Source organism: Cryptomeria japonica, chromosome 10, assembly GCF_030272615.1.
Source record: "Cryptomeria japonica chromosome 10, Sugi_1.0, whole genome shotgun sequence".
NCBI lineage: Eukaryota > Viridiplantae > Streptophyta > Pinopsida > Cupressales > Cupressaceae > Cryptomeria > Cryptomeria japonica.
Window position 1 is genome coordinate 96,121,761 of NC_081414.1, and position 133,646 is coordinate 96,255,406.

General features: G+C 36.7%; 2 protein-coding genes across 3 annotated transcripts; both read left to right on the top strand.

Annotated features, from left to right (window-relative positions):
- The first annotated feature begins 29,939 nt into the window (after positions 1 to 29,939).
- LOC131052601 (uncharacterized) lies at positions 29,940 to 120,283 on the top strand. Of its 2 annotated transcripts, XM_057987190.2 has the most exons (6): positions 29,940 to 30,326; positions 65,120 to 65,220; positions 110,237 to 110,318; positions 110,454 to 110,536; positions 110,724 to 111,004; positions 120,036 to 120,283. In XM_057987190.2, exons 1-5 carry the CDS (start codon positions 30,285 to 30,287, stop codon positions 110,974 to 110,976), a joined length of 561 nt encoding a protein of 186 aa, XP_057843173.1. In that variant the 5' UTR covers positions 29,940 to 30,284; the 3' UTR covers positions 110,977 to 111,004; positions 120,036 to 120,283. The 2 variants fall into 2 exon arrangements, with proteins under 2 accessions (XP_057843173.1, XP_057843172.1); XM_057987189.2 differs by lacking the exon at positions 120,036 to 120,283 and having other exon boundaries at positions 29,941 to 30,326; positions 110,724 to 111,429.
- Positions 42,236 to 45,099, top strand: LOC131052600 (uncharacterized). Its single transcript, XM_057987188.2, has 4 exons — positions 42,236 to 42,979; positions 43,077 to 43,768; positions 43,875 to 44,286; positions 44,396 to 45,099. The coding sequence occupies exons 3-4, from the start codon at positions 44,136 to 44,138 to the stop codon at positions 44,938 to 44,940; spliced, it is 696 nt and encodes a 231-aa protein (XP_057843171.2). The 5' UTR covers positions 42,236 to 42,979; positions 43,077 to 43,768; positions 43,875 to 44,135; the 3' UTR covers positions 44,941 to 45,099.
- Positions 120,284 to 133,646: the final 13,363 nt, after the last annotated feature.

Consider the following 133,646-nt stretch of genomic DNA (forward strand, 5'->3'; position numbering starts at 1 on the left):
TCATTGTCTTTCTTGATTGTATGATTTCTTGAATTGCTCTAATACTTTTTAATACTCAGATTATCCTATATTATAACCAGTGATATGAGAAACCTTTGTTCATTTAAGCTTGCTCTTCTTATATCCCTTTATATTTTGACAAATATGTTGGTAGTGCCTTTATAACTTAAAATAGCTCTATTGAGATTTTTAATAATATAAATCTTAATAGAGCTATATTAAGTTATAACTATAAACTCCAAGAACTCTCTCTATGGACTGGTACAACCCTGGTTCTCTGTCATGGATTGTTTTTGTTATCAAGAGGACTATAACTACACCTTAGGACTATTCACTACTTTGATGCTAATGATTGTTTCATTGTTATCTTATTTAGACTATTTATGACCTTGTGAGAACCCATTAGGGTTGTCTAGATGTTGATATGCCAATATGGTTATAGTGGTTACAGGCACATCATCCATAACAACGATCCTGAAAGTTTCACTATTCTGAATGATGGGTCCCTACTCAATGGAGTGATATTGACATATTAGCATGTTGAACTCAACCCTTGTGGGAGCCTCATTTAACCCCGCATGCATGAATGATAAAACATATAATGTACTATTTAATCCATGTATCTACACATGAAACAAACACATTAAATAAAACATGGTATATGTTGTTATCTCATGGCACTCTCTTTCTACATTGATTCCTTGCTTCTGATTCTGACATACTGATACCTGTAGGCATATATTTTGATATCTTTATGCAGATGGTCTATATTTTCTATTGAGTTTGAATATGAAAGTATGGTTATCCTCATTTCTCTAACTCGGCTATTATCTTGCAAATAATCTTGGAATCGGAGCGAAAGAAGCTGGAGGTGGAAGAGAAAATGAACACTCAACAACTCCTTCAAGCTCAGGCTCGTCATTCCAAACAATGGCAGGTCACCTTACTCTCATAGTCATTCTTATATTCTCATCTATAGTTTATTTTCATAATTGTATGAAAATATATGTTTATAGTTTCAGTTTCAACTGTTCCCACGACTTGTGTGGGACACCTTACACATTTTTTTTGTAATACAAAAGCTATTATTATGCAATCTTTTGTTGTTATTTCTCTTAAATACTTGCATATATAAAACAAACTTTGGATTTTAAACTATTATGTACAAATGAAGAAAGTGGTAAAAAAAAATTGGGTACCTTTCTTCAACTACAATGTGTGAGGCCTATAACAGGCCACCAAATTTAGTTGTAGCAAAATTTTGGTAACAATACTTTCATAGGATTATGAAAATGATATTGTATATGATTTATGATGAAATGGAAAAGTTGAAATAGGATTTATTTCAAATATGCATCTTGTTTATGAAATGGGAAAGGAAAATGTTTATTACTTGTACGTTGAAAATTTATTGTATTCACTTATGGGTTAAAACTTAGTAAATTGTATGGGTAAAACAATGGGCATGTTATTGTTGGATATTGTTGAGAAGTTTGTTGGAATGTGTTGTTGCCATTGATATCAACATATTCCTCCGTGTGTTCCAATGTTGCAGTCAGATTAAGTAAGTTGGTTTTGGCTAGTGTGTTGCAAATGAATTGCTACGGATTAAAGGGTTTTGAGATAAGTATCTCTAGTTGATTCAACAAAAGTTTCAAAGGTTTGCATGGTGATTTGATCAAGTTTTGAGATCCGATATTGTGGTTGGTTTTTCAGTTGTTCGATGTTGATCGGTGTTCTTGATTTTGCTTCGTATTTATTCACGTTGTAATATCTTGGTTTATAAATTTGGTAGAGTGTTTGGGACATTCTAGTGTGTCCTCAATAAAGATGGTTTGTGATTTGGAGGTTCACAAGTGTATCTTTCAGTTTGATAGTCAATTCAGTTAGTGTTCCTGAGGTTCAGTATAACAATGATGAAGATTCTAGTGAGTGACAATGTTGTGGTTGTTGTTGTGGTAATTCATGATGCTTTTGGATGTTTCTAGATCATGTCCTATTTGTGTTGGTGGTCCGCGTTGATAGTTGTGCTCGTTATTGGTGATTTTCTTTATTTCGGTGGTGTTCTTCATGTTCTTAGCCGACTTGATGATTGTAGCATATTGCAGATGTTTAAGGCATAATTCTTGGAGGTGTTTTATGTTCGAGGTGGTGATTTGGGTCCATACTATGTCTTACCCAACATTGTTTTGGTCTGAATGTGTTATTGTAGTGTGTATGGTTATATTTTGTATTTTTTGTTGTGGGTTGAGCCAACCTTGAAAGATAGGATGATGAGATGTATAAATCAATGTAATCTCATATTGCAGATGTATATATTGTATTTGTGAGTGTGTGAGATGTGCGAATAATGCTTTGATATTTTGGTAGCAAAGAAGAAGTGCGAATAAGTGTGAATAAGTGAGACAGAACACTATATGAGCTTAATCGGAACTGTAACCAAGCATGAGGAGATGCTATTTTCTTAGTTCATGATCTTCCAAATGTAATCTGAATCTTTTTGTAAGACAGTGACTCTTCCCCAGGGTTGTAGCCCTTGTTGTTGTTGTGTTTTGAGCAGTGAGCTCTAGGCAATGTGCCTAAATGCATGTGTATTCCCCATTGTAATATTTAATATACTTCTAACAAAGTATCATCATATTATGGGTAGGTTCCCACTATGGTTTTTCCGTTAACTGGGTTTTCCATCTCAAAAATCTTGGTGTTATGTGTGTTATTGATGTGGTGTTGATTTATGCTTTCACTGTTATTTATCAGATCTGAAATTGTGTTTGAGTTAAGTAAAGTTTTGAGAAAACTAATTCACCCCCCCCCCCTCTCAGTTTTCTACCTTTTTTTCAGCAACTGGCATCAATGCTAGATCCTCTAAAAGAAGCTTGACCACTTGAGGTGATCCGGGATGGCAACATATACTTACAAGAAGGATAGTCTAAGATTTGATGTAACAAACTACTCTCTTTTGAAGAACTGGATGGAGTGTCACTTGAGATGCATCGGTGAAGATTATTGCAAGATTACTAAGAGTGTATAACGTTCCTCTGAATGGTCCTTCATCTCTGGATGAGTTGAAAGAAGTTGAATACAATATTAGGGTGAAGGAAGCATTGTTTTGGATTAAGGCAAAAATAGGTTTTGAAGGGACCCTGAAACCCTTTACAAAATGATTCTAAGAGGAATAGAATGAGAGATTAACATCCAAAATAGAATGGGTTGCATGGAAAATCATTTGAAATAGTAGATTCGAGCACAAAAAGACTAGCAAGGATACCGAACCCAGACATAGACAAAACTAGCAACCAAAAAACAACACAGACCCAATTACATAAGGTTTTTGAGGGTCTCAACGACCTCAGGGAGAAAGAAGAATTGTTAAGTGCCTTGACTTATTCTAAGATGACTAATGTGATAGATTTGTAAACCGCTCATGAGATCTAGAAGAAGCTAGAGACTTTGTATGAAGTTGACAGTCATGTGAAAGTTGCTAAGTCGCAAAGCCTGAAAGGAAAGTATGAGAGGCTGAAGAAGGGTGAACATGAGAACATTACCTCTTTTATGCAGAAAGTGAATGAGCTTGTGTTGAATATCAGATGTGTCGGTTGAGTGTTGGATGAATAAGAGATTGTAGCTAAAGTGTTAAGATCCTTGCCTCGTGCTTACAAACACAAAGTTGTTGCTATTGAGGAGGTCTAGATGGTGACTAGTGTGACTATAGACATGTTGATTAGTAAGCTTGTTGCCTTTGATTTGAGAGAATTTGGTGAATCTCTTCCTAAGTTAGAATCTGCATTCAAAGCTACTATTTTCGGGAAGCAGAAATATGATCTAGGAGAAATTTCTACAAGGTTGTCTAGAAGAAGAAGAAAAAGAACTTGAGGAGCTTGAAGCACTTATTTCCAGGAGAATGCCTAAAGGTGTCGGTAAGTATGAAGGTAAATTGCCTCTTAAATGCTTTTCATGTAACAAGATAGGACATTTTGCTTCAAGGTGTTTGGAAAGAGTTTCTAAGAAATCATTTAAGCCATACAAGCCTAAATATTAGAAGAAGTTTTATTATGCTACTGATGAAGGTGTGACAAATCATGAATCTATTAAGGGAAATTTGGGAGACGAATGGGTGTTTATTGCTATCAAGGAAGATGAGTCGGTGACTACTAATTCTACTAGCTACATTAATGAGGAGAAAGCTTGGGTTGCTAAAGTTGAATGGGTTATTGGCAGTGGTTGCTATCATCATATAACACATGATAAGAGTAAGTTTGTGAGTATGGAAAAGTATGATGGTGGTGTAGTGAGTGATAAAATTACATGGCACTGAGAGGAGGGGGTGAATCGATGCAAGAAAAAACCACAACACAAATATAATCACCACTTTAAATAACTTAAAGCTTAATAAACATAAAATAAATATCACCACATAAGCTAACACCCAATATATCAAGCTCCACATAATACAAAGATTTATACATGGAAACCCAAAAGGGAAAAACCACGGTGGGAGTTAATACCCACAAGATTCACTATCTACAAAATAGAAATCTTTGACCAGTTAAGGTCTTACAAACGTGCTCGGTTAGGAGCAGACCCTGTTAGGAGTCACCCAATTAAGGGATTTACCTCAGCCCTATTAAAATATTTGTCCTGTTAGAAGCAACCTCGCAAGAGGATTAGACTCAAGTTGATGAGCTACCCTATTAGGGGATTTACAATTTTAGGTCTGTTAGGACCTACCCAGTTAGAGGATTTGACTGCTGAAATTGTTAGGAAAACAATAGTAAAATGATCTGCATGTAGCACCTTTGTGCTTGATAAGATCTGCTTTAGTTTTGCTCAATAAATCAACAACACATCCATACAGAGCTTCTCAGATTACCGCACAATTAAACTCTCAATATTCACTCACGACCTCATACCTCATCTCATAACTCATTGCACTTTTTATAAGCATCAACTTAGTCGGCTACTAACCTTGGAACAATTTCCTAGGTTCAATGAATCTAGTCAATCTTTAACTACACGCTTTACTTATGTTAGCCACCGATATAACAACTCAAAAATAAAACATTATGTGTATCGGTTTACCGATCTTAGTGACTTTGTTCTACCGGTTAGTTGTTTTTCATGATTGACTACTCTGTACAACATAACTCGCTCATCTTGTTGAATTTGTTGTTGCAGTGTGAAACATAGCTACCTGATACAATCTCCAACACTCCTGCAAAACTGCATCACCTAACTCTTCATTGATCGCTCATACCGGTTGCTTGAATACAACTCTGTTCATGTTTACTGGTTGAAGTCCTATTTGCCAGTTCATTGATAAACTGTCTCCTCTACCGGTTATGCCTTACCAGTTGGCCTAAAAGACTTAGATGACTATCAAAACATAGTTGCCATCAATGACAACATAAAACAAGTAATCAATCAGCCTCCTACATCAAAATATCATCATCAAGCCAACAATCTCCCCCTTTGGCATTCATGGCAACACTTAGGAAAAAATTGGTCTAAGTGTGCAATACAAAAATTGACTCAATTCATGACACATACTCCCCCTTAGCAATTACATGCTATTACAAAATTTACAAACATATATACTACTACTCCCCATTACAATTCAAAATTTTTACTTCACTACTACTCCCCCTTTGACAGCAATGGCAAAGGTAAGCAAATACATGAAAGATAAATGCAATATATAGCAAAATTTGCATTATCATATATAAATATAAAAGTTCAAAATGTTTTACAATGCCATCGTAGAAAATGCATCTCCAAAATGAGACTTTAACTACTTCAAATCATTGTGCCAAGTTTCCAAAACAGTGTCGGTTATCTCAACATGTATTCTTATTTGGCAAGCCAACTCCTCCATGGCATCAATTGTACTCATCTCAGTTGTAGCCTCTCTACAAGATTTCAACCTTAGGAATCAAAAGTGTTTGTAGCTCCTATAGTGACTTAGTCCTTTTGACCTATTCATTCTCATAAGCTTTTAGCTTATGTTGAAGTTCAACAACCAGTCTATCATAAGTTATAGCAGAATCATTTATGGGGCTAAATGATTCACTTAGAACTTCAAGTTCCTTTTTAGCTTCATGTTTCCTTTTTTTCAGATCACAAAATAATGAAAACTTTGCAAAAGTGGATAGGATTTTACCTCCGGTTTCAATTGCATCTTTAACATGATCTTTATTAACCGTTAGAGAAACTATCTTTATCAATATCATTCATCAACTACTCTATTCTCTTCTTCTTAAATTCCTTTTCCATGGTCAAATAAGTTGCATCTTCAAAAAATTTCATTTGTTCTCCAACATCAGCAACCAATTGACCTAACTTATCAATTGGTGTAGATAATCTATTTGTGTCTGTCTCCGGTAACAGACTAGACAAAATCTCAACTATACATCGTATTGATTGAGCTTCCTTTTGTTGTTCCTTCATTCTTTTCTTCTTAGCTCTAGATTGCATGGCAGTTGCAATCTCCATTAGTTATGTAGAACTTAATGCATCCATATTGATGGGTCCCTGAATACTTAGTGCATCATCGTCCTCATCATCATTAATTTTCTGCTTAGAAGTAAATGATAGGGGTGTCACTTTAGGTTCTGGTTTCAATTCTTCCTCTTCTTTCCTCTCTTTTGTCTTCTCCTCTTCCTTCTCCTTGACCTTTACCAGTGGTGTCTGTGTATCAACTATTTGAGTGATTATTGGTGGCTCTTGCTCAATCTGCTTTTCTTCTCCTATCTTCGGTTCTTGTTCCTTTTGTTCAGTCATCTAAGCACCTTCATCCTATATATCCTCATTTTGATATTTATTTTCCTCCTCAGTACCGGTTACCATAACTTTGGTATCATCATCTGGAATTATAACAGTTTTAGTTTGTACATTAACCGGTTTAACATCTTCCAGTTGATTAGTAAAAACAATCTCATCTGGTGAAAAATCATCAATATGTACATCATCTGGGAGATCTTCTACCTTAAACTTCTCCAGTTGCTCTTCCTCTTCATCAGGTATCAAACCCAAAAATTTCTTCAAAATTTGTTCAGTCTCAGCATGTACCGACTCAAAATTTGTTCAGTCTCAGCATGTACCGACTGAGATTTACCAACTAATAATCTTGTCAACCTTTTCTTAGATCTAAAATATGATTTAGCCTTTGCAATAATTTCATCTATCTCCTCCTTTGTGGCTTCAGGTTGCAAGTTTTTAATAATAAATTCTCTATCTTGTTTTATGGCTTCCTGCCATCTAACATAAAGCTTATCATACAAAGAATTTGAAATCTCCCCTTGCAATTCAATTAGGGATTTACTATACTTATTCATCATAAAAACAACTGCATCCTCTATCTACCTTTGTTCATCCTCACTAAACTTATCATATAGTTTACCCAAACCCTTAAGAACACCATATGCGTTAATATGCATTAACATCTTTTCAAAAGGTGTAAGTTTAGTTACCGGTTTCTTGACGGATTTGGCAGTAGATACTCCTACAACCTTTGACTTTTTTCCACTAGCTCTCATAGCTTTCTTCTCACCTTCTGATTTAGTTTCTTCTTCATCATCAGCTGTTGGTTTCTTTGCTTGCTCCTTTTTCCTCTTCCTGTAAACTTCTTTCACCTTGGGTGCTTTAGGTGTAGGGGGCTCAATGACTTTACCTTTTCTCTTGAATTGTATCTTGGAAGGATTCTCCTTCTTTGCCTCTGCAGGTTTCTCCTTCTTAACCTTAGCACTTCTTGTCTTCATATTGGTGCTGGTACCGGTTGGGGCACTAGATTCTCCTTCTTGTTTAGCTTCATATTTTGCTCTAGCCTTTGCTATTGCCTCCTTAGTAAATCTTTGTTTCTCAGCAAACTACTCAACTTCCTTTCTCACTTTCTTAGCAATTACCGATCTGGCAAGCTCAAAATGCACCTTAATAGATTTCTCTTTATAGGTACCAAATCTTTCATCAGTAGTATCTATCAGTTGTGCTAGCAAGTGTTCAGCATAAGAAAACAAAAGATCTTCTTCAACTTTGTATCCCATAGACATCACCCAAGTTATCCTGGGATCAACTGCCTCCATCAGACATGTGTCTATGTTAACCAAAAAATAGATGGTATCCTCATATCTCTTAACAACTTGTGTCGGTATCCTCTCTCTTACATGCATCTTTTTCTAAAAATCTTTTAAATAGCCCCAAGCAATCTTACCAAAATCATTACTGAACATTCTGATGTTGTTCTTCATCTGTAACAATGTCGGTGTGTCCTTAGACCACTAAACATCACTGATACTAAGAAAGAAATTCTGAAAAAAAAGAAGAATAATCCAATAATCAGTTGTCCATATTTAAACTTCAGTCTTTTGTTTTTCTTGATGGATTCAAGATTGAGCACCAACTGACTTCTCAATGAATCAACAAATCATAATCAACATTTTATTTGATCATCCGGTAAGCAGTATGGATGGCTGCAACAACAATGTTGTTCATCCTGCTAGAATGATATACCTGGTATCCTATGACCATTGAAGCAAATTTTATTGCGGGATCATCAATCTCATTAATAGTGATAGCTCTTCCATCCCATCGTGACTTGGTCAAGTCGACAACATCATTCTTAGGAACTGATCTCAATACTAGAACTTCACTAATGGACCACAATCCAGTTATTGCATGAATCACTTCCTTGGTGATCTTATGTGGTCGATCAAGCCACATAAACTGGTCATGTGCGTGACTCAAAACATATCTCACAAGATCATTATCAATAGAATTCAATGAATGGGGAAAACCTTTATCGGTAACCCTCCTATACTATTCTTTCAATACTCCATCCTTGTCATACATTACCCTATATTGATCAAATATAGAAAAAATTCCAAGATCTTCCAACTTACAGTGAATGTATCATCTAATATCCTATACATGCAAAACTCCATATGGGACTCCGGATAGGGCTCCAACGGGATAAGTTTCAATGGATTTAAAAGGGTGCCTCTTAAACTCTGGATGAGGCTTGACTGTAACATCTACCAGATGTGGTGCATCCATCTTCAGAGATTCAGACTTAGAAACAAATAGTAGGATTTATCAGATAAATACCTTTCAATGCTTCCACAACTAGGGTTTCAACATTGAGAATGCACTATCACCGATTACCGATCGTAGATCACTCCAAATCTTCTGTTAACTTGATCAAAGGTTGCTCAAACAAGCTCTTCTCTACTCTTTTCTTTCTCTGAGTGCTCTCGAGAATGCAAAGTGACAAATGATATTCAAAAAGTCTTTTTATTTGCTCTACTACATTAAATGTTACCTGGTTGTATAAACAAATAAACCCAAAAACACTATTTGATATACTGTTGATTCACATATCACATCAAACCTATCGGTTTGATCACAAAATCACTTCAAAACATCATAAAGAATCAAGAATTACCTGCAAAGAGGGAGAACTCAGAAAGCTGTCTTAGCCCTTTGTCATTATCATCAAAGGGGGAGAAAGAATGCGGTTGGTGATAGTGCATATTATGAGTCCAGGTTGTGGAGGTTAACCTGATAATATGTGTGTTGCCATGAATGCCAAAGGGGGAGATTGTTGGCATTGTATTGTCATTGATGTCAACCGGTAAGTATGTCAACCAATATGCAAGATATTGTTACTGACATTGGAGAATGTTGGCATGTTGATGCCAATTGGTATGGGATGTCAACCAGTAAGTATGTCAATCGGTAAGCAAGAAAACCCAGTAAGTGTGGTCCGAGATAGCATGTTCTAACTGGTAGAATAGAGAAGTGCAAGATAAGAAGGTTAACTAGTTAGTGTACACCGGTAGCATTTTCGGTTGGTGATTGAGTTTGAACCGACACAATCAAGTGAGTTGGATGCTGATAGAGATGTCACGTGAACTCCAGGTAGCGAACATGTAGTGGTAGGTGAATGGTGTGTCAACGAGGTAGTTGCTGACTAGGTCCATATTAAATATCGACTGTGAAAAACACGGATCAGTTGCAAAGGATTGCGATTCAAAGCAGATCAAAGGGCAGAGATTTTATTCTTTGACATCATGATCGAAGTAGGATATTTGATCATCTTGTTGATCTGGAGAAAGAAACTGCAAGATCATTTATTGTGATCGACAAAATCAAGACTGATGAATAAAGTCCAGTTTGTTGAATATAGTAAATGTTCATAGAAAGAATAAAATAGGACATAGGTTTTTGCTAAACTATTGCAGGTTGTCAATCTAAGAAGATGAGATCTGATTTGATATGGATCAATGTTGGTGAAGAAAACCCTAAGCGCGTGAAGTTTGAGTTTTTGTTTTGGCAGGAAAGCATGTATATAAATATGCAAATAAAAAACTTAAGGATGTTGATAATGTGATGTTGGATGAGAGATTTATGATAAAGTGAATCTCTGCTAGGCGAGAGTTGATCAGTCTGAGTGTGATAGAAAAATATTGAAGCGACTGAGTGTTGGAGAAGAACTGGTAAGATAGGTGTAACCGGCAAGGGTTGAGGTTACCGGTAAACTATTACAAAGTATAATAGTCTATTAAATCGGTAGTGTCTGAACCGGTAAGATAGCAACAAAGAGTGAAGGAGAGTTGAGTGAGTTTTAGAGAAGATCCGATAAGGCTAAAACTGAGTTGTAGAGGATTCTGAAAGTAAAAAAGAAGACCGGTAGAAAAGAGAAGCAGTGAAATAGAAAAGAAGTTTAACCAACAAAGTGAATAGTTTCCAGGTATTACAGAACTCATTTGTAACCGGGTGTTTATCATTGTATTGATTTTATATCTCATTGTATTTCACTGAATGGGTGCTCGGTGCAGGGGCTGGTGCTCCTTGAGTTGGTGCTCAGAATAGAATATGGGTTGGTGCTCCTTTGGGCAAGTGCCCATAAATTGCTAGGGGTTGGTGCTCCTTGGGTTGGTACCCTAGACATTGCAAAACTGTTATTTCATTGTGAGGCTAGATTGGAGCAGTAGATCTCCAACAACTTTTCTCACCAAGGTTTTTCCCACATTGGTTTTTTCTCATATATCCCTGTGATGTGCTCTTGTATGTGGTTGCTTGTTAGTGCTTTCATTATCCTGTCAGTTGCACACATTGTTTGAAATTAATTATAATCACTGATTCACCGCTTCCCCCCCCCCTCCCCCCCCCCCCTCAGTGATATCTTGTGTTCTCCAATTGGTATCAGAGCCTTAGGTTCCATGTTTTTCAAAGCTTTCTCTAGCTTGGTTAGACTCTTGTTTAAGAAAACAATGGAAAGGAATGAGTCCTCCTCCTCTAAAGCTCCCATGTTTGATGGTACCAACTATGCCTTCTAGAGCAGAAGAATGGAAACTTATCTGTCCTCCCTAGGTTTTGATGTTTGGATGTCTGTGAACAATGGGTATGTTGTCCCTAAGACTCCTCCTACAATTCTGAATGCTAAGAAGGAATATGAAAATAATTCCAACACCGAGCATGCTATTCTCAGTGGACTGTCTGATAATGAGTTTGTTAAGGTTATGCACTACTCATTCGCCAAGGAAACTTGGGATAACTTGAAAAGATTATTTGAAGGAGATGTCAAGGTCAAGGAGGCTAAATTGCAAACACTAAGAGGTTAGCTTGAAGGCTTGAAGATGAAAGATGAAGAGAAGATTGATGATTATCTTCATAGAATTGATGAAATAGTGAACACTATTAGAGGACTTGGAGAAGATATAGTTGATGAAGTGATTGTCAAAAATGTACTTATATCACTCACATCTAAGTATGACACAAAGGTCTTTGCAATAGAAGAAGCCAAGGATCTGAAAAACCTTTTCAATGGATGAGTTATTTGGGTTCCTAACCGCTTATGAGATGAGAACAACCGGTGAAGGAACTTCAAAGAAAGAGGCTTCTTTCAACTGCATCAAAAAGGGTAAGGAAGAAATTACTCATGGAGAATCTAGTGAAGACTCGGACATGGTGGTAGCAAACTTTGTAAGGAAACTTAAAAGAGGATCTGGTAAGTACAAAGGAAAATTACCTCTCAAATGTTTTAACTGTGGTAAAATAGGACACTTTGCTTTAAAATGTCCGTATGGTGAAAGTGTTGGAGAGGAGAAACAAAGCACCAAAAGACCTTCAGGTAAGGATAAAAAGAAGAATGCTTACTAACAAGATAGAAGAAGCTACCATATCAGAACAACCTGTATATTATTGAAGATGATGCCACAGATGAATAAAGTGCCATAGAAAATGACTGTTGTGAGGATGAAAGAGAAACCAATCTCTTTATGGCACTAAATGAATCGGTTAATGAAGATAATGAAGATGAAGACATTGAAGCTGAAGTGGACTTGGATAGTGAGCTCATAAGTTCTCTTGATGAGTTAAGTAAAACAAGAAGAGATCTCAAGAAGGTGTGACAGATGAAGAGTTTGAGAATGGGAATTTAGAAGATGAGTTTGTATTTATTGCTATCAAGGAAGATGATTCGGTATAAATGAATTCTACAAGCTGTATTGTTGAGGAGAAAGCTTTGGCTACTAAGATTGAAGAGAAAGATGAATGGGTAATTGACAGTGGTTGTTCACATCATATGATGGGTGATAAAAGAAAATTTGTGAATATGAAGAAGTATGATGGTGGTATAGTGATATTTGGAGATGATAAAGCTTGTGTGATTCATGGTAGAGGTTCAATTTATTTTGATGGTAAGCATAATACTGATGATGTCTTGTATGTTGAAGGTTTGAAGCATATCTTTTGAGTGTTGGATAGACGGTTGACAAGAGATATGATTTGCAATTCAAGAATGGTAAATGCAAGATTCTAAATGCCTCCGATATAGAGATTGCATAAGGAACTAAGACTAAAGGTAATATCTTTCACTTGAATGCTAGTGAGAAAAGTTGTTTGATTGCTCGAATTGATGAAAGTTGGTTGTGGCATAGAAGGATGTGTCGTGTTAATTTTGACTGCATGGTAAGGATAAGCTCTACTCAAGTTGTTAGAGATTTCCCTAAAATTGTGAAGCCATCTAATCTAGTATGTAAAGAATGTCAGTTGGGAAAGCTAACAAGAACTTCATTTAAGAGTAAGTTGTATTCATCTAATGGTTTATTGGATCTTGTGCATACTGATTTATGTGGTCCTACAAGAGTGAGAAGTGTGCAGGGTGACAAATATTTCATTTTTTTGATTGATGATTATTCTAGGATGATGTGGGTTACCTTTCTAAGGGAGAAAACAAAAGCACTGGAGAAATTCAAGATATTCAAAGGTAAGGTGGAGATTGAGATGGGATCAAAGCTGAAGTGCCTAGGATATGATAGAGGAGGATAATTTGTATCTGGTGAGTTTGATTCATTTTGTGAGAGGAATTGAATTAGAAGATAGTTATCTGCTCCTAGAACCCCTCAACAGAATGGAGTTGTTGAAAGGAAGAATAAAACTATTTTGGATGCTGCTAGGACTATGTTGATTGAAGTAAATGTTGCACAAACCTTTTGGAGAGAAGTTGTTAGCACTAATATTTACACATTCAACCAGGTGCATAAAAATTTGATTTCGGTAAGACTCCTTGTGAGTTATGGTTTGGTCATGTTCCTACAGTTGGATATTTCAGAATTTTTGGAAGCAAGTGTTATATCAAGAGAGATGAGGATATAGGGAAGTTTGATGCAAGATGTGATGAAGGAATCTTCTTGGGTTATTATACTAAGAGAAAATCTTACCGGTGTTACAATAAGAGGTTGAAGAAGATAGTGGAAAGTGCTAATGTGAAGGTTGAGTATGAGTTTAATGATCAAGATGTTGTTTCAAAGCCTATGCAGAATGAGATATTAAAGCAGAATGCTTCGGTAGAAATAGTTAATCTGAATATTTCTACTATCAGTGAAGAAGTTCAAGAGCCAGAGAATCAGAACAATCAGAAGACTCCAAGGTATGTAAGATCGAATCATTCAAAAAATTAGATTATTGGTGATAAAAATAAAGGTCTTATGACTAGGAGAAGGATTGTTGTTGAAGAGATATGTTTGATTTCCAAGATTGAACCTAAAGATGTTGCAGAAGCATGTAAAGATGAGAATTGGATAAAATGTATGGAAGAAGAGTTGAATCAAATTGAGAAGAATAACACATGGGAGCTTGTTCCAAGACCTAAAGACAAAAATGTGATTGACACTAAATGGGTGTTCCAGAATAAACTGAATGAAGCTAGTGAAGTGGTTAGAAACAAAGCAAGACTGGTATGTAAGGGATGTTCATAGATGAAAGGAATTGATTATGAGGATACTCTTGCTTCGGTAGCTAGAAAAGAAGTTGTTAGATTACTGCTTGCATATGTTGCTTACAAGAATTTCAAGGTATATTAGATGAATGTTAAGTCAGCCTTTTTGAATGGTTATTTGGAAAAGAAAGTCTACATTGAGAAACCAAATGGATTTTCATTATCAGATGATGGAGACATGGTATGCAAATTGAAGAAAATAGTCTATGGACTTAAGCAATCCCCTAGAGCCTCGTATGCTAGATTGGACAGGTATTTGGTGAAGTTGGGATTCTGTAAATGTAGTGTTGATAGTAATTTGTATTTTAAGGTTGATAATGATAAAATTTTGATTGTTGAAGTCTTTGTTGATGAAATTATGTTGGGAGGAGATGATGAATTGAGTATGAAGTTTGTGAAAGGAAAGCACAATGCGGAAAAACACTTCCCTAATGTCAACTTGTAGGGGAAATAAGACTAATATGTTTTAAAACTTTACAGAATACTAAGACTGAAATAGAAACAATATCAGAATTCAAACACACACAGAGATAAACACCATGAATTTACGTGGGAAACCCTTTCAGAAAAAAACCCACCACCGACAACAAGAGGACTTTATTCACAACAAAGAAATTTTCACAATAAAGTTTGTTATCATAGCATAGACGCTCACTCTGATCACTTCGGCTACACACCACAGTATACAGATTATCAACAAAACAACTTTATATTCGAGTTTCCTCTTGGCTTCATATACATTTTCCATGTCGACTGTTCAACTGTCAGTTTGCACCAATCGGTTAGACATCTAACTGTCTGCGTCGGTCTGTATTCATGAGAAAATAATTATCCCACATGCACCCAAGAATCACATTGGTTCGTATTCAAATACACCGACAGGAACTTCTAATGTGACCACAAGCTCATCTTTTGGACTTCGGTTTGAAGAGAGCATCCATGGTCGGTCGCACCTTATCAGTAACTGGAAGACCCTCAATGAGGTTACCCCGATCCCTGACAAACAAGTATGTGGTTCCTAAACACGTGACTCCAGACAAGTTGACTCCATCGGGTATTGACATAACTCCAAAACTACATCTCTGATGGTCGATGACAAACCAGATTTCCGAAGGCGAATCCATCAGATATCAGCGTAGCTTCTCACAGACTACTCTGATAGCCGATAGCACTCTAATGAGCCAAGGAGGATCCATCGAGACTCGGCGTAGCTTCCATCCTATTCCTCTCAATAGCCGATGTCAACCTAAGGCAACTCCATCGGGTATTGGCATAGCACCAAACAGGTCCACGCGATAGTCAATGCTACCCTGATGACCGAAGACGACTTCGTCGGGTCATCGGGATGACTTCAAACCTACTTCTTCAAGCTCCATTACACTTCAAGACATAGGAAGATGGACTTATCGGGTATCGGTATAACAAACCGAGACCACTCTCAATGGCCAATACCTACTCTGATATGTCGAGTTCATCGGCAAAGGTTATACTGACAGAGCTCACAGATTTTCTTCACACTGTTTCAATGGCCGGAGTTAACCCGATCAGTATGAACAAAGGTCAAGTGAATTAGAGGCACATTTCCAACAATTTGTTGATGATATGAAAAAGGAGTTTCAGATGTATATAATAGGTGAGATGAAATTCTTCTTAGGATTGTAGAGTACACAAATCGACAAAGGCATTTTCATTTCTCAATCTAAGTATAATGAAGGAATTGTTAAAAAGTTTGGGTTAGCTGATTCTAAACCTGTTGGAACTCCTATGGTGATTGGATGCAAGTTGTCTAAGCATGATGAATCTCAGAATGTTAATCAGACCTTGTATAGATCTATGGTTGGTGGATTGTTATATTTGACTCAGACTAGACCAGATATTATGCATGTTGTCTATCTTTGTGCTAGATTTCAAGCTGAACCTAAAGAGAGTCGTGTTACTATTATGAAGAGAATTTTTCAGATACTTGAAGGGGACAGTTGACTATGGTTTATGGTATCCAAAGAATGATGATTTCATGTTATGTGCTTGTACTGATGTTGATTGGGCAGGTAATGTTGATGACCAGAAGAGCACTACAAGTGGAGCTTTCTTTCTAGAGAAGAATTTAGTTTCATGGTCCAGTAAGAAATCGGATGCTATATCTCTATCTATTGCAGAAACTGAATACATTATTATTGCTAGCAACTGTACTTAGGTGGTGTGGATGAAGTAGATGTTGAAGGATATTAGAGTTGTGCATGATGAGCCTACTGTTATATACTGTGATAATTCAAGTGTTATTAATATTTCCAAGAATCTGGTACTGCATTCTAAAACAAAGCATATATCAATTAAGTATCATTTCTTGAGGGAGAAAGTTGATGATGAAGAAGTCAGATTGGAGTATGTATCTACAAAGGATTAAATTGCAAATATTTTTACTAAGCCTTTGCTTGTAGATACATTTGTATACTTGAGAGACAAGTCAAGGGTCTCTGCCCCTCCTAATGAGAACTAGATGCATTGAGATGCATCAATCTGGTGGACTGCATGATCTTATCTTCTTATTCGGATTGATGAGTGGGTGCTGCTACTCAATCAGAGTAGTCAGTGAATGATTCAGATGTTTAGATTTGCGAGTTTATCCTAAGGGGTGGAGATTGTCCTTCTTAGAGGGAGAGAAGCATGATTTGTTTGTCTTTGGCATTGTTGTCAAAGGGGGGGAGAAGCAAGTGAAAAATTGCCTTATCTTTGAAGCTTTGTGTGCATGATCTTAGGGGGAGTTTGTTGATTATTGTTGGTGTTGATTTATTCCTTTGCATTGATTGTTTTTCACATTCACATATTGCCATCAATGTCAAAGGGGGAGATTGTTGGATATTGCTGGTGTTAGGATATGTTGTTGTAATTGATGTCAACATATTCCTATGTTTCAGTGATCCGATGATTACAAAGAGTTGATATAGTTGGTTTATCTGTTTGGGATGTTGAATCAACTAGAGATACTTCATTCTTTATTGGTTTTAGTGATTCATAAGTTTTTATTTGATCTTGATTGAGGTTGGTAGAGTTTGGTATTTGATCTGTTGTGCTCTGGTACTATCATATCTTGAGTTGTGGATTTGGGAGAGTGTTTGGGATGTTCATGTGTATCTTCATTTCAGATGGTTCATGATTTCGTGCTCCACAAGTTATCTTTCTAGTTTGAATTGTCAATGTTGTGTTCTTGAGTGTTAGCATGTTGATCGATGAAGATTTGAATAAGTGGTGTTGGTGCAGCCATTGCGAATGGTTCTAACGTGCTTTTTGGTGTTTCCTGATCATGTCCTATTTGTTTTGGTGGTCCAGATTGGTCATTGTGCACGGTATTAAAGATCTTTTGGGTCTGGTGATATTCTTCGTGTTATGTCGTATTTTCGGTGGTGTGACGTGTTGTGGTTGGCCTTGGCGAGATTTCTAGTGGTGTTGCATATTTGTGGATTTGATTTGGGTCCATGCTATGTTGTCTATGATATTGTATTGGTCTAGTGGTTTATTTATGTATCGTGTCATGTAATTTTATAATTAGGTGATGTGAGTTTGAGTAGTCAAGGTTGATGAATTGTATAAATAGGTGTTATATTCATGTAATTCAGGTGTGGTGGCTATGCTTGCATTATCTGAGAGTTGTGTATGTGTGAATAAGATAATTCATCTTTCGATGTGATGTATTGAGTAGAGAATGTTGTAGAGCAGACAAATGAGCTTAACTGAAACTATGATCAGGCATTAGGAGATGATATTCCTTCAGTTCATCTTAACCGGATTGTAGTCTGAATGTTATTGTAAGTTAGTGAGCCTTCCCTGAGGGTTGTAGCCTTTTGGGTCATCTTATTTTGAGCAGTGATCTCTAGGCAGTGTGCTTGGATGCTTGTGCATTCCCTATTGTAATATTTACACATACATCTGCAGAGTATCAATTTATTGTGGGTAGGTTCCCACCGTGGTTTTTCCATTAACCGGGTTTTCCACGTCAAAATATTGGTGTTATGTGTGTTGCTGTTATTGTGTTTATCTTCATTCTTGTTGTAGTTGATCAAATCTAAAATTATGCTTAAATTGTTTAATCCGGTGAAAACTAATTCATCCCCCATCTTAGTTTTCCCTCATTATTGTTGCCAACACATCTCACACAAATGCGGATATTAGGGGAACCATTAGAATACGCTTTTCACCAAGAAGACTCTTGCTTTTACCTTTGTCAATTTATATTGCAAACCAAATCGAAAGCACCGCTTTGAGTCACTCTTGGGGTGAGTGATTTTTTCCCGCCAAGGCAGGTTCTCTAGCAAAAGATAGTACACATTCTCTTACACCCAAGGTCGCCTGAGAGCACAAGGGGAGAAGATACTTGTATACTACCTTTTGAGGGATCTAATATAATATAAAATTAAAAAATTGTAAGGTTTTTGGTCCCTCAAGTTCCGTAGAAGGTGAGGGGAGAGCATACACCAATTGTAATTTTTTCAAACAAGACAAACAAGATTAATTCTCTTAACAAAATTGAAGTGTCCTCTAAATTAACAAAAGACACATGGTTTATTTTAATCCCAATATTTTTTAATTTTATTTTGAGCACCCCCTCTTCAACGGTCCTGCAAGCACACAAGTTAGAAGTTTGGTCTTGGGGGTCTCCTACAATTAAAAAAAAACTATAGAAATGTTATCAAAGCCAGAAAACAAAGAACCGTTAGCAAGTTAGCAAAAATATGATGAAATTAGAAATATGGAAATAATGTAGAAAAACTAAGAGACAACATTCCTGCTGTTACACAGTACAAACCCGCTATTCCTTGAATCTACCCACAAATCCACTATTTGACAATTTAGACCCGCTATTTCTCAACAAATTAAAATCAAAACCCAGAAACTCAAAAGTATTAAAAACATGGAGACTAATTTAGCAGAACAAACACATCGTTCCCTAGCACAAACTCGCTATTTTATTTGAAAAAACTATAAAGCACCAAAAAACTAAGAATCCAAAATATCATAAATAAAATAAAAAAAGTGAACCCGCAGTTAATTAGTACAAGCTTGTTGTTCCGAGAAACAAATGTAGATATTTTATACCTGTTCAGCTGATGATGGGAATGCATTCTTGTGATTTCACAGTTCAAACCTGCAGTTCATGAAAAAGAGTGTTAGAGCCAAAATGACTTCTGTCAAAGTGAAAATCAACTTGCTATCTCGCGCTTTTGTCTCCAAGAATTTGAAATCTAAAATAAAAACACTCAAACAACAACAAAATGTGAGATTTGACCTGTGAAGTGGGTCTCACTAGGCACGCTAGAAATGCGGGCATGAAAATGTGAGTAACCTAAAATTATTGAAATGAAATTGACAATATAACTACACAGTTGTCAATCCTACACTCATGATTAGAACGCTAATAAAAAAAACAAAATTAGCAAAAGATGAGAAAATGCAAACTCATATGCTCTTTTTGATTTGGTTGTCTTCGCTTCGATGTGTGCTCACTTGATAGCCAAGGGTGCTCGAAATTGCTCCATGATGTGCGGATATGCAAATTAAACTAAGTGGTTGATGCAAGATGGATTATGAGATTGATTAAATTCTCGTGATAACTTCGTTGTGCAAATGAAGATGAATGATTATAAAGTAAAATGGAAGGATTAAATAAGAATGGATGGAGAGAAGAGATTGTTTGGAAATGTGCCACTTTTCCCACTTGAGGACAAGTGGCAATTCAAGAGATGACAAATGTCCTCTTCAAGGACAAGTGCCAAGGCCTATGATGATAAGTGGAAGAGAGGCCATATGTCTATTTGAGAATGAAACACCCCAAAATATATTATTTTCCAAATTTATTAGAAATAAGGAATGTGCACATTGTTTGGATAGGGTTGGTTAGGAGGATAAAGTTGATTAGCAACCAAGGTTAGTTAGTGGGTTAGGCTTAGAAGAAGGGTTAAATGGGGAGTTAGAGTTAGGAGCCATGTGCTAAAAAAGAATATTTGAATTATATAATTTAAATAAAAAGGCTAGGAAGAAAATGTTGACATGAACTAAATAAAATAAATAATGTATTTATTTTATTTAACAAAAGAAAAGGGTGAGAGGAATTAATTAATGAAATGTTGAACAAGAGACATCAATTAATTAATTGGAGGGTGAAGTTTAATTAATTCGTTTAATTTAGCCAAAAGACCAGACCCTAATCAATTAAATAATGTCATTATTTAATCAACGATGTGACAAAAGATAATTAAATCCGATTAATAAAATTAATTAAATTTAAAGGTCTATAAGTTATAATGTCATCCCATTGTATTACAATCAATAAGAGTGTGTAGGATGAAAATGGAATCAATTGAATTAGGACCTAATCCCACTCTCATTCACGTATTGGAATATAAATCTCCTAAGGAGATGGTTCACTTTGACTTCTAATGAAAGAGAATCAAGGAACAACTTTAGGGTTTCTATTCCTTTACTGCTATGAAGAGGATATGGGATAAATGCAAGCAAATGACAAATTATGCTAGGGATATGAACAATTTTGATAACATAAACTGAAATAACAGAAAATGCAAATTTGAAGCCGAGACACAAATTACAGAGCAGGGAATAAGATTCAGATGTGCACCTGTCACCAGAAATTGAGATGAGTTGAGCTGGACTAGGGCGTTGGGCACTTTGGTCTCTGAGACTATACTGAGTTGATTTTTCAGGAATCTGCAACTTGAAGACCTGAGACACTGAACTACCACAAAAGCACCAAAATGCAGAGGACCATGACATTGGGCACTCCATGACCTCCTTCTAGATTTGGATCTATACCTGTAGTCTCTGGCTTTCTCGAAGATCGTGTGTCCGTCGAATTCTTGTACCTGTGCCTGCAACTTTAAAAAATAGTGTTTGGTTGGCTATAGAGGGTTTTGCCTTATTGAAACCCCTTATTTTGGTGATTTCCACCTCCACAAATAGCCAATAATATACTGAAATATATGTGTGCTAGAATCCTATGTGCTTACAAGATCCTCAATGAGCTAAAATGCAAGAATTGGAGTTCTACCCTATGCTTTTGAGCATAAACCCTAATTGAAAATGAGAATACTTCAAATAAAAAATGCAATAATGGATCTAAAGAAATAATGTTGATATGAAAACAAGTGTTGTGAAACTCATATGAAGACATGAAAATAACATGAAACTATACCAAAACCTAAGGAAGAGGTACAAGACAATCAATAATCGGTGATCTCCTATTATTCTTCAATATCTTCAACGCTTTAATTGATGATGAAAATGGTTGATGTAGACTTGATGAATGCTTGATTTGTTGATTGAAGAATTCACATAACCTGCACTTTCACTTCATAAGAGGCTCCTTCAATTGCTAGAGAACGAATCCTTCAAACGAGGAAAGGAAAGGTTATATAAATAAAAACCCTAACTTTGTTTTTGATCAAAATTCAACCTAGAATTGATATATTTTTGCACAAAATTGGATTTAAACATTATAATACTGCCAAAACATGATCCTAAAATTTTGGGGGAAAAAGTTGGGAACAAAATGTCGCGCTCTGGTTCGGCTAACTTTTTTTCAAATTTTTAGAGATGCATGATATTGTGATTACAAAGTCAATTCCAAATCAGTGCAACAATTTGAGGTGTTTAGATATGTGAAATCGGGCCTTAAAGGTTGAAATAAGACTTAATAATAGTTTTGATGAATTGATTAATCAAAAGGATAAAATAAAAAGGGGCACACTTAAGATTAAGGGCGCAATTTTATAATGTGTGGAGTGATAAAAGACGCCTTTAGATTTAATTAAATTCATTAATTAAATGCTTAAAAGGAATTTAAAATGCAAAATACAACACACTAAAGTGGGTGCTAACCTAAGTGCGAAATTGTATCACCTAATTAAGGGTATATACAATTTACAATGCTACATTTAGCCCCCACTTTAGCAGTCATACGACACTACGTGCATATGTAATCTAAAGTACAAGAAAGTAAATATTTCACGAAAAAGGATATATCCATAAGGTGTCAGACGAAGCCCCTGGAGCGGTATTTGATGTACACTTGTTAGGAACTGCATCCTACAAAACCATATTGTTAGATAAAATCACAAAATCACCTAAATGCTTACTAAGGAAATGATGAAATTCGCGAGTAGCTATATGCCCTCTTTTTCGGTTTGCTAATTAGTGAGTTGAAACAGGGTATCATGTTTACCACAACGAATTGTGAAAAGAATTGATGACAAATGTTCACAATGAAGATTGATACAAGATCGAAGCGCATAATGGAATATTCGATAAGAAAGAGAACTGAAACATGATCTTCCAACGCAACATAAGTGCATAAATTAGATTTCCTCGACTCAAGATATGGATGATTAAGCAAAAGAAGTAAAATTAGGGTTTAGAAAAGTATATACCTTTAAATAGTGAAAGGGTAAAAGCACAATGTTGTGTCACACTTTTATAAAGGAAGTGGCCAACACAACTAAAATTGTTTAACTTTGACTGCATAAAAGTGACATTTCTAAATTGAATTTCAAAATGATGTAAACTAATCCAATTAGAAATATTAATGAAATTTATGTATGCTATTTTTAATAAAATTATAAAAAAAATTAGACATTTGTTTTATATATTCAAAGACAAACTTTTTACTGTTGAAAATCAAGGGTTCTAGTCGACGTCACCAAACAAAATGAAATTGAACTTGTTTTTTTTCTGATTTTAATTTTCCAAATAAAGGACACATAAATGCAGTGTTAAAAATAAGTAAAAAAATTGATGTATATTTTTTTGGTAATAATATTTTTAAGTTCAACATAGCTGAATTTGGAAGTTTTCATTTGGCATCACCTTTTGTCTACTAAATTTATGATTATCAAAAAAAAAATTAGACCATTTTGGAGAAGATTCTCTCATCTAGTGAAAAATATATTTTTAATTTTTTTTAAATATCATTTAATACTTTTTAAAAAAATTCTAATCAGCTTCTTTTTTAACTTAAAATACCTACTTGCAATGTATAATTTTAAAAAAATATTAAATTAATCAAAATACTAAAAAATTTATATGTTTAGATTCGTGACTTCGAGCTCTACAAAGGGGTATTTTTTTATTTTTGTAAAAAATAATTCTGCTTAAAGAAAAATTTAGCAGAAGTGAAAAGTAAAAAATACAGACAAAATAGGTGATTTGGCTGCCACATCACCTACCACATAGGTGAGTCTAATTGGACTATTTTGATTTTTTTTTAAAACTAAAGTCAAGTGCGCACAAATTGTGATAATGGTGTCGAACTCAGTTCGACCGGACTCTTGATGCCGTTTAGGTGTCATGCCAGCGACACAGAGTGCCACGTGGCCGAGTGGTAGTCTGACCAGACTACCCCAAGTTAGCCCCAAGTGCGACACAACTTCATGCTTTTTCTTGAAAATGACAGTTTCATTTTGTTTCACACTTTTGTCTCATAGTGCAAGAGAGGAGCCCACATAGCACTAAAAATGCCTCGAGGATGACCTGAGATAACCACATGAATGTGATTCTACAACAGTCTGTGATCAAGGATCACTCGCTTGACGAGGTAGGTCCACTCAACTGCATGTTGACTTTTTATTGACTTTTAGTTTGACCACATTAACTTTTTGAGTAGGTAGGAAATCCTGATTTGCAAGTACCCCAACAAGGGTGCAATGGTCCCCCTTGGGCGCCATGTTCCCTGCTAAACGCTCTGGTTCTCCCAGGGTGCCATGATCCCTTTGGGGCACCCTATTCCTCTTAAAGCATCCTAGTCCTATTATGGTGCCCAAGTCCCTAGACAAGGTGCATGTAATTAGGGGATAGGTGATGAGTAGTTTGATTTGGATTTTGAATAGATTATTGAGTCATGATTGTTGATTTTGCAAAGATTGTTGTACATGCAGGAGCATACTACCAGGCTCACGTATCAGAATATGAGGAGTCAAATTCCACGACTATCACAAGAGGATCGACAATTGCTTAAGACAGTGGGCCTATGGTACATGTTCAATATGCCCTTTATCAAATTTCATTAGGCGATGCCCATGGCACTGATGGAGAGATGGGATCTGAATATTCTACCTTTGTCCTACTCGTAGGGGAGATGACAGTCACACTAGAGGATGTGTACTGCATTCTTAGACTCCCTATTAGAGAACAGATTAATAATTTAAAGTGTCATATATATGGTTTTATGAAAATATAACATATCAATCCGTATAGTTTGATAAATTTTTAAGTTGTCATATACAGTCCAAAAGTGAAAAACAACCATTTAGACCATCAAATTCCAGCCCTGCACACAAGTATGAAAGCATACCTACTAAATGTTGAGGCATGTGAGTTGATTGTGGAGTATTGTTGATTAAATATCTTAGCATTTAATTAAAACATGTGTGATTGCATGTTAAAAAATAAGTCAACGGGAATGCGTGGTTGGTGATGGCATTCTACAATGGAGGTCCATGTGCAACACCATGAATCAACTATAATTGGGTCCAAAAAATTGGTCTCCACTTGTCGGCCTCATCCATGTGTTTCATGAGTCATACATTGGTAAAAATAAAATATTTAAATTGTCCATGTTCCTAAATGCATGATGAAAAAAAATAATGTTAGCATGTGTTGGAAACACAATTGTCATTGCACCAAAAGATTGACTTGTTAATGTCCGATACAACCACTAGACTTATAGAATCCACAAGAGGTGGTTAAGCCATGTCACAAACTCAAGCATTGCGCTCCACAACACAAGGAGACCAAGGGCACACACCTCACAACAATCCACTTCCCCCCAACTCGAGCGAGGGGGTTTGAACTTGTGACCAAGGCTCTGATACCAATTGTTGGAAACACAGTTGCCATTGTACCAAAAGATCAACCTGTTAATGTTTGATACAACCACTAGGCTTATAAAATCCATAGGAGGCAGTCAAGCCATGTCACAAACTCGAGCATTGCATTGCACAACACAAGGAGACCAAGGGCGCACACCTTGCAACAACATGACATATAGAAGATCATATTAATTTGAAAAATTATAGTCCCCCACTATTTAGCCCTCTCCCTTAACACTTATTTCAAATGAGACATTCCCCTATGTATGTTTCCAAATAATAAGAAATAAATACTACAAGTTTATGTGGGAAAAACTTTTAAGAAAAAATAAGCATTATCTTGAAAAATTTGGCCCTTGTTAAGATCATTGACAAAAGCCTCATGTAAGAGCGTATATACCTCAAATAATGAAGATTCTTATAACAATTTGAGAAGCAAATTATTTTATAATGAGAAGCTTACTATGATACGTGGATCAAGTATGAAGACACTTTAGCAACTACTTTGCAACACTTGGTTTGTTCAAAGAAGATAAAATTAAAAAAAACAAGAAAGCTCACCATCGAGCTTTTTAATAATCATTCAACATTCAAAACTGAAAAAAAAGAGGTCTAGATTGTAACATAGACTATCTTTGATCTCATAATATTTAAACTCTCTCTTTAAGCGATGGTTTCTTAGGGTAGGTCATGATGCGACTACTCGGCTTATTTTGACTGACAACTTTGTTTTTTAAGCAACAATTTGTGGAGCTGGTAGCCCATGAATGTTAAATTTTACTCATCTTAAATTGTATATATTTTTTTAAATCACCAAAAAATATTAAAAGAATATTCAATGGGGTCATTCAAAATGGATTTCTGACAAATTGGACAACTAGTGTTGTCATCCCCTTTCTTAAGAGTGGTGACATCAACAATCCTTCAAATTATCGCACTATAATGATCAATCCTCTTTTTGGTAAACTTTTTGGGAGCATGATAGAAAGACGAATCAATAGTTGGGCTAAAAAAGAGGGCGAAAGGACAAGCAGGTTTTAGACCAAAACATTCTACCAATGACCATTGCATTACACTTAGACACTTGATTGAAAAGGTCTGGGACAAACAAGGAGGTGAGGTCTTTTGCTGCTTTGTGGATTTCAAGAAAGCTTTTGACACGATACTTAGAAGTAAAACTATGGAGTAGAATGGAAGAATTGGAAATCCCATAACATTATAAGGATATTGTTCATAGGTTATATGACCAAGCTTGGGCCAAAATATGAACCAAACAGGGTTTGTCAGAATGCTTTGGAAGTGACATTGGGGTCAAGCAGGGTTGCCCACTTTCGCATACCTTATTTGTGCTATACAACAAACTAGAGGAATGGATAGACAAGTTTGGTAGAGGGGGAGTTCATTTGACCAATTATGTAATAAAATTGCTCTTGTATGCTGATGATCTTATTTTAATGGCAAAATCAACACCAAATTTGAAGAAACACTTGAAGGCTCTAGAAATTTTTTGTCATGAGACAGGGATGCAAGTGAACACTAGCAAAATTAAGGTCACGATCTTTTCCTTAAAGAGAAAGAAGGTCCATGGGGATTTTTTTTTTGAGGGCAGCCCATTACAAATGGTCAATGAATATAAATATCTTGGCCTTGACTTCCACGATAAACTCAGTTGGAAAACACGTAGAGTGAAAATGATTCAAGGAGGATGTAAAACCTTATATTCACTACAAAATAGATGTAGAAGAGCTGAGTTATGGGATTAGAAAACTAAGAAGATTCTTTTTGGCCTTCTAGTGGTTCTAGTGGTTTTATATGGTTGTGAGGTTTGGGGCAGCAACACTTTAGAGAGTAAATGGAGACAAATAGAGAGATTTCAAAGACATTTACTCACAAGATTAAATTATCCATTCCATACGAGATTGTTCTGGCGGAAGCGGGGGATTTTCCTATTGAGGCTGTGGCTATGACTTGGTTACTAAGCTATCTAAAAAGAGTAGAAAACATGGAGATACATCTTTGGCCAAAAATAGTAGCGAAATAGAAGCTAGATAGAAGAAAGAATACATGGATGAAGCAAAGCATTAAATGGATGAATAAATGAGATATTAGCATAAACGACTGCCCAAATAACAAAAAATAGAGAAAAAAGTACGTGCAAGGAAAGTTTAGAGAAAGCACGTGGACTAGCAACTTGGGAGAAAAAAGGAATACTATATTAAACACTTCAATCTCACACATGACCATACACAAAAGAATCACATAGGAATGGGTATAAAATGAAAAGCAAAAATGTTAATTGCTCAGATTCGAACCAACTCACATCAACTTAGATGTGAAATTAGAAGATATATGCTACCTAAAGATGAGTGGGTAGATAGAAAATGTAGATATTGCACCCAAGGAGTAGTGTAGACAAAATGACACTACATCACGAAATGCCTAACTTACAAGGATATCCGGATCCACTACATTGACACGCTAAATGTAAACACCTTGAGTAATCTATTTGAGGACGATAAGATAAAGAGAGTCATAGAGTTCTTGATCAAGTTACACAGTTTAAGATCCAAGATGCAAAAGGTAAAAGAAAAGGAGATCTAGTAGACAACTCTTTGGTTTTTTCATACTCTTCTTTGCTGGCTACCTGTGGGTCCCATAGGCTGTTTGACCTCGTGGATATTAATAAAAGCATTCTTCATTCCCAAAAAACAATTACTTATTTCCATCCCCTGTTTTTAAAAACTTATTTGTAATTTAGCAACTACTCTACTAAAATAGAAAAAGATTTCAATTGATCTTTTTCGATTTAATTAAAAATTTAATAGAAACACTTTAACTCCTTAAATTTAGGAAAAAATTGCACCAACAAAAACGAGCTCAACTAAGCTACATGCTAGAACCCTATTGTACATAACTACCTAATATTTCCTCAACACCCTATTCGATTTTGTTATTAGTCCCGCCTATCTATAGGCGGAGACTAATGTTTTCATCTCTGCCTATTAATTTGCTTTGAAATTCATGACAGACATTTATACTAATGTTTATTTTATAGTTTATCTTAATTTATTTATTAATATATTTTTCTTTCTATTTTTACATTTTTCTAATTGGCTGATGTATTTTTTCCTGGGGTTTTTGTTTTTTTCTTTAAAATAGAAATAGATGACCAATCAAATTTGACTAAGTAAGATTTTCTAATGTTAAAAAATTTAAAATTTGAAATCTAATTCACACGGAGTTAAATCATGCAGCGGGTGACAAATAGTAGGTAAGACTTTCCGACTAAGGAAGATTATTTTAATATTATTTTAGTAGATGCCGAAAAGGTAAAATGAGTTCGTGGGACCCGTGAATGGATATATTTTGGGATAATACAATAATATAATTAATTGTATTCTATCTTTAATGATCGTGCTGCCAGGTTGGAAAGCTTATCCGCAAGAAGGATTTCTGTGTACCGTATTGCACAAAGACAAACTAGAGGAATTATTTCCCCTTCCTACGTACAGCTTTTTAGATTGTTTAAATTAAATTAAATGAAAAAATAAATACAAGTATTTATATTAACAAAATAAATCTAATTATTATGTGTATTATTAGTCCCGCCTATCTATAGGCATTATTAATATATTTTTCTTTCTATTTTTTACATTTTTTTAATTGGCTGATGTATTTTTTTATGGGTTTTTATTTTTTCTTTAAAATAGAAATAGATGACCAATCAAATTTGAGTAGGTAAAAATTTCGATGATTCTCTAATGTTAAAAAATTTAAAATTTGAAATCTAATTAAGTCGCTCCGCGATCCCACCATCATGTTGCCTGCCCCTGTTGCCCAACTCTGAATTAAGACCCCCATCTTCCTCCATGATGCTTTGTATTTTTCTACATTGGCCAACAAAATGTTTTTTTTTTACTTCCACCGTCAAAACTCTGTATGCAATTAAATCGTCACCAGATCAACATAATCTTTAAATTGTATACTTCATCCTCAACCTGCTAGACGTAACATTCCTCCTGCTATTTCCAAAGCCCTGTAATATCAAAAAATTCGGCAGAAATTGGGGGCATACAATTTAGACCTGGTCAACAATCATTTAGACGGTGAAATTCAGGAGAACTTTGGAAATTGGGTGGAGCTATTGCAATTGAACGTTTCAAACCACATTAATAGAGATAAATATTTCACCATATGAAAATTTTCATTATTTTTAAACAAAATAAAAATTTAGACGTTTTATTGGTCATTGTAGGATATTTTAGACATTTTGTTTTTTAATTTGTTATATTCTTAGTTTTATTTATATGATATCATAGTTTTATTAAGCTTATGTCTATGAAAAATTTAATTATTATATTAAACAAAAAAAGATTATAAATTATTATTTTTTAATAATATTTGATATTATGTATGATATCATAATAAAAAATTACATAAAGAAATTTTTACTTTTTTTAAATCTTTGTAATGTCTTTTTTTCCTTTTTTGTATTTTTAGCTTTTTTATTATGATTTTATTTGTATTTTTTAATGTAAAAGTTAAAATGTAAATTGTATCAATTTTAATATAGTTTAATTTATTTTGAACTTTTTGCTTGAATTATATAGTATTAATTTTTTAAATTTAATTTATTTAAGAATTTAATTATATTTATGTTCAATTTATATAATATTTTTTTTGTTAATATTGAATTTATTTTTCAATTAATGTTATTATTGTTTTTAATATCAATATTTAATATTCTTGTATAATATTATAAAATAAAATAACATCCTCCCCATGTTTTACACAAACATCTGCATTTGTACAAATCAATTTTGCCAATTTTTGGCACTAGGCAGGGACTCATGCTGCCTCACAGCTCTTGTTTTACACCCTATTCAATTTTGCGGAGTGTGCTGGAATTTGCGGTCTGTAAATCAAGCTGAAGAGGGCGGGTGCCTGCGACTGCATCCATAACCTTCACACTCTGCGGATATATACTCATAAATCTATCCACAATAGGGCGTCCCTCCTTTTCACATTGCACATTAAGTCATCTAACGAACAGAAGTTAGTTACAAGGAAGAAGAAGCAGATAAATGTAGTGAATATCGAAGCAGAACTACAGAGGGGTTGGAGCACTGCTGATTGCAGTCATGGCGAAACGAGAGCTATCTACCACTCTGAAGAACCTCAAGGCAAGTTAACTGTTTCTATTTTTCTATTTTGCCCTTGAAGGGTCCTTTTCCTTGGTTTTGTTTTTTCGGTTTTGGAAATTGAAATTTTTGGGTTGTACTTAACCTAAGGCCTTAAGATCCAGAAGTTCAATGCAGTTTTTTTTCCCTTCCTTTTCAACTCTTCTGAATAAGAAATATACGCTCTACTGGCAATTTAGATGTGCTATTTGCTTGACATGTTCACATTTATATACAACCTCAAAATAGCCAGAACAATATTTTTAGTCTTTTTATTTGTTCAAACAAGGTATAAATCATTCACTGGCAACGGGAATTTGTGCGTTTATAAGATACCCCCGGGGGTTCCACAATTTCAAGGTAAATGCAGCGAGTCTTTCATTTTAAGCGTCGCTTTTGATTAAAGTACAGAATGGGTTCATTGTTTTGCACATTTAAGCAGCAATTTTACAAATATCGAAGAAAGTAAACAAAGAACAGGGTACCAGTATTTACGATTACTTAGTAGAGTGCAGTGGCCTCTGATCTTCTTGTCTTAAGCATTTGGAAAGTAAACACATAAATGCATATCAGGTAACTTTATTCTACTCTCGAAATCATATGCTGTAATGTTTTGACATTGAAGTTCTCGACGAGGTTGGTTATCATTTTTAATTATCTCACATTTAGGATACTCTTTGTGCAAAATGAGCTGCTCTAATCAGATCCTTTGAATCTGGAGGTTGGTAACATTCCGTGACTTGGAAGCTACAATGGTGATAAGCAGAACCAAGAAGGTATCATTTAAAGATTCTGTTGTGCTTAGGTGTAGGGACTCTAGTCGCTTATCAATTCTTACGACTGGTTATATCTCCCTGCATGCCATGTTTCTGTCATCCCGTCTAAACTGTTGTAGTCACTTGGAAGGTTATCAACAGGAAAAACAAAAGTTGGCACGTTTTCTATGCGAACAATGACATTTTCCATCAAGGGTATCAGAAAAAATACCTTTGGAGTAGGAAGAACTGTGTACTTACAAGCTACAGTTGGGATCTCAATGAAGGAGTTCTTATTTACCAATTTGTGGGGATCAGATTTGTGGTAAGAACTATGAAGAAGTGGATGCTGGAAGATTGGAAAGTGAAGGAAGGGGTTGCGGTCATTTTATTGCCTACAAATCATGTTTAAATTCTTGCCGATTATGTTTAGGTGTTTGAAAATTGATTGTGACTTATGTGTGTCAGAACGAGGGATTCTTTCTCATAACACAAGATTGATAAACCACTTATTAAATCATTTCTTGGTGATGTTTAAATTCTTGCTGATTGAGTTTAGGTGTTTGAAAACAGATTGTGGCTTATGAGTGTCAGAATGAGGGATTAGTTCTCATAACACCACATACGTAAAAACTAGCATGTACAGACATATTTGGTGCAAAAGCGCACCAAGTGTTTGATTGAAAAATTTCTAATGATAAATTCAATAAGTCTGTCCCTCTTGCATATCCAAAACTAAGAAATCCATGTCCTTATGAAAAGTAATTCATGGGCCTACCAAGGTATGATTTAAAAAGAGATCAATAAAAGTGTTTTCAAGTTAAGCTTACACTGAACTTGGAAAAGTAATAAGTCAAACTTATTTTTATGTTACGATGTAAATAGTACAAATTACATAATTGTTAAATATTAAAGAGTAAATAATTAATTACTCTAACAAGTTTTCTGTAAGGTTGACTTCAACAAGAGGGGAAAAGTGGAGGAATTATGCACTGGCACCCCTCGAGGACACGTTCCTTTACAGCTATAAAAGAGTCAGAATGTAAGAACTTGGCCGTAGTCAAGGGTTTAGTGAAGATTTCCATAGATCATGATCCGTTGTCCAGCAAAACCAAGCTCAATGACTTGTTCATGGTTAAGTTGCTGAATATAGTGCATGTGTATCCTAATGTGTTTAGTATGCTAATATTGTGTCAGATTGTGTGCAACGAATGACACTTTGATTGTTGCACCAAAGAGTAGTAGGAGTGTCATCTTTCATGACCCAAACTTTGAAAGCATAAATTGAATCCAAACAGATTACTTGCCACAGTGAGCAACACGAGGATATTGACTTATGTTGAAGAAAGTGTTAACAATTTGTTTCTTTTTGGATGAAGTGATCGGGCTCAAAAAAATTTAATTTGTAATGCACAATGGACTGTGTCTTCAACATTGCCAGCCCAATTGGAGTTTGTATACCCTAGTGAAGGTGAGCATCTTGCAGATTCTCAATGCCAAATCCTATAAGCGAGATCCTCTTTGTTACTTTGTAGTTGCTCTCATGTGGATCTTGTATGAAGCAAGACACTAGGCTTGTAGCAAAGGTGAGATCGGGCCAAGTCTAAGCGTGTCAACTATCTAAACAAGGTGGTGTCAATCCTAGGTGAAGTCACATGTCAATTAAGTTGGGAACCTTATTCTTGATTTAAGGGGTAAAGGGGCTAGTTTGCAATCCGCCATGTGAAACCTTTGAAGAAGATTGAGTCATGCCTGGTTTATGAAATTGAAATCCTAGAAATCGGAAGACCAAGAAAATATTGTAAAAAGCCTGAGATAGTCATATCAAACCAACTCATTTATCTTGACTTCACATGGATAATCATGTCTAGATGGCTTCCTATGATTACGAGGCCCTCAATATATGGATTTTGAATGAGGAGCATGAAAAATAAATTGAATGAATGATTCAATAATCGGATAATTACATTGAACGATATACACACGTATATATAGAGGTTACAAGACGATGTTCTATAATTAGAACATAATGTTAAAGTAAAAAACTAAAGAGCTAAACGCTAAATTAAGCGTGAAAGCTAAATTAAGCTTAAAAGCTAATTACATAAAAAAAGTAAATGACCATTAACCAAGGAACTAAAAATAGGTGACTAACATATAATTAAATATTCTAATACCCTCCCTTAATGGTCATGCTATCTATCACACCAATCTGCCCTCTAAATTTGAGAAACTTTACCAGGCTCAAGGACTTGGTGAGGATATCTACAGTCTGATCTTCTGTAGGAATGTACTGCAGTATCATTGATGCATCTTCAACATGCTGGTGGATGAAACGACAATGAAGCTCCACATGCTTTGTCTGCTCATGGAAGACTGGATGTTTGGCTAATTTTAGAACCCCTTGATTATCACAAAACAAGGGAGTAGGTCTTGGTTGAGACATTTGCATGTCTGCAAGCATCCTACGTAGCCAAATTGCCTCACATGCTGCCTTAACAGTTCCCCGATACTCTGCTTCGGTCGAGGAAATAGCTATTGCCTGTTGCTTCTTGCCGGTCCATGTGACTGCACCTATACCCAAGCTGAAAACATACCCAGAAGTTGACTTTTTGTCATCAACACAACCTGCCCAATTTGAGTTTGTGAAACCAACCAGCCTAGGATCTTTGCTTCTGCTCTACAAAATGCCAAAATTAGGAGTGCCCTTCACATGTCTAAGCACACGTTTTGCTGCAACCCAATGTTCAACTTTTGGGACTGACATGAAGCGAGAAATATAGCTCACAGCATAACTGATGTCAGGTCTAGTGGTGGTGAGATAGATGAGGCTGCCCACTAGTTGCCTGAATGAAGACTCATCCACTACAGGTGAATCTGATTTGGCTGATAATTTGAGCCCTATCTCCATAGGTGTAGATGCAAGTTTACAATCTTGCATTCGAAACTTATCCAGTAGGCTCTTGGCATACTTTGACTGAGAAATGAATATGTGGCTATCAGTCTGCCAAACCCCTACACCGAGACAATAATGGAGAAGTCCCAAATCTGTCATATCAAAATGCTGATACAAATTCTGTTTGACTTGCATGATCAGATGTGCTGCATTGCCAGTAATGATGAGATCATCAACATAGACTACTAGAAATAGAATATCATCACTAGTATGTTTGACATACAAATTGGGATCTGAAGGAATCCTCTGAAAGCCTTGATCAATCAAGTACTTATCAATTTTGATGTACCATGCACGAGGAGCCTACTTGAGGCCATAGAGTGCTTTGACTAGTCTGCATACCTGGTGTTCCTTACCGACAACCTTGAAACCTGGAGGCTGCATCATGTAGACTTCTTCTTGCAAATCACCATTGAGAAAGGCACTCTTGACGTCCATTTGATGGACTTTCCATCCAAATTGAGCTGAGAGAGTGAGGACAAGCCTAATGGTACTCATCTTGGCTGTGGGAGCAAATGTCTCCTCATAGTCGATGCCCTCCTTCTGTGAAAACCCTTTTGCCACCAACCGAGCCTTGTACTTATCAAGGCTTCCATCAACTTTATACTTGACTTTAAACACCCATTTGCAGCCAATGGGCTTCTTCCCTAGAGGAAGATCGGACAATACCCAAGTGTTGTTTTTCAGAAGAGTATGTTGCTCAGCTGCCGTAGCCTTTTCCCATTCAGGTACACCTTTAGCCTCTGTATATGTTTGAGGCTCATAAATACTGTGAATGTTGTCCATAAGAGCAAAATTAACTGTGTGTTGCTTGCTCTTACCTCTAATTGATCTACCTTCAATGAGCTCACCATCATGAAGATCACCAATGGTCTTGGCCCACCACTTAGGCTGGAGAGTAGAAGTACCAACATTTGCTGCAGGATGAAGATTACTTGGAATATCTGGAGCAAGCTCCTATGGATGTGGATCTAGAAGATCCTGAGGAAAGTTGGGGGGTGCAATGTCATGCCTGGGAGACCCCACAACTTTAGAGTCAAGTGAATCCCTCCCATCAGGTGGAGCTAAGGGAAGACGAACACCCATACTTGCAGCCTTTGGAGGCTGATCCTCAGTGCTCAAATCAGGAGAGGAAGGCTGAAAAGGCCCTCTTTCTTCATCAAATACGACATCTTGACTGAATATGAGTTGATTAGTGTCTATATCAATCAGCCGATATGCCTTGTGGTTGTCACTGTAGCCGGTGAACATCAATTTCTGACTCTTTGGATCTAGTTTGGTGCGCTTGGCATCTGGAATCAAAACATAAGCTTTAGAGCCAAAAACTTTCAAATGACTAATTTTGGGCTTCCTGCCAGACCAAGCCTCCTCTGGAGTCATCTTTTTAATGACCTTTGTGGGAGACCGGTTCAGAAGGTAGACTGCAGTGAAGACCACTTCCGCCCAAAAGTGTTTTGGAACATTTCTATGCTCCAACATAGATTGAGCCATCTCAGTGACTGTACGGTTCTTGCGCTCAACAACACCGTTCTGCTCTGGGGTGTAAGGTGTGGTAAGCTGATGCTTAATGCCACGTGATGCACAAAAGTTGATGAACTCTGTAGAACAAAATTCCCCTCCATTGTCGGACTGAAGAGTGACTATCTGACAGCTAGACTCTTTTTCCACTAAGGCCTTAAACATCTGAAACATGGTGAACACCTCTGATTTTTGCTTAAGAAAATAAACCCACATGCGTCTGCTGAAATCATCAACAAATAATAGAAAATACCTGCATCCAGTGATTGATGGAGTGTTCATGGGACCACAGATGTTCAAATGAACGAGCTGCAAGACCTTGGATGCTCTCCAAGCGTCTCCATCTGAAAACAGAGTCCTATGCTGCTTTCCAGCTTGACATGCTCCGCAAACTCTATGATTCCGAGTTTGAATCTCAGGTAATCCTATGACTAGATCCTCTCGAATCAACTGAGAGAGATAGTGGACATTGAGATGCCCATATCGCTGATGCCAAAGAGTGCTGATGGAAGTACTCCTAGCTGCCATGGCAAGCTCCTGAGAACCAGTAGAATCAACAAGTCTATAAAGACTATGATCCTCAATAGCAACTGCAACTGTAGTGCGAGTCTCCCTGTCAACAATGCTGCACTTGGGCAACTCGAAGACAACATCCAGCTGTGGTGAATGCTGCATAATCTGACTGATTGACAGTAGATTGAGCTTCATACCAAGTACAAAGTATACATTGAGGAATATTAAATCCCTCCCACCAGATGAAATCTGAACGTTGCCCTTGTCGACAATAGTATACTCTTCGCCTCCACCAAAGATCATTGAATTAGTGAAAGGCATGTACTCTGTAAACCAATCTCGACGATGTGTGAAATGCCGAGAGGCTCCAGAGTCAATGTACCAGGCTGATGATTGAACATCATTAGAGGAGGTTTGGTCCATGAATGCATAGAAGGCAAATTCCTTCTGATCAGGTTGCGTGGCAGAATTGGCTTTCTGCTTAGACCCTCCCTGTTTGGATTGCTGGGATGCTATCAATTTCCGACAATCTTTCACCAAATGGCCATATATATGACAGTAGGAACACTATAAGCTCTTCTTTTTGGAAGACTGTTGAGGTTGACCTTGACCTTTCTGCTGGAAGGACGAAGCTTTACCCTTGTACTTATGCAAAGTTGAGGCTGTGAAACCCTGTTTAGTGGATAAACTAGCACTGCTTCCAAACTGCTGCTTCTATCGATCCTGCTGTAGCAGCTTGTTGCAGAGATCAGGAAACTTCAAATCAACACTAGTAGAGGAGATATTGAGCGTATCAATGAAATGCTCGTAGGATCTGGGAAGGCTTTTTAGCGTGATCACTACCATATCCTCTTCCACCATGGTTCGGCCTATAGCTTCCAACTGATCACAAATGTCCTTGATCTTCGTAAGATGTGCTTGGATAGATGACTTCTCATCCATCATGATAGAAAACAACAAATTCTTCAAAAAGAAAGCTCGGCTCTTGTCGGATGTTTCATAAAGATCCTTCAAAAGATCCCAGATCTCTTTTGCTGTTTTACCTGAAGGCACCTATGGGAGTTGATCATCTGTGACAGAGAGTTTGATAAGCATGACAACCTCTCGATTCTTCACATCATGTTTGTCTTGATCATCACCTGCTGTTGTAGGAATGAGATTCCTTGCCCAGAACAAGCTGATCAAGGCAATGATACCCAAAGATGGTAAGCATACGTTGTTTCCAGGTGTTGTAGTTGTGGCCGTTGAACTTCTGACTGTGTTCCAACATGATGTTGGTTAATGATGCCATCACAGAAATCAAGGTTGAACGAGGTCAACTGAGTGAAAGCAAGAGACAAAAGAATCTGATTTTAAAAAAAATCAGAATATAAGCAGCTGCTGAAAAAACTGAAACCCTATAGGAGAATTTTGGCACGAATTCCAAGGCACAAATTTCGAGGTTAAGAAGAAACCCCCAAAAATAAAATTTTCTGCAAACTTAAAACAACATAAACAGTTCCCAGAAGACAGCAAAATTCCCGACGTCCATAGAATTAGCAGAAATTGCGAACTATTTTTAAATTCCAAGGCAAATTCGTTGGCACAAAATTCAAGACATGGAAAACAAGGCACCCAAAAAAATCTGAGACCAACCCAGAAAAACTCTCAAAAAACCCACCAAGAATCTGAAAACAGAATGCAGATCCGACGGCTCAAAAGTCAAGGCATAGAAAATGACGCACCTAGAAAAATCTGACGACGATCTAGTTGATGTCTAAAAAAACCTACCAAGAATTTGCAACCAGAATAAAATTTCGACTTGAACTGAAGGGTCAAAACTCTAGTTGAAAATTGCAAAAACCCTAAGAAAATTTTCAACCTGCAAAAAAAAAAAATCCACCCAAAGAACCTGCTCTTTTTTTTTTATAAAAAAAAAAACAGTTTAAAAAAAAATCTCTTCAATAAAAAACTTCGAAAATTTTTAATAACAAAAACTTTCGAAATTTTTAATTTCCATGCTCTAATACCATGAAAAATAAATTGAATGAATCATTCAATAATCGGATAATTACATTGAACGATATACAGATGCATATATAGAGGTTACAAGAGGATGTTCTAATAATTAGAACATAACATTAATGTAAAAAACTAAAGAGCTAAACGCTAAATTAAGCTTAAAAGCTAATTACATTAAAAAAGTAAATGACCATTAACCAAGGAACTAAAAATAGGTGACTAACATAGAATTAAATATTCCAATAGAGCACACAATCATACTTGCTGAATATAGACACCGAGATATGGATGACATCAGGAAAAGCTTTCTGCCTAAGTCAGGAAGAAAAATATTTGTTATCTCATACTAGGTTCATGGATCTTGTGCAAGTCCATAAACAATTTCCTTGAGGTGGTAGACAAGTGAAGAGCAAATCATGAAAATCTAGGGGTTGTGCCATGTCTCCTAGCAAATTGCTAGGCAAGAAGGCATTCTTCACATCAATGTGATGAAGACCCCAGCCACATGATGAAGATCCCAACCATGTGATGATGCTAGTAAAATATGATCAAGTGATGTATATTTGCAATCATCACATGCACATGCACTATTTCAATCTTTACCCAAGAGGAAGTTATCGAACTTGTTGAAACTAGATATGCATCCTACTTCATTCTATTGGGGAGGATGATTGAGTTGCAAGAGCCCTTGCAACAATGATGATGACATAGGAGTGGAATTGTTGGGCTGAGTCAAAGATATGGTAGGGCTTGAGGGTGAAGGAAGTGGTGAAGAAGAGTTCGTACAACTAATGATCAGGACATGGGGATGGGATTAGTGAGTTGAGTTAAAGATAGAGTAGTGGTTAAGGGTGGAAGATTTGGTAAAGAGTGACACTTTTTGGTCAGATGTAATGTCCCCTAATTAGTTATACTTCAAATTAACCTAAATTCACCCAAATCCAAAATAGCTAATTAAGTTTATGGGAGTACCTTTGTATACTGTTTTCCATTAGTATTATATTTTTTAGATAAAATCAGATTTGTAGGTTAGTTGCCATTCTTTATTATCCAATTCTTAGTGCACTAGGGTAGGCTAGCTGGATAGGGTGTCCAAGAGACCCGCCACCCTAGGCCCAAGAGCAGATGCTACATCCTTCTTGGCTCCATGTGGCAGGTGTTAAGCATCCATCATGGAGTGGCGTACCCAGTGAGGTGTCCTTTCGCTGTCCCCCCTCGTCACAACCATCTCCTCTCTTAAGCCCAATAGCAGATGCTTCATCCCTCTTGGCTCCATGTGGCAGGGGTTGGGCGTCAACTATGGAGTGGCGTACCTAAGGGAGGGTCCCACATACATTAAGCAATGACTTTGCAATTGATATGATTTTATAACAGTCTTGTAAGGGTTACAAGTTCCCTTAGTTTAGCATTATTATACCATCATATTAATCAGTCCTTATATTGTGTTGTATCAGATTTTGTGACAGCATTAAATTACATTCATTATCGGCTTTATAAGTTAAATTTATCACATTATATTTCAAGTTATCATCATTATAGAATTAATTCCCATCACATATATATTCTTATTATATCTGATTATGTTCATGTATCAGATTGTAGCATCCACTATATTTACTGTATAACTGTTATCATTTATCAGATGATCAGCTATGTTACTGCCCGTAACTTAATAACAGTTCTGATCTGAACTGATCGATGGTGATGTTACTGGATGCTTTGATTCCTTTCCTTTATATCTCTAAATGTGAGGGAGAGTTCACACCTCTTCATCATGTATGCCCTTTGGCAAGAGACACACCCTTTCACCATTAGCACTCTTTGAAAGAGTGCAACTCTTCATTATTTCTGCCCTTTGAAAGGGACACAACCTTTCACAATCAGATCTGCACTTCTTATTTAAGTCAGTTCTGCACTTCTGATTCCCCCCACAAATGATCTCCTCTCAAATGAGGCTCTCTTCTCCCTTTTATAGCTCATATTTGGGAGAGTCACAACTTATCATTTCATGCCTTTTGTCCATTCATTAACTTAATTAAATTTTTAATTATATGTAATTATATTCTTTTATATTTCAATTTAAATATATTTTTATTCTTTTAAATTTTAATTTTATTATTAATATTTACCATTAAATTCCATTTCAAAGTGGGGACATTACATCAGATGCTGAATACATCACCTTTGTTATATCCCTAGTTCGCATGCGATAAAAAATGGGGACTACTAACATTGCCAACTCTAGGGAGATATATTAGTGCATTGATAGCATACTTGGACAAATGAAGAGCATTGTACAACAGAGACCGTACCTTGCAATTCAACAATGAAAACATTAAACATATCATTCAATAGAGTCTCAACACTCCTTTACACCGTGGATGCCTATGCATTGAACCTAAAGTCGTATGTGTAAAAGTGTGGTAGAGTTCTCCCATTGATGTCATAGTACATAAGATGTGGCTTCATCAAGGCCATTAAGAAGATGTATAGTACATAAGAGGTCACATTGATTATCGGCGGACAAGTTTGCCAAACTAAGGGGCTACTTGAGTTTAATGAAGATAGATAGAGAGACTTTGGTCAAGGAGAATTGAGTGGGTTGTTGGCAGTTATGTGGATCTCCATTACTAATATGCACGCTAGCTATTTGACCCTTATGATAGGTTTGAAGTTCCTTTGTTGTTTTTATGAGCTGGTCTATATACAATGTTATCCACTCTATCAAGAGGAATTAACTTGCCTGTAGGAGAACAAAGAAGCTTGTGCTTGTACATGGTAACTTACATCTAATGGATGTCAAGATGATTGAGTATAAGGAGATTCTAGCAATAAGGTGGGATGTAGCTAGAGGAGGCAATGCAAATTGATGAGGATAAGGTTGCAGATATAGAGTTGGTTGGCATTTAGTTGTTGGAGCTAGATGAGTCTAGTAGCTCCAGTGATGAGTATGCAAGGACATGAAGTTAGATTAACCATTATACTTTGTATTGTAAACCTGATGAATAATTATGTAATATGTATTTTTGGATCAGTTGATTGTCAAATTATTTATATAAATGATAAATTGCAACTTTTACTGTTTTGTGGAACTAATTTTTAAGTTTCCCGCTATTTTCAATCCATAATCATATTAACATTACCATGGTTATTTTTGATGTTTTTCCACCCATCCATGTTAGACCCATGTAGCCTTAATTTCCTTCATTAGTAGATTTATCTTGGAATAGTTCTGATTTTAGACAGCATTCCTCAATTTTGTCTTCCTTGGTGCCACATATAGAGGTTTTGCTCATACAACCTCAGACAGGGCATCCTTAAAAATAAGGAGAGAAAGCAATCATCTTACTCATCTTTGGTCCATATCTACCACTAGGCATGGAGTTGATCCTGCTGTTCTAGGTTTCCCCTTAGGCTCTATTGAATTTGATGAAAAGATAGGAACTTGTGCATGTCATGTGCTAGTAGTAGTAGTCCTCGAAGAAGGTGTTGGTGTTATGGTGGTAGAAAGTCATAGTTGGACTACTAGCAGAAAACTCGGGGAGTTTCTAAAAACTCGTGAGTATTTACGCCATTGACTTGCCGACTTTTTGACAAAAACTCGCCGAAAACTTGCTGAGTTTTTGTCAAAAACTTGGTGAGTCCATATTAAAAACTCCCCTGTGCTGCACTATATGCCGAAAACGTCAAAAAAAGTGTTCATTTCATCATTTTGTGTTTTTTAATTTGCTGCTAAGGGGAAAAACGCCCTCCCAAGCATTTCCAATCTGATTTCCATCAATTCTTGTCAATTATAACCGGATTTGAGGTGGTTTTTAAAGCAAAATCAGATTCCCAGATAGGTTTTTAGATTTTTTTCCTATGTTTTTTAAAAACATTTTATTTATTTTTTGTTGCATCTAGATGAATAGAAAATCATTCCGAAGTAGTCAAAATTGATTTAGAGTCATATGAACAAGATTTAACATCATTTTTGACAAATTTTGTTGATTTTTTAATTGTTTTTTCAAGAATCTCTAGTTTTTCAAAAAAATTCAAACCCTAACAGTTTTTTAATTTTTTTAATTTTCAATGATTTCTAAAATTATTTAATAAACTAATTTAGATAGTTTGCTAATTTTTTTAACTAAAATATTAACTTTGTCTTTTCATTTTGTATGTGTAGGTTAATAGTTACCATTAATTTATAATGGCAAATATAGGTGGTTCAACTTCAGTTTCAGTTTCAGGGTCTACCTCGTCAGTAGATGCATGCCCATCTGGATATGTAGGCACCCATCCTAAAGGTGCTAGAGATAGGGCTTGGAAGTATGCCTTTGAAGGATCGGAACTTGGGTTGGTGATATGCATTAAATGTGAAAGAGTATTCCATGGAGGCATAAACTGCCTCAAATACCACCTTGCAGGCATCGAGAAACGTGATGTTAGGGAATGTCCTGGGGCCACAGAAGAAATAAAAAGAGATGTTAATGCCATACTTGCGGCCAAGGAAGAGAAAGAGTAGCCATAGTTGAATCTCAAGGTGCTTCAATTGACCTTGAAGAAGAAGAAGAAGAAGCACTTCAGAGCATAGTAGGCTCTCATCGTGGCCCATGTATCCGCAAACATAGCACCACCTCGGCCACCACTTTTGCTTCTTCTAGTAGAACACCTATTGCATCACCATCAATGCCATAGTCTATAGGTAATCATTTTATACCTAGGAAGACACTTGGAGCACAACCATCATTAGAGGCAATTGGATGGAATAGGAAGGTGCATGAGAAAACAGACATTGCATGTGCCGATTTTTGGTACTTCAACAACATTCCATTCAATGTGGCAGACAATCCTTATTGGCTCAATTTGGTTACTGCATTGACAGTTTCAAGAAAAGGATACAAGGCCCCTTCTTGCAAGGACTTGGGTGGGAGGTTAGTAAAAAGTCCACTTAATTTCATTTTTAAATGTTTTTCTTGTTTATTAAATCAAAATTGTGTACTAAGACCTAATTTCACTTTGTCCTTGTAGGTTGCTTGCAAATGCGGTTGATAGGGCAAAACAAGTGGAGGACCAAAGAGAAGAATGGAGAAAATATGGCTGCACTATTCTTTCCGATGGGTGGACAAATGGCAAAAACTGCACCATAATTAATTTTTTGGTTGCTTGCAAGGACAATGCGGTGTTTTTTAAATCGGTGGATGCCTCCAACAAGCTGAAAAATGCTGAAACTTTGGCTGTAATGCTGGAGCAAGTTGTCATGGAGGTGGGAGTTGAGAATGTGGTGCAAATAATCACGGATAATGCAACAACATATGTGGGAGTAGGTAGAATCCTCCAAGATAGGTACCCAACTCTTTTCTGGACACCTTGTGCAGCACGTCTTTGACCTTCTTTTGGAGGACATAGGAAAACTTGATTGGGTGACACCTGTTGTAGAAGATGCAAGGAGGATCACAAAATATATTTACAATCACCCTTGGGTTCTTCGCTTGATGAGAGAGCACACTCAAGGGAGAGATTTGGTAAGAGCGGGTGTCACAAGGTTTGCAATGATTTTCTTGACGTTGCAAAGCATTCTTGGTGCATTGACGGCTTTAAAACAAATGTTTGTGAGTCAAGCATGGCTAGACTCACCTTATTCAAAGAAGCCTAAAGGAGAGGGTGTTGCATGCATAGTCTTTGACAACCTATTTGCACAAAGAGTTGTAGAGATTGTGAAGGTAACTTCAAAACTTGAATATTTAATTATTCTTGATTCAAGTCTCTCATTATTAATTTGTAACTTCAATAATTATTCTTTTTGTAATTTGTATTTTTCAATTGTAGGTGTCGGAGCCCTTGGTTAGAGTTCTCCGCTTGGTAGATGGGGATCAAACCCCAATGGGGTATGTTTATGAGGCCATGGATAGGGCCAAGGAGTTTATCAAAAATTACTTAAAGGGGGATAGACTCAAATTTGATCCCATTTGGGAAATTATTGATAAGAGGTGGAACAATTAGCTCTACCAATCCATTCATGCAGCAAGGTACTACCTCAACCCTCGTTTTAAGTTCAGGGATTCTTACTCAGATCCTAATGGAGAGGTCATGGAGGGCCTCACTACATGCATTCAGAGGATGATACCTGAGGTTGAGGTGAGAGACCTCGTTGTGGCCGAACTCCAAAATTATGAGGAAGCAAGGGGTAAGCTATTCTCTTCAGAGCTAGCAAGGAGAGGAAGAACAACTCAAACCCCAGGTATAATATTTGCCATTTGAATTTTGGAGTCTAAAGTAATTGATAATTTGATAAATTATGTTATCACTTTTCACTTTGCTTTCTAACTTTTCAATATTTTATTTTGCAGATGCTTGGTGGCAATTTTGGGATGGAAATACCCCAAATCTCAAAAAATTTGCCCTCAAAATCTTATGTCAGCCTTGTAGTTCATTTAATTGTGAGTGCAATTGGAGCTTGTTCGAGGCCATCCACACGAAGAAGAGGAGCAAGTTAGCTCAAAAACGCCTCAATGACCTTGTTTTTGTGCAATATAATCTTCGGTTGTGCATAAGGAAGGTAGAGGAAGCACCAGCTGGTCCAATTGATTTGGATGATATAGATCCCTACAGTGATTGGACATCGCATGAGCAACCTCCATTGTTTACTGAGGATGACATCTATGATTTTGAGAGGCAAGCTATGGAGGAGGAGGGGGGTGGATTTGGATTCACACTGGATGACATTAAGGAGGATGAGGATGATGAGGAGTCATTGCCAATGCCAGGAGCAGCTAGAGGCAGAGCTACATCTAGGATGGAGGTCGAGCCACAACCTGAGCTAGTCATACCGAGCGAGGAGGCACAGCCTCAGCAGATATCTAGGACTAGACCCTCGAGTTCTACCTCTTCCTAGTTTTTACTAGAGCTGGGAAGAGGAAGATGTAATTGTATTGATGTATTTACTTGTAGTTTTACAAAAACTATTTACTATTTTGCTTCTAGACATCAACATTCCTCATGAGGATGTGATTTTGTAGTCACTTTGCATTTAAATCAATTAAATATATCTAGACTCAGCTTTTTTATTTTGTGTTCTCATTTATTGACTCATTGGATGCATCTCCTCATTGAATTTTGCAAAAAAAATGCATTTCTAATTAAATTTAAGCAATTTTTTAAGTTCTCATGTTTTTTGCCGAGTTTTTTTCAAGTTTTCACCGAGTTTTTTTTTCGGGCTTTGGCGAGTAGTTCAACTATGGTAGAAACAATGGAGATGTCACCAGTAAACACTTTCAACATGTCTACTCCTGATGTATGTTTCACTACCCTTGACCTATTCTTGGTTGTTTGTGGACATTAATACAATTTCTTTTCTTTCCTTCTTTCTTTCTATCCTCCTTGGAATGTATGATCACCACATATTCCAACCCTTTTAATAATGATGTGTAGGAGGTGTGCATACACTTTTTAATGTTGCTGCAGCATAGGTCTTTAAAAGTGATATTTCCATAGGCAAGTTCCCCCTGAATTACTGGCAAACTTTTTCAACATCTTGGAAGGGCAATTTTAGGATTCCTCAACATATTAAGCCCTGCTTATTGTCACTTAAGCTAAAAGAACTCATACACATTGCAAAAATAAAGTAAAACTTACTGTTTACTACATAAAAGAAGGACTTAAGGATTTTCTTTCTGTTTTTTCTTACTTCAAGTCGCACAAAACTTTAGAAGCAGAGGATACACAAAAGTTGCACTCCTTGTTTGAGTTATCTAAGACTCCTAAGACATTATTCAATTAGCCAAATTGAACTAAAAAAGAAAAAACAATTATTAGTTGTACATGCTACAGTGTACAAACACAAGTATATTCCTTGTGTTTTTCTAACTTAAGGTCACATGAGTTGTAGAAGTAGAGGATACACAAAAGTCACAAGTCTTATTTGAGTTATCTTAGACTCCTAGCACATTATTTGATAAGCCCTACTATATGTACAAACACAAAGATTTTCCTGCTATTTTTCTTACTTAAAGTCTTACTAGGTGCAGAAGTAGATGATACACAGAATTCACAATCCTTTTTTGAATTATCTAAGACTGTAAAGTCATTTTTTGATTGACCCATTGCATCAAAAATTTATAAACAATCTTAGTCATTTAAAAACAGGGATTTCTCCCCTTTGCATCCAAAGATAAAAAACAATCACCAGTCATACAAAGACAAGGATTTTTCTTCAGTTTTTCTTATTTCAGATTGCACAAGGCACAAAAATAACAGATACACAGAAGTTGCAATCCCATTTAGCAGTATTTTGTTTGATATTTAGGATTTATGGAAAGAAAAAAAAGAAGCTATTTGGTTTGGACTTTGAAGTAAAACCTGAAAATGGGAAGATGAATCATCAATTGGAGTTTGGAAACGGGAACATATGTCAAGGAATTGGTGCTGGTCCTCTTCCTCTTCCTGATCTTGTCATTTGTTGATTGCAGCAGAGCATGGGTTAAGGCATTTATAGTCTTTTTAGAGGCCTCCTTTTAGGTTTTTGGTTAGGATTTATTACTTTTTTTTTTTTTCTCATTTTTGTATTTTTCAAATGCTTGTTTCTTTCTTAATGCCTCTAGGGGATATTCTATTGGCTTTGGGATACATAAGGGACATTTGGATGCCCCCTATCATTTTGGGGATGTCCTGCCATACCCCCTAGAGGCGGATGTCTCTCAGGGGTCAGAGCAGCTGTCTGTGGTGGCCTAGACGTGGGGGGACATAATGTCCCCGTCTCACCACATTGGAGCTTCCCCATTGTAGGGAATGGTCCAAAGTCCTCAGGGATTCATCCCCAAGGTATACTGATTCCTTCAACCTGAATCTATAACCTCTTCATAATTATGGGCCTTCTTTGCATATGGGTCTTCTTTGCATGAATATAACTTGCTGTAACAGAAATGTCATGATCTTTAACATCAGAAGTAGAGTATAGAGGAGATTCCTACTAAATATGATACATCTTCATGGCAGATTGACAACTTCCATCTTCCAGTTGTGAATGTCCAAATGACCTTTTTTGCCCCAGTGGGAGCAGGCTCAGAGAGACTTGTTTTGATAGACAAAGAATAAGTGTCTGTGCTTGTCTTGGGTTCTTCGAAGCTTTTGCTTAGCTTCGGAATAGATTGGAGCTGTTGTTTTGTTTTGTGATCAAAGCTTTTTTCTTGGAAACTATAGGGTCAATAGCTCCAATTTGTACCAACTTATCTTTTCCATGTGTTAGCTGTACACAAAAAGCATCAAGAGTAGGTTCTACATGATTTGCTCCAACAACATTGTGTGCAGAATATGCAAACACAGAAAATGTTCATCTAATCTTGCAAGTACAGTGAATATTGCTTATGCCTCTCTCATTGATTGTACAGTATTCAAGTTGAAATCAACGTTGCCTAAACTTCAAAATATGCTTCCTTCTCAGAGGCAAGTAGCCAGCTTCGAGTGTAATATGCTGGTTTCCAATTGGAATGAATATATTTCATTCTGAATGCCAAATAGGTCTTCATGCTTCTTCTGATGCAGCTTTAGTTAATTCATCATATCCAGGTGTAACTTAAAATTTGCAAAAATGGCAATGGTAATCAGTCCTCGTGCTTCGTCTGTGCGGTTGAACCACGTGGACTTTGTCTTATCTTCCTGTCATTTAAGCTTTGCGTACTTTGAGATAGGTTAGAGTCCTTTGCCCTGTAAGAAGTTCTCTGTATAGGATTCGTCTGGGTAGTAATTTTAAATTTTCAACCACAAATCAGTAGGAATTATGGTGCTTGAGGCCATTATGACACAAAACAACAAAGAAATAAAGCCAACTGATTTGCAAACGAAATAGAAAAGATTTTATTTTATCTGAGGTAAACATTACCTTTTGATTCTGATTAATCAATGACTGGTTTGAATTTTGATGAAAGAAAGTGCTCAAAAAGATTATTTGTCATTACCCTAGGGTCTATGTACCATCCTGAAGTCTCTGGAGTTCGGCTTTGGAAAAATGATGCAGATTTTTTTTCTCAGAACCTGCAAGATTAGTAAACACCTGCCCTGTATAACAGAGGAAAGAACAGCACAAACATAACAGGACTGCAGACACCTTGAAAACACTTTTCTGAAAATCCTCATTCATTATTTAAAATCAGAAAATTACATCTCTTCCAAAAACTGTCTGCTAAATTAACAGCCATCCCTTTTTATTCAGTAACCAAAGCTTAAAGGCCTTCCTATGTAGAGTACCAAGCAACCAGTTAGAACTGATAAACAGAAGAATTAACTCCTAGAATTAACTCCTAAATTACTTCCTAAATGGACTACGGAGAGCAATCAGCAGTTACACGGAAAATCATCACCTAATTCAATTCCTAAATTGACTACTTTGCAACAGCAGTTCAAAGCAGAACACTCAACTCCTAAATTCATTCCTACGAAGACTATAAGTAATAGCAGATTGTGGGGCTGATTGGCAGTCAAATTCCTGATTTTTAGGATTCCATTTGTATCATTCTGCCCTTCTTTTAGAATTTTGAACCTCCTGGTTCAGAGCCCAATTACATGAATACACCTGAACAATTAAAACACTAAAAATCTTAACAACATAACTATTACATTTTTTTTTTGGCGATGTAGAATTGCCTTTTGTCTCATGATGCTACTGCATCAAATATCCAGAAAAGAGTTTGGAATAGATGATAGAACTGTTAAGTTTATTTAAATTCTGTGATCAAGAGGATAGAAGAGATGGAGATATAGTCTGCAATTTAATTTGAACTGCAGTAGTGCAAATGGAAAGGAAGCACAACACTTATCAATTTCGGTATTCTTCTCCTTATTGTATGCAAGTAATATATATGTGAATGAGAGGGTACGTAGAGAAGAGATATGTCTTCCCACGTGGGAAGACACATCTCTCCCTACGTACCACTCATAATATCACAGCACGTTTAACAAACAAATCGCTTGCTTGACTGATCGCGATTTATTATAAATCGTTTTAACCCCAGCCCGTTAACATGAAGGGGTGTGTTCGGTGGCAATCACCATAATGAATTTGATTTATTTATTGTTTATCGTATATACTAATATGTTAACATGTAAGCATCGGAATTATGAAATTGTACGACTGACGTTACCAGAATTAACACTCCTCCTTAGCTAGGGAGCACATATTTCATGTTAGAGAAAACATCACAATTCATCCATTGATTGTGAAGAGAAGAGATATCACACCATAGTGATATTTAGAGATATGGTTCAACATTGAATATCAAGTCTCATGATACTCACCATAACTCATAGTTATCAAGTAAGGTATGTGCACTGGCATCAAGTCACATGATGCCTACCATACTGATAATGATTCATGGCATGTCCACGAATATTATGTCCATAATATTCACCATGAAGATCTCTATCATAATTATGGTTTATTTAATGATACCAACCGACTGATATCTACCATAATGTCTCAGAGATATATACTATCATGACATGTCCACAGATATCAAGTCACATGATATCCATCAAGATAGATAAATTGATAATTGTAAAATCGCCACCTTACAATATCAATTTGAAACAAGTGTTCATTATTGAAAAGTCGTCACCCTTCAATAATGTTCACAGGGGGCCCATGAAGTCATGGAGTCACACACATGACAAATAAAAGAGTTTACACATTAAACATCTTAAATATATTAGTATATCAGAATAAATGAGACTATCTCTAAATTAAATAACATTTTCAACCATACCAAGTTTATCTCTAAAGTGTTCAATCTTGATCCCAAAGAGAGGCTTGGTAAGAATGTCTGCAATCTGATCACCTGTACTAGTATAATTAAGGACCACATTCCTTTCCACCATATCTCGAACATAGTGATAAGGAATCTCAATGTGTTTAGACCTGTCATGAAATACTGGATTCATTGAAAGCTTGATGCAACTCTGATTGTCACAATAGATGACAGTAGGATTTAAGGGCTGACCAAACAGTCCTGCAAGCAATTTCCAAAGCCATATTGCTTCTCTTGCTCCCATGGAGGTTGCAATGTATTAAGCTTCTATAGAACTCTGAGCAACTGAAGACTGTTTTCTACATATCCATGAGATCATTCCTGATCCTAAACTAAAGCAACATCTTGATGTGCTTTTCCTGTCAACTATGCTTCCAGCCCAATCAGAATCAGTGAATCCATGTAGGTCAAGGTCTACATGTTTATATTTAAGACCAAAACCAATAGTTCTTCGAAGATATCTCAGAATATGCTTTGCAGCAACAAGATGTATTTCCCTAGGTTCACACATGAATTGACTTAGTGTATTAACAACATAACATATATAATCTGTCTGTAGAGAGTAGGATCTGCAAACTCTGATTCTGTAGCTGCTTCCTTTAGCTTGTGTAGATTTGTCTCCATAGGTGTGGTCATGGTTCTACAATCCATCATTCCAAATCTCTTGAGTATATCAATGGTGTATTTTCCTTGATTAAGGATTATACCATTTGCCTGCTGCCAAACTTCCAATCCAAGAAAGTAGTGAAGAATTCCTAAATCCTTCATATCAAACTCAGAGGTTAATTCTTTCTTACACCGAGAAATACGATTATCCTCTCCTGTGACTAGTAAATCATCAACATAAAGAATAAGAATTAATAATTCACCATTTCTTACTTTGTAGTAGAGATTTGGATTTGCTTCATTCTTGGAAAACCCTAATTCCAAGAGATAGTGATCAATTCTTTCATACCATGCTTTGGGGGCTTGTTTAAGTCCATATAGGGATTTTTTTAATCTACAGACATGTGATTCAGCCTTATGAATCACAAAACCTTCAGGTTGTTCCAAATAAACTTCTTCTTCAATCTTACCATTCAGAAAAGCAGTCTTAACATCCATTTGATGGACTTTCCATCCTTTAGATGCTACAATAGCCAAAACTGCTCAGACAGAAGTGTATCTGGCAACAAGAGCAAATGTCTCTTCATAGTCATTACCTTCTTTCTGTGAGAAACCTCTGGCAACAAACCTTGCTTTGTGCTTCTCAATGCTGCCATCTGCTGCATGTTTGATTTTGAAGAGCCATTTAGAAGATACCACAGATTTGCCTTTAGGCTAGGCACAATATCCCAGACATCATTTTTCAGAATTGACTGATACTCTTCTAACATAGGATCTTTCCAAACTTGATGATTGAGAGCATCTCCAACACAAGAAGGTTCTGCATCAATGGTCTCACTCATCAAGGCAGCATAACTGGAAAATAGATTAGGTCTCTTACTTTATCTGAAGGTCCCCTTTGGAGCAACATAATTTTTAGCTTCTTGAAGCATCTTTTTAGCCCAAAGCGGTCTCTTCCTAGTTTTGGGATAATGTTCTTCCAAAGGTAAGTCTTGAACTTCATGCTCAACGTTTTCAGGGGTCTCCCTCTGAATCTTAGCGGTGGGATCCTCATCCATGTTTGTAGGAGGATCTTGGTGTTCTAATTCATTAGAGCTTTTGGACCTCTTGAATGGTATGTCTTCTTCAAAGATGACATCTCTGCTTAGTTCAATTTGCCTTTGTCCAGGTATGTATACTCTGTAGGCCTTAGAGGTTTCACTGTACCCAACAAATACCCCTTTCTTTCCAGAAGGTTCTAATTTTGATCTCTTTTCTTTGGGAACATGAATATAGACTAGACACCCAAAGATCCCGAGATGACTTATGTCAGGTTTGTTACCTGTAAAGGTTTCTTCAGGGGTTTTATTATCAAGAAGAGAATGAGGACATCTATTTTGAATGTACACAACTGTCCTAGATGCTTCAGCCCAAGATGAGGTTTCTATATTTTGGTCAAACAACATAGCCCTAGCAGCTTCTACTATAGTCCTATTCTTTCTTTCAGCTACCCCATTTTGTTGTGGGTTATAAGGTACAGTTCACTCCCTCTTAATCCCAGCATTTATACAATAATCTTTAAACATATTAGAAGTGTATTCCCCCCCATTGTCTGTTCTTAAGGTTATGATTTTCTTACCTGTCATGTTTTCTGCAAGAGCTTTGAATTCCTTAAATTTAGAAAGGATTTCTTTAGACTCTTTGTACCTCAGAAAATATATCCAGGTCTTCCTAGAATAATCATCTACAAATATTACATAATGTAAAAATCCTCCTAAGGAGGGTACAGACATGGGTCCACATAAATCAGAATGAACTAATTCTAATACATTTTTGGATTTACTGTTGCTAGAATTGAAAGACCCTTTAGTATTCTTTCCCAAGGCACACCCCTTGCATGCTCCTTCAGAACTGTGACTTAGCTTGGGTAAGCCAATCACCATCTTCTCTATCTTAGGTAGGGCATGGAAATGAAGGTGCACTAATATTTTGTGCCAAAGTTCATTCGAATCTGGAGTCTCATGAATCAAGGCTTGAGGTGGAGTGGGCTTTCTTGATGGTGGAGTTCTTTGGCCAAGCAAGTACCTTTCCTTCCATAAAGGTTAATCTGTAACCCTTATCTTCAAGTGCAGAAACTGAGACAAGGTTTCTCTTTATACCGGGTACAAATAGAACTCCAGTCAGCTGTAGGGATTTTCCTGAGTTTAGGTTGATATTGCAGGTTCCTATTCCCATAACTGGATAATTTGAGTTATCACCAATTGTCACTTCTTCATTTGAATTTTCCACAAGTGTATCTAGGTGCTCACGAAATCCAATGATGTGTCGAGATGCTCCGCTGTCAATCACCCATGTGTTGGAATTGGAGGTGACTTTACTAGAGAGGGCTGAGTAGAAGACTAGTCTCTCAGAATCACTCCCTTTCTTAACTTCTACTATTGAAGCCTGTTGCTTGATCCTCTCTAGACACTTCATTGCATAGTGTGCATATTGGTCACATCTAAAACATTGTACTTCAGAAATGTCTCTCTTCTTCTTTGAAGACCTCTTTCCATTTGAGTCGTTGTCCCTTTTTCTCTTAAAGTTCTTCTTCTTTCCTTTCTTGTGGGAATTAGAGTTTAGAACTTGAATGTCCTCGTTACCATTGTTTTGTTTTATTCCTCTTGTGACAAGCCGAGATTCCTCTTGAATGCAATCACTTCAATCTATCAAACTTAGGAAATTTAGAACGAGCACTGATTTCTTGAATGAACGATTCCCATGAGGTAGGAAGTCCATTTAGGGCCATCATAGCAATTTTTTTGTTGTCTACTAGATGTCCAATAGTGGATAGTTGATCCCTAAGCTCAGTGATCCTCAAGAAATAGGATGTAACTGTCTCTCCTTTATTCATCTTTATATGGTGTAGTTGATTCTTCAAGGTGAGAGCCCTGCTAATGTTGTTGATTTCATAAATGTTAGCTAGGGCTTTGAACATCTAAAAAGCTGTCTCATATTTAGAAATAACTGGCACAATGTGGTCTCTTATTGAATCCACAATTATCTTAAGAGGCTTCTCACTGTCCTTGCTCCACTGAATTTTCTCCGTATCATCAGAGGGTTCAGGAATTTCACTTTTGACATGGGAGTCAATTTTATTTTCTTTCAAAACAAGCATGATCCTGAATTTCCAAGATACAAAATTTGATGCTCCATCTAGTCGATCTTCAAACCTAACTCCGGTTGCCATTAGGATTATAGGAATGTGATCTACTAAGAGCCGGGTCAATGTCTATATGATCGTTACAGAATTTAATTTGATCTTCCTTAACTTAGCTCTGATACCATGTTAAGTTTATTTAAATTCTGTGATCAAGAGGATAGAAGAGATGAAGATATAGTCTGGAATTAAATTTGAACTGCAGTAGTGCAAATGGAAAGGAAGCACAACACTTATCAATTTCGGTATTCCTCTCCTTATTGTATGCAAGTAATATATATGTGATATTATGAGTGGTACGTAGAGAAGAGATGTGTCTTCCCACGTGGGAAGACACATCTCTCCCTACATACCACTCATAATATCACAACACGTTTAACAAACAAATCACTTGCTTGATTGATCGTGATTTATTATAAATCGTTTTAACCCCAACCCGTTAACATGAAGGGGTGTGTCCGGTGGCAATCACCATAATGAATTTGATTTATTTATTGTTTATCGTATATACTAATATGTTAACATGTAAGCATCGGAACTATGAAATTGTACGACTGACATTACCAAAATACAAGAACCATCATTCTGACCCGAAAAACCAAGCCACAGTGTTCCCTTCCACCAGATTAAATATCTCTTCAAATCATCACATTTTTTCTTTTTTTGCTTCCAACCACTTGTTGGAATAGAGATCCTCCTTCTTTGCCCATTGGTCTTCTTTCTCTTTTCTCAGCTCCTTGAAGGCACATGAGTTCTCCTCCATTAAAAATCATCATTGCTTTTTACACCATCTGTATCACTTGCACATAAATCTTTTAAAACAGAAATAAAGTTAAAGGAATAAAAGTCTCCCACAGGTGCTTTCTCCTCTTTTGCATTCTGCCATTTAGGCATGCCTTCCATTTCATATTTTGTGAGGCGGTCTTCTTCTTTTAGCTCAATGTAATGTTGTTCACAAGACAAATCCTTTTGGACATTGTCCTGTATACCATAACTGTACATATCTTTACTCTCCGCCTCCATCATCCTTGTTCCTTCCTCAGGGAAGTGATGAGTTTTTATTTCATTTTCCTCACTTATGGAATCCTTTAGATATTCTTCTAACTGCTTTTGCCAAGTTGTGTTCTTTAAAACCGATAAATCTTCATCACATATGGGGCTTTCAAAGATCTGCATCTTTGCTGCAACTTCCTTTCCAACGTGGACTGCTTCCACTGCTACAACAATTTGGGCCTCCTCTTGTGATAGGCTGCATTCTTTCTCATTGCAGTCTCTTAACTCTTCTCTTTCTGCATTGTAATCTTCAATGCCTTCCACTTCTTCGGGGTAACACAATTCAACAGCACCATCAAACTCAACTATTTCTGCATCTTCATCACTTTCAGTTACTTTCTGCGACTCTTGGAAGATCTCATTCAAAGGTCTTTTATCCATTAATATTTCTGCCAAATCTTCAAGGGATTCTATCCAACCCTGTTCTAACAGTTCCACTCCTTGTATAATTCTTGACTCAATGACTTTCCTCTTTGAGAATGGCTTGTGCCCACAAAGTGAATATTTATTTTTACCGTTCTTTTCACCTTCTCACAATTTTTCAGTGTCTTTGATGTAGATTTCTTTCTCTTTGGCTATTTATTGTCTCATGCTTCGTTGTCTTCTACCATACACCATAACTCCTCCAACTCAAACTCTAATTGATTCAGCTCCTTTTGTTGGTCTTTGGTTTGCTTTTGTCTCTGCCTTTGTCTTACTCTCTCTTCCAATCTAATTATTCTCTTTTTCACATCATAATATAACTCCATAATTTTTTATTTTTATTTTCTTCAACCCCCAAAAGAGAGTTGCAGATCTATTTGCCTATTGCATTCTAAATGAATGATCTATATACAAACATTATTTTTACTATTCTCCATCTTGTTGTGACCTTTTTCACACATCGCTCCATTGCTACTGGGGACCCTCTGATTTTTCCTGCTTTCTAGGGTTTTGTTAGTGTCCTGTGACCTTTTGCTGCAGTTTCACCAAGCCTTGTCCAGTTCAGAGCATTTCAGGCCCTGACGATTGAAAGTTAGTTTTTGCAAGTTATGTGATGTCGAAGTGTGAACACCACCAGAGTGCTTAGAAAGGCCAAGGGACGAAGATCGCAATCAATTTGGACGAATTTGGACAATTTGCTTTTTTTGCTTTCTCCTATTTTTTAGGAAGTTTCGTTTTTGGCATTTTTAGCCCGATCCTCGGTATGGCTATTTTTAGAAAGTTTTTCCTACTTTTTAGGGATGTCTGCTTTTTGCTTTTTCGGGATGCAAACCTAGGGTTTACACTTGCACCACTGACCAGCTTTGACCGGAACTCGAAAATTCCAAGTTTTGACCTAAAAAAGCTAAATCCCTAGATTTTAGGCTTTTTACTTTTTCGGGATGCAAACCTAGGGTTTACACTTGCACCACTGACCAACTTCGACCAAAACTCCAAAAATCCAAGTTTTGACCTAAAAAGCCAAATCCCTAGATTTTAGGGGGCGTGATGCCTTAGATGATCCACCTAAGCATGGATTTCAAATTTCAAGTTAATCCAATTAAATTAGACTAAACTGTGAAATTTTGAAATTTCTCTGAAAATTATTCTAAGTTTGGCTAACAAGGGTTTTGAAGTATTTTTGCAGGTTCAAACCCCACCACGATGCAAGAGAGGCCATGAAGGAGCCTTGCCTGAAGTCCACCATGCCTTAGAAGGCTGTGTGGGTGCTCACCCTGAAGTTCGCCATGTTTGGGGAGGTCACATGGGTGCTCACCTCAAAGTCCGCCATGCCTTTGGGGGTCACATTGGTGCTAAGCCAGAAGTCCGCCATGTGTTGAAGAGGCCATGATGGCCAGCACCACCAAAGTCCACCCAAGCAAGAGGAGGGATGCCTAAAGTCCGCCACACCCTAGAGAGGTCATGTGGGAGCTAAGGCCAAAGTCCGCCATGCCTTAGGAGAGTCATGAAGAGGGACCTTCAAAGTCCGCCCCAATGCCTTAGCTAAATTTTCACCTTGATGGAGGCCATGAAGGAGCACACCTCAAAGTCTGCCAAGGCTAAAGGGGTCATGTGGGAGCTAAGCCTGAAGTCCGCCCCATGCCTTACCAAAATTTTGCCTTGAAGAGAGCTATGAGGGGAGCCTTCCAAAGTCCGCCCGAGGGCTAAAGGGGTCATGTGGGTGCCAAGTCTAAAGTCCAACAAGGCTAAAGGGGTCATGTGGGAGCTAACTTCAAAGTCCGCCCCAATGCCTTAGCCAAATAACATCAACAATGGAGGCCATGAAGGTGCCTTAGCCAAAGTCCGCCATGCCAGATGGAGGTCATGATGGAGCCCTCTCCCAAGTCCGCCAAAGTAAGAGAGCAAGGTAGGAGGTGCCAAGTTTAAAGTCCGCCAAGGTTGGAGGCTAAGGAGGAGGAGTGACCAAAGTCCGCCCAAGCATGTGGGAGCACTCTCCAAAGTCCGCCCAATGAGGAGAGGCGCTAGATGTCCGCCCAAGGTGGAGAAGCCACCAAAGTCTGCCTAGGCCATGAAGGACTTGCTTGAAGTCCGCCCTATGCCTCAAACCTTCAAAGTTCGCCTTGATGGAGTCCTTCCTAAAGTCCGCCCAAGATGAAAACAACCCATTAAAGGTCCGCCTACACATGGAAGGTCAAACAAAGTCAACATGATGTCACAAAATCCACAGAGATTTCAAAATTAAATCTAAAATGAAGAAAATATCTAAGGATTATAAAAAATCCTCAGAACAAATCCAAAATGGAAAGTTTTTTTTTTTTCCTGGAAAAAGAGAATATTGAAGGAATATTGGAAAATTATTGAGATAGTAATTCAAAAATGGAAAGTTTTTTTTTGAAAAGAGAATATTGGAGAATTTATGAATATCTTCACACTTAAATCAAAATGGAAAGTTTTTTTAAAAATTAGAAGTATGAGTTGGATGATTTTAGGGGTTTTACTTGAAGATTTAACCTTGTCTACAAATACTTCATTATCAACTTCATTATTACACCAAGAAGTTCAAAGTTACTAAGGAGAGCTTAGTAAGGTATGTCAATTTGAAGATCATCTGGAGAAAATTCTAGATATTGCTGGAAGTTGGATAATATTTTTTGGCGAAAGGTTTACAGATTTTTGGAGAAAGGCAACTAGTACGAGGAAGAATCATCCAAACTTTTCTGAATTTTCTGAATATTTCGGAGAAAATTCTAGCCTTACTTCTATCCAAGTCAGAGGTGAAATTAAAATTATGATTTTTCTGAATATTTTCCAGAATTTAATAAATGATTTTTTCGAAAATTTTGGAGGAAGAAAATCATTTTTTTTGGCTAAGTATGAAATTTTTTGAAAGTTTTGACACTTGGTGGTAACCACAACCAACCTTAAGACTGAGGGTTTTAAGGTGAAAATTCGATTTTTATGGTTAAGTATGAGAATAAAAAATGGAAAATTTTCCAACACTTAGCCATTTCGCAGCCCCGTTACTTTCAAAACTTTGCAAATATTTTTCTAACTTCAAAATTCCCATTGTTTGCCTGCAGGCCTTATACATTATGAAATTCCAGGTAGACAAAGATGCTCCTCCAGAGTCGAGGATGACTTCAAAGTGGAAGAACATCAGCTTCACCAACCTCGGACACATCAATTTGAGGGAGTTTAAGAAGCGAATGTTTGGTCTGGACAACCTTGTGCCTACCACCATTGCGCAAAAAATGATGAAGAGTGGTATCGTGCACGCTGCCGGCTTCCTCCCCACCATGCAGTGCAATGAACTAGTAGTCAAATGTGCCAAACACTACAACCCCATCAGTAAGGATATTGTTGCACCTGATGGAAGAGTGTTGGCGAGTGTTAGCGATGAGGCCATCAGAGAGGCCTTCAGGATCCCTGAGTACCACAACGCAGTATATATGACAAAGGATGAAGCTAATAGTTTGTACCACGACCACCTAGAGGAATATGATGCCATAGTTAACCATTCCTGGCTAGACAAGCCGAGGAAGGGCGCCTCCAAACTCCAGAGAAAGAGCCTAGTGCGAGCATACTTCAAGGAGGACATTCGGGACATGATTGTCTTGCTCAATAGAATAATAGGAAATCCTCAGGGAGCTCCATTCGAACCTTGGATGTATTATTTCATTAATGAAATAATCAATGGAGTAAAAATGATAGACTGGGCCCGGATGATCAGCGACAACCTAGACAACCAGCTAAGGAACCTAGAGGCGAATAGGACTTTCTTCATGGGTTCTTACTTGTTTTATTCTTTGGCCAGGACCTATAGGTACAGAGGTCTCACTTGTAGAGGAGAAGTTGGGAACAAGGAGAACCAATTTCCAGTATATGATTGCTATCCACAGCTCCACATGGAGGAGAAGTTCCATTTCAAAAGGGTGAATGATACCTTCCTGATGCACATTACCCGGACACTTCAAGGTGGCCTGCACCAGAGGCTCTCTCAAGAGTCTATGGACTTCATCGGTCGGTTCGGGTGTTGGTACATCCAATATCCAAAGTTCACTTACCTCCGAATTCAGGGATTCTCTGGGCCTCCATACAAGCTTCCAGCTTACCCTACCAACCAAGTGGTGTTGCTCGAGGTTGTGAGACAATTGGAGGGGTATATAGTGATTCAAAGGGATAAGCAGAAGAAGGCAGGGACGTCCTCACTTACAATTGGTAATGGGCTGGAAACATGTCCATCATCACAGGCTGCAGCCACCGCTGAGAAAGAACTGGCCTGGTATCCCTTCTATCAATACAAAGCAAGAAAGGATTTCGATCCATTCCATAGGATAAAGAAGATCGAAGGGACAATGTTTGAGCACAGATTGGATCTAGAAGACTACTGGGCTAATGCAGCCAATAGTTTCGAGATCGAAAGAGGTTCTGGTCAAGAATTCCTTTGAGTATGGTGAGAGCAACGGAAGTATTTAGAGTTGCTAATCAGGTAGAAGAAAGCCTAGAACTTCAGCAGCAGCAGCCTGGCTTTGAAAAGATGAAGAATGAACCCTTAGTCTTAATAGATTGGATAGAGGGAGAGAAATCGGATCTAGTAGACCTCATGAGGTCGGTGGTTGAGTACTCAAGGTGGTGGGCTTCTGAAAAGACAAAACAGTTGAAGGCCAAAGGTATGACTTTGACTTATGAATTAATGGGAGTAGATGATACTCTGTCCATCGACCTTTGTACCTCCGCTGGTGATGCTCGAAATCCAGAAAGTGTTGGGTCTCGAAAGAGGAAGGAGTTGGGTGGAAGCTCCACAAAGGTCACAGGGAAAAGGGCTGTAGGTGAGAGAAGAGAATCCTGCGAAAGTCACTCCATCCTAAGTGCTGCTTCCATTGCGCCTGATCAGAGTGCAATTGGGGAGCAAGAGATGAACATCTGTGTGATTGATGATGAAGTAAGAGTGCTTTCCTAGCCAGTTGAGGAAGTGGCTGAAAAGGTCTTCCGAAGTCCAGACAGGGGGCAAATTGAAGCACCTACAATCTTCTTGGATGGCATACCAGCGAACCCAGGAGAGGCAGATGATGAGTTTGATCGGAACACTGTAGAACAATCAACCATTTCGGATTGGCTGAGAGCAAGGATAAAGGCCAACGTTCCCAAGGAGGCCCACTCAACCGAGGAGGTCACCGCAACATTCCTAGAGAAGGTGAATGAACCTGCTATAGCTAAACCGCCCAAACCCGCTAGGAAGTTTTCCCTGATTCAGAGAGATAGTGCCGGATTCAGGACAGTCTAGATAGCGGTGCCCAAAGAAGGGAAGACTAGGGACAATGTCACCACAGATGATTACAAGGTTACCACCATAGAGATGGGTAAGCCTACCTAGGACCAAGAGATCCAATATTTTGATGACTCCTGCAATGTTCTAAAGACGAGGCTGGCTCATGAAAGGAAAAGAGGAAGAAAGTGGAAGAAGAGAACCAACAGTGGAAGAAGTATGTTCTCCATCTTACCAGCCCGCTCAACCATGAAGTCCCAGCTACTTGGATCAATGAAGGACTATGATGATATGAAGGGTTCATACACTCAAGGAAAGGAATGGATTTTAGACGCTTCAGTGTGTGCTGACACCCTGGTAGAAAACTTAGTATCGGCACATGAGGCAACTTCTTTGTTGATTGATTGTATCCAGGATCTAGCATCCAATTGGGAAGAAGTGGATGAAATTCAGAATGAAATACTCCCTCACCTGAAGGTTATCCGAGGCATGTCAAAGAGTAGCTTAGTGGATGCAGGCATCATACAGACAGGAGACAGGTACGACTTCGACACGTGGTACTATGCTCTGGTCACTTGGATTGAGGTTCTGAAGAAATCCAAGACCAAGTGTTTTGAGATAGAGGCAAGTGTTAGAGAGATCTTGGGCAAGGTATTCCGTGTGGCGTCAGAAATCTGGAAGAAGGAAAGCCTAAGGGAGAAGCATTTACAAGCAGAGAACTGAGAGCCAGGATTCAGACGAGCTTCTTCCGGGATTCAGGGATGATTGACAAAGGCGATCTTTCGAAGATTGCAAACTTCCTCTCCATCGATGACAACTTCCTCACCCAAGCAGTGGAGTGCGAAGGCATCCTTGCCACATGCGCCGACGATGTGGACCTCATTGACTTCGAGATTGGCAGTTTGCCAAGTGTCACCATGGAGGAGGTCAAGCTCATTGTGTCCAGATACGTTGAATCTCTAAAAGAGGAAAGTGGCCACTCACCTCAATGAAATTAGCAGGCGCGCCACTTGTCACTCTTTCATTTGTTTGAACTGATAATATTTTGGGAAACCCTAATTAGGGTTTAGGACTTTCAATCTTGGCCCTTGATCACTGTTTGATCTTGGCCATTCATTTATTTTTGAGAAACTATATAAGGTTGCCTCCTCTCATTTGAAAAGTGTGAGGTTTTTGATGTATTGTTGCTTAAGGTCATTTCCAGATAATATATTGCATGTGCACTGTTGTAATCTCTATTAATTGAATGATTTGCATGGTTTCAATTGCCTCAACACTTAGTTAAAATTAACTTAGATTTGCTTTCATTGTTGTTAATTCGAATGAAGGATTTGATAAGTGTCAATTGATGGTGTATCTCCGCTCATACTTTGGTGTATGGATGATTTCCCATCTCACCGTGCAAAGTTAGTCTGAGCCCATCCCCTGTGCATCCCAACATCTCGATCATAAGCACAACCCATTGAAGATTGCACCGGCCTTGTGTAGTTGTCTCTAGTGTGGCGACGCAAGGTTTGGTTTCTCGAGAGCACCCAGTTGATACTGTCTCCAGAATTCGTAGGATTAGATTAGCCTTCTTGAACTCTATCCCTTTTTCCCTTTCTTTTGAAAGTCTAAATCCCAGAAAATTCCCCCCCCCCCAAAAAGAAGAGCCTAAATTGCTAAATCCAACTAAGTCCAGCAGTTCAAAAATACTTGTCAAACGTAAGTCCCCCTTGAAATTTCAGCATACACTACCCAAGAAGCTATTCCACTAAAGTCGCTTGTTCGCACATATAGACCTTGGAATCAGTAGTGATTTGTCAGTAGAGGATAGAATACCTTCGGGTATCCTATCCTAATGTTTGGTAGATGATAAAACAGACACCAACACATGTCTTCTAAGAAATTAATACAAATTCAGAAGACACCTGCAAGCTAATTCTTACACTATCATGCATAATCAATCATCAAATAAATAGCTGCATCTACTCTTTAACTTGGGCACACTTTAGCACATTTTCCCCCTCAAAAGATCTTTTTTCGTGGTCTGGTACCAAACTAATGCAGATTGTTTTCTCAGAACCAGCAAGATTAGTAATCACCTACCCTGTATAACAGAGGAAAAAACAGAACAAACATAACAGGACCGCAGACACCTTGAAAACACTTTTATGAAAATCTTTATTCATTATTTAAAATCAGAAAATTACATCTTTTCCAAAAACTGACTGCTAAATTAACAGGCATCCCTTTTTATTTAGTAACCAAAGCTTAAAGACCTTCCTGCGTAGACTACCAAGGAACCAGTTAGAACTGATAAACTGAAGAATTAACTCCTAAATTACCTCCTACATGGACTACGGAGAGCAATCAACAGTTACACTGAAAATCATCACCTTATTCAACTCCTAAATTGACTACTTTGAAACAGCAGTTCAAAGCAGAACACTCAACTCCTAAATTCATCCCTACGAAAACTACATGTAATAGCAGATTGTGGAGCTGATTGGCAGTCAGACTCCTGATTTTTAGGATTCCATTTGCATAAAAAAACTGGTGGTGATTCTAATTTCTGACTTTGTTGACCGTTCTGGGTCTGCTGGTGGATTCTAAAATTTCTCAGGGTGGATGTGGACAGAATTGAAACTAATTCTTGCATAAGTGTGATACCATAGTAGAATAAAGAATGCTTTCTCATCACACAGGATGAATTAAATCATACACTATTTAAATTGCAACATCTTTCGTATTGGAAAATTTCTTAATAAAAAAATTCTTTTTTTGTTTGCACATTCAAAATTAAGATGCTTCCGTCCTAATAAGAAGTCCATGGGCCCAAGTTTAGGAATAAAACAAGAAAGCACCAAAGCAATAAAACAAATTTTTAAAAGTAAAAGCTTCTTCAAGTTAAGCTTGCACTCATCTGGAAATAAGGATAAGTCAAAGTTATCATTACAGTACAAAGTTATCATTACAGTACAAGTGTATGATTAATCAGATACCAAAGGGTTAGTAATTAATTGCACTAACTGCTGCGTGACCATCAGAAATTCTATTAGGACCTCACCTATGCCTACAAAATGAAACTCATATCCTAACACTGCCTCTCCCTCTCTTTTTTCTCATTCCTCATTTTGCCAATTGAAAGGTTCAGTTTTGGTGCAAATCAGCCTAAAAACAGATATATGTTGCAGCCGGAGCACCCATATTTTCAAGGCGTTTTAATTGTTGAAGCATTTTTGTAGCAGGACAATTACATTTTTCGCAGCTTCCTGAGAGGTTAGCAGCTAAATTAATCTACTTTTCCATTTTGGTTGTTGGAGTAGCTGAGCACTTTTGAACTTCAATTTTGACTTAAGAGAAGTTTTGTTCTGGATTCTCAGCTTGGAGACTTACTTTGTTGCCCTTGTTTTCTCCTTAATTTTGAGTTTTTTTTTGAAGTAAAAAAGTTAAAAACCTCACCCTCAAACATAAAAAAAACAAGTCAATAAAGCTGTGGTCCATCGGACATCAGGGAACTGATAACCTTGTGGCAAAGTGGCCTAGTGGGGCTGTTAGAAATATATGACATATAACAATATGAAGTTACTTTTAAAGTTCGGGTTATCCATGACCTCCCCTTTTATGCTACTTGTTGTCTACATTGTGAGGTGATTGTAAAACAATGTAATTCTGAGACCTTCATATGCCTTAAGATTGAAACGAAGTGAGGAAGCTGGGCTGGAAAATTTAGTATCAGTGATTGAGATATGTATGGAGGAAATCAAGCAGACTCGGAGGAGGCCAGGTGCTCTAGTACTGATGGGTGGATGATTTTGCCATTTGGTTGCTCATTAATATTATTTTACATATAGAGCAGGTCCAGGTCCCTTCCTCTCTCAACTACAAAGAATGACTGTTTTGGAAAGTTCAAAGACACAATTTTACAATATGAGCTTCTTTGTGATGCTATGTAGGAGGTTGGTTTCTCGAATGTATCGCAGGCATTGACAGATGGGTGTATGTTTGCTAGGCAATGGGGCTTACTAGTTTAGGACAGCTACAAAAATTTATTTTGGATCCCATGTTGCCAAGATCACACAGTTTGCTTGGATAACAAAGATACCTTTTGGACCCCATGTTGCATGCAGTAAAAACTCATGCATTTTGATTTGGTCAGGAGAATATTGCGTTGCATTTGAAGACAACTTATTCCAGGCCATTCTAGGATTAAAGATTTGGATGCCTTAATTTAAATTTTGACAAAAATAATTTACTGCTGCTGCAAACATCTTTTATCCTCTGTTTAATTTATTGTTTCTCATGGACCAGACAATGGATTATATGGTTTACAGATGGTCTCAGATTTTTGGGATTATTATATATCTGGTGGCTTGTGGTGATAAAAGTTTGAATGGTGCCAGGGCTATGATGTGAGGCAGTGTTGTAGCCTGGAAATTGTGTGGCCCAAAGGCAATCTGTTGGCATCAAGTTGGTTGCACCAGCTTAATAAGACTCGGACCATGGCCTAGAGCTAGGAAATGCAATTCTTTTTGATTAAACATAATCTAATGATTTTGTGATCACTTCTGAAATGTCAGTCTTCTTAGGTTGTGTCTATTAGACTACAACATCCTCCTATTACTTATTATTTCAACCAGGAGGATGTCGTAGTCAATATTCAGACTTTGAATCCCATTGGACTTTTATGACAAACAGTAGTCTTTTATGACAAAGTCTGAATACACTCTCATATTACTTATTATTTTTTATCTTTTTGTTGTAACAGTTTATGCAAAGAGCACGCGAAAAAGATGAGATAATGAAGAAAGAAGAAGAAGAAGAAAGAAACAACAAAATAATTTCCCCAGCAAGTGGAAACAAAAAATGGTATGTTTTCCAATTTCCATACATTCTGTTTACAGTTCTACTGCTTTTGGGGTTTCTGTGATGACTTTTCAAAACTTCTGATTTTGCTATTTGACTTACTAGCATTATCAACTATTCATTTTTGTTATCATCTTCAAGTCATCCATTGAATATTATGCTTCATTATTTTCAATATGCTTTTTTTGGTCTAGGATGCTTGAATTAGTGCTCAGTGGATATATGTTTTGTTTGATAAGGGGAAACACCATGATCATATATACCATAGGATCCCTTTTATCAAATGACGTCAGCATGTTTTTAGCCAAAGTCTTAGACTCATCATTGGCTTTAAAAGGCAAAGGCAATACAAAGAGATGCAAGTGCTCTGAATCTGCAAAAAATACATGTACCACATAAGGAAAATTTTAACGATAAGAATACAGCCTTGAGTAGTAAATCAGCAGAACAGGGCAGCAATAACTATCTAGCAAAGGAAGAAGGATAAGTAGCCTGTTATCTTGGATGATAATGACAGTTTGCAACTTTGGACCCACCATTTAGTGCATTAACTCAGCCTACTCATGTACCTCTGCCAGGTTCATGTTGGGCAAGAGCTTTTATGGATTTTCCTTGTTGAACCCAAGTTAGAGATGGTAGAGAGTGATAAGACCCCCCTGGATTCAATGCTAACCCACCCACTTTATCCAAATGACTTTAACAAGGTCAAATACTTCTAGGATGTAGAAAATTATTAATTAACCTCTGCCTATACTACACCGCCTGTTGCTTCTATGAATTATTTTCCTCCTCAGATGAGTAAGTTCCAAGCCCATGAAAGTGCATGACCTTAGTCAGGGTAATGGGAACACTCCAGATGACAAAAAACCAGTTTACTTGACTCTAGGCAATCCTTGCATTCCTCGCTTGTTGGGAAATCAATCTGGGCATGAGGCTTCTGTTAACTCTAACAAAACTATAAAAGCAATGCACATGCTATTGTTGAAGCTCTGTATGTCATAGATGGAAGTTTGAAGATTTTAACTGACAACACTGGTCTCCATGGAATCCAAAATCCTGTTTCAGACAGGATAATTGCCAACATGGATGAATGTATTTTATATTTGGTTAATGTTTTCCAGTAGCAAAACAGGGGAATTGATATGGTTGAAAAGCTGTTGTTTGGACTCTTGGAGATCTGGCTGAGCACTGGCTAGAGGAAGGTATGCTTCAGTGTGGCTAGAGGCTCTAGAACTGAACCCATTCACTGATATCTAGGCAGACATGCCTCAGCAATCTGGTCTGATTCAGATATCCTGATGGGTCTTGACCAAGCCTGGCCAAGAAACAATGGATGCCCATCTGGCTAAATGTTTCGTTCACCTTTATTGATTGGGATAACAGTTAACAACATCCAAATTGATCACATATAAATGAGCTGTTATCATATTTAAATAAAAAAATTCTATTGGGATGATGCCAAATGTAAATGATTTGTAATATCAAAATAAAAACAAATCAGTAGATGCTATATATGCAATAGTGAATAGTATGGGACATGGTCTTTCATGTCTGTTCCTTTAAGTTTTATCATTAAGTCCTTAGGATAGTTTTTGGTTCTCTTTCTTTTTTGCTAGATTTAATTAAAAATTGTGAGATTTTGCCAAGATCTAGAGGCAATGGAAAACACAAATAGAGAGATAAAATATAGATAAGAATAAACTGTATTCTATCAAGATGAAAATACTGATCAACTGGATCATCAAGCGTTGTTCAATAGTTGTTGTTTATACAATGTAGATGAGCTTGCATATTGTTGACGTGTATTTTGTACACCATCATACACAAAATAAAATACCAATAGGCATCTTATCCTCTCTTGAGAAAATAGTCTCTAACTGCTGAAGATTCGCATAAAGGATCAGTTAGGTAGACTCCAAGGTTCTTTTAGTAGGGTCTCTACGTGTGGACAAGCTCCAGTGGTATGATGTGATTTGCTGGGATCACAAGGGGACTTACATGTGATGATTGAACTTCCGATCTGCTTTGCTGGACACAGGCTCTTACTAACTTAGATTTAAAAAAAAATGAAAAAAGGATAAGGGCGAAGAGAGGATCTAATCCTAATACTAAGAATGTAGGAGCAATGACTTGATTTTTGATGAAACTCTAACTAGGTCTTGTTTTGACATCAATGGACCATCTCCACAAGGCTAGTGCAATCTTCTAAGGGAAGCTTTATGATGTTCAAATCATCACTGCAGGCATAGACACCATCAAGTTGATGCATATCAATGAAGAAGCGACAAATTGAAATTGAGCTTAAGCTGAACGATTCCAGTTGACTACGCAAGGCAAGTCTGCAATCAACAAACTGCTAGTAGTATGGATATACGAATTTCCACCATTAATCAATCACATTTCCTCCATTCATCTAATCATCTACCATCTAAGATTGAAGACTCAACAAGAAACCATGCAAATTGCAAGAAAACGACATATTTCACCATTACTTCAATGAAAATGGAGTTTGTTTACAATCAATGGCAACAATTTCTTGCCTTGTCCTCCTATTCTACTCTAATTGCCATTCTATCAATTTCTAACTACTCTCTATCTACTAACTGCTTTCAACTATTTCTATATTATCTCTCTAACTCTCTAGCTATTGCTAATTAGCCTTTACAAAATGAAAATGTCAAGGCTTATATAGTGCCCACAATACAATTTGATGGCTTAGATCAATTCAAGATCAATGGCCAAGATTTTACAATGAAAACCTTAATTAGGGTTTGTTACAACCATTACATAACATTTAATGCTTGACCAATGATAAAATTGTATTGCTTGGACACATGTCCTCTCTAGAAAAATCGACCAATGGATAGCCAGGGTAGGTACATCGGAGTTTGTGCCACCTTCCATGAGTTAAGTACATTGAATCTGGACATGCTGAGGTGGGCCACACTGACTGGAGGAGTGATGACTAGGACGCCACCTCATCTGACACTTGTAGCTTGCTAGATATTCAATTTGATGTCGTTGAGAGGCTATCTTTAATTAACTCTTGTCCTAACTCCTTTTGTCCTTGATGTGCAAGACGATTGATGTACCTTGCCTTGGAATGCTGGATTTGGAAGAGGTCGCCCTTGATGACGTTAGTCCAAAGAAGGTCGTCCTTGCCGATGCTAAACTGGATGAGGTCGCCCCTGTCTTTGCTTGATCGTCCCGGCGAAGACCGTCCTTGATCCGGCTTGATTTTCCTTGATGAGATCTCCATTTGATGCCTACACAACATTTCAAAATTAGTACCATGATTTTGCAATACATAACATAAATTAGAGAGCAAATTTTAGGAAACTTAATGATAAGTCCTTTATTAATCATTTCCTAAAAACGACTATTGAGCTATGAATTCAAAATTTCAAAATTTCAAAATCTAAGCTATGACGATCAAAAACTAAAACAATAAAACAAATATCGCCATACCTCAGTTGAGAGCTAACTCTAGAATGCAAAACAAGGAATTTGCCTAGGCAAAATCAAAATTTGAAGCTTTCAATGTGATCCTCCTCTAGCGAACGCCTTCCTGTCAACTTCGTCACCCTTGGGGTCTTTGATGTGATCTTCAAAGCAACGTTCCCCTTGTCAATTTCACCACCCTTCAAGTCTTTGACGTGATCTCCAAGTTCGCTCAAATGTAAACTTCAAGTTCGCACTCCTTTGAATAATAGTTCGCACCACTTTGCTTGAAATGAAAGCTCGCACTTGAATGGTAAAACGATGATGTAAAAATGAAGGTTTTCACCTCCCTTTATAAGCGCTTACCTCTCATCATTATTTAGGCCGACTTTGTGAAAATAAAGCAAATTAAACGATTTTTTTAATAAATAACAAGGCCGACTTTTATAAACCAAGCGCTCCCTTTGATTTTTTTTTTTTTGAAAATAATTATTAATTATTAAATGCCATCGTTCTAAATTAATTTAATCAAATTCGATTTTCACAAGGCAAAAAATAATTAATAATATCAAGCGCAATATTTAAATGCCATTTAATTGAATTTTCAAAACATATCGAATTTTAGCATTTAAAATAAATTCAAAAAAACTTGTTTGAACGCCAAATTTTGAAGATGAAAGATACGTACCTCATCGCCCTGGTCCCTAACTGAGGGACAGGAGCGATCCATCAATTTGGTCTTGATCCTTGCATTTTCGATCTCAAATCTCCATCATAAGGTGAATAATAACATTGTTCCTTTACTCCACGCTTGTCTTACTTGACTTTCACAAGGCAAATTCAATGTTTGGAGGATCATCGCCCTGGTCCCTTGGAGAGGGACAGTAGCGATCCTTGTCTTCTAGCTTGCAACTCTTCATTCTTGATTTTAACTTCTTCGTTCATCACCCTTCAACCTTTCAAAAAACATCTCAAACCCTTTGCAACTTTGTTTTAAAATAATTTTCGAAGGATTATAAGTGTTTTGGCAAATATCGCCCTGGTCCCTTCCTGAGGGACAGGAGCGATCCTAGTGTCCTGGCTCAAATTTGCAAACTTTTGATCTTTGTTCTTCGTTCATTGTCTTCCAAAGGACATCCTTGACCATGCCTATCTTTGCCTTGTCTTGGTTTTGAAGGAGCATGAGTGTTTTAATAAAGATCGCTTTGGTCCTTGTCCAAAGGACAGGAGCGATATAGGCTCCTTGGCTCAATTGATAACATTTTGACGCCAAAAACCTTTGTATATCATCTTCAAAAGACATCTTAGACCTTGTATGACCCCGCAAAACCTTGACTTAACGTGATTTTTGAGAGATTTGGCCAATATAATCAATATCGCTTTGGTCCCTTCCTGAGGGACAGGAGTGAACTTCAAGTTTTTGAGCTTGTCCTTGCTTCCATCAATTTGCCATCACTTTCATTGCGTAGAATGAAGTCCCTTTGAACACCTTGGACACTTGATGTTTGATAAACTTTCAAAATTTAGAGCTTCATGAGGATTTCGCTCTGGTCCCTTGGAGAGGGACAGGAGCGAACCTAGGTTTTTAAGTGCAAATCCTTCATTTTGGCGATCCTTGTAACTTTGTGCTTGATTGAGACGCTTCGAAATGTCCTTGCCACCTCTCTCCTTGACTTGGAGTGGTTTGAATTTGAGGAAAAGGCAACATAACTAAGATATCGCCCTGGTCCCTGTTGACGTGTATTTTGTACACCATCATACACAGAATAAAATACCTAAAGGCATCTTATCCTCTCTTGAGAAAATAGTCTCTAACTGCTGAAGATTCGCATAAAGGATCAGTTAGGAAGACTCCAAGGTTCTTTTGGTAGGGTCTCTACGTGTGGATAAGCTCTTCGTGGTGTGATGTGATTTGCTGGAATCACAAGGGGACTTACATCTGATGATTGAACTTCCGATCTGCTTTGCTGGACATAGGCTCTGACTAACTTGGATTTGAAAAAAAATGAAAAGGATAAGGGCGAAGAGAGGATCTAATCCTAACACTAAGAATGTAGGAGCAATGACTTGATTTTTGATGAAACTCTAACTAGATCTTGTTTTGACATCAATGGAACATCTACACAAGACTAGTGCGATCTTCTAAGGGAAGCTTTATGATGTTCAAATCATCACCGCAGGCATAGATACCATCCAAGTTGATGCATATCAATGAAGAGGCGACAAATTGAAATTGAGCTTAAGCTGAACGATTCCAGTTGACTACACAAGGCAAGTCTGCAATCAACAAACTGCTAGTAGTATGGATATACGAATTCCACCATCAATCAATCACATTTCCTCCATTCATCTAATCATCTACCATCTAAGATTGAAGACTCAACAAGAAACCATGCAAATTGCAAGAAACGACACACTTCACCATTACTTCAATGAAAATGGAGTTTGTTTACAATCAATGGCAACAATTTCTTGCCTTGTCCTCCTATTCTACTCTCTATCTACTAACTACTTTCAACTATTTACAACTCTCTCTCTAATTTATTGCTAATTAGCCTTTACAAATGAAATGCCTGGGCTTATATAGTGCCCACAATACAATTTGATGGCTTAGATCAATTCGAGATCAACGGCCAAGATTTTACAATGAAAACCCTAATTAGGGTTTGTTACAACCATTACATAACATTTAATGCTTGGCCAATGATAAAATTGTATTGCTTGGACACATGTCCCTTCTAGAGAAATCGACCAATGGATAGCCAGGGTAGGTACATCGGAGTTTGTGCCACCTTCCATGAGTTAAGTACATTGAATCTGGACATGCTGAGGTGGACCTCACTGATTGGAGAAATGATGACTAAGACGCCACCTCGTTTGACACTTGTAACTTGGTAGATATTCAACTTAATGTTGTTGAGAAGCTTGCTTTAATTAATTCATCTGGAACTATTTACTTCTTCAACGAGCCCTTGTTCTAACTCCCTGTGTCCTTGATGTGCAGGATGATGATGTACCTCGCCTTGGAACGCTGGATTGAAATAGGTCACCCTTGTCCTGGCTTGATCGTCCTGGCGAAGACCGTCCTTGATCCGGCTTGATTTTCCTTGAAGAGATCTCCATTTGATGCCTACACAACATTTCAAAATTAGTACCCTGATTTTGCAATACATAACATAAATTAGAGAGCAAATTTTAGGAAACTTAATGATAAGTCCTTTATTAATCATTTCCTAAAAACGATTGAGCTAAGGGAAAACAAATTTTCAAAATTCAAAATTAAGGCAATGACGATCAAAATTCGAAATTAAAACAAGAGATCTTGCCATACCTTACTTGAGAACTTAACTCTAAAATGCAAAATGAGGAATTCGCCTAGGCAAAAATCAAAATTTGATGGCTTCGACGTGATCTTGAAGGATAATGAACGTCCTCTTTGTCCATTCGCCACCCTTGGGGATATCTTTGATGTGTTCCTCAATGTCTTTGGCAAGTTCGCCTAACTTGAAACTCGAACTCCTTTGATAATGCTTGCACCTTCCCTTTGAAATTCGCTCCTCCTCTTGAATGATACTTTCGCACTTCCTTTATATACTCCAAATCGCATATGAAAGAGGATGCTTGAATAATGATTTAAAAATGAAATAAACACCTCCTTTTATAAGCACTCTCCTCATGCATTACCTTAGGCCGACTTGGTGAAAACAAAGATAATTAAAAGCCTTTTTAAATCAAAACCAAGGCCGACTTTTGTAAAATAAACCCAAGCGCTCAACTTGTTTTTATAATTAATTAACTTTATGCCTTTATAATTAATTTTTTCGATTTTTAATAGGTAAAGTTAATTAATAAATGTTATGTGTTATTTTAAATGCCACTTAAAAAAAAAAACTATCGAATTTAACATTTAAAATAAATTCAAAAACTTGTTTGAACGCCAAAATTGGAGAATTGAGAAGAGTACAAACCTCATCGCCCTAGTCCCTGACTGAGGGACAGGAGCGATCCATCACCTTGGTCATGATTCTTGCAATTTTACGTCCAAAGTCTCCATCCCTACGTTGTGATTGCCATTTTCGCTAGGTCCTTCAAGCTTGATTGACTTGTTCTTGCAAATGAATGTCCTTTTGTGGTGATATCGCCCTGGTCCCTTGGAGAGGGACAGGAGCGATCTAGATCTTTTCACTTGAAGTTCTCCGTTCTTGATATCAACTTCTCCTTTATTACCTTTCAAACAACGCTTTGAACCCTTTGCAAGTTTGTTTTGTCATGATCTTCGAAGGAAAATGAGTGCTTTGGCAAATATCGCCTTGGTCCCTTCCTGAGGGACAGGAGCGATCTTAGTGTCCTGGCTCAAATTTGCAAACTTTTGATCTTCGTTCTTCGTTCATTGCCTTCCAAAGGACGTCCTTTACTTCGCCAATCCTTGCATTGTCTTGATTTTGAAGGAGCATGAGTGTTTTTGTAAAAATCGCTTTGGTCCTTGTCCAAAGGACAGGAGCGATATGAGTTCCTTAACTTGATTGATAACATTTTGACGTCAAAAACCTTTGTATATCATCTTCAAAAGACATCTTAGACCTTGTATGACCTTGCAAAACATTGGCTTAACGTGATTTTTGCATGAATTGGCCAATATATTCAATATCGCTCTGGTCCCTTCCTGAGGGACAGGAGCGAACTTCAACATTTTGAGCTTGTCCTTGTTTCGGCCAACTTGCAATTACTTTTATTGTTCAAAACAAAGTCTCTTGATTCCCCTTGATCGCTTGATGCGTGATAAACTTTCAAAATTTATGCCTTTATGCCAATTTCGCTCTGGTCCCTTGGAGAGGGACAGGAGCGAACCTAGGTTTTTAAGTGCAAATCCTTCATTTTGGCGATCCTTGTAACTTTGTGCTTGATTGAGACGCTTCAAAATGTCCTTGCCACCTCTCTCCTTGACTTGGAGTGGTTTGAATTTGAGGAAAAGGCAACATAACTAAGATATCGCCCTGGTCCCTTGGAGAGGGACAGGAGCGAATTTGTACTTGTAGTCTCCATCACACTTCGCCAGCTTCCAAATTTATCTTCAACGGTCTCGTAATGTCCCCTTTCATTCATCCATGCCTTGGAATTCATTGTAACTTGGCGAGAAATTTGTCTAAGACAAAATTCGCTCTGGTCCCTTGGAGAGGGACAGGAGCGAACTTGGGCATTTGGGTCCCTTGTTGATGTTTGATAATCTTCAATTTGTCTTCAATGGGTTCAATTCATCTCCTTTCTTGCCTTCAAACATAAAACTTGCTTGATCTTTGCCCAGATCGTACCTTATGAAGAATTTCGCTCTGGTCCTTCAGTGAGGGACAGGAGCGAATTTGACCCTCTAGGCAAAAACTTCATCATTTCATTGTTTTTGATCAAGTCTGGATGCTCTATCATGCTCATTTCGTCCTTCACCATGCCTTTGATGTCTCAATTCGTCCAAACACGGTCAGGAATAGCTCAAATAAGTATTTTCGCTCTGGTCCCTTGGAGAAGGACACGAGCGAAATTTGACTTTTCGCACTCTCTATCAGGATAAATTTTATGGAATATAACATTTAAGTATAAGACCCTTATACTTTAAGTTATATTCCATATATACTTTCAGGATGTTTGAGAGTGGTTTCAGACCTCCAGGAGTTATATTGCAAAATCTAGTTTTTGGAGGTTTTTTAGTTTCCAGACTTAGTCAAATTTCAGGATCAGGACATTCCAGACTTAGCCAAATTTCAGGATCAGGACCTCACTCAAGCCGGACTTGCTTATCCATGTGATCCCCTGGGCGATGTTCAAAATGCAAAGGCTAGCTAACAAAACCCTAAAAAACCTAAAGAACAAACCCTAAAAAGCAAAAAACATGGGTCCCCATTTGCAATGGGGCGATGTGTGAAAACGTCACAACACATATATAGGCAAGGCTATATGGATATGTGAGCACACAAACATGACATGTGGCTCAATAAGAAACAAGGGTAGGTATGAAATATGTGTGGGTAGGTAGGAGAAACAATAAAATACTCCACATGAGGTGGATCACCCATTGAAGGTGGAATTATCACTCCACAATAAGTGGATATGATAAAGTAGTAACAAGATCAACACCATAAAAGGTGGAAATTCTCCTACACACACTATCCCAATGTGGCACAAACACCCAAATGTCATACCCAAACTACTATGAAATGCATTTCCTAAGTAAACTTAAGTAAGGTGTAATAATATCCAAGATGAATAATTATTTACACCAACACCCCCCCTTAAGTGCAACTTAGGGGAATGCACTTAAGTCTACAATGCAACTAAGTAATTCAATATGGGTCCCGACTACGAGGCCATGTTAGGTACCCATGTACAAATACAAATGCATGCAAACCAATGCAAAGAAATCTCTTACAAAGCGGGGAAAGAGAGAAAAACCCAATGGGAAAAAACCCTTCCCCAAAAAGAGAGATGAAAGCTATACAAGAGAACTCTCATAGAAGTATGTGAGGAACAAAACCCCATGTGAGGAAAAACTCCCCCCCATATGAGAGAAGAAGAGAAGCTAGGTAGCCCCCCCTCAATGTAGAATTTGCACCAATGATAGAAGCTCGATGATGTATGAAGAAACTGCTCCACAAACGTCGAACAACATTCCTCCCCTTAGGAAGAAACAAAACCAAAGGTGTATCCATGAAGTCTCCCCAATCATGAAGGGAAGATGTATGGAAAAAACTCATGATGAATGAAGTCTCCGAAAACTGCTCAAGTGTCCCCATGTCAATGCTGAAAGATAACCCCTCCATAGGTGGTAAATTGCTCCACACTGCCGAAAAAGGTACTCCAAGATCTAGTGGATATGAATGTAGAACAAGTCCCAAAGACTCACATGTCTCCTCTAAGCATAAAGAGGCCTCCTCCAACTGCTGTACATAAGTATCCACAATCATATCAACCTCGAAAGAATGATCATGTAGAGAATGAAAAAGAGGGTCAAAGTGTGCCCTCGCAACAATCGAAGAAGGATCATCTTCATCAAAGAGAAGATGAATATCATCAATGATGTCTCCCAAATCTGCGATGTAGGATTCCACAAACAAACCTGCAATTTTTGTCAAGTAGTCATCCCATGAATCTGAAGCTGGAAGACAATGAATATCTGCTGCACTGAATCACATGAAGGCAAAACGGTCGCACTATCTGCATCATCAGGTGCAATAGGTGATGTGATATCAATAGGAGGAGATGAAACACAAGGCTCAAGAACGGGGTCACATGTGAGAATCCCCATGTTCAAGTACCCAAAGTTCTCAAAATCTGAACCTTCACAAGAAGTGTGATCATCATGTGTAGAATCATCATATGTGAAATCATTATCATCAACAAAATCTGAAAAGGAGTATAACCAAGATGCATGATCAACCACCCTAGTCACAATGATAGCTCTAGTCTCCAAGTCTCTAATAAAAACTGACTCAGGTGTGAACTCCACAATTCTCTTAGTTGCACCATGTGTGATTTGATAGATGGAAAGGAGATTGTTTGTCAAGTGGGGTACACACAACACATCATTGAAGGAGTTATCCCCAATGGCAATAGATCCTTTCCCAATCACATCCATGTATGTATGATTGCCCATCAAAATCTGCGGCATGGTGCAAGGCTCAAATGAAGAGAACATAGACTACGAAGATGCCATATGATGAGAAGCCCCTGAATCTAGAAGCCATCTCCCTGAATCATGACTTGTAGTAGCACAAAGCTTTTCCTTTTCTTGTCCCAAAAGAGTGAGTCTTCCCACTTGTAGAAGCCATGAATTCTCGCCCTTTTCCTTTTGATTGTGAGGAAGTGGAAGTTGATGAATCATCCTTCTTGTAGACATTAGGCAAATCAATGTTATGCTTTTTGAGGATATGTGTGAGCTCATCAATCTTCTTAGAATGACAACGACGCTCCTCATGACCAAACTTTTTACAATAGGCACAAGTAGGTCTCTCCCTCTTTGGTGAATTGTCCCTCTTGGAAGAGGATGAATCTCCTTGTTGTGGAGAAGATGGTGCTTTGTCCTTAGGCTTTGATTGCTATTTCTTCTTGTTTGAGTTGTCCTTTCCTTGATTTCCTTTGTTCTCTTGATTTGCCACTAATGCTTGAGACTTAGAAGCCTTAAGAATGCCCATGCTTATCAACTTAGTTTGTTCCATCATCAACATTTCAGCGAAAGCATCAAATGTAGGCATTGTGTAGCTTGAACCCATTGTCATCCTATGGGTTTGGAAACTAGAAACAAATGCTGCATATTCTTGTGGAACTTTGCCCATCAAATTGAAGATCAATTGAGTATCCTTCTTATCAATGCCACAATCCTTGAGTTGTGCCCTCAACTCTTTTGCCTTAGTGACATAATCTTGTATAGTATCAAAGTTCTTGGGATCTAACATGGTGAGATCACTATCAATCTAATATCCCCTAATCTCATCAACTTGACCTTACAAGTCTTGAAACTTTTGCCAAGCATCCTTGATTAGAGTACATTTCTCAATATGAAAAATGAGATCCTTTGATACATACTTTCTTAAGGTACCAATTGCCATGATATTTTTAGTGAGCCAATCCAAGTGACCAACAGGATCAGCCTTAGGATCAACGAGAGCAACAATAGCTCCATCAATGTAATGAGTTAGTTCTTTTTCCATAAGTTTACTCCATGCATCAATTTTCCAAGTAGCATAATTATGAGGATTTAATAGGGGAAACTTAGAAGAACCCATTGCAGCAAAAAGGAAAAAAACACAAGATAGAGAAAAACACAAGATAGAGAGAGGCACAATCACACAAGACAACCCCCCCCCCCAAATTACTCAATCAAGAACCCCCCCCAAAAATCATGATTTGACACTTTATACTTAGTGCGTGTAGAATGGGCCACTTGCAAAACAAGGCAAGGTGGACTTCTGATTTAAATTTTACAACTTTTCAAAATGAGATATAAGAGACTTCAACAAATACTGCTAGTGATCTAAATTGAGGTCCAAGCAAAATACAAGTACCAAATAGGCCAAAAAATGACCAAATACTGAAAGTACAATTTCTATTGAAAATCACTACAAACAAATGGCAGATTATTAAAGTAGACAAAAAATTATGCACTTAAAAAAAAAAGGGCACCTGAAAAAGAGTCCATATGAGCCCAAACGAAGCCTCCAAAGTTGTAAAAATCAAGATTTCACGATTTCAGAAAAAACCTATATCCGAGAATCAGAAAAATCCTGCACCACTGTATAGATCACAAAATTCTACCCCAAAACAAAAAAAAATGCTTGAAAAAAGGAGTCCGGATGAGTGAGATATCACTATTTGAAAATTGCCCTCAAAATTATAATTTCTGGAAAATTTCCGTCATAGCTTCAAACTTCAAATGCCTCTAGATTTGGCCTCCAAAGTCCAATTTGGAAGAAGCAAAAGGCAAAACTGACTTTCTTGGACCTCCTCAATCCAATGGTAACCTCAGATTTGACCCATCAAGCTTCAATAATAACCTGCAATAGAAAGCTCCAAAATACACAACCCCAAATAGCATCAAATTTCTCTCAATTGGCAAACCAATGACACTCTAATGGCTGTGATACCATGTGAGATTTTGCCAAGATCTAGAGGCAATGGAAAGCACAAATAGAGAGACAAAATATAGATAAGAATAAACTGTATTCTATCAAGATGAAAATACTGATCAACTGGATCATCAAGTGTTGTTCAATAGTTGTTTATACAATGTAGATGAGCCTGCATATATAGGCAAGGCTATATGGATATGTGAAGCACACAAACATGACATGTGGCTCAATAAGAAACAAGGGTAGATAGGGAATAGGTGTGGGTAGGTAGGAGAAACAATAAAATATTTCACATGGGGTGGATCACCCACCGAAGGTGGAATTATCACTCCACAATAAGTGGATATGATAAAGTAGTAACAAGATCAACACCATAAAAGGTGGAAATTCTCCTACACACACTATCCCAATGTGGCACAAACACCCAAGTGTCTCATACCCAAACTACTATGAAATGCATTTCCTAAGTAAACTTAAGTAAGGTGTAATAATATCCAAGATGAATAATTATTTACACCAACAAAAATGGCCAAAGTGTTGTATTTGTTATCAGGTGGAGCTATGGTGCTATGAGATGAATTTTTTATTTTTGAACTTTGGAAATTACCATCTCTCTAATTTTGTCTTAGGGGTTGGGGATAATACAATATTTTCAATCAATATAATGCAATTGGAGTTTTTTAAGAAATTTGTTTGTCAAAGCACTGTGCTCTGTTTGAATCTCTTTGCTGAAGCATTAGGGACCATATTGAGATAAAATCATTGTTGTTATAATGGACAAGGATGATTCACCCCATTGGTTGAAAGAAAAGGGAATCTCATACAACTAAGTGAAGTCATAAGTTTTTCTGTATCCCCTTTGGCATTCGTCTATTTTATGTTGAACAATTGTGGTGGGTAATGGCCAAATTTGAAAAGATTTGTGCTTGGAATTGAAATGATAATTTGATGTATTAACAAAGGAGACGAAGGCTCCTTAAATAAGCAATTACAAGCAAAGTTTCTAAAACAGAAACGAAAGACCCAAAAGAAACATTCTAAATAAGAACAAACTACGAAAAGGGAATATCCTAAATTAATTAACTAACCAAATGACCATTATAGATACATTACATAATTACTTTAATACCCTCCCTTAATAGTCATTCTACTAACTACCCTACAAAAGACTTGACATAATGTGTAGGTCATTTGGCCACAAATGCATAGAAGGCTACTCCCTTCTCTTCAAAATGGTTTGCGACATGAGCCTGGTGAAAAATAAAAAAACCCAGTAAACAACACCACCCTTCATAATTTTTTGTGGAAAAAATCAGAAAACCCTCCAGCAAAGAACCTATGATTTTTGTGTGAAAAAATCATGTAAAAAACAAATAGAGAAACCACGATATTTGAAGAGTAAATTGTGCAAAACCCTCCATGATTTTTTGTGGGAAAAAAATCAGAAAACCCATCTGTTGATGTGTGTTTTATGCACATACGAACACAAAATAAGATACCAAAGTATTTTACCCTCTCTTGAACAAAATCACCTTAGATGCTAAATATCCGATCAACTAAGATGATTTGAAGGTTAACTCAATGGCTTGATGTGATATGTTGTTTTCACTTGGGGACTTATGTAATTGTTTGGATCAATCAATCTTATCATGGATTAGGAGCAGGCTATGCTGATGACTTAAGATTTTGCAATATATCTCTTGATCTAATCTAACAAAGATTTTTTTTAAAAAGGACAAAAGGAATAGGGGTTTAGGAATTCTAATCTAAAACCTAGAATGCAAGAAGCAATGAACAATTCAATGGAATCCTACTAGGCAAGGTCTCACCATCAATGAACAATTTGACACAAGCTTAGTGCAATCATCTACGGTAAATCTCATAGATGTTCAAATTATCACGATCAACATCAATACCATCAAGTCAATGCACACTAATGGATGTTCAATAATTGAAGCTAAGTTCGATTTCAAATTCCAGTTGACCACGCAAGGCAAACTTACAATCAACAAGAAGCTAGTGGAATGGATTAAATGGATTCTACACAAATGCATTCAACAACTCTTTCATTCAATCTAAAAAAAAACTTTAAACAAATTCTAATCTAGCTTGGAGGCAATGAGAACCACAAATGCATACAACACTTAAACAAAATCACCAAACTTCAATGATTGTATTCAAATCTGCAGCATATAGACGACAATTCTCAAAAATCTCTCTTACAAATGAGAAGCAATGGGATATATATAGAATCTCAAAAGAAATGAATGGCCAAGATTCATTTAGAATCAAGAGCCAAGATCATGCCAACACAACCCTAAATTTGCCCTAATTAGGGTTTACATCAAAAAGGAAGTCACCAACGTGTGATCCAATGGAATGATGCCTAGTCATCGAATATGGAATCTTCTAAAAGATTTCGTCCTACATTCCTCTCTCTAACAGCATATTCCAAGAATCTGGCCAAAATTGAATCTAGTTCTTCCATGGTGATACTAGGCAAAGCCTCGTGTTGTGCATCCATTACATCCAATGTATTTGATCAAGTATCCAAAACATTATCCCAATCTGGTATAAGCCTCTGCAAACTATGGATGTGAATCAATAGTGAAACTAAATCATCAATCTAATTCTTCTTCAAAGAATCCAATTGATTGAAGTACCTGAACTTCATCTTTTCCCTTAATTCTTCTAATTGTAGACTGCTGGAAGCACTGACATCCACGCCTAATAACTCTTCAATGGATGTAAGGATCCTTAATTGAATTTCTTGAGTTGATCCTTCCATCTCAACACAATCTTGCCTGGCATGGTCATAAGTGGATTTCCTCATAGCTAAGGAACAATACCACCCCTGAAAATCATAAATATCTCCCTCGTGCACGACTCCCCCGTGGATTAAAGTAGGCATCGGGATTCGCTTCAACACCCCGAGGTGTGGAATTGTCTTCTCTCGTACATGCTGGAAATCGTCCCAAACTCCTTCCAAATATTGTATCCTAAACATAAGCATTGGCGATTTGTCAAATGCTTGAACAAATTGAGTTAGGAAATCATCTGCTTGTTTTGGTATAAGCCTCTGCAAACTATGGATGTGAATCAATAGTGAAACTAAATCATCAATCTAATTCTTCTTCAAAGAATCCAATTGATTGAAGTACCTGAACTTCATCTTTTCCCTTAATTCTTCTAATTGTAGACTGCTGGAAGCACTGACATCCACGCCTAATAACTCTTCAATGGATGTAAGGATCCTTAATTGAATTTCTTGAGTTGATCCTTCCATCTCAACACAATCTTGCCTGGCATGGTCATAAGTGGATTTCCTCATAGCTAAGGAACAATACCACCCCTGAAAATCATAAATATCTCCCTCGTGCACGACTCCCCCGTGGATTAAAGTAGGCATCGGGATTCGCTTCAACACCCCGAGGTGTGGAATTGTCTTCTCTCGTACATGCTGGAAATCGTCCCAAACTCCTTCCAAATATTGTATCCTAAACATAAGCATTGGCGATTTGTCAAATGCTTGAACAAATTGAGTTAGGAAATCATCTGCTTGTTTTGTAACATCTTCAATCCATTTTCCAAATTCTGTATGCGTATTCCTTGCTGCCTCATGATCAAAGGGAAATCAGCGATCAACTGCAAAGACAAAGGTAGGATCCTCATGCCGATTCATCCTTTCAATATATTCCTTGAGTTTCTTGTTCTCAACTTCCAACATATCTTTCTTCTCAATTGTTCTATCCAATCGTGCCCTGATTGCCTGGACTGTGTCATCTAACTCCTGGAACCCTTACTTCTACATGGTTGGTCCAAGGTCAATCGTAGTAATGTGATAATCTATGGGAGTAGCCACATCTCTGGTCATATTACCCATTGGGACAACCACTTGTGTAATGCACACACTTGTTTCATTCCTAGCAATCTTGGAAAATATCTTAGCCTTGTTTGGTTCTTTCTCCTTGTCTGTCTAAGCTAAATGATCATCAATATCTTCAATAGGATGTGTCCCTATCATCTTGTTCCTTTTCTCCATGCTCTGTAGCAACCAATCGGGAATGGTGGAAATCTCCATCCCATCATCAAGACACATCTCCCGATCAAGTCCCCTCAATGCTGAGATGACATCATCATCCATCTCCTTGTGCTTGGTCAAATCATAAACATTGTTGCCCAAGCTAACCTTCAACTAGACAGTGGGAGATCCTGGCTGCTCTTCATCTTCATGTTGTGGTGCCGATGTTGGTGTAGTATGTAATTCCTGAATGTTCTTTGATAAAATCACTGTATTAGAGTATTGTTCAAACTCTTTGCTCCTCTCTGGCATATCAATCTCTTTCACTGATGAGGAACTAGGGGTGGATAAAGGAGTGCTAGACTTATACTTCTTGGATTGCTAACTAATTGCCTCCTTGCCCTTTATTTTGGATTCTCTAGGCATACCCTTCCTTTGTTTAGGAGCGTTTCATCATCATGTATCCTTATATTTGTAGGTGTTCTTTCATCATCATCAAGAGAAGACTCCATTTGTCTCATTTTTTCATATGTGAGGGTGACACCCATTTCTATCAATTTGTTCACATATTTGTCCACCCATTCCCTGGAGAAATCGTTAACTTCTCTCATAAGTTCATTCAAGTCCACCACCTCTGGCTGTGACCAACTAGGCAATAGGATAGGCCTGTTCACCTCATTTTCATACTGCAGATGAGTATGATCACTATCACCAACTATCTGATCTGGAATGGAAAAAAATTCACATTTCCTCATGAAATCAATTGACATTCTGGACCACATCCTCTTCCTTACTGCATGTTCAGCCATGAGATTAGCCCAGTAATCCTCAATGTCAATCTTATGTGTGAATCTTTTTCCCTTGATCTTTACAACATTCTTATGCGGATCAAATCTATCTCTACTCTTGTAAGTTCCAAGCCGATAAAATGCAAGCTCATCAATTGCCGAACTAGTTGCAGTGGTAGTGTGGCACACCTCCAAAGTCTTTCCTATTGCAATAGGGAAAGTTATCCCTGTTTTGTGCTTCTCCTTCTAGATGAAATCAAATTCCAGAAGTTGTCTCACCACCTCAAGTAGGATCATCTTATTAGTTGGATGCCTAGGAAGTTTGTAAGATGCGAATCTGAATCCTTGAATCCGTAGGTATGTTAAGGTGGGAAATTGTATATACCACGATCCATATTTCTCTATCAGCTGGGTTGCCTCCTTTGACAACCGTTGTGCATCTTGTCCTGCAACATTCTTGTAATGTACATGGTGAAAGCATCGTTCACCCTTCTGTAGTCTTCAATTTTATGCATATGAAGTTGTGGATAACATTCATAACTTCTATATTGTCCTAGTCCATTCCTGACTTCACCTTTGCATGTCAATCCCTTATATGTAACAAATCTTGCAAGTATGTATACAGGTAGTGTTAGCAGCAATCAAGAAGGAAGACTGAGAGGGGGAGGGGGTGAATCAGTCTTCACCGAAAACAGATAATTAAACACCAAAACATAAATTGATAGACTACAACAATAGATAGATAAGCAAATTAACAACACAACACATAAGACCAAGATTTTGACGTGGAAAACCCGGTTAAGGGAAAAACCACGGTGGGAACCTACCCACAGTAAGATGATACTCTGCAGTAGTATGTGAAAATATTACAATGGGGAATGCATATGCATTCGGGCACACTGCCTAGAGCTCACTGCTCAAAAGATATATGCTCGAAAGGCCACAACCTTCAGGGAAGTCTCACTGACTTACAATATGATTCAGACTACAATCCGGAAGGAATGAACTGCAATAATAGCTTCTACAAATGCCTGATGACAGTTCCGGTTAAGCACAGTTGTCTGCTCTGCAACACCAATCACACCACAACATTTCGCTGAATGATATATCCCTTTTTGCACAATCACCTCTCTGATAATGCAAATACGATACCGACACCTAAATTACATAAACATCTCACCTATATATACAAATCATCAACCTTGATAACAAGGTCGACTAAACCCTCAACCCTCAACTCACAATTACAGAAATTACATTACACGATACAAAGATCGACCACCGGACCAATATTATGATTTACATTACATATCATGGACCTAATTCAAATTCCCAAATGATTACATCCACCAGAAATCTCGCCAAGATCATTCCCAACACGCTACACCACCAGAAATATTGCATAACACGCAAGTCATCACTGGTTTATAGAAATCACCAAAAACTCGCACGACGATCAATGAGGATCGCCAAAACAAATAGAACACGACTAGGAAACACCAACAAGCACGTTAGAATCATCTTGAACAATTGCAACAACTCCTCTTTTCAAATCTTTATCGGTCAACGTCTCAAAGCTCAAGAACACAACCAATCAGCAACTGTCACGAGGAAAGATAACTTGCGGAGCACCAAATCACGAACCATCTGAAATGAAGATACACAAGATCATCCCAAACAATAATCCAAAGTCTCGGCACAAGATCTGATCACACCGGAATATACCGAAGGAAATACTGGATTTTGCAAAACAGTGATCAGCAAAACCAAACTACAAAACCGGATCAAAAACTCTTCCCAAACTCACCGGAATAATTCACAAGAGTATGGAGTATGTTGACATCAATGACAACAACATATCCTAGTAGCAGCAATGAACAACCAAATCCAACAGGCAGGAAGTCATGCTGAATGACCTAGTCTTTTCCACATTCCTCAATTCAAAATCCAGATTGTTACTTATAATCTTGGCCCAATTGACCCCTGTTCCTCCTATACAATCTTGGATAAAATAGAACATCCAGCCCTCGAACAAGGCACCCTGAGGCATCCCCATCACTCGATTGAGTAGGAATATTAGGTCATTGTATTCATTTTTAAAATCCGTATACATAAGTTTTTTAGGTGCCTTAGAATGGTGAGGCCTTGGTTCAATCATCCATTCTTTATTTACAACTGTCATGCACTTATCTGCCTTCTTATATTTGGCTTCATATTCATCCTTGGTTCTATCTTTCATATCCGCACTCCTAGGAATTCCAAATACTTCCACAATTGCATCCTCGGCGATGTAGGCAAGAGTAGCCCCTTTGGATCCCTTTGGGTGATCAGAGCATCCTGGAAATTGGATCATAATGCCTTACACTCAAAATAAGTTCAGTGCATTGTATGGATTGAGGAAAACCGGCGGCTTGGTATATGCCACTCTTTATGATATTGGTAGAAAGGGGAGAAGGAAGTTGATTCCTCACTCCGAATAGCCTCTGCCGCATCCATTCCATGTTCATGAGTTCCATATTTGTATCTGTAATTTTCTTCCATTGGGAGGACAACTGTGAATCCGGATAGAATTCCTCTTGCACTGACGCTGACACGGCACCTGTAGGAAACTCGAATTCAATATCATGGAAAAAACTAATTTGCAGAATTGCATAAGTTATGATTTTTTATGATTTAGACAAATTTAGGATCAAAAATCAGAAATTCTAACAATATTCACCATGAATTCTGAAAATAGAATGAAAATTTGATGAAAAAAGGGGTACAAAACCCTCATAAAACCTTGATTTTCAGACTTGTGTAAGGTCTGATTATAAAAACTAAGTTTGAAGACTAGCTGGTATACTCAGAAAATTGTCAGAAATGGTGTCCGGAAAGTATGCCACAAGTCTGATTCCCTTTGTAAAAGGTGGACAAAAGTCTGATTTTCAATTTTTTATGTCTAAAGACACCTTCCAAGGTCAACAATGGCTGCCCAAAAGTTTGAAGACAATCTGCAACTAACATGAATCAGTCATTTAAAGTAGTTGCAGACATATGAAATGTTTGTATTTGATGCATTTTACCTCTTCAAGATTGAAAATGGCTAACTCTGGGCACAAATGAGTGGCTGGTAATAAAATTTAAGTCTGAAGACAACCTGCAACTATGGAGTTTCAGACTGTAACAACAATGGAGTCCTCAAAAATGCCTTCAAACCTCTCCAAAATGATGCACAATGAAATCGCCGAAGGCTGGAAATGTAAAATCAGGTCTGAAAATGCATGTTTCAGTTAGTGAACAGCAATAATGGTGATTAGAATCACCCATAGTAGCACCCAGCCATGGCGTCCAACTCAAATTTTCTAGCAACGGTGGCACAAAAGCCTCAAAAAGGGTCTTCCAAGTGTGAATTCCCAACCGCACACAAAGTCATGGACTCCCAATAATGGCGCCAAACATGGAGATCTCCCAAATCGCTAATAATTGTGGCTTAACCAGCCACTTAAATCATTGTAACTTCCTCCTTCAATGGGGCGCCAAGGTATAATTGGGCAAAATCGCCCTCAAATCTGCAACTCCAACTCACCACAATGGTGTCCAATGGACACTTGGGCAAAAATCACCCAGCTGGAAACTCTAATCAGCCTTCAAATGGTGTCTTCAATCAGTCACATCAGTAAATATAATATTATTCTATTGCTGGCTGGGCATATTTAAACTAGTTTTTACCTTGAAATCTCACCACACAAGCAATGTGGGATAAAACTCGCCTTCTTATACTTGCCTGGGAAAAATATTTTAATCATTAAATAATGGTTTCTTGGCATTGTTTCTCATAATTAGAGTTGTTGAAGGTAATTGAAACAATGCAATTTTAAAATTTTGTCTTTAACTTTAGTAATTTAAAAAAAAAATAATGTATTCTTTGTTCTACATTTTTCCACTTTTTATTTCAAATAGGCTGCTAAAAAATTAGATTTGCATCCAACACAATTGTTTCGAGATGACTTATGACAGTGTGAAAAGCACTTTTTTTGCATGGTCATCAACCAATCTTGGTCCATATGGAGGCAATCTAATAGTGATAGAGCAACAAATGATCTTAGTTGATACTTGGTGGGATCATGTAGAATATTTGTTTAGTTTCACTAAACCCATCGTGAGTATGATTTGCTTTGTTGACATGGATAAGCCATGTTTGGGAGAGGTTTATAATAGCATCAACTAAATGGTTGAGAAAATGAAGGCCATTATAATTGAAAAAGAGCAAGATCTTGAAGAAACATTCATTGAAGAAGTGTAGTCAATTTGTGTTGAGTGGAACAAAATGACCAACACACTTCATCTTCTTGCTTTTGTGTTGGTTCCAAATATTATAGTAAAGAGATCTTTGCTATGTTGACAAGGATGCCACCATACCATGATCTTGAAGTCAACAAAGGGTATAGGAAAGCACTTACTAAACTCTTCCCTAAATTTGGTATGGAGGATGCATTTACAAGCAAGTTTGTTGATTTTGTAGTATCCACTTGTCAAAGTATTTTCACTCTCTGTGACAAGTATAGGAAGGATGCTCACTCTTGGCGGTTACCGGTATTGAATCAGCAGAGCAAAGAGAGTTAGCAAGCAAACATCTTTCAAAATATTTCAATGGCCATAAATTGCTACATGTCCAAGTTCTTGCAATCAAAATTTTATCACAAGTGAGTTTATTAATTTATATTCACTCTAAATTTTTTTTCCTTCATTTGAAATATTATTGTTTTCAAATGAGGTTCAATTTACAGTTTATTAGTTTAACAACTTGAACAAGAGTTTTTTTTGTTTCAATAGGTTTCTAGTTCTCTATCTAAATGGAATTGGAGCACAAAATCCTTCTTTCCCTTAGTGAAATGCAACCAATTTGCAACTAACTTGCATTTCAATTTGCTCCTTAATCACAAAGATAATGATTACAAGGGGCAACAAAGTTGTGGGATATAGACCTAGAACAAATTGACATGGATCTTTCTTCTGTTGCACAATCTTCAAATTCTGAGTTGTCAAGTAGCCAGCATAGCTTTAGTTTGAGTGGAAGTGGGATTCTATGTGGTTCTCCTTATTTACTTGCATCATCTAATGTCAATGATGATGATGATGTTGATCTTCACGATGACCCACACGATGCTAATTACCAATTGTATTATCTCAATATGGAACAATGATTTTCTATCATGATATTCAAAGTTTGACAAATTGATATTGAGTTAGTATATTGTATTTAAAAAATTGAATTTGTAATGGTTTGTTTAGCATATGCATAATATATGGTATTCTAAACTTATTTGAAATATATTTTGCATGATGTACCCATCCCTTCAAACAAAATCTGCGATACCAGCATATTGTATCCACGCATCTGATTCAACAACTTAGGAAAAAAGTAAAACACAAAAAAAGAGAAAAACCTGCAGTTTTTCAAAAAGGCATTTTATTAATATAGAGATATAGAGAGCCAACAAAAAATGACAGTTAACACTATGAATTTTCGAATTTGTTCTGTGAATATTAAAAATGATTTTTTGGAGGAAAAAAGTGATAATTTTAATTTAGCATAAGACATCTCCTTTTGACACTTTTTAATCCATGAGCAGTATACTGTATTTTTCTTCTTAACCATTTTACTATGCCCAATGTTTAATAATCAATAAAATAATAAAAGTTAGAACCCAATTATATGTCCTTAAAATGCGCCGTAGTGCTTCATACAAAGTAATTCTATTCTACAATTTTATGGGCTGATCGATTTATTTTGGCTAAGATATAAGGAAACCAGCTGTCGTCAGTTCTTTTCTTGTGACATGTCCCACCATATTGGGAAGCTTTTTGATAGGAATGCTTATTTTTAAAATGATTTTGAGCTTATGAGAGTAAGTTTTCAAATTTAAAATAAGGCTTATTAGTCGACCAAGTTTGAGCTGGACTGTTTGGCTGTTGGAGACATTCTTCAATAAGGGCTACCCCCTTTTCTTTTTTTGGCAGCCATGTCCAATCTGACCTAGGGATTACATATAATGCAAGATTGTGAAGGAGCAAAGAAGTTGTTGAGGTTGGCTAATCTTAGAGCTGCTGTAAAAGATGCCATTGTGCAGATGTGAAAAGCAACAAGTAAAGCCCTTATTATGATGAAACAATCATTCTAAAAAAGTCAAAATTAGCAGGACTTAGCATCAATTGCCAGAACTTGCGATAAATTGCAATTTAGATGATTTTTTTGTGATTTTAATTGATTACAAAATGCCAAAAATAGTGGTTTGCAATTTTTTTCATTTTTTTTTTCATGATTTATGCTTTTTGATGATTCACGGTAAGTTTATACTTTTTATAAACATTTTCTAAAATTTATTTCCATGCTTCCCTCTAAGAAAGTGTTTTACCATAACTAATAGGAGACAAGTACTTGGAGATGACAATGTATATATATTTTAGACAATGGATATCTTTATAGAATGTGACAAAGAAAAAACAAACAAACATTTTAAAGAATTGAAATAGATTAATTATATCGATATTCGGTAATCATCATCATGACAAAAATAATTGAAAACCATAATCACTTGGAGATGACAAAGAAACTAGGAGGGGAATCCCATTATTTTTCAAAACGTGGTATGCGGGACTTTGGGATTACTATATTTTCAATCAATTAATTGATAAAACTTCAATGCGTGTACACATCTTGAGCCTTTTTATTGCTTTCTATTCTTTTTTTTTTTGCTAGGTAATCCACAATGGGGTTGCGGAAATTATATTAATTTAAACAAAATTACATCTGAGATATTGAGCCATTTGCTCATGAGTTTCCCAAGAAACTTGTAATGTCCCCACTTTGAAATAGAATTTAATGGTAAATATTAATAATAAAATTAAAATTTAAAAGAATAAAAATAAAATTAAAATAAAAAAGAATATGATTAAATATAATTGAAAATTTAATTAAGTTAATGAATGGACAAAGGCATGAAATCATAAGCTGTGACTCCCCCAAATATGAGGCATAAAGGGGAGAAGAGAGCCTCATTCGAAGGGGATAATTTTTGGGGGAATCAGAAGTGGAGAACTGACTTAAATAAAAAGTGCAGATCTGATTGTGAAAGATTGTGTCCCTTTCAAAGGGCAGAAATAATGAAGAGTTGCACTCTTTCAAAGAGTGCTAATGGTGAAAGGGTGTTTCTCTTGCCAAAGGGCATACATGATGAAGAGAAGTGACCTCTCCCTTACATTGAGAGATATAAAAGAAGGGAATCAAAGCATCCAGTAGCATCGACATCGATCAGTTCAGATCAGAACTGTTATTAAGTTACAAGCAGTAACATCTTTGTTCTTGCTGAAATGGTTAACACAGAGGTTATTCCCCTTGATAAACACGCCTTCCTACAAGAGACGCATCTTTCCTAATCTGCCCTTGCACCTAAGATAAATAGGATCGGGCTGCAGGCTTGAAGGGGATAGATATAATTTGGCAGAAAGAATAGAGGAAGAAGGAAGACGTTAGAAGAGGCACACATGCACCTCAATAGATCGGGTGTTTTGGAGAAATCATCCATCCAGCAATCAAGACAAAAAGAATAACACTTCAGGATCAGAATAAGGAAACAATACACTAGCACTTCCAAGCTCAGTAAATAAGAATAATCGGTATGCATCCTTGTATACGTACACATTAAATTCTGTAGCAATATTTATGATCAGTTTCTGCATACAAGTATACATTTTTCTGGTTAACATGTCAGCATTCTGCATATTTTTGTTTACTGATTAATGCACTGGAAATACATTATGTTCATATCAATTTAGTGAACCAGAATTATACATTATTCTGAATGCTCCTGGTATGATAAAAGGGAGGGGAGTTATAGTCAGGGAAATGGTGTTGGGGTTATCTCATAGGCACGCCACCTCATGGTTTAAGACCGGGGAGTCCCATGAGGCCAAGGGGGTACAAGGATGCTTCCCTTGGGCCTATGAAGTATGGACTTCCTGGGCACCTTACTGTAACAGCCCTCCTCCCTCTATCATATCGAATGGATATGTAAATATGGTACATAGGATAGGTGTGACAAGTGGAGGAAAACGGTGATAGGACACTCCACTAGGTAGGCCACCTCATTGATGGCATGGGCTGCGTGGGGTCAAGGGGGCTAAGTCTGCTCTTCAGCCTAGATGGGGGAGTCTCTTGGGCACCACACTTGTTCATCCCAAAGAAGCATTAATCGTTTGGGGAATTAATCGGCAAAACAAAAGTATAAGATTTTTTGAAAAAATCGGATTTACAAAAAAACATAAAAAATTACAGAAAAACAATTAAAAACTACCCTTTTTTATATATTTAAGACCATTTCCATAGTATAGAGATATTATAGGGAAATAAAATAGACACTTCAACACATGAATTGTAGAAAATAGATACTCATTGTATTAAACTTATAGATACTCATTGTTTAATACCAGAAAGTTAAGCCACCAGATGAGTATTAAACTTACAGATACGTATGTGTAAATTACACATTTCTGTTTACTTCATTAGCAGTAGAATTTGTCGTTTTTTGGTTGTGTGTATGTATGTGTATGGTTGTGTATGTCTGTATGTTTGTGTGTTATACGTATCTAGTATAACAAACAAACATACAAACATACGTATAACACACAAACATATAGACATACACGTATAAGTTATAACACAAACAAACGTACATACACAGACATACACAGACATACACAAACATACGTATACTAAGTCGCAAGGTTCAAATTCAAGTTCATGTTCGGCAACAATAAATTTCGGATAGTGAAAAAATTTAAAAATAAATTTGTGATTAAAGTCGCCTTATATAAATTTAATTTTTTAAAAAATATATTTACAAAATTATAATTTATAAATATTAAAGTCAAAAATAATTATATTAAGTCAGTGAATTTAAAAAAATAATCTAAATATTTAAATTTGTTGAATTATTAAATGTTAATATTTCAAATAAATAAATAAATAAGAAAATAATACTAAATTTAAATATTTTAAATGATCATTTAAAAAAAAAAGTAATATAAGTAAAATAATATTTATTTTTAATGGACATTGATTATTAAAATATAAAATATACGTTTGAAATTTTTTTAAACTTTATGAAAGCCCAAAAACATCTATAGATAATCAAAAACTTACCGAGCAGATTGCAAGCTTGTGGATTTGACTTTCGATGCGAGGCTTGATTCACAACAACTCCTCTCACCGCTCACCCACCATTTTTTGCTATTGCGAGTTTGAGAAATTCCATTTTCAAAAACCCTAATAAAAACTTTTATTCTTTTCTGTACAAATGTATTGCGAATTTTAACGAATTTTATTTAGTTTTAACGAGTTTTACTGCAAATTTTAACCAATTTCTTCGACTCGGAGATCTTTCTCCTCTGCAACAAGCTGAATGAATAACCTACTGCTGCATGCTGCCATAAATAGCAAATTTTGTAGATTTTTTAGGGTTTTTGTGGTAGTTTTCTGTTTCGTGGGCTTTGTGCAATTTTTATCGGATTAAACATGTGTTTTTTTTTCGCGATTAAAACGTGAAATAATCGTTGACCATCAGGGGAAAATCGTTGACCGATTAATTCCGATTTTTGGGGGGGAAAAATCGGCTCCAATGCCGACTCTCGATTAATCGAGTATAATCGCGTTCTTTTCCCGATTGTTGCTTCATTGGTTTATCCTAGTCTATATTCATTAGATGAATAAGCCTTTAGAGCAAACTTATGTCTTACTTGACATAGATATCATGTATGCAACACTATATATATATATATAAGAGGTATTCATTTATATGGTATTATGAAAGTTGTTATCTAACATTATTTCCTATAAATATAGGTGTTATTATACTAGCCTACCTTCTAAATGATAACTAGTGTTACTGCTTTACATAATTTTTGGTAATGTTAAAATTAATCTCTTCCTTATACTTAGATAGGACTATTATTTTTTGCTAGTTCCAGGGAGGGACATTACAAAACTAGATAGGCATAAGCCAACCTATCCATCACCCACCCTCCAAAGATCAAATACATCGTCCCAACAAACCCCAAAAAACCAATAGAAAGGAAAAGGGTGACAAACCACTAAAAGGGATTGAACATCGTTCAAATTGGACAAATTCCATCAAAAACTTACAAGCCCGGCCTTGAGAGCCCATGCTTGACATCGTCCAAATCCTCCACTAAATTGGCACGCAAAAAGAGCACGAGGACACCAAAAAGAGACCAAGAACTTGGACCATCACTCTTCGTTGTAGAATTCATCCAAGCTCACCACTTGGGTGAAAAATTACGCAAAGCAGTAACACTAGTTATCATTTAGAAGGTAGGCTAGTATAATAACACCTATATTTGTAGGAAATAATGTTAGATAACAACTTTCATAATACCATATAAATGAATACCTCTTATATATATATATATATAGTGTTGCATACATGATCATAATAGATACTAATATCTATGCCAAGTAAGACATAAGTTTGCTCTAAAGGCTTATTCATCTAATGAATATAGACTAGGATCTAAGTATAAGGAAGAGATTAATTTTAACATTACCAAAAATTATCTAAAGCAGTAACACTAGTTATCATTTAGAAGGTAGGCTATAATAATTAGATCTATATTTATAGGAAATAATGTTAGATAACAACTTTCATAATACCATATAACTTTCTTAATACCATATATATATGGTATTATGAAAGTTGTTATCTAACATTATTTCCTATAAATATAGGTGTTATTATACTAGCCTACCTTCTAAATGATAACTAGTGTTACTGCTTTACATAATTTTTGGTAATGTTAAAATTAATCTCTTCCTTATACTTAGATAGGACTATTATTTTTTGCTAATTCCAGGGAGGGACATTACAAAACTAGATAGGCATAAGCCAAAACAAATCAAGCCACTAACCTATCCATCACCCACCCTCCAAAGATCAAATACATCGTTTCAACAAACCCCAAAAAACCAATAGAAAGGAAAAGGGTGACAAACCACTAAAAGGGATTGAACATCGTTCAAATTGGAAAAATTCCATCAAAAACTTACAAGCCCAGCCTCGAGAGCCCATGCTTGATGTCGTCCAAAATCCTCCACTAAATTGGCACACAGAAAGAGCATGAGGACACCAAAAAGAGACCAAGAACTTGGACCATCACTCTTTGTTGTAGAATTCATCCAAGCTCACCACCTGGGTGAGCACCTGCATCCATCGGTTATTCACTTCCACATTAATGCCTACCAACTTGGGAAGAAAATCTTTTCCTACAGCGGCCCTTTGCCGGAGCTTAGGGATGTCATCTGGCCACAGGATTCCAACCCCTAGCTCCGCAATCACCATCACATCGATATCATCTAGGAGGAATTTTGGCTTGAAGAGTTCACACAATAAGAGCGGACACTGCACCTTTGCCTCCCAGAGACCTAAGAGAGATGCCAAAAAATGAGACGTAATGTCCATGTTTACTTGGTGTCTGTTGCCGAAGTGAGAAATTCCCGCCTCAACACCATTATAAGGGCCTCCATTGCCAACAACCTCGGCTTTTGGCACGCCATCAGGGTGCTGATCGGAAATATAGCCTAAGAAAGATATTTGTCTTTTATCACTCCTCAACCTTATTGGCGTGCCCATTGTTTTCACTCAGACTCCCAAGTCAACCATCCTATTTATAGATATGCAACAACCTCTTTCATGTGTAGGCTACTCGAGGAGGAGACTTGCAGAATAAATGCAATGTTCGATCTTCCTAGAGAAAGGGCATGCAATCTCTCATTAATGTAAAACTCAAAAGCCAAGATCCCCTCCGATTTGACAAAAACTTTCCAAAGAGTTGTCCAGGCCTTGAGTAGAGAGTCCCCACCCACCTCACCTAAAATATCATGATTCCGTCCCAAGAGTAGGGAGAATTTATGTCTCCCATATTGATGCTTGAAGTCAATGCCACTCTTGCAGTGGTCGTCAGAATGTCCGCCTATGGGTCGATCAACCCTACCTTGATGCCATCTGCAACCACGTTGGCTAGGGTGTCAACAGTTGTGTTGGCTTCTCGATACGTGTGTGTGATAGAAAGGCTTCAAAGGAGCCGAGGAGGGCAACCACTTTGTCCAACATGCCACGTAGTTTCCATTTTGGAGTACCCTTGGTTTTGACCACATTCACCACAAGAGCCTAATCTCCTTCCACCTCAAGCTTTGAAATGTCAAGGTCCTTGCAAAAAATTAAACCCTATGTTAATGCAGAGAATTCCGCCAATCGCCCTACGACCAAGCCATCCCAAAGTCTTAACAACGCACCCCGTCCCCTACAGCCCCAGGTTGCCCTTGGAAGCGCTGTCTAAATTCAGCTTAAACTAACCCCATTGCGGAGGAATCTACATAGCTTGAGCTCTCAATGCTTTGGTGGCCTTCCCCACCAGCCCAGTAAACTGAGGCATCCTCAGCTCCAACCAAGCAAACCTCATCTTGCTATCCTAGTTTGTGAAAGAAGATTGCTTCTTTAGATGCAAAGCTGACCGACTAATGACAACCTCCACTAATGCTGCTTCCAATTTGTTTGAGGAGGGAATTGTCATTTCCTTATCTTGGAAGAGACCTATTTCTTTGCTTCCACAATTCCCACACAACCAGAGAGGGACTTGCAACCCAAAGACATCCAAAGAGGGCAGACTGGTGAAGTAAAGGCCAACCCTTGAACAGAATAAGAATGTCAATGTCATTGGGAAGCGCTGAAATGCAACCCAATTTGGTGCAGAGCCACTTCCAACATTCTTGCAAAAAGGGGCAGCCTAAGAAAAATGATCCACCGTTTCTTCGTCCTTCCAATAGAGGAAGTATCTCGAGGGATCTCCAAAACCCATACGCCTGAACTTGTCCGCTCTTCACTTCATATTCTTACCTCTATGGGTTTTAATAAGGAAATTTTCTACCATAAATCAATCTTGTAAACTTCAATGAAAAGAACAAGAAGTTTCAACTCTATTAGTGTATTTGTTTAGCTTTTTTAACTTTTATTAACCACATATCAGCCTTTAAGAAAATCTGATGTAATTTATGTGATATATCTGAGAAAAATCTATTGAAAGTTTCATCTTTTTCAAGGGATGTTTATAGGAGATGTATATGAGATGCAAATAAACTTCATTTGAAGTTTACTAATGTCTAGAGACATCTCTGTATAGGTCTCCCTGAGGATGTGTTTCCATTACGAAGATGAGTACAAAGGGTCAGGGTATGAGTCTCTTGGTAACTATGCGTTTTACTATTATTTTTCAAATTGTTATTAATTTTTTGTTGTTTTTACTATGTTAGTGTAGCATAGGGTTACATTGTATTTTTAAAAAAAAAAACAATTTTCTTGACTTTTGTTTATTTTAAAATATGTTACATGTATAGCTTATAATGGATGCTAGTTTTAGTTTAGTGGGCCAAGGGAAGGGCAGGGTTGTCAAATTTAACTGATCGTCATCTTTTTGGCAATATCACAATGATTGAGTAGCTTTGCTGAGGCTAGGGTTATCTTTGGCACTATATTGAGCATAGTAGCAAAAATCGTTTAGGGAAAAAATCGGCAAACCAAAAGTATAAGATTTTTTGAAAAAATGGGGAAAAAATCGGATTTAAAAAAAACATAAAAAATTGTAGGAAAGGAGACAAAAACTCTGTTTTTAAATAACTTCAGGGCATTTCCATAGCATACAGATATAAAGAGCAAATAAAACAGAGTTTAACCTGTGAATTGTAGAAAATTATTTTTTGTTGTTTATATTCATATTACTGATTACATAGGCAAATAATCAGTTAACTTTTTAAGAGGGCAGCCACCAAATACACCAAATAGTTGTCTAAGTCAGATCAAATATTAACCAAGTCTATGAAGTAATTGAGATCATAAGTTAAGAGACAAATAGTAAAAGTGAAAGCCATTTTGAAGTGATCCAAGAATTTCATTGTGATTGAGGCAAGGAGTTTTGTAGGATTAATTCAATATTTTAGAAAGCTTATTAAATCATATTCCACAATTGCAATGTTTTATATCATAGTAACAAAAATCATTTGGGGAAAAAATCGGCAAACCAAAAGTATAAGATTTTTTGAAAAAATGGGTAAGAAATTGGATTTTAAAAAATCGTAATTTTTTTAGAAAAATAGACACAAACTACTTTTTTTTAAAAACTTAAGGGCATTTCCATAGCCTAGAGATATAGAGAGTAAATAAAATAGAGTTTAACCCATGAATTGTAGAAAATAGATTTTGTTGTTTGTATTCATGTTGCTGATTACATAGGCAAATATTCATTTAACTTTTTAGAAGGGCAGTCACCAAATACACCAAATAGTTGTCTAAGTCTGAGATCAAAGATTAGCTAAGTCTATCAAGTAGCTAAGATCAAAATTTATTAGACTGAGATCCAACTATTGTTAGGAATTTAGTAAAAGTGGTGTTGAAATGTGGCGACTGATTAGCAAAGTACTGTACACATGACTTACACATACATAGCAATAGACATATACACAAACAAATAGATATGCACAAACATATGTACCACAAAAACACAAACATATAGAAATAGACTCACACAAATAAATAAAGACATGTACACCCATATAGACACACACACAAAGATGTACATAGAGATACACATAAATACAAACATGTATAGACACAAACAAATGAATAGAGACAAAAACATAGATACACACACCAACACATACATATAGACACAATTATACACACACACACATGCCAAACATATATGCATATGCTAGACATACATGCAAACAAGCCAAATATATATACATACGTACAAGCATACATTTGACATACACACTCACACTCACAAAAGCTTAGGTGTGTGCCCATACTATTGTTAGGAATTTTTTTTGCCGTTTTTTGTTGATGAAAACCGACATTGTAATAAAACCCTAAAAAGGCCGACTTTGTTTGTTGCCCTAAAACGCATGTTATAAGTGGCTGGGATGCTTAAGGCATTGGAAGGTTGATGTACTATTTTTGCTAGATAATAAGAAAGATTGGACGGCTGTGTATGGTGGACGTAACCCATTCTGGGTGAACCACGTTAAATCTCTGTGTTATCTGTGTCCTGTTTTATTTCTTTATCTTTTGTATTTAAATCTGCATATAATTGTTAGTTCATATTTGCTTCGGATCTGCTTGAAACCCTAACAAGTGGAAGCCATTTTGAAGTGATCCAAGACTTTCATTGTGATTGAGGCAAGGAGTTTTCTAGGGGTATTAGCTAAGTCTATGAAGTAGCTGAGATCAAAATTTATCAGGCAGAGATCCAACTATTGTTAGGAATTTAGTAAAAGTGGAAGCCATTTTGAAGTGATCCAAGATTTTCATTGTGATTGAGACAAGGAGTTTAACCCATGAATTGTAGAAAATAGATTTTTGTTGTTTATATTCATATTGCTGATTACATAGGCAAATATTCATTTAACTTTTTAAAAGGGCAGTCACCAAATACACCAAGTAGTTGTCTAAGTCTAAGATCAAAGATTAGCTAAGTCTATGAAGTAGCTGAGATCAAAATTTATCAGACGGAGATCCAACAATCGTTAGGAATTTAGTAAATGTGGAAGCCATTTTGAAGTGATCCAAGACATTCATTGTGATTGAGGCAAGGAGTTTTCTAGGGGTAGTTCAATATTTGAGAAAGCTTATCAAATCATATTCCATAGTTGCAATGCTTTATATTCCCTGATGGTAATTGGTAAGTCTTTTATATTTGGTAGAATTCAACAAAAGACATTTGTTTAGTTGAAGTAAAAGATTAGCAAGCCATTGGTTTTGACAATACCTAGCTTGCAACTACTATTTTAGGTAGAGACAAATTTTAATGATTGTGTTTTGGAGGCTCTTTTATTACAACTATGTAAGCATGTTTGTTGTCAATCAGATTTATTTCGTGGAGGACTTTAGATATATTGCTCACATAATGAATTGTATGTCTTTGTTTGAGCACAAATTAACTATATCAATTATAAATTAAAAATCATATATCTATATCTACATATATTAAATATGTCTTTGAACTTTTAGTGTTGTGGTAGAAAAACTCCATTGGTGAGGTAGTCACCAAGGTTCAAACCCCTACTAGGCCATTGAGCTCGTGGGATTTCTACCTTAGTTGGGTCATTAAGCTCGTGGGTTTGAACTTTGAACAAGTGAAGTGTGGGGAATGATGAACCCCTTGAAAATGGACAAAATAACAAACTTTTTCAACGTTGATTCCACATTGACTCTGATTTTGTCTCAGACCAATCCTATTTCTAAGCAATTCTGTAATTTCACGCGTGTTTCTAGGGTTTTGCAAGTTTTTACAATGATTTTTTCACTTTTTTTTGCCATTTTTGGGGTTTTTAACATGATTTTAACGTAATTTAAATGCAAAAAATCTTTGAAAATTGGGTCAACGATTGGTCAACGGTTTTTTCATGAATTGGGATTTTTTCGGGGAATAAATCGGCTAGCTCTAGGATTTAGGATTAATCAGGTATAATCGCGATTTTTTGGAGACTATTGCTTCATTGGTATTGAGTGCTAGAACAAGTATAAGAGCTCATAAAGTTGAGTGAAAGCTCACTTGTATGCCATTGTCGGCCATGGAATCTAAGTTTATGGTGGGTCGAACATACATGAGTTGCCAAAATGGCCAAATTCTTGATTATATTTAGGAGCAAGAATAAGTAGATAGTGCAATTGAGATTCCTTTTGTACCACCATAAATGAGCATTCCTTTTGTCCTTCTCTCACAGTGTTATGATTAACCCATTGAAGCTGTAAATTGATAAGCTTACCCACAAGTATGCCCTGTACATCTAGATTTGGGAAGGGTCTAGTGAATTTTGCCTTGTATCCATCACTAACTTCAACATCTTTATATTGTGGCACCCTTTTGGACAAAGAAAGTATCTCTATGCTATAATATTTAAGGGTCAAAGCAAATGTTAAGAGATGGAAGGGTGTGATCGTCTTGTTCCATCATTCAACTATGATTGTTTGCACTTGTTTGAAAAATATTTTTGAGGGGTCTCTATTCTTAGTTGTTAGTGTGTTTTTGTTTTTAATGTAGTCAATGTTGTCATATATCTTGCTCAAATGTAGTTGATTTGTATTGGCAAATCTGATCATATTTAGGATGAACTTGGTGAAATCAAAGATCCTACACAAGCCAACCAATCATCATCCAAGATCAATACTTTGACATTTTGGGCTCTCTATATAAAACTGTCTCCAACGGTTCAAAGATTGTTAATTATCATGCTGCTTAATGCCTCATCTTCACAAGTCATCTCAAGACATTTGTGTGTGATGAGAATCAAGTGTCAACAATCTAATATGGTATTTAAAAAATTAAAATAAATAAAAAAAGTAGATGATATAAGTATTAAGAAGTAAACTGAAATAATAAATATCGAAAAATGATAAATGTAGATTACATTATTACTAGCAAACTCAAATGTAAATTAACAACTCCAACTTGGAGGACCTCAAGCTGGTTTGTGACATATAACGAATTGGTGATTAGAAACATCCAAATTTCCTCAACTTCAATGTTGATTTTTTTGATCCGCTCAATATGTGTGCCAAGCTTTTACATCATTAAGTTGAGTGATTGGATGACTATTTTTGTCCTAAATATGTGCCCATAACTTACCTCAACTAATAATCTGCTGCCCTTCAATTTTTAGTATCGTCCATTATGACTTGGACAACATTTTGAGTGCCCAACCATTATAGCTTCTCTTGTAGCTACATGTTTTGAAGTGAATAAATAGTAGGAAAATTGAAAAACAAATTTGAAATTAGTAATCACTCTACTTTGTGATGGATGCCAATAATGCAGACACGCAATGGCATGTACATTAAAAGTGCCAATAATGCAGACACGCAATGGCATGTACATTAAAAGTGCCAATAATGCAGACACTCAATGGAATGTTATTTCTATGTACCTATTCACTGGTTCAACTATTTTGACTCTTCCATGGGAAATGCCCTAGGGTGTTGGGTGACATCCCAGTGATGGACAAGGGTGTAACTCCTCTTCTTATCCCTACTTGCTCTATCCCCTGCAATAAAGGAAGCGGCATTCATACACTACAAACAAAAACCTGTTAAAATAAAGAAAACCTCAAAAAGCATACGAAAAATACCATACAAAAATGAAAACTGCCTTTCAAAATCTTAACTGTCGCAAAAAGATCATTTCTGATCCATCAAACATAGTTCCTAGCTAAAACTATAATAACAGAATAAATTCTTTATTCATCTGATTTTAACATGAGTTGCAATCAGTTTGATAACAACAATCCCTAGTCCTTGAATTGTGGAATTACATAAAAGTTGAAATTCTGAGGAAAGGGATTATGTACATATGTTCTGAAGCAAACTAAACTAAAAAAATAATTTTCTTGTAGTTCAAATATTAGTGTCCCCAAATAATGGAAGAGTTTTTTTGTTCCTGCCAATCTTTATGATGGTCGGACATGGTATGGTACATTGTCTGTCGTGTTAATAGAACCATGCCACTGGGCAGGGAGTACCAGGGATTCTTGTCAGGGCTGTTAACAGAATTCGTGTTGATAGATGGGATATGTTGTGACCTAATCACACATCACCCCATTCAAAATGGGGACCCCCAACTTTTTAGACCTTCTCTGTCTTTTGGTTTTCGTTTCCTTGGGGTCTTTTGGTAGCAATCTCGTCAATCCTCCAAGTCTGCAAGTGAGTGGGTTCAATTTGATTTCGTTTGAGCAAATTTGGTTGACTCTAGGGCTCGTCTTGTCAATTTTAGGGTTTCTACCTTCAGTCCTAGATTTTAGGGGTTTCCTTTTAGGGTTTTCGAACACTGAATGTTGCAATGGAGTCAGGACCCCCTAAGGAACCAACACATGAAATTTGATCGAATTCTGAGCAACTTTCTATTTTTAGAAAGTTCCTATTTTTTAGGGATTTCACTGCCTCCCGGAATGTCTTCATTTTACCGAAAATCAAACTTACTATTTTTAGTAAGTTTCTATTTATAGTAAGTCACCATGCGTCTTGGTTTTGGCTCTAACTTTGACGTTTGAGGCACTTTCTATTTTTGGAAAGTCTATTTGTGACAGGGTCCTCACAGGCAGACATTAAAGACTGAGCTTTCACGATCATTTCTAAATTTGGAGAATTGAAAAAGTAGGCATAGTGATCAAAATTTGGCTAGGTGTGAGCATCCATTCCAGAAGTGGAAATGTTGATCAAAATTCTCTAAGTTTGGAAGATTCACCTCTATTCTTGAAATGGCATCTTAAGGCATCAAAATTGTTTGTCTGGAAATCAATGAAATTGTCAAATTCCACCACCCAGGTGAAATGGTGCCCAAATCCAGGCAAGGGCATGAAATTGAAGGAGTCATGGAGAACTCCAAAATTCCAAAATTCTATGACACATGCAAAACTGTGCCCAGGTCTTGGTCAAGGTGTCAAATAGGGGTCATCAAGGAGAATGAAGAAAATGCAAAATTCCATGCCTGGAGAGGAATGGCACACAAGAATGAGATAGGGCGCTAGAATGAGGTATCCATGGAAAACCAAGTAAACTCAAAATTCCTTGACAAAGTGTCTAGTGCCCAAGCAGGCGGTCTGGCGCTAAATCAAGGGAAGCATGGAAAAGCATTGAAATAATGAATTCCTCGGCAACAAGCAAACAACACCCTAATGTGTAGTTGGGTGCTAAAGGGAGATGGGCATGGAAAATCACTCCAAAGGCAAATTTCCACCATGAAGTGTTCCTAGCGCCCAAGGAGGAATGCTCAAGCAAGGTTATCATGGAAAAACCCAAAAAATTGTGAATTCCAAGCCAAGGTGGAAATAGCGCCCAAACACTAGGAGGGGTGCCAAATCCACTATATCATGGAAAATGAAGAAATTTAAAACTCCCATCTACAAGGCAATTTGAAGCTCTAGTCAAGCAAGGGGGCACCAAAATGAAGCTATTAAGGATTCCTTCACAAACTGGATTCCACGCCCAGGTTAAGAATTCAAGGAGTTTTCCAAGACAATGGGGAATTTGAAGGTTAGGAATGGAATGAAAAAGCAGGAAATCTCCTCAGTAAAAATTTTGAAAAATCTATTTTTAGACGCCAGGTCTCATTAGAATTCAATTTTTTTTGCGGATTTGGACTCGTGAGAGAATTCTCTCTCTCTTGGCCTGGGTCCTAAATTTTAGGAAAATTCCTAAAAATTAGGAGATGGTGGAAAAGCATGGAAAATCTCATCCAGAGCAAGGAAAGTCAAGCCAAGTGGACGTATAAGAAGGAAATCAAGTCAAACATTTAAAAAATCCCACCAGAAATTTGAAGAATGGAAAGTAATGAGTTGGTAAGGGAATATTGTAAGTATGACGCACAACTCAATGCAGTAAAAGAAAGTTCCAATTTGGAACTCAACTACGATGGTGGAGCCCGTTTGCATGGTGTTGTGGAAAGGAAAGTATTATGCATAATTAATACAACTGCTTAAATTGACTCCTCGCCAACTTAGCAGCATATGGGAAGAGTTCTATATAAATGCACAAGTGTAATTCATTTCTCATGTGTGAATTTAGAGAGAAGAGTTGGAGAAAGTGAAGAAAGTCAAACTTAGAGATTTTTTTCATCCTTTTCAGGAAGCTTTGTTTATTCCTAGGATGACAGAATCAAGCAAGGCGGCAACCATCACCAGGCAGGCACAAATAAAGGCTGAGATGAAGGGATTCCTTCCGGAATCTAAGATGGTGTCCAGGTGGAAGGAGATCGATGATACAAATTTAGGAATGTTCAACATGGCTGCCTTCAAAATCAGGATGTTTGGGACAGCAGGGCACAATCCATCTCCTACCACTGCCAGGATTGTCAGAATTGGAATTGTTGCGACAACAGGATTTCCCCCTTTTATTCAATGTCCAAACTTGATTCTAGAATGTAAAAAACACTACAATCCGGAAAGGAGGACAATTTCAACATCAAGTGGCAAGTTGTTAGCCACCTTGACTCCAGAATCAATTGGTGAAGCCTTCGTAATTCCTTCACATCATTTGATGACTTACCAAACTATGAATGGAGCTAAGGCAATATATGATGCAAGTCCTGACAGATGTGCCAATACTAACAACAAGCATTGATTGCAAAAACCTAGACCACACATCTCCAAAATGCCTAAGACACTCACCATTTTCGAGTTCAAATAGGAGTATGTGGACCTGATAGTGACACTCACCATTTTTGAGTTCAAATAAGGAGTATGTGGACCTGATAGTGATGCTAAGTAGGATAATGGGATGTTCACATATTGTGAATTTTGAGTCGTGGATGTTTTTCTACATTGATGAAATCATGAATGCCAATGGGCTGGTGGATTGGGTCAAACTAATCAGCCACTACGTGCATGAGCAGCTGAAAGATTTGAAAGAAAAGAAGTCCCAAACCTTCTACATGAGCTCCTATATAATTTACATGCTTGCAAGGATGGGAGGCTTTGATGGTCTGCCAAGAAAAGGAGTCATGGGTTGCGGATCGACACAACAGAAAGTTCATGAATGTTATCCTTAGCTGCACCTCTACAATACTAATTCTGTAAAATTCCCTAACTAGGATTTGATACCAATCAGTTTTATAACCAGGACATTGCAGAAGATTGTTTGTGCAATATAACCAATGGTGGAAATAACCTCTTATACAACACCTCTTAGTTAGGTGTCTTCCTTATTTGCATTGATTCTAGTTCTATTTAAGTAATCACCAATAAATATACAACTAGAGCAGTCACTGTAAACATGGAATCAATTTATTCTTTCAAAGAATAGAGGTAAGTTTTGTGTCATAATGCACCTGGCTGGGCTTTCTGTTGATTAAACTTCGCATCGATTCATCAGAATATACAATGCCTATATAATGACGGGTTTGGTACTCTGCATTCCGTTTGCACACCACGATGCCCCTCCCGCAATGACTAATTCCTCCCGCGTTACATCCCGATTTTGGATTGCTATGATATTGCTGTGACGTCTTGTGCAGTGGTCAAGTCTTCGGTTTCTGAGGTGCGATTGGTAGGAAATGTGATGCTTTGTCTGTGATTCCTGCTGTTCAACACACACGTCGTGGCAACCTAGAGTCACCGCCGTCTACAATAGGATATAGTTGGGTTTCACTTCCCCCTCGATTCCGCTGTAACACACACGCCGTGCAATTTTGGAATTCTCGTTGATTGCGATAAGATGTGTGATGTCGGGTTATACTTCCGATGACTCTACTATGCAATATACACACCCGTGGCAACTTGGAACCCTTGATGAAGTTCACTTCATTCTAGTAAATCGATTCTCTTCCAGAATCGTGAAACCAATAGGTCAGTTGGAGACCGACAAAAGGCAAGATGGGTTTGAGTGTTACACACGTAGATTCAAATATTTCTTCCACACTTTTGATTTTATAAAATCCCATGCTCTTCCTATCGTGAGCCCATCCTTTATTGACAAGAGTTGGTTGAATTCCCGTAATAGTTAAGACTAATTACGGCTAAACAAAAATACATATAATTGCAACATATGTCTTATAAATATTAATATAATTGCAACATATGTCTTAAAAATATTAATTATTTATATAAGTGAATGGGGACTTTATATAAGATAATTAATATTCTATACATTCGTGATCACTTATTAGGGGACATGACAAATTCTTTCAAGCTAGCGAATGACACTCTTACCATGTACCTAACCAGACTTATGCAAAATGAGCTCCACACTAGAGTGTCACCATAGGCTAGGGCATTCATTCAGAAATTTGGAGCCACGTTCATACAATTTCCAAAGTTCACCTACATCAGAACACAGGGATTCAATTTCCAGCCATATAAACTGCCTCAGTATCCATTTGACAAACTGATACTGCTAGAACTTATGAGTTAGTTGACCACATATGATCAAATTTAGAAGAACAAAAATAAGTTGTTTGTTGAATTGCCAGTTGTCCTTGGTGACTATGTAGAAGTGTGCCCGAACTTGGCAGCAGCTGAGAAAGAAGCAAAGGAGTTGGCATTCTACACATCCAGATCTCACTACGATCCATATCGCAAGATCAGAAAGGTTGCAGGATTGAAATTTGTGCATATATTTCACTTGGAGGACTATTGGGAAGATGCAAGGGATGATTTTGATGTCAGAAGGAAGATTAGGACTTGGTGCAACCAAAATTCGAAAAGGTGAAAGATCAACCTATACAACTCCCAATTTGGTCAGAACTAGAAATTGATGATCTTGATATTTTGGCCAGACCAATTTTGAAATTTACTAGACATTGGGTTGATCGGCATATAAGAAGGCGGAAAGAAGGAAATGTCCACCTGACTTTCCAATTGATGGGAAATCTTGATTCCCACAACGAGGCTACGAGAGGATCTTCACAAGGTGAAGAAGAAGAAGTTCAACAAAGGGAGGCTGATCCTAGAAAGGGAAGGAGTGTTCCGAAGAAGCCGCGAACAATGAAAAGGAAGGATGCTCAGCAAGAGGTCCCTTAGGAAGAACCCGCGCTGAAGAGAACGAGAGTAGAAGGAATGCAATCACCAGCTAGCTCTTCCAGCGTACAAGAGGTGGAAATGTTTAAACAGGAGAACCCAGTTGATCCACCTCAAGGTAATCCTCCCAACATTGCTCCAGCACAAGATAGTCTCGACACCAATACTTCACATAGGCCCGATCAGCCAGGAGAACAAAGACAAGAAATTCCTCCCCATCAAGATAAACCTCGCCAAGACAGTTTCATAGAAACCATCCTTGAAGAAATGGGGGGAACATTGCAGGAGCCCGCGAACATGGAGATACAGGATCCACTGGCAGTTGTTCCAGATTGGTTGATGGACAGGTTGAGGAAAGAACCGGAGGAAGAAATTGATCCAGCATGAGAGTTAGAAGAACTTCTGAAGAGGATGGATCAGCCAGCGGAGAAGAAGGCTGCCCGAAAATTTTCCAGAGTTATGAGGAATGAGTCCGGATCCAGGACTACACATTTGGTTGAGCCCGTGGCGGATAAAGACAAGAATGAAATTGCGCCAAGTGACTACATAATTAGAGAAATTGACTTGGGGTGCGCTTCCACGATGCAGGTTGTGGAAGATTTTGAAGGGTCTTCTTTGGCAATGAAGGAATAAATGCAAAAACTAAAGGAAAAATGCAAAAGGCTAAAGAGAGAAAGCCATGCCTTATGCAACTATGTCAGAAGCTTTTAACAACCACTCAGAGAGGTTGACCCTTACGCCAAAGAATGGGTAGAAGATGTCTTCGCCTCAGATGGAAAATTCATTGAAGATCTGGCTCATCTTCATTCCAAGCTGGCTACCCTTCTGAACAGGGTGGAAATAGTGGAGGGTCTATGGGAAGATGTGCACATCTATCAGGACCTCACCATTCCACGACTCAGGGCTTTGATGAAGATTTTGAAGCAAACATTGATTGATGGGAAAGCCATCCAGGAGAACGAAATCTACGACTTCCCAAGGTGGTTTTGCGCCATTTGCTTCAGAAAGATCATTTTTGAAAGGTGTAGCATAGAGTCTTTAGCTCTAAAAGACTCAATTAGAAGGGTGCAAGAAGAGATTGTTGGTGCCATCAAAGCATTGTTTGCGAGGCAACTGAATGAAAATGGAGTGACAGTTAATTCTTTGAGAACTCATCTGCATGAATACTTCTTTGTCGGATCATTTTCCAAACAGCACTTTGAAAATGTTTCTACATTCTCCAACATCATGAAGAAGACATAGGAAATGGTGCTAGAGTGGGAGAACTTTTTCTCCAAAGGTGAAGAGGAAGTCACATTGCTGGAGTATCAGATTGAGAGTGCGCCAAGTGTCGTCGTGGGAGAGTTGGAAGTCGTCATCTCCAAGTTCATAACTTATGCAATCAATGATTGTGACAATGGTTGTCCATTCATGGACGAGAATCTTTTAATGGAGTAGTGGCAGCACATTTATTGCTGGAATAATTTGACCAAGTGGTGTACTGGTAAATGCATGGCAGATTTATGATGCATTTTTTGCATGCAGCCACCATATTTATGGTTTTATGACGGATTCTCTTTGCATGTCGCCGCATGTAATGGTGGGCATTTATGAGCATTTTGCATGGAGAATATTCATGGCATGGGGTCAAACTTGATGAAGTGGTGCATTAAATGCACGAATGGATGCCAGTTTGGGGCACATTTGAATTTATTGTATATGGGCTTTATGGGTATTAATTGTTTTGATTCCCACCTTGTTGGGGAAGACCCTAATTAGGGTTTTGCATGTAGCCAAGGCACTAAGCCTATATAAAGGGGTGACCCCCCTCATTTGTGGAGGAGGAGAAATCGATTTCAAAGATTGTTGCTATAAGTTTTGAAGCAAATCACTTAATACATTGTTCGGTTGTTGGTGTATTCTTGTGTTGTTTTAAGACTTGCATGGTCTCACTCTCTTCATTTAGATTAGATTTGCTTTTAAGTCATTAGATTAATGGGATTTGATAGGATTGCTTGTTGTGAAGTTTGTGCTCATACCTTTGGTTTGCAGTTGATTGTTGTCGACTATGCAAGGTTAGTCTGAGACTATTTTATGTGTGGAATTAACTTTGATTATCGGGTGGATGTTGTTCAAGTTGATGGCATTCATTGATAATCTGAAAAATTATTTCACAAACCCTGAAGATTGCACCGCCTTTGTGTAGGTGTGCTATGCTGGCAAAGCGAAGTGTGGTTTGATTTTGCGCAAATGATCCCGTCTCTTTGTTCTTAGGATTAGATTAGACTTAGCGTAGCTCTCTTACCCCTTTCCTCCTTACTTTCCGCATATCTTAATCCAAAAAATCCCCAAAAAGAGCTTTTATTGATAAATCATTCGCTACTTGAATCCCTTGAACTACAAGTTTGTTTAAATCTTCTGTGAGCATATGTAAGGCCCCTTGGATTACCAATGAAACACATCTGGTGACTGAGTCATGTCCGTGCATAAAGGAACCTTGGAGTTAGCTGTTTGATCTTTCTGCAATCTTAGCATACGGTTTAACTTCGTTCAAGAGAGAGTAAGGTGATTGTTGGTAGCTTTATTCTGTGTTAGACGTCGTAATAAAAAAACACGTCATGAGGATCCTAGTGGGGTTCGTAGTTTTTCCCAAATCAATGAATATCAACAGCCACAATGACAATACTCACTCAAGAGTCAACCAAAAATGGAAATTGACGAGGAAGATTAATTTCTAGAATAGCATTAGAATTCATATGTTTCCCATTAAGAACCTTAAAAGAAAATAAGGGAACAAACTCTTACATAAATGATTAGGTGAATCCACCATAAGAAATATGCTAAGTTGTTGAATTTGGGATTTTTTGGGTGATTTTTGGTTCAAAACATATCGGAATCGGATTCTGAAATGAATCTGCTGTGGGTGCATCCAGAATTTGTGCTTTTAGATGCTAAAATGTTTCCAAAATGTTTAGTGATTCTAGTTTGATCTTCTTCAGACTCTTGATATTCTTAAGACCTATAGTGTTGATTAGTGAACTCAGAACTTATCTATCTTGAGATTCTAGTTTGATCTTTTTGATATTAAAAACTGAATTTAAATTAGTTTGTTATGTTTCAAAATTTGAAATTTGTAATGGTTTTGTTTAGCATGAACGTACCGAAAATGTACCATACCCCCCAAAAAATTTCTACTGTATCAGTATTTCGTTCTTACATACCCGTTCCCGTTCCTTTAGCTGATTTGGCAACTTAAGAAATATGTTGGCATGCCTTTGTATTTTATAGATTGTCTCTTCATCTCCAAATATGGTAGTATTGACTTTTTTGTGCACTTTTTTAGTGTGTTGTGCGTTCATGCAGAGACTTAGGGTTCGGGAATATACCTTTTAACATGAATATTGAAATATATTTATCAATGTTTTTTGTGACTGACCATTATAGCAATGGGAATTCAGTTTCAATTTTTTGTAATTTAGTGGAAGAAGCACTTGGCGTTTCAGTGTAAAATGGATCATTGTGTTGAGACTGCAGTAATTATTTAATTGTTCCTTAACTGCAGTGTGGTAATAATGGAAGGGGATCCGAAACCAGAAGCAGTTTCAGGGCGAATGTCATTTCAAAATTTCAATCCGTCTATTGATGTACGGAGAGGAAAGCATGCTCTCTGTGACTGACAGTTGTGATATATTTTTTCTGCTTTGTTAAGCTTTTTATTATGTGCTGTTTTAGGAGCAGATTCAGAGATAAGTTTTTATCTTACAACCATTGCTTTTCAGAAACTGAATGAACACAAGGAAACTCACAAGCATAGGTTGTTCGCTGTAAGCAGAGCAGATGGAAATGAAGTGAACATTAGCAGGTTCATGTCTCATTTTAATTTTGTTCTGTAATTGTATTTAGTATTTGCAAAACAACTATCTGAAGATCACACATTCTTATCTCACTTTCTCTTGAGGAATAAATGTTTTCATGCTAAAATGTTTGGCATTTGTTGTGGATTGATGGAAAGCTCTTTTGAAGTAAAATTCTAAATTATTGTATGGCAGAGAAAATGAGGCATCAGAGTATGGAAACGATGAGTTAAACAAGGACCAAGAAAATGATGTTCCAGAAGATCTTAAAAGAAAGAAACAGAGAGTAGATGAAGATGCACGAGGCTCATATTCATCCCCAAGGGATTCTACACAACATGATGAAAGTCAATCCTCCTCAGACAAGGGGAAATACAATAGGCAGGAACGGGGCAAATTAGATTGGAGATTGTTAAGGCCACCATTGGGCCGTGCAAAGCGATCATAATGACCCTATTTGGATCTTGGTTTGAAAGGTGATGTATTTTCAACTTAATCTCTCTTAACAATTTGTGGTTTCATACCCATTTCCAACAAGAAAAGACGGGCCATTGAAAATTTATTTTTATATCAATGTATGTCTGTAATGATTTGTTATGCACGGAATTGCCAGTAATCCACAGTTAAGCTCGTAGCTTTGAAATGGATTGTGGTCATATTGTCTGATTGATATATTCTGTGGGTTTGAGTTTGTGGCCAAAGTACGTCACTATGAAAGGAATGTTGAAGCAAATGTTTTCTGTAAATGTATGCATATACATTATTTTCTACACTTATGAATGCAAGCTTTGACCTGCAAATCTTCTGGTTATAATAATCTTTGGATATTCTGACAGATTGATACATTATATGGATATTAAGTTTGTCATCAATTTTAAATATTGCAGAAGCCTCAAATGTAGTTTACTGCAAGTGCTCTATTACAAATCATTGGAATGTCAAATTCTATACTCCTTTTTTCTGTGCACAGAATTTAAAAGCACCATCATAGAAAATTCTTACAAAATAAAAATGAAGGCATTTTGGGAATAAATAAACTTCATTTCTGAACTAGGAATATTGTGAATGCTTGGATTGCAAATTTAGAATGCAACTAAGCAACAAGTGTCAATAAGAACAGTACGAATTACCAATATTAAGGAATGTAGTAACTGTTCTCTTCTTATGGTGCGATGTTTTTTTTGCGGTTTACTTGATACGACATTTAATTGTTCTAACTATAGCATATCATTAATGAGTTGGAGGAAATACAAGTCCTCTTGGCTCATTCCTTGTCTATATCACGAAATGTTTGAATAATAAACAATGAAGAAGACAATGCATTGGTTGCCAGTCTTATGTGTAGAAGAAACAAAGCCCTCAATACTATAGGATACATTAGGCTTTGCTTAGAGACAACTCACAAGATGTTCTTGTTAGGACTAGGTGTTGCACAATTTGTAAATCTAAGGACAATTTAATTATTTAATTAATTGTAATTTTGGGCCCTCATGGAGTGGGGATCTACACTTGAGAGGAATATGAAGATTCTTTGGATGACATTATGCGACTTGTAAAAGAGCATGGAAAAATGGGTTACATTCTGGATTAGGAAAACCATCTTTGACCTAGTAAAAATAGTCATTTATATGAAGGTTGTTAGTTTAATTGGTATTCCCATTAGGAGCTTGTGAGTTACATTGGATTCTTTTGGTCATAGGAGTCAACATGCATCTTTGGGAGTTACATTCTTGTCATGCTTAGGAGGTATCAGCTAATATTTTTAATTGAATAAAAAGGGTTTACACACTAAAAAATAATAAGTCATTTTGTTTGAAATTGACTCAATTTTAATTTTGGTGCTAACTTCGAAGGCTAGTGCCAATTTTTGGAATTTGTGTAAATTAGGCTTTGGGGAGCTAGACATCTTATTTGACTATTATATCTTTATGTTTGATGAATTTATAAGTTTGATGAATTTCTAGTGTGATTGACACTTTCAAGATGAAGCACTATTGGTGGGAAAAGGTTGGATAAAAGCCTAACTTGTGCTTAATATATTCATTCAATTCTGCAAACGTTTAATCAATCCCTTAAAATTCTCCATAGCTTGAGATAATTGTGAGTAGTAATTTAGGTTTGGCGCATTTTGGGAGATATTTGAGGTTGACTATCAATGGTCATCATTTTTGTGCCCATACTATTAGCACATAATTGGATTTGACATCCACTAGCAGGTGCATGCATCTTTTGACACCTTTAACCAACCTAGAAGTAGATCCAATTGCAAATCAAACCCCTAGGTGGGTAAAACCAACATAATAAAGGAGAGCAATTTCATGGAGATCCGAATAAGCTCTAGCAAAAGTGGGCAAGGTGTAGTTATAGGCATCAAGGTAAAGGAATCAACAAGGGCCTTAGATCAATTCTCATCTTGGTTACCTTGTAAACAAGGGCATCTTATCAACAAAATCAACTACATAAGTCAGATCCAGGTTTCTTAGTCATGAGACTTCCACACCTCAATCCTTAGTTGGATGTAGCTAAAAGCTTTCCTCAAATCCAAGCACCTCTCAAAAGATAGGAGTTGGTAGAAGGTGGTGCTAGGGAAGGAGGAAGTTGAAGGAACTCTAGCAAACTAAATCGTTGTTGAATTTCATACTCAGATTGAATAAGGCCTATTCCTAAAGCTTCATCTTGGTGCAATTGTAGGATTGACGCTTGCATTTATGAGGCCCTCTTCCTCTTTGCAAAGAGAAGTTTTCTTTCTCATATGATATTATTGTTGTATCTTGAGAATTGGCTAATGAAAGATATTGTTACAAGGATATTTGATTTCCTCCAGAAATTACTAATTTATGTAGACTTGGGTGTGTTTTGATTTCATTAAACAAGGTGCATTGGATGAGTCCATTGCTACGGATCTAATAGTTCTTTCCATTTACAAAATTTTCATCAACATTTGTAAGGGCTTAACACTTATCAACAACTAATAATTGATGAACTTTGAACTTGGAGTTTAGGACTTGAGTATTGAGAGGTTATTACATTGGTTTAAGAGCAAGCAATCCTACCAGCCTATTGAATGAATTTTGTGTAAGCAATTGAGCCAAAGGGGTTAGCAAACTTTGGAGAGGGAGAGAAATAACTAGAAACAAAATCACAATAATTAGGGTATGGATTAGAGACAGGGGTAAGAAGAAGATACAAAATTAGGATAATGAATAGAGATTTTTCATTCAACGACACAAACAAATGACATAGAGATAGGAGCAAATGGCAAAACAACAAGAGCAAACAACACAAATAACCCAAATGTTGCAAAACATGAATACTTTTAATAAACTTACACAAAATAATGGAGTAGAAATTCACACAAATAAAATTTGTACTCTAATGGGAATGCCAAATTGTCCTACATAGCTCACATTTTTGCTTAGAGTGGAGCTGATCTAAGAAGAAGAGGAACCAATTCCAACAAAAAATGATTTCAATGCCTATGAATATGAGTATTTGAGACTTGATTCAAATGTTAGCCACAATATCTCGTACATAAAATTCCATAATGCTAAAATTGTTGAAGAGATTGTAAAACCTAAGGCAAAAGGAGAAGACAGTGAAGGAGCTCTTCCATTAGATGATGATAGGAATTGGGCATAGTGAAGCCAATTAGGAGAGAGTTTTGAAGTAGATAAATGTCCTCAAAACGAACATTCAAGAAGAATCAAGTTTGTATGGATGACAATAGTTGAAGATGTATATTAATTTGCGCTAAAAGTTGATGAAAAGTTGAATAAAATATTTTAATAGGGAAATGGCCTCAAAATGAACATCTAAGAAGAATTAAGTTTGTAAGGATGGCAATAGTTGAAGAGGCATATTAATTTGCGCTAAAAGTTGAGGAAAAGTTTAATAAAAAATTTGAATAGGGAAAAAATAACATTATACACACCTTGGATTAGGAGAAATGTTGGCTGGTAAAAGAGCACTTAATAAATTAATGATGGATATTTGGTGTATATAAAAGTGAGTTTAGTTTGGAAAAGATATGAAAAACATTTAATGTTAAAGCTAAGGTAGGATTGGTGGGCTCTTGACAATTTTGTTTTAGCTTAGGATCACACACACAAAAATATACAAGGACACATATACATAGAGATACACACACACACACAAACAAATAGAGATGGAGAGAGACAAAATATACATACACATACACAAATACAGACACATGGATGTACACAAACTCATAGAGATAGAGACAAACATAGTCACACACATGCACATGCACACACATTCATGCACCCATATGCACACATGTCGATACACACTCATATTTTACACTCTACATACATACATTAATGGGCCTTCGTAGGTGGATCCGGGTAATTCTACCATTGCGAAAGACCAGTGGATATGTCTTGAACAGGGATAAGTAAAGCTAATTTCGATGGTGCATTGAAAGAGAATCCAAGTTCCTTGGGAGCTGGGTATGTTGTGAGGGATCGACAAGGGAACCTAATCGCTTTGGGTACAAAACATCTTTTGGATGCGACCAATAATGAGGTAGAAGTGCAAGCAATTCTAAATGCACTCTTCATGGCAAAGAAATTGTCTGTCTCTCACATTCATCTGGAAGGGGATTCAGTAATTGTTGTCAATGCAATCTTCAGAGGGGAAACGTTACCATGACACCTGAATAAATATACTAAAAAAATTAAAGTCCTCATAGCCACATTTGAGGATTTTAAACCATTGCATGTGAAGAGGAGAAATGAGATAGCAGGCACACTTTCTAATTGTGCCCTTCATTATTATTGGATCAATCGGGGGATTTGTTTGAAGATTTTCGACACATGGTTATTGGGATTTAGTGGCCTTGTCGACAACATATTAATGATGTAACAAAGTTTATGTGTGGAGAGTGTGTGTGGCGACAATTAAAATCATAGAATATGTAGTTTTTTTTGCTTATAATTTGGTGATTGAAGTGAGGTGAAGACTGTTGTAGAACAAGGGAGCAATGGAGGCGGATTTTTCTCTGATATCGCCAAAGAAGCAACAACTCTACTTCTTGGGTCAGATATCTAAGAATCGTTTGAAAGGGATTTTCAAAATTGATGAGCCATTGTTTTGGCAAATCATCGACCTCATTTTGGGAGAAGTATTCAGGAGGTTGGAACATCGATACCGATGTAATATTGACATTGCTTCGGCATTCATGGCATAGACATTGGAATTGGGGTCAAAAGAAGAGAATCTATGGGTAATGAAGGAGTGTGTTCGCCTAAAGTGGTGCCATGAAATGGTGCCAATTTTGGCTGTGGCGGAGCCGAGGATTGGTTTGCGTGCCCAATCTGGTGATTGGTGTAGAGTGGGTGAAGGGGAACCACTGTTGCACCCCTTCTTGGTGTGGAGTGCTTCAAGCGATTGAGAGGACCGTAGGGCGGAGGCATTGACTTCCTAAAGGATTTTTTTCATGCCAAAGAGAAGGAGAAGGTGAAGGAAAAGGCGACATTGGAGAAGACAGCTGATGGCAAAGTGAAATTTGGGCCGGAGCACTATTGGTACAACGACCCTATGGGGAAGCTGAAGAATTCTTGAATGTGCAACAGGTACTCGCTCATAATTTCTGGTGTTTTTTAATGTAATGTCTCTGTTGTAGTTGGATGTAGGGCTTGAGAGGGTTTCTAGGCAGGGCCCATTTTGGTTCTTTTGTAATGGCGGGGTTTGGTTTGCTTGGGCTTTGGGTTTGTAGCCATTTTGTTTAGTCGGGGGCTTTTTGGTGGTGGTTTAGCTTTTGGAGATTTTTTTGTAAGGTTGATGGCATATCTCTGTAGGATGGCATGGGTGTAGTAGGTTGCAGGATTTTCTTAGGATGATAAACTCTTATTTTGTAGTGTTGATACCTTTTATATTAATATAATAGACCTATTTATCAAAAAAACAAAAACTTTTAACTCGTTAAATCAAATGAGTTTAAAACATTATTAAAATAGACTATATAATTAAAAATTGGGATCTTGTAGCAAATTGACAAGCGCACAATTATAGCAACATTTTGTCAAACATTTAAAAAAAAAGTAATTTTACACCTGCACGTTTTACATAGTTTTTCCATGAAGATTCCATTTCTATAGAGAAATCATTGAGGATTATTGGAGTATTGTAGATTTTTTGATCAAACTCATTAAAAACCAATCTTTTCCAATTGCATTTTCAATCTCTCTACTATACATAAATTGAATGATAAATAAGAGAAATAAATGATGGAAATTTGGTGTATGCAAATCTGAATTATCTTTACATAGTGATGGTTTAGTTTGGCAAAGATGTGAAAAACATTAATGCTAAAGCTATGGTGGTATTAATGGGTTATTGACAATTTAATGGTGGTATTAATGGGCTATTGACAATTTCTCTCTCTCTCTCTCTCTCTCTCTCTCTCTCTCTCTCTCTCTCTCTCTCTCTCTCTCTCTCTCTCTCTCTCTCTCTCTCACTTATATAAACATAAACATGACTTACACATACATAGCAATAGACATATACACAAACAAATAGATATGCACAAACATATGTACCACAAAAACACAAACATATAGAAATAGACTCACACAAATAAATAAAGACATGTACACCCATATAGACACACACACAAAGATGTACATAGAGATACACATAAATACAAACATGTATAGACACAAACAAATGAATAGAGACAAAAACATAGATACACACACCAACACATACATATAGACACAATTATACACACACACACATGCCAAACATATATGCATATGCTAGACATACATGCAAACAAGCCAAATATATATACATACGTACAAGCATACATTTGACATACACACTCACACTCACAAAAGCTTAGGTGTGTGCAGAAAGATGGAGGATCAAAAATTGGCCACAACCACTTTTTGGTCAATCTAGGACATGACGTGGGTGCATTATAATACACTTGCATTATAGATTGATAGTGATCACGCCTAAGTTGGTCACGATGGAGCCATAACTCACTTGCATTATTTCTCACATAAGATCAAAAGTAAAAAGAGGCAAAGCTCTTTTGAATTCAGGCTCCCACTTGCACAACAATAGATCACAAGAGAGAAAGTTTTTGTGTGATGTAGAGATGTTGTCAAAATGCCACCATGATGTCGATGAGGTTGAGGAGGTAGGATTTATTATTTTCTTAGTATAAAAGATGAATTAAATACCATTACATGAAAATCGTATTTCAGTAATTCATGAGAAACTTTGTTGAAAATCAACCTCAACAAACTCGAAAAATTCCTTGACATCCTCTTGAGATGCAAGAAAACCTTTTAGAACAAAATGAGTATAATAAAAAATAACTACAAACATTGATCAAAAGGTTGAGAAATTTGAGGAAATTAGTAAGCATAAATTTGACATACACACTCACACTCGCAATAGCTTAGGTGCGTGCAGAAAGGAGGAGGATGAAAAATTGGCCACAACCACCTTTTGGTCAATCTAGGACATGATGTGGGTGCATTATAGATTGATCGTAATCAAGACTAGGTTGGTCACTATGGAGCCATAACACACTTGCATTATTTTTGACATAAAATCAAATTTTAAAAGAGGCTAAGCTCATTTGAATTCGACTTCTCGTCTCCACAACAATAGATAACAAGTGAGAAATAGTTTATGTGTGTTGCAGAGTTGTTGTCAAAGTGCCACCATGATGTTGATAGGTAGGATTTTTTAGTTTTTTAGTGTAAAAATTGAATTAAATACCAAATACATGAAACCCCTATTTCACTAATTCATGAGAAACTTTAGTGGTGAAAAACAACCTCAACAAACTCCAAAATATCCTCTTGAGATGCAAGAAAACCTTTTAGATCAAATTGAGAATAAAAAATAAATAACTTCAAACATTGATCAAAAGGTTGAGAAATTTGAGGGAATTAATTCCCATCAGTGTACCCTCACCACTTCATTGGAATCTCTCACATAGATTCTATGAGTGGCCAAATTAACATGTGGTCAAATAAGAGAGATGAATCATGACAATTTATACCACCAAATAACCCTACCAATAAGCAGAAGAAGAAATATTGAAAAGTTGATTTGTGTGCATTGTTAATTGATACACAAACTAACACACAACTATGCAATAGTTGCAGGGAGTTGATATTCATTGGTGCTAAATCTAAGGAAATATTTTTTTATGAAAGGTGGTAGAAATGTTTTGACCATCCTCCATGCAACAACAATGGGGTCTCGTAATATTTATTGAGAAACTCCATTATAATTTTGTCCTTAATGGGATGTTGAAGTACTTTGACATGTGTGAATTCCAATATAGAGGTGGGGGATTTGCATGGGATACAGAGGGGGCATGTAGTGCCTAGAACCAAGCACAAAGACCCCTTGCTTGGCCAAACATTGAGCATGCCACGATCCCTTCCATTGTGAAGTAGATTGCTGAGGTGGAGACTAGCATTCATTGACTCTTTAACATGGATGATGTTACAACATAGTAGGACTTTGGCATAGGGTAATGAGAGCAAGGCTTGCATGTGTTAATGTTCATGTCACCTTTGTTGATCGTACAAGTCTATTTGTGATTATGGGTCCAAGGATGCTCAGGATGCATGTGGCTAGCCACAGGACACATCCATATTGGATGAAATAATGTTCACGTATGACTTGCTAGATATGACATTTGGCATTGGGAAACAAGTAAATTAGAATAAGGTCTAATGGAAGTTGCTATATTTTCATTTGAAATGTAATATTAATATATTCATCTTTTATAATTTAAAATTAATTTAAAATTGATTGTAATAAAATTTCAGGGTTAGATTGTTCACCATACATTTGACAACTCTTTAGCTCCCAATTACGTGACCGTGTTGAGTTCATCTAGGTATGTAATTAGTAAAGAAGTGGTAAACATAGTACATGTAAATATTTTTATCTTATTTGAATGCTAATCTTAAAATTCATATTGGATGGTGAGTACATGGATGATGAGCCTTCGACACCAGGACCTGCCAGTGGAAGTTGTCATACAACTTTCACGAAGGTAATTTTGACTATTTTTAATCATTATTTTTGTAAATAATGTTAGATAGATTTGTGTAAAATAACGTTGTTTCGTTTTCAGTTGATGGTATTAGTTCAGACTACTTTTGATAATCATGGCATAATGGAGGTGGATATTTTTGCGACAATTTTGTTTTCATTGCATTTGATAGAATTATGAGCTAGATTAGTGAATTTCATATTATATTTCTTGTTTTATCTCACATCTATTAGTGCCAATTTGAATGATATTCATATGTAGTTTAATTTGTTTCTTGATGCTTGTCAAAAGAGGTCACAACTCCATATCATGCACCTACCCCTCAAATGGATGAAGAGAAGAAATGATTGCTTGAGATTGATTATCAACTAGTGGTAAATGATTATTACTTTATATGTCTTTTGGTAATTTAATTTTTATATATTAATGTGTATATTTCTTTATTGTATTAGGTGGAGCTTCAAAACAATTTAGAGAACAGGTCAAGTTAGCTAGTTTGAAAGCAACCATCATTCAAAGGGTCATCAAATCTTCCCTTCCCATGGAGGGGACTAATTACATTATGACTTTTTACTACGCCTATATGGCTTTGTTGTAAGCTATATAACTTTCGTGTACTTTTTTTTTTGATATATAACATTATGTCTATATAATTTTTAGTTAGTACACATTTGTTTTATCGATGTTGCCTATATTTGCTATAAATGTCCAGTAGATATACATTTAATTCCTTTTAATTTTTGTTTGCTATCACTATGTCATGCTATCTAATTTAAGAGTTATAACATGAATGCTAAAAAACTCTAACCTTTCCATGTTTAAAGAATTTAGGATTCACCTCTTGGCTCAATTGATCTTTTGATTTCTTTTAGGTTTGAATGTATTATGTCATTTGTTTGTGAGTTATCTTCTTGAATATCTAGATGATTTTGAATTTTGAGTGGTCTGGTAGTTGCTTGGAGTAGTATTAGTATTAAACATGGTCATACACCTTCATTTTTTATGAGCGCATTGTATGCTTAGAAAAGGTGTGTGTTTATTATATGTTCAACATTTTCATGATCATGGTATCGTAATGTAGTTTGATCTTTTATCCATACTATAATTATATTAGATGAGCTGTCTTGGGTTTGGTGTCCTTTGGTCATCATTATTTTGTGGTGAAGAGGGCCAAGGGTACATCTATAAAGGTTTGGTTTGATATTTACTTTCTTATTTTTCCTTCAAAACTCCTTTGAAGTGGTGTTAGAGATTATTAAAGTGGATTAAGCTAGATATATATTTCAAGTTAAACCTTGATTAGGGGTCCCTTTTCAACTTAAGTAAGTTTCTATAACCACATCTTGAATGTCTTAAACTCTCTTTACTATTTGGGAGTTCAATGACCTTGTCCTTTTGAGATTGTAAGGAAAAACAATTATAGGTTATCTAAGTGTTATACACTATGTTTTTTTAATTATGAGTTTCTTGATGCATTTTTTGTATGATGCATTCTTTGACCAAATTGTTAAGATAGAATGTCATGATGAGTTCATGTGTTTTGTAGATTAGTTTGGTGAATCTATTAAATCCTTAGTGGGTTGTGACTTATAGAATTACAAGGTGGGTGATAAGTGAAGTAAATTATGGGTGTATACGATGAAAAATGATGATGAAAGCTATTGTAAAACCATAAACATCCAACCACAATAAAATCCTAGCTCTACAACCAAACATTCACCATACACCAATGAAGATACCTAAGAACATGCAAATCAACAAATGAACAATATTACCATTCACATGTCAAGTAGGGTTTCAATCTCCATTGTTTCCTATCTCCATTGATCTTGTTTGACATATTTTCTCTTAAATTTTATGTGGGCACAAGACTTCAACAAAGAACAAATTGTGGTTGATAGCTTGATTGCAAGAAGACTTGATTGCATAAGATTGATTGACTAATTAGGGTTGATAATGAAGGAGAGTATCCTCTTATATAGAAGACACTTTAGGAAATGGAGGGATAAGATTAAAAGGTGAAGAGGATAAATGGTCGGCTAGGATTAAATGGTAGGTAGAAGAAATAATAAAATAATGAAGGGGGTAGGTAGGAGAGGATTAAGAGATAAATGACATGTGTCATTCAAAGAAAAGTTAATGAATTAATTAAATAAATAAAGATTTATATAATTAATAGAGGAAGTGAAATCAATTAAATAAATAAGATATTTATTTAATTAAGAAAAAGACAATTTAAATAAATAAAAGTATTTATTTAAATTAAAAAAGGGCTAGAAGAGGTTAAATGAATTAATTAATTAAATAAAGATTTATTTAATTAATAGAAGACTTAAGATAAAATAATTAATTAAATAAAAATATTTATTTAATTAAAGAGGCCAATTTTAGGTGTCTACAATGGGAATATAATCCTAAACTTCTACAACATTTAATTTTCTATTAATAATGTTAATTGAATATATTGATTACCATTGGAGTACCCAAATTAGTTTAGAAGTATGAGAGGTTGGATACCTTTGTCATGGATAGTTATGTCCTACTATAATCTCTACTTTGTGTCCAACACTTGAAAGATCATTATCAACTTAAGATTGTTTGACTTGATAATTTTAGATTTCTCTTCTTCCTAATCACCACACCATATTGATTCTTGTGCTCTTATTAAAAAATGATCAATAAACTATGTGTATTATTTCTTTCCTTCCACACTAGAGTTGGGAGATTCTCTATGATGAAGTCTCAATGACTAATTTGTTACTATGCATACCATTCTTCTAGTTGATTTAGTATGCTCTATGGTTGGTATAGTTTTTCGTGTTTATTATGTGAGGTGGTTGGTATATAGATGCACTCTATAGTTGGAAAATGGGTCTTAGTATGCACCTTTGGGTATGTCATAATTTAGTATTGTATTTTATTATGTCATTCTTTTGTCTCGTATATAGCTTGTTTATGTGTTTCCTAGGTACTTTTATTGCTATGTTGTAATATGTTGTAAAGTCTTGGTTATCTTGGTATGACTTATTAAGGTGTTATTGATGTTTTGGATGTGTGTTGTGAAAGTGGATTGTGTTGTTTAAGTTGTATTCATTATAGATTTGATTGTATGTCTTTGTGAAAAAAAATGGAAATGGACTTAAAGATAATCATTAGACTTGTTTGTATTTCTCACTTTTGGATTATTTTTTAGTTCTTCTTGTCAAGCTAATTGTTAGGAAGGAATATGACTCCTTCAATGTTTGGGTTCATTCCTCTTCCCCATCAACAACTAGAGTTTGGAGGTTTTGACTAGTATTTTATTATTATTTGTTTTACTCTAAGTAAGGCCACTAGTGTACATGTGACAAATTGTCTCATTGGCTTAATTGTACTTATAATTTATTGCTATGGGTTGTAGTTGGTGACTTGATGTATTATTCAACAATTGTACTATTTTAAGAAGACATCAAATTACTTTATTAATAGATTTCACTTTATTATTCTTGTAGATATTTATATTCATGATTATGAGATATGGTTACACTTATTCTTAAAATTAAGAAAATACTCTAGTCACAAATGCCACCTTTATAATCATAATGTTCAAGGAATTTAGGTGCCCAATTGTAGATTCTCCAAAATTCACCCTCAACAATGTAATAAATCTAACACAACTACCAATACTTGACCTCTTAGCATCAATAGTTAATTGTAGGAAATCACATTATTCTAATAAATTAATGCTTTCGAGATAAAACAAAATAAAAGCATTTTAGTAGAAAAAAATGCATACCAACAAATATACCTTAGGAAACCTTTAAAAAAAACATAGCCTCCAATAGATTATACACTATGAAATCATTTTGGGAAAAAAAAAATAGCCTCTAAATAAATATAGTGTGTATTATTAAAAACAAAATTATGACATACAATATTAGAGTACCACCACTCTATCAATAAAAAGAGAAGATTTGATCTATCACCTGCAATACATGCTTTTCAACCTATGACCAATCTAGTAGCACCATATATATACATCTATTTCTATATCACAATGTCACAAACAAGATAAATAATAGATCACCACTTGTCAATCGTGGAAAAGATTCAATAACATAACCCTACCATTCAACTACTTCACCACCAAAAATCCCATCATAGGCACCTTAAATATAGAAAAGAATCAAGAAGAAACATACTCGGATTTCTAATCAATGCACTCAAGAGACATTCCTGAGGATAGAGCCCAAGTTTAACTCTAGATACGAGAGTAATTAAAACCTTCAGTGCAAAACCCATAGTACCCATAATTTGATTCTCATGCTTAAGATGAAATATGTTGGTGTGATCCACCACACACATTAAATGCATTTGTTTCAATGTTACATACAACTTTGTAAGAGGATTGTCATAGTCTTAAATTGTTTTCCCTAAGTAGCAAAAGGATTTTTATGCAATTTGGAAGGATCGAGACATCTAGGGAACAAACTGAGGCCTCCAATAGCATTCACCTACTAACCCCAAAATGTTGGCATAATTGATTCAGCCCCATAATGCATGAATTACAAAATATACCCATTGGCAAGTTTATATTGCTCTCAAATGATCCATTTTGTAAGAATGCATTAATTTTGGCATTGCTCAAATGGTATCAAGTTGACTAAAATCAAGATAGGTTACTATAAAGGAACGTAACATGTACAACCAGGTTTAGACAAAATATTTTTAGGTGCCATGAATTTTGAGAATTTCTCCATCATAGTTTAGTAGTTTATTGCTCGTAGGGTTCTTAAGAGAGTGTTAAAATAACATAGTCTGAAAAGGATTAGGAGACCTAAGGAATGAATGAAGGCTTTTGATAGTATTCATCCACCCAACCCAACATGTTGGGACAACTACTTTGGCTCCACAATGCACAAAATATAAAATATGTCAATTTTCATGATTATACTTTTGTCTAGTGATACTTTTTGCAAGAATAGATTCATTATTGTCATGGTCAAATGGTGTCAAGTTGATCAAAATTGGGAAAGGTTTATGTGGAGGGACCCCACATCCACTTGTGGGTCTAGCTGGAACATTTGTAAGTGCCACAAACTCTAAGAACTACTTTTCATTGTTTGGTCATTTTTCTCTTAGGGCTCTTGAGATACTACACCAAAATAATGTAGCCTAGAAGGATCATGAGACTAATGGAATGAACATATGCATCTAGTAGCATTCAACGCTACCCACCCCAACATGTTGATGTAGTCGATTTGGCCCCATGATGTACACAATGCAAAATATGTTTATGTCCATCATTACACTACTCTCAAATGATGTTTTTAGCAAGAATGCATTTATTCCTTGCATGGTCAAACAATGTTAGCGTATGATAAAGAAATGGAGATTTGTTGAGTCATGGTACAAAAAACCATCAAACCACAACAAAAGAAGTGTAATGTATAATGAATACAACCCAATAATATCAAATGTAGATTGACAAAGAATAGAGAAGCAGATTGACAAAGACTAGAGAAACAAGATAAATTTATATTTTTTTCAATTGCATTGGGAATCCACAAATCCACTACTACAATGAAGAACAATGACATGGAAATAAATAATAATAATTAATAGTTCAAAATACCTAAAGAGTACATTATTTAATCAAAAGTTGTGTTTGCACCTTTTTACTAGAGAATTTATGAAGACAAAAGACCTAAGAAACCTCAAGATTCTAATTTTACTATTCTTGTATGTAATGACTTGGATATTTGTATGTCTTCAAAAGATTCTTATAAACAAACTATCCTTCATCAAATATTGTATTATTTTATTTTATTTTTATCCTTGACATTTTGAAACTATGCCTTAGTTCTTGTGAGTCTCTTTGTTCTTTCATTCTTATTTCAAACTCTACATTGTCTTTTTATCTTGGTTTGTTTCTTTCATATGTTATGTTACTTATATCCACTTAGGGTTTCCCCTTCATGTCACTTATCTTGTTATAATTAAATGCTTATTGTATTATTTATATGGTTATAGTGACATTATTATTGGTAAATGACATTAATGCATTTTTCGAAGCTACATTTTTTGTTCTAGCAAATGTCATTGCTATTCACGTCAACAACTCCCATATTTCCAAATATTCTTGACAACCAATTTCCCCCGATATTCGATATTCGTGACAACCAATTTAACCTAGCCCACTAAAATATATAAAATAAATTAATTAATATTCCTGTATCGTATAATAGGAACTCTTTACTGTGTAAATATTTTACATGTCATATTGATTTCATCGTAAATTAATGTACACAAGTAATAATTTTTTTTTATAATTAGAATTGAGGTTTTGTTTTTAATGTTGGACCTACAATATCATTGATTGGAATGGATTATACTCGTTTAGGATTTGCACTTAAATTTTACAAATCAAAATATTTAAAAATAATTTTATTTTAAAAGTCAATTTATTAATATAATAATATTATATTTTAATGTATGAATTATTATATTTATGATAAATTAATTAATTTTTTAAAAAGATATTTAATTAATATTGATTTCATAATGATTTTACTTTTTACTAAAATATTTTAAATATAATTTTTTAAAATAATTATTTAAAAATTAATAATTACATAGTAGTTATTTGTAATATTGGATAAGATTTTAATTTATTTTTTCATTTTTTTCATTTTAGAAGATTTTTTTTTTAGTTCAGTAATAAGATTTTTTATTATTTGATTATAAAAAATAAAGTACATTTTCTTTTGAAAGATGATGCTTCAGTCATCAGTCCAAACACCCAAAAACCACTATAAAACACAAAATGAGTTGTTCAAAACAAGAAACAACTTTTAGGCATACCATCCAACCCTAACCCCTTTACATCAATTTCGAGCAAATTTTCTCAGAATAAAACATTTAACAATCTTTTTAAATGCCAACAGAAAAAGGACAAACCACCATCCTACAAAATCAGACAAAATCTACATCTAAAGACTAAATAGGGCTAAACCCTAGCGTTGTAGGATAAAAAAAAAATGTATACTGCGAATTACAAAATAGAGTACATTAACTCACACCGTGTGAGCCCCCCAAATCTGCTCTTTCCATCTACTTGCTTGTCGCCTTCCTCTTTCTCGATCGAAGCCCTCTTCAATTCGGTAGCTCTACTTCTGCCTTAGCCTGCTCAATCAAAGCTTCAACTCTCATCAACTACACAAAAACTTTCAAAGCCTCCCAACCATGCCTCGCCTCATGTCGATGACGTGCTTTGAAGTGCCCCTTCGACCACCTAACAAACAAAATGCATTTCCCAAAGTATTCATGCTCATCATTTTCAATACCTTCACGAACATCAAACCCTTCACGCGGTATTGGCCACTCGAGAATTGAGTCCATTCCATCCACATAGTCTCTGTGCACAATCGACTCCATTACCCCTTTGATCGTTTCCTCCAACACCTAAATTCAAGCCCCATGCTATGATTAGAGAATGGACATCCATATTAGTTTTGTACCTATGCCTCAAGTCTTTAAACACCTTGCCCAAGATCAATTGTACACATTTTTATCAATCTATCATCTTTAAACAGAAACATTCCCTTTAATCTCCTTTCAATTACCTCACCAAAGAAGGCGCACAATTGTTTGTTGGTATTTAAAGTAAAGTTTTCCTTCATGATTACTCTTCCCAAACAGTGTCGCCACACTGCTCCACAATCAACACAAAAGCTTCCTCTGTACAAATAATTATATCGAAGCATTGAGAAAGGGGGACAAGTTAAATTAAAACACCACTATCACTACATTTTTCAGCCATAAATGCTAAGTGCCCTCATTACTCTATCACCCTTCATCATCTCACTTCCCCATACACTGCATTCCTTTTGAGACATCATAAATCTGAGCTCATTAAATGTTGTAGGCACATCACCCATTCAATCACAAATTTCCTCTAAAGTAGTATGCCTAAAATCTTCAGTTCTTAATTCGCCAACCACTCCAAAAGTTAGAGCCCAGTTTGATAAAGTGTCAACTTCCAAATTCCCGGATCTCCTAACATGACTATGTTGGGTGAATATTTTGTCACCAGCGTACCAATGACAAAATATGTATTTCACACACAGCTATGTTGAGACAAAGTCTCTCCTCTCATCAAGGGGAGGTTCCTTAGTAGAATTTAGGTATTTCAACAACTTTGAAATTAAATCCGAAGGTAAGCTTAGGGCATGTTATTCTCTTTTTTCAGAATTAATGTATCTCCCTTCACTTGATGATATTTCTCACAGCTAACAAAATTAACAACTAATAGAACTTCTTTACAATGATTTTTAAAAATTTCAACAATCATGTAAGCTCAAAGTCTTATGTGAGTGCAACTTACAATAATCACCACACTTACAACTATAATCACAACTTGTAGCTCAAAGTCTCCAAGATGTGATTAATTTTCCTAAAAACTAAGAGCAACTAATAGCAATACAAAGCTTACTATGTCATCACTTAACTATCAGAGGATTTCCCAAATATGCAAATAGCACAAAGTCTACTTGTCACAATTAGAAAGCTCTCTTACTCACATACACAATATAACCAATAAGATTCAAGTATTTAGGAAATGATTATGAGAACTGGACATAAGAACAATTCAATCATAAACACAATCTTCGACCCAACACAAAGTTTGGAAACTAGTGGATTGCTATATTTATTTCCTTGAATCAATCTTTATATCAAAAAGCTCAAAGTCTTTGTTGAGGCAAAAATTCGGCAGAGTCTTGCTTACTATAATAAAAGATAAATATTTACAAATGAGGTCCTCCTTATATAGGAAAAGAAGTTGAGAAAAAGGTGGGCACAGTTGACTAATTCAACTGCACAGTCCCACTTGAATACTACTGGATAAAATAAAAATGCAACTGCAAGAAAATTTGCAGTAACCAAGAATGCAACTACATGAAAAGATAGTATCAATGGGGATACTTTATTCTTCATTTTCCGCCCTCATTGATTTTCTGAAATTCCTTGAACCTTGCCAGCATAGCTTGCATTTCAGATTTGTCTGGCCCTGAAGTCGCATTGGAAATGGCATGAATACGAGATATGGAATCTCCGACTTCTACATAAATCCTTTTTCCTTTCTTCAAATCTGATGCAATATCATCTAAGTTGATTTGGATTTCAATCAAATTATCAAATGACACTAGAGGAAATTGATCATTTATCAACTGGTCGATCATGGTGAGGAATTCCTGTTTCATGGTCTCATTGGGTAAAACCTTATGTTCTGTATCAAATACTTGGCAAGGCAATTACGATATTCCTGATGAAATATTTGTGATTGCATTAGTACATGTTGCTTGTCCTGATTCATATCCTTTACCAACACTTTCATTATCTCATCTTTGTATGCCAATATTGATCGGGTTTGAATGTACTCGTTCCGAGTTAATACTATGTTGTTATCAACAAGAATGTCTACTCTATACTCTCTTATTTTATCCCAAAGCCCTAAATCTTTCTCAAGTTCTATTATTTCTTGGGATAATTGAGATTGTACATCCTGAACCTGTACTTGAGTATTTTCAAAATCTGTCAAAAGCTTGACTGCAGAATCAATGAGGGCACCCCTTTTGACTTCAAGCAATCAAAATATTCTTCCACTACCCTGCCTCTAGTACCTAGTCGCTCCACCTTTTTTTAGTGATTTTATGTCGACTGAAGAGACTATTTGTTGAACCTCTTGTGATGACTATGTTATTTTATGTAGCACACTTGTCAGTTGTTCACATTTCTGCTTCCATTCATTCTTCTCATCCCTTTCTTGATCAAACCTATGCATGAGAGAATTGAAAGCAGTTTGAGAGTCTTGCTTGACACTCTCATGTGTTTCCACACCAAGTTCTACAGTCTGCATAGTATAATCTGTAGGTTGAATATTGTCCTTGTCTTTATCTGAGGATGGCACCATGACCTCAGCATATTTCCTTTTACTTACTAGGCCAACCAATATTTTTGACACAGTCTTAGGCTTCTTGGTGACTTTTTCCTTGACAGGACCCAGTTGACCAAAATCAAAATCATTTGGTGAGATTACCTGCTTCTTTATTTTGGGGCCACAATATCCAACCATGGAGGAAGAGCTGATTTTTTTGTTGGAGTTGTGGTATCAATTTGTGCAGTCGTAGATACTTGTATTGTGGCCCGACGTGAAGTTGCAACAACCTAGGACACTATCACAAGTGAAGTTGTATCAGTAACTGTGATGGTGGGAAAATAATGAGTGATAGATCAAGAGGAAAACTAACCCTTTCCCTCAAAGAGAGATGAGAGTTTCACTATTGACTATCCTTCAAGCACCTTTCACCATTACATTAGGGAGATTGGGGTAATTCACTAGATCTATTGAATTATGAGTGAATTAAGGGAGCTGTGATGATCCCCTTATTCCCTTTTGTTTGATTTGAAATGGAAATTGATTGAATTATGTAGTGCAAAAGTGACAAAGAATCCATTATAACTTGAGATCTGAATATGGGATGAAGTTGTGCACCTGGATTTGGCAGTAAAATGTTGAGACGAAGTCGCGCTACAAATTTGACGAAAAGTTGTCCGGACCCTGGCGGAAATGTACATGGTCCTTCGAAAAATCCAGGAAACGAAAAGGGTTTTTTCGCCTTTGCAAATGAAGCCCAAATCTGAAAGTACAGTTGCACACCTGCAACCTACACACAAAAAAGAGAGGGAAATGTGTTGGGATTGGGGGTTTGCCTTTAGGTCAAACCCTAGTTTTGGAAGTAACCAAGTAATGAAAGAAAGTACTTGCAAGTAGATGTAAATGAAAGACTAAATTTTAAATCACCTCAAGGGAGGTTGTAGTAGCAATGTTGATAGAAATGCTTGTGTGGAATTGAATGTTGAAATCAATCTCCTCTTCAATGGTTGAATCCTTGACTTGAATGCAACACCTAGCCTTGAAAGGAGACTTGAGAATGCTCAATGTTGGAAAAGAATGCTTGATCACTTGTGAATTTCCCATATCCAACTTATTAAACTTATGAAAATGAGAGGACGAATGCCCCTTAAATACATGTTTGAAGGATTTGAATTTCGTCACGGGCCAACATCGGGGAGATTTCCCGCTCACTGCGCAACCCACAATGCTTGCACTAGAAAGGTCCTGCCCCAAAATAGGGCAAGGACAAGAGCACCACACCCCTGTCCTACCCATTTCTCCAGGGCAGAGTGTGGACAGAGTGATGCGAAGGCCAAGGAAGAAGTAGTTTTCACAAGACGAGCACTCTTCAGTCTCCGATTAGGCTAGAGGATTCGAGTTCGCATGCGTGAGGACCCTAATGCAGTTGTAAATTGCTAGGTTTACAGTTTTATGACACTACATTTTGCCCCCACTTTAGCGAGAGTATAAGCATACGCCAATATTATCAGTAAAGTACAAGGAAACAAGATTGAAAGACTTTCACCACGTCAAGGAGGCAAGATGCGCCAAGCCCCTAGTGGACTTAGGATCTTACGACTTTAATTGTCAAAGTAAAAGGGAAGACCGCGAAGGGGAGAACCATGACTGGAAGTAGAAAACTTCCCTTCACTATGAGTCATGAAAGAAAGGAAACAAAATATTACAAAGAAAAGCAAAGTTCACTAAGTAATTGTGGGTATCACAAGAAGGAAAGTATGAGCGGAGTGTATGCCCCCACATTAAAGCGATCGCGCGTGCCTTATCGGGAGTGATTTCTTTAAGGTAGGATACACCCAAGAGATAGAAAAGAAAGGGAGTACGTTATTGCAAGGATTTAGCCCGCAATCGAGGTATAAACCCAAGGATAATGAACATAAAACACAAGGTAGTGTCGCTTTCCTCGGGGTCAGTATGATGTATGATAACTCATGTATATCGTGTATGTATATGCATATAATAATCTTCATGCCCCAAAGAAGTACACTACCTTAGAAGAAAGGGAAGAGAGGATGTCTTTTGAGTCAACATGAAAGAGACGTAGAAAAGATCTCAATGCTTTGCATCGTCCCCAAGTAGACAATAAGGGAACAATAGAAGAACAAGGATACACATAGAAGAATGGTCACAAAAGAGAAGGAAAAGAGAGAGAAAGATTTGCAATGCTAGTATCGCTAATCTAGCATGACATCTGCCTCCTGATCTTGTTGATCACTATTTCATGAAGGCGAGCAACATGCCAGAGGAGCGACATCGAGCACATTAGATGGAGCTATCACAAGATCCAAACAAGGACTATGCTCATGTTGTAAGTCACTTTGTTCGAGTCTAGGAGCTAGGATTAAAGTTTGTGAAAACTCATCCGATAAATGTTTGTCCACATCAACATGCTCATACTCACTATCAGAAGCGTTAGGAGTTGTATTGCCATTATGAATAACATTTTCACTCATTTCTGCATCAAATTTTAAAGCAAGAGGAGCAAGAACACGAATAGGAGTAAAATCATCACATGTTTTATGCAACTTATGATTTTGAGATGTTGGTTGAACATCTTGCTTAGGAGAAAAGGGAATCATGTCAACTATTGGAGTCTAAGGAGATTGAGTATTTTGAGGGATAGCTTCACAAGCTCGAATACGGTGTCTTCATTGGCATTCTCGCGCACAACAATTTCGTTGAGTCTTAGTGGAAGGCTAAGAAGGAGGAGGAAAATTTTTAGAAGGAGGGATGGCTTTCTCCTTAATAGTGGAAGGTTTAGGTTGATGTCTTTTCGGTTGAACAATAGGAGAAGTAGGCCTCTTCTCTCGATAAGAGGAAGCAAGTGGAACTATGCCATAGAAAGGAGGAATATTATGTGTAAGGAGGAGACCAAGTCCATCATGATGATGTATAGGTCTAACCTTAGGAATAATATTGTGGTTCTCCTTAAGAGAAGGTAAAGTCACATCCATAGGAATAGGTGGACAATTTTCCTTAGGAGGAAGATTAGTTCTATCCGAGAGGGGAAGAACCTCATCTTGAAGAATAATAGGAATGTCAAGTGTTAGTGATCTAGGTTGACTTAAGGATAAGATCATATCATTCTTCCATTTTTGATAGGATTGAAAAAGAGCATCGTTCGTTGATTGAAGAGATTGAAATTGTTTAGGCCAAAAGAGATCAATAGGAACACCAAGGCTTCTGTCGGATGGACGAAATAAGCTATGGTTCACGGTTATGATTTCTCCATTGTGAGGAAATTTAAGACACTTGTGGATTGCAGAAGCAATAGCCTTCATGGAAGATAGTCAAGGATAGTCCAACTTCACATGAAATTGCTCAGAGGAAGGTATGATAACAAGTCAACATCCATGGATTTAGCATGAACCTCAATAGGAAAAGTGATAGAACCAATGGTAGGACAAGAGAAGCCATCAAATAATTTCACCACTACATTAGAAGCACCATATAGTGGTTTATGCAGTCGTAAAGTGAAAAGCTACTCTTCAATTATGACATTAACAATGCAGGCGGTATCAATCAAGGCACCACAACAAGGGATATCCTTAACCTTTGCAGCTATGTATAAAGGGCCATCGGGTGCTCTAATGGTCTCACTAGGGTCAAATGTAATATAGGGATCCTTAGGCGAATCTTTTGTTTCTACCATGTTAACCAAGTTTGGAGCCATATAGATGAGTGTTTCAGAAGAGAGAGAACTAGGCGCAATCTCAATAACATTAGAGGTATGAGATGGCAATGGATCAGTGAAAATACTAAGATTTTTATTAGGAGGAGCAACTGATTTATTCCCTTTATCATTCACACCTACCATAGATATATAGTATTATTATCAATCAAGTCTTGAACCTTATGTTTCAATGCAAAACATTTCTTAGTTTAGTTTCATGACCAGGTTGACAATGAAATTGGCAAAAGGAATTTTATCAAAATGAGGAGATGCAAGTTTGGAAGGATCGACTTATTTTATAGGAGGAAGTTTGATAACATTTATATGCAATAACTGAGACATAATACTATGCAAAGATTCATTCAAAGGAATAAACTGTCTTTCTCTTTGGAAAAATTTAGAAATAGGAGGCACACCTGTTGTAGCATTCACATG

Excerpts from the sequence above, each read along its gene's own strand:
- LOC131052601 (XM_057987190.2), top strand. The coding sequence starts at position 30,285 with ATGGCGAAACGAGAGCTATCTACCACTCTGAAGAACCTCAAG. Across the intron at positions 65,221-110,236 it reads GCAAGTGGAAACAAAAAATG|TGTGGTAATAATGGAAGGGG; the intron begins GTATGTTTTCCA and ends CCTTAACTGCAG. Across the intron at positions 110,319-110,453 it reads ATTTCAATCCGTCTATTGAT|AAACTGAATGAACACAAGGA; the intron begins GTACGGAGAGGA and ends ATTGCTTTTCAG.
- LOC131052600 (XM_057987188.2), top strand. The coding sequence starts at position 44,136 with ATGGAGGGCCTCACTACATGCATTCAGAGGATGATACCTGAGGTTGAG. Across the intron at positions 44,287-44,395 it reads AAGAACAACTCAAACCCCAG|ATGCTTGGTGGCAATTTTGG; the intron begins GTATAATATTTG and ends TTTATTTTGCAG.